At 39.1% G+C, this 144,179-nt stretch overlaps 1 protein-coding gene across 1 annotated transcript; it reads left to right on the forward strand.

Annotated features, from left to right (window-relative positions):
• Positions 1–6,686: 6,686 nt before the first annotated feature.
• Tnfrsf11b (TNF receptor superfamily member 11b) lies at positions 6,687–67,489 on the forward strand. Its single transcript, XM_006982392.3, has 6 exons — positions 6,687–6,867; positions 38,878–40,288; positions 58,543–58,909; positions 62,536–62,727; positions 63,823–64,047; positions 65,738–67,489. Exons 2-6 carry the CDS (start codon positions 40,256–40,258, stop codon positions 66,124–66,126), a joined length of 1,206 nt encoding a protein of 401 aa, XP_006982454.1. The 5' UTR covers positions 6,687–6,867; positions 38,878–40,255; the 3' UTR covers positions 66,127–67,489.
• The last annotated feature ends 76,690 nt before the right edge of the window (positions 67,490–144,179 follow it).

Below are 144,179 nucleotides of genomic sequence, written 5' to 3' on the forward strand. Positions count from 1 at the left end.
AAGGGGCTGCAAGCAGGAGTTTAAGAAACCCGATTCTAAGCAATATTTATGGAAGAATGTTAACATTAGCTGTTTGAGGCTTTGGGAAACGGTTAAACGGACATGTACTTGATCTTAGCACCCAGTCAGAGTGCTCAGCAGATGTTTCCCATGTGTGTTATGTTCATTTCCTCCCATTTACAGCACATGTCCAAGGCACTGAATTGAGTTACTCAAAAAAGCTGAAAGTAGGATATTCCTTTACCCCTGCATTCTCAGGGCCTAGGTCCAAATAGAAACACAGTAAAAATCATGAAAAGTTTATCTAACATGCATTTTAGTGGGATCATAGGCCAGGTATTTGAAAGTCAAATCCCAGTGAGTTGTATTCTTTGTCATTTCCGCATGCCTCCTGCAAGATGTGACTAATCACTGTCTCTCTTCCGGGACTCAATGGCATTGTGCATAGGGGGAGACCCTAATTCATGGGGTTGATGTGATTATTTCAGTGTCTACTGTTGGTGAGTTGGTGAGTGTTACCTAGGAAAATCTGTGAGAGGTGTTTTATGGTACGTCATTCAGTCTTCAGAACTTGATGAAATGAGCATGGTAGTCTGCTTTATGTTTGAGGTGATCAACACAAAGGGAGAAATTATGTGACCAATGTTGTGTAGGCAGCGAGTGGTATAACTGTGATCCATGCATGGCAATACAGCTTCATAGTGATTGCAGTCTCTCTCTCTCTCTCTCTCTCTCTCTCTCTCTCTCTCTCTCTCTCTCTCTCAAAATTAATTTTCTGTAGACTCTCATTACCATAAATTATACAGTTTAGTTTTCTTCATTTGCAGTGGTCATCAGAGTCCAATAGACAAGACACTGGAAAACCACCTTCATAATTGTGGTATTTTTCCTGCCGTGTGTGTGTGTGTGTGTGTGTGTGTGTGTGTGTGTGTGTGTGTGCTGGTGTGTGTGCTGGTGTGTGACTATTGAATGTGTGTATTTAAATTTATTATTTGAACATTCCATACACAAACAAATGTATCTTAAGCATACCCATCCTCCACTCTCTGCATCCAGTTCCTCCTAATCAACATTCTGCCAATTTCATAGCCCCTCCTTTTAAAATAACCCACTGAGTCAATTCAGTGTTACCCAATGCAAGGCTATTCACTTGGACTTGGACAACCTTTCATATGTCACATGTCCAAAGAAAACTAATTTTGCAACCCCATTAATTGCCATTAATTGCCGCTAGCTCCTCAGCTGGGGTGGGGCCTCAGGAGCCCCTCCTCCACACATGCTAGGCTTTTAAATTTTTAATTTAATTTAATTTTTATTGACTCAAGGTTTCTTTGAGTGCTCTGGCTGTCCTGACCAGTCTGTCCTCAAACTCAGAGATCTACCTGCCTCTGCACCCCAAGTGCTCCAGTTAAAGATGTGTGCCATCACCGCCCAGTCATGCTAGGCTTTGTAACTGGCTTGATCTTCTGCAAACCTTAGCCATGTCATATCCAGCATTTGTCAGTACCCCTCTGTCTTCTGCTCTTACATTCTTTCTGCCCCTTCCTCTTCCTCAATGTTCCTGAGCTTTATGGTGCAGGAATGGTGGTGATGTCCCATCTATGGCTGAGAACGCAAAATAATTTATTTTCAGTAGTTTGGATAGTTATAAGTTTCTACATTAACTGCTACCCATGGTAAAAAGAAGCTTTCCCAATCAAGACTGCAAACCTGTTCACATCTCAGATATAAATATAAACATCTAGAAGGCAGTTTGGTTACATGAACATTTAGTAAAACAATGGGACTTTTGACCAGCTAGCCACTTGTTTTTTTTTAACTGGGTTTACAATACCTGGTGTGATTTCTCTCCTGTCACAGTCCTTGAATTCAATCAGACATAAATTTGTAATCTTTAACAGTCATGCCACTATTGCCACAGTGGATACATTTTTTCTGACTGGTCAATACTCTAGCATTCAGGGGCTGGGGCTGGGTAGGACCATTAATGTGTTTCCTCTTCCAGCCACATGTATAGCACACAACATATGAAAACTAGCCATCACCGAAAGGTTTTTCTGGTCAGTTCCGGGCTGATTTCTCTGTCTAGAGTGTGTTTATTTTTAGCAATAGGGTCTTATCATCTAGTGGTGGTGGACAACCAAGAACAATGGTGGTAGCCTTATTGTTTTCTGTGCTTCTGGGGCCTCCTTGACCAATAACTTCTAGAGAGATAAACTGTACTGGGCACTGGGACTTTCATTTAATGACTCATGTCTTCTGGGAGCAGCATTGTTTTCCATGCAGAGTACATCTGTTCAAACATCTTTGGATTTTTTTCTAATTAGTTGACAAACCAGGGGGTTTTCATAAGCATCCACATACATCCTTAACTTTGGTTAACTTGTCTCCACCCCCTCCTTTACCTCAACCCCTTGTCCCCACCCCACTTACAACTTTAATTCCTGGTACCCCCTACCCAATGTTCTTTAATATCCCGTTCATTCTATATCCTTTCATATTTCTTTACTTGGGTTGCAAAAATCACAGACTTCTATACAACTTCTCACACATGCTTCATTCTGACTATTTCTACAGTGTCTTAACTTTCTGCAGAACACTAACTTCTAGATTGTAAAGTATATATATATCTTTAAACATTCAAGTTAATGTAATTATTATCTGATTGATAATGAACAAAAAATAAAAGAAGACAGAATTATTTTTACTGAAATGTGAATACAAAAGGCTTCCCAGCTTGTGAGGATAATGCCTTGAAGTACAATGAACAGCTCTTTATGTTGGTTTTAATTCACTGAAAGAAATTCTCCAAAGAGAAAATGTAATTGATGGCATGTCTGGGCTTTTCAGATTTCTGTTCCTTCATGTCCTTTCAAAAGATGACTTCTACCTTGATGACTTTTCCTGTTAGTTCTGTGACACTGTACTTGCTCCTAACAGGTCCACAGATAAGTCATGTGTGGCTGGTGTGATTGCCTTGAAGTTCCCAGTGGCCTAATCTGCTTTGATGTGGCTCCTTTCATGGTTTCATATGGCACTTGTGGTTCACGAGTGGGTACAAGGCCAGTGGGGTCATACTGCACTCATTGGTTTTCACTTCGAAAAGAAAATTGTATTTAAATGAAAAATTGTGTTCCAGAAACAAATTATTTTACTTGGATGCTTTGTCTTCTAATGTGACATTTGAAAGTTTTTGTGGGGAAGAATAATTTGTATTTTTGTATTAACATTAATGTTAACTTTGTCCTTACATGTACAGTGAAAAATGAGAAATTCAGATCCATCACATTGTTTTGAATATTAAAGCAAAATCTATTTAGGGGAAGCTAGTGGTTTTACAAAAATCATTTTTCAAATTACATCAGCTCTTTGTGAGTATTCATTCAAATAGTATAGGTAGGAAAATGTTTCTCTTCCTTCTTTTCAACTCATTTCCTTTTTGCTAGAGGCACATTTTACAATGCATTTAAATGCACATGTGCATTTATAGAAATATACATATTTTGTTTTCACTGGACACTATGAGAAAAATATGATTTTATTGAACATATATCTAACTTGTTTTTTAATGACCTCAATCATTAGTGTAAACATAGCAATTTATTGACAAGGTTTTCTTCTTTGTCTTTGTTCATGTAGTGATTCAGAAGTTACATAACTTATTTTAAATTTCAATTACCAATGTTACTCTTATTGTTTTATTGTATATAATATGGATGCACACAGGGAGGAAGGGAGGAAAGGAGAAAGGGAAAGAGAGACAAAGAAAGAGATAAAGAGAGACAGATGAGACAGAGATAGGGGAAAATAGTATAGGTTTAATCAATATATATCAATATATACATATATATACATATATATATATATATATATATATATATATATATATATATATATATCCTATTTAAAAAGAAAAAAATCACTGGCCTTCTTCTCTGGACTACACACTTCTACCACATTGATGTAACCTGGGAATTTTGAAGACTATAATTTCATCCATTTAAAATTCTCTTATGCTGTGCCCCAAATGTTTGTATGGTGTGTGTGTGTGTGTGTGTGTGTGTGTGTGTGTGTGTGTGTGTGTGTGGTGTGTCTCTACCCTTCCTAGCTCTATGTTATTTTCCCTCCTAAGATCAGCTACCTACTTACCTACCTATCTGCTCTACTCTGCTTTTCTCCATGAGCATTTTTAACATATTAATTGTAGTTATTTTAAATTTCTTTCTGACAATTAAATATCTGTATTACATTTGTGTCTGGTTCTAATAATTGCTTTTTCTCTTCAAACTTGTTTCTATTCACTCTCTCTACATCCTTTGACATATCTTGTGATATTCTGTAGTGGGCAATAGGAACTGGGGGAAATAGTCCCTTTCATGTGATTGTTAACTTGCTAGAAGTAGATTCTGTTTAATGCTTGTTGTAGCTGTAGGTATGAGATATTTTAGATTCATGGGTCATCCTTGCTAATGTCTCTCCTACTGACATGGTGTTTTCCTTTGTGTCCTTGTTCCTTGCCAGAGAGGCGTACCATGTAGATCTTTGGTTGGTAGTATTCTGTGATGCTTGCTAGCACAGTAATAAATGTGAAAAAGAAGGAACTCTTTGCAATCCTCCACTTAGGTCTTAGTCAATGTATGTCTCAGGACAGTGATCTTTACTGGTGACCTTCAATGCTGCTGCTGTTTTCTCCTATTTCTTGATCCTTTTTCCCTGCTTGCTGTATTGGCTCCTTTGGGTAAGACCAAAAGGATGGAAGATGCCACATCAGGAAAGAATTCCCACTTGGAATTAGGATTCATAATTGTTCTATTTTGTTTGTTTGTTTTTGTTTTTCAAGACAGGTTTCTCTGTGTAGTTTTGGTGCCTGTCCTGGCTCTCGCTCTGTAGACCAGGCTGGCCTTGAACTCACAAAGATCTGCCTGGCTCTGCCTCCTGAGTGCTGGCATTAAAGGCATGTGCCACCGTTGCCTGGCCTCATAATTGTTCTTTAGCAAGGATCTTTCACTAAAAAGCACACCTCTGTTATAGAGAAGGTTTAGACTTAATTTTTAATGGTTATTCCTCTCTCTCGGCTGAGATCTTTGTCAGATCCTCATTGTAAGACCCTGGAGATATTTCTGCAGAAAAGTACAAAAGTATAGAGAAATACCCAAGACCTCAATCTCCAATAAGTTCTCATTGTTGTGCAACTATTTCTTCCAAACTAAACTAAAACATTCCCTCCTGGAAGGAGATTAGTTAAAACACACAAAATTTAAAAAAATCAAATCAAAACAAAACAAACAAACAAACAAACAACCCACCAAATAACAACAGAAATAAACTTTGCAAGGCTCATAAATTCACAAATTACAGGGAATTAATTGTGAAGCAAAATTCACAAATTACAGGGAACTCTGGAAAATGGCAAGAATCACAGGGCTTCTTCCCAAGGGTATATAAGCAGGGAGATAGCTGGGAAAAGCAAGTATTTCATTGGGCAAGCAGCTAGCAAGTTGTGCAGGGAGTTTCAGGGATACAACTTTCTTGAGTTATCACTGATGCTGAGGTGGCCTTTTCAGTAATACAGCTGCCTTTGAACAATCCATCCTGTGAGTTAAGAATCCATCCATCCATCTTTGTTCACTAAGCTAAGAATTATGTCTTGGTATTTCATTAGTGCCCTATCTGCTGTAACTATGGTTTTGTTCATGTCTCCCCAGGGAGCACAACACTTGCCAGTTTAGAGTCAGTGTCTGAGAACTTATTCAGAGTTACTGTCTTAGTCTCTGTTCATGGCTGTGAAGAGACAAGATGACCATGGAAACTCATATTTTTGGTTGTGAGCCTAACCTTTTACAGCTGAGCCATCTCCAGCTCAACTGTGGGAACTCCTATAAGAGAAAGAATTTAATTGGGGTTTCCGTACAGTTTCAGAAATTTAATCCATTATCTTCATGATGGCGAGGGCATGGTGATACACAGGCAGACATGGTGCTGGAGAGATAGCGGAGACTTCTCCACCTAGATCTTCAGGCAGCAGGAAGAACGAGACATTAGATACCTCTTTAAAAGGATTTATTTTTAACTATGTATATCTATGTGTCTGTGTGTATGTGGGTGCGTACTCATGAGTTATGGTACCTAAACAGGGTAGAAGTATCGGGTTCTTCTCCAGCTCAAGTTGCAAGCTGTAAGCTGCATGATATGGGTATTGGGAACCAAACTCAGGTCTTGACCTGACTCATGCTCTTGACCAGGACTACACACCTTCTTGAACTCAGTTATTTACAGAAAGTAGTTGGTCATTTTCCTTTCTTGCTTATGTGTGAGTTTTTCACTTTCATCGGGAAGTCTTTTTATTTGTTTTCTTTATGCAGGAAGTTCTTAAAATTCTAGTTCAAACTATGGTGAGGGTTTTTTTTTCACTTTCCTGAAATATCTACATGTGCAGCTCCATGGGTGTCTCAGGGATAGGATGTAAAATATATATATATATATACATTTTTAGCAAAATAGCTTAATTTTTTTACATGTCCCACTATTTGATTTAAAAACCATAAAAATGGCTTTTTCACAAACTTTACAAATTGTAGAAAATGATTTTTTCCTTCTCTATGGAAACCTCATTCCCATTCAACAGTGTTCTTTTCTGGTTGAAGCTTGGCAGGAAGGAGGGGATAAACAACCCAGAATAGATTGCTGGAGCTCCCTGCTCATACACTAAAGCTCAGGCTGAGTCCCAAGATGACGGTTCCTCTGAGGGAGACTCAGTCCATGAAGATATGTGCCTAACTGGGGCAACCATCTGTCTTGAAGGCCACCAGACACCTGAAGGCCTAGAGCGTTGTATATCAAGGCAGCTTTGTGAGACTGAGGACCCAGGTGAGCTTATGGCTTGGATCTTTCTCTCTATTAACGCAGCCGGGAAAGAGGCTGTGGCGCCAGGTTATCGTTTTCTAAAAATGACCAACTGCTGATTACAGCTTAACCAGAACAAAATGTTAGTTTTCTGTTTTTGTTGCTGTTTGTTTTTAAGTAATGGTTTAACAAATTACCCTCTGTGAGCTGAATAAAAGGAGGGGTGTAATATTCTTATCTTCACCTATTCTTCTAAATTAAGTGGGCAGCTGAGTGTATCGTTTAGTAGTAGAGTACTTGACTAGTGTGTATGAGACACTAGGTCTGGTTCACAACACTGCCAAACAAGCAGACAGTGACTATGATATGATGGAAAACAATTTTAAGACATATATTTCAGTAGTTCTTAGTAGATTTGTTACATCATGTTACTGGACCATCCATATACTTCCAAAACATGTTCGTTATTCTAAAAGAGAATGCTGTGTTATTCTATTTTGTGTTGGTAAAATAGAATACTAGGGACTATGCAGTTAGTAAAGGAACACATTTATTTTCAAGAGTCTAGTGCCAAGATGGCAGAAAGCAAAATAGCAGGACAGTATGAGAGAACGTGAGGCAGGCCAAAGTCACTTGGATAACAAGTCTTCTCTTATAATTAATAATGCACATCCACAGTCATGACACCGATCTTTTCATGGGACAGAGCTTTTACAACCTAAGCACTTAGTAGTGTTCCCCACAACAACACAGCTCAACTGAAGATTAAATTTCAAACACACGAACTTTGAGGGACCCACATTCAAATCACAGAAAGACTTAAAACTTATCAAGCCGTTTGTCCCCATTCCGCTCATACAACAGCATCTGAAAAGGAATAATCAGATGTTTTTGCCCACATGGATTTACCATTTTAAGTGTCTGGTGTAAATGGAATTATATAAAATATGTGGTCTTTTTGTGTGGCTTACTTCACATATTAGGTTTCTAAGGTTTATTCTTCATTGTAGCATTAGTTAATCAGTGCTTAATTCCTTTTTGTGGTATTCCTATGTTTTGGCTTCGTTTGAGTCTTTTTCATTTATCTTTTTGACATTTGGTCATCACATTCAGTTCTATTATGCTTTTTTCCCCCTTAGGCCAAGAAATTATTTCTCGGGTGACTTCTGTTCCAGACATGGCTTCTCTGAGTCACAGCCTTAGCTGTCCTGGAATTCATTTGTAGACCAGACTAGCCTGGAACTCACAGAGATCCCCCTGCCTCTGCCTTCCTAGTGCTGGGATTAAAGGTGTGCGCCACCAAGCCTGGCTTCTCTGGTGCTTTTTATAAATATTTCCTTCCATCCATTCTCTGTGTGTTCTTCTGAAAGTATAATTAGCTCATTTGTAACTCTGAGATTTAAACATTTCTCCTACATCTTCCATCACTTTGTTCTCATTTTCTCAGCATAGAACATGCACAGCTCAATTTCCAGCTAGTCTAAGACTTAGCATTATTTTGCATTCATCTTTTTTGCTCACACCATCAACTGAATTTTTTTTAATTTCTAGAAGCAAATCATGACTTTGGAATCTACCTACCCATTTATTTTTCATGGATACAACTTTCTCCACATCCTACTAGCCATAAACTTCTCTTAAAGTTGGATCAGCATTCAGTGTCTCCTCAAATGATGAGTGAGAAGAAGATTGATCTTTGGAAAATATAAATAAAAACTGTTGCACCAAATTGGGAATATGTTGAGTTTGATATCTGAGATCTTTTCAAATTTGAGTTTGAAATCTGAAACCTTCTCTGACTTGAGTAAATGAAAAAGTTCTGTGACATGTTAGGGGCTTTGACATTATATCAACTTATTCTAATTACTTTATTACAAATTATGTGGATAAAACCAGATATTTTGTGATTTCTCTCCCCACAACTATGTGAATATGAGAAACTGAAGTTAAAATTGTGTTGAAATATGCACTAGAATGTCAGGGCCATGAATCCCATTGTATATTTGGCTCTGTACTGTGTGATGAATTTGAAATGAGACAACTCTGCATGGAAATCTGCTAAATCAAGGCATGGATTATAGTTTTTCGGTCCATCTCTTTCTTAAAACTTTCTGTCAAGTACCTTAACTGGAGGCCAGAACTTTTTTATTCGACCCAGAAAGCATTTCAAGGACCATAAGGGGGCAGCACTCCATTTACAGGACTGTGCACTTTTTCATATCGATCTTCGGTGCCCTGAAGTTGTAGGAGTCTAAGATTGACACAGCATTTGTTAGCATTAGCCACCTGAGTACCACGCCAGGCAAAGCAATTTGTCTGCTTTAAGTATAGGAGTATAAATGTATCCCAACTGGAGTCAAAGGAGAATCACTTTACTGTATGCATAGCCGTCAAGCTTATATTCATTTGAAGCAAGAGACTCTTGTTAATCCCACCCCTACTGTGGCATGTTGGAAACAAACTTGTCAGCCCAACTAAGCACAGGCACCCGGGAGGATGGGCTAAGAGGTAGACTTCGAAAGTGACATTTTAAAATGTATCATATATAAACTGCAGGATACAGGGCTACAACTGAATGCTCAACAGCTCATGGTTTTCAACATCAGAATTGCATTTCAATATCAATAGGCGAGACTGGAAAATAAAACAGGAAAGAGAATTATCATTAGACAATATATTACTTGGATTCTGTATAGTAATCAACACACTTTGATGGTAAAGGAAGAGTTAGAAGTTGTGAATGTATTTAGGACAACTGAAGTAAACTAGTTATATGCATTTTTGAAATACAGAAGATAATGAAATATGGGTTCTTTTGCAAAGACAGAATCCAAAGTTTTTGAATCAGTGTTTCTATTGTTAGCCACCTTATCAGCCCTATAAGCCTGTCATTTGACAATAACAGAAAGTCCTGGAAACTTGGCAAGCTCTAGATTACAATATGAAATTTATAATTTGCTGAATTGACTATCTTCTTCCCCCTTCTGTCTGCAAACACTGGCCTCAGTCCTTCCTCTACCTGGGGCTTAGAAAGTTCTCTTTTCTCTTGTCTTGGTGTTCAATTCTTCCTTCTTCATACAACGTCCAAGTATCTTATTGCTCTCTCAGGAAATTACCTTCACTGTACATACTAAGAGGGGATGTATGTATGATAGTGTGAAAAAGAAAGTCTAAGCCACTGGGAAATTTGGAAAACTTTACTGGGGATAGGCTGTTTTCCATGCTTATAGGGTATTCTGTCACCTTTTAGCCTTAATAAGGGTGTCTAAAAGAATTCTCCTGGGCTGCTTCCAATCACTGGATTTACTAAATTCATTGCTGCATATGGTATCTCATAGCAATGGCTTACATGGCACAGTGGGTCACATACCTCCTCTTCAGAAAGGGCGTTTGCAGTGGAAATAAACACACTTAAGATAACAGTCGAGAGAAGACAAAGCAGGACTCGGGCAGAAGGGATTCATAAGGCTGTGTAATTTTGTACCTTACTCTAAAGCTAGAGCAGAATCCTGACTGAAAGAGAAAAATAAAGTCATTTGATTACAAACACTTTTCTAATTATGCACCGACTCCATTTTAATCTTTAAAATCCATTCTGATGTAGTGTTGAGACGTTAATAAAAAGCAAATTGCTTTCATCTTGACCTTCTGTTTTATTGTTTCTTCTCAGCTTTTATTATAGAACCATTATTGCTGTGGAAATGTTAACTTCCTGTTTGTGTTTCTGGAACCCTGAAGGCTATGGAAGTTGGCCAGTTTAGGCTCTATTAGGGAGCTGCCAGAAGAGAAAAAAAAATGGCAGCACTTTTGTTTTATGTTGATACAGTTTGCCAGAGGAAAGTCTATTCATTAAAAGTAAATTGGGAGGTCAATACCCAGAAACAAACTAACTTCAGGCTCATTTATGTTAATTTTGAGAACCTGCGACAACGACAACTAAATAAATATGAATTTGAACTATCTGAGTGAAAGAAAGGATCAAAGAAGAGGAGTGGGACTGGGGAGGGGCATTGAGGGAAGGGGATGATTGGAAACAAAATTTAACACTGCATATGCATGAAATGCCATAATGGAACCTGATTTTATATGCTGACTTTAAAATTAATCCAAACATCCCCCAAAGCACTAAATCCCCCCAAAGAGGTAAAATATGAATCAAATCATTCCCCAAACACTAATGCCTCTCAACAATAGTAGATGCCATTGATGGATAAATTCAGATATTTGCTAGAGTATTTCCTTGTAAATGCCAGTTCTTGGAGAAAAGGTAACAGGACAGCTAATTTTAGCATCTATAATTTTGATTCTATAATTTTATCTAATTTTAAACAGACTCCAATACAAGCTTCTAAACCTGAATTTTACTTTATTAGCTCCAAGAATGGACATGTCTAATGACAAAACCCTCTATGCCCAGTAGCTTGCCACTCAAAGATGTCCTTTCAAGACATTGTCTGATAGAGGCAGTAAAGGGAGATCAATGTCTTTGGGAGGAAGTTTGATCTAAATTAAGGTCATATCTGCCTCTCTGAATAGTCAGAACATAGTTCTGCTTGCCCAGATGACTACAGGGTAAGGAAGAAACCCACATCCTCAACATCCTTGTGTATGTCTTGCCAGATTTCTTTTTTCTTTTACCAAAAAAGTCACTATGCATTTCATGAATGAAATAGGAAGTCATAACTCCATGAAGCCTTCCTTTTAGGGATAAAAAATGGATAATTAAGTATGGTATATAGTGCTTTACACAGTTAAAAATAAACACAAAGAATACAAATGAGAAAGATTAGGTGGCCTCCAGAGAACAATGTTCATATAGTGTGGTTCAGAGAAGCCTCTCTGAAAGGAGACAGGAGAGTTAGGTCTGAATTCAGTGAATGGTCAGGCAAGATGCATCTGGAGCAAAGGGGATCTGAGCAGAATTAAATGCAAAGAAACCCTGAAGTGTGACTGCACCACTGAGTGAAGTAAGGAGGGAAGACAGTCCCAGCATATAATCTGGAGCAAGTATTGGAAGCAAGGTATCAAATGAGATGGGGTAAGGACAGACATGAGGAACACGGAATCTATTGTGACTTAAGTAGGAAACATCAGGAAAATTTGAAAAGTGAAAAGTGGTATGACATGAATGGTCTCTGGTTTTGAAGAATTTCTGCACCTACTGCATACAAATAAACTGGGGGACATGGTAGACATTGATCCAAATGGCACTCAGTAATTTCTGCCTCTGGCATTGCTCTCATTAATCTGCGGCAAGCAAGGATTAGCAGACTGTGGCTTGCTTTTTAGCCTAGAGGATTCAGTGAAGATGATGGGATATTGCTTTCGTGATTCGGGTGCAAGACTAAATTTTCATTTTGTTCTTGTCTTGACTCTGAAGTCTCAGGAAACCACGTTGGAGACATTCACAGAGAAAAGAACCGAGGGCAGCTAGAAATGAGAGCTAGCAGACAACCAGGAATGAAGCCCTCCATCCAGAAATGCTCTTGAGGAACTGAAATTTTGTTTGCAACAATTATAGGACTTCAGGTGAGGCTGTAGCCCTGGAACTGACTTTGATTGCTGTCTCATAGGAAATCTTGATGAAAAGGACTCAGAGAAGCTTGCCCAGATTTGTGACCCATAGGAGGTAAAATAGAATAAAAGCGCACAGGCTACAATAGAATAAAAGTGCATCCTTTCAACAACAACAAATGTGATGCTTTGTTATTGTCAACACATGATTAATGCAGACAGTAAAGACAGATAATGAGAGGTTAGTCACCTAACACTATAACCAAAGAGATATACATCAGTGACCTGGAGATAGTATACGGAGATAATTATGCTTGAAAGAAGTTGGGTTATAAGTTCAGAGCTCATATTTTACTGATATATTAAATGTAAACTATGCAAGGAAGAGTGGCCAACTTTACGGCTAAATCATCTCAAGTTACTTTTTACTGACCTATGGAGGACAAGGAGAGAAGGAAGGATTTGTTTGTTTGTTTTGATTTTAAGCAATTTGTTGGGAAGTAAGGCAGGTTGGAAACACATGTTCTATCTTGGATGTGCCATGCTTGAGATGCCTACATTGCCAAGAAGATTTTTCTGGCTAGAACTCAGGGAGAAATTGCACATTGGATATACAAGCTTGGCGATTACACACCCTGTTCTCACCTTCTCTGTGTGAAATGGTAAATGTAGGTTTGTTCAGCCCTCCAAGACCAAGGAGAAAGTAAAACAGGAAGTGACTCTTCACTAGAATTCCATATGATCAAGAGGGAGGTTAGATGAGAAATCAGAGAAGCCCTCCAGACCATTGCTGAGGCCACTTGTTCCTTCCCTGGCAGGCAGAAGAGAAAACCGTGAATGAGCTCATCATCAGGAATTTGCTTCTAACACATATTCTTTTATTCAAGGAAAATGTAGCTACTGGTGGATATATAAAAGGTGTCACATCATGCCTGGTTGTGGTGATATTCTAATTGTACTGAAATGTGATTTTGATTGTATGTTAATAAATAAAGTTGCCTGGGGATCAGAGCTATTAGAGGCATAGAAAAAGCGTGGCGGTGGTGGCGCACGCCTTTAATCCCATAGATCTCTGTGTGTTCAGGGATACAGCCAGCATTGGAGATATACGCCTTTAAGACCTAGAGGACTGTACATACAGACAGTGATGATGCAGTCACGTGTTTGGGTTTACAACCAATGAGAAGGCAGAACAAAAGACTATGAAAAGACATACACACAGGAAATAGGTCTCTTTTGGAGAGCTAGGACCACCACAGGAGGAAGGGTGAGATTTTAGCTCTGAGATCTGACCTCTTGGCTTTCTCTTTTACATTGGTTCTGTTTTTCTTATTTAATAAGACGGTTGGTTACATTTACATCTGGCGCCCCACATTATCATTTTATAAGTAGGAGGAAAGTGAGAAGGAGACACATAAGTGGTATTAGCCATAAACATATTGTTTGCTTGATCATGAGCATAGAGTGGGTCTGGGATGCAGTAAAGTACTAAGTCTAAGATGATGGAGGTTGGAAGCCTGGGGCTAAGTGATGTTGTGGACCAGAGTTGTCAGAAGCTCCTGATGTACTATCAGGAAATCAGTTTTTCGTGTAACATGGGAGTGATACTCTGGTGTTTTCTTATTGAAACTATAACCAAGAGCTTCCCTGGAAGTGCTAGGTTTCTCTGGTAAAAGCTCTGAAGAGGAGCTGAGTACACGCACACAAAAAGACATTTCAGAGCAGCTATGCGATCTGTTCCTTGTTTGGTGAAAGGATGGTGCATGATCATTAGCATAATAGTGAAGTGCCCGAAGTTCCCACCTCATGTTAAAGGAATGTTGCGTGGTCCTCTATAAAAACTCAGAGGACCTCATTGTTTTCATTTACTTTCATGTGGGTTGAGAAGTTACCTCAACCATGAACATCCATCCCCAGGAATGCTTTTATGGGCACAAATTAACTCATTTAATTCTTATAATGACTCACTAGAGCTTTGTTTTGCTTTGTTCGTTTTTGCGTCTGCCTGGGTTGAACCAAAGGCTTGGTGCATGCTAGACAAGTAGCCTATCCATTGGGTAGGTATATTTTTAATAGGTGAAGTTGAAAGAAGAGAAAGATAAGCAAATTAGGATCAAACAGTTAGCAAGTGGTTGAGCTGAGATTTCTAACCCAGATGAACTCACTGTGTAATATACTACTACTTCACTTGAATTCCTTATCAAGGGGGCTACACTCATCCAAACACTAACTCAACTTCCCCCTCCCCAGCAAAGTCTGAAAATATCTAGGGATGGTCTTAGACCAAATGTTTCTAATGGCAGCAAAGTTGGGAAGACTAGTAGACATTTTTAGTCTGGCTTGGGATTTGGCCATTACAGAGTTATGTTCCAAAAAACTCTCAAAGTTACTGGACTGTAACTTCACTTATAACAAACATCATCTTTATGTTTACTGAGCAAATTACTTGTTCTTTTGGGGTTTTGGTTTCTTTACCTATAAAGCAGACACAATTATAACACTGGAAAAAAAGTGTGAAAAATGTATGTATGGAAGGATGTACCATTCAGCATTATAACACTTTCTGATGATTTCCCACAAGAACAAGAGCAAAGGAAGAGACTTCCTCATGTCTTCTTTTGAAGGAAAAGGAACAGTTGAGAGTATGCTGTGCTCCAGACTGAGCTATACACTCAGTGAATGTCACTCATTCAGTCTTCTGAATGTCACCCAAAAATGGATATTGAGGTTACCAATTATAGATAGCAAAATATAGATCAAACATTTCACCCAAGATCACATGTTCTGCTAGTTGACAGGCTGATATTCTCACAGAAACACTGCGATTTCCACTAGTGTTTTTCCATATCAACCTTCCTGTTTCAGGTTACGTTCATTTTACACCAAGAATACAAAAAGACTGAGTGCTTGGAGTCAATGTGTTTCTCACATTGGAGAAGAGGCTCATTCCTGACTAGTTAGAATTCTTCACTCTTCTTCCCAATGAAATGCTGCAAAAAAATCTAGAATCCCAGATGTTAGGGCTAGGTAATACCTACATGACCCATCCAAATTCAATATGAAAAGATATCCCACTTTAAGTGTCAAAGCCCAGCATATGCGGAAGCAGACAGGCCCACAAAGAAAGCTGTTTGAGAGCTCAGGCCTTAGCCAGGAGACTTATTTGGATCCTCATGAGAATCCACAAAGTTGTTGTTTTCCAGAAAAGAGAGAAAGTGAATAGCCCTTATACGCATTGCATCTCTACTTCTCTGACTGCATTTTGCTACTATTAGGATTTGGCAAAGCTGGTGATAATGTGGCATAGTGGAGCATTAAGGGTATCTGAGTCTAGAGTTGTCAAAGCTTGTGTTTGGAACTCTTCAGTTCAATCCCTTGTGATCTGTGCTCTTACAGGCAGTGCCTCACTTGTCCACTGTACTCTTCCTGTCTCTTCTGGAAGAACTTGTGACTATTTAAGTAGGGCAGTGGCTACTTAACTAAGTTGGGATCCATCTAGTGGCACCCTGGCATCCATACAATGGCTACTACTCACAGATATCTGACAAGTTTACCTTTCTTATTTGCTGATGATAGAGAATATTCATAGAAATTATTATAAACTTTGCATTCATAACAAAGCTACTTTCTCCATAACAACTTTTAGCAGCTCAGCCACCAGAGGACTACAAATTCATTTGCTGGCTCCCATTCTGTTTTCAACAGAGTTGAGTAAAGTATTTCCCAAATCCTGACATAAAAATGTGCACTTAGCTTGTGGAGGATGAAACTTCAGTTGGTTAGTAACATGTAGCATGTTCTGTGGAGCAAAATATCCTTTCTAAAAATAAAATGTGGATCTGAAAACACTGTCACAAGCTCTTGAATGATTGAAGGGTACCATTAATTCACTAGGAAATTTACTAGAAACCCACTCTTCTGAATGGAAAGCAAATAGTATAGTTCCAGAGATTAGGTGAACCACCACGATCCGTCGACTTCCAACTTCTTTCATTCCAAGACCTCTCTACTTCATACTTTAATTCTCAGAGCCTTGGTTAAAATACGTAGGAAAGTATAGTGTGGATCCTATGTTTATTGTAAGCAGAGCCTGGATGACAATAGCAGTTTGATAAATTTTTGTTAAATAAATGAATGGAAAAAGTTTTGGGGATTTATCACTTAACTGGAATAGACAGCTAGAATTGGATAACCTATGCCTATTTTAATTGCTTACTATCATTGTGATACATTAGTGGTGGGAAAATATGGATATAATATTATCCCATCTTCAATAGGTCACAATTTAGAACAGTGGTTCTCAATGTTCCTAATGCTGTGACCCTTTAATATAGTTCCCCATCTTGTGATGACCCCTGGCCATAAAATTATTTCACTGATACTTCATAACTCTAATTTTGCTACTGTTATGAATCATAATATAAATATCTGATATGTAGGATATCTGATATGCAACCCCCAATAGGACAGCAACCCACAGGTTGAGAACCACTGATTTTGAATGAGTTTATGGGGTTAAATTAAAAGTCATAAGGGCTGGCTTCTTCTGGAAGTTCCAGTAGAGAATCCATGTCTTGTTTCTTAAAGCTTATAGAGGTTTCTGGCATTCCTTGATTTATGGTTCCATCTCTGCTTCTGTTTTTAATTCCTTCTACTGATTGGTATTCTTGCTTTCATCCTTTAAAATTTCTGATTATTAGGTTTGGTCCACTGGCTAATCTAAAATTGTAGCTTTAATTCATGACACTGAAATTGATCAAGCCTGCAAAGTCTCTTTAATCATAAAAAATCAGTATATTCATAGATTCTGACTATTAAAATGCTAATATCTATGAGATATTCCATAATTCAGCTTCCCATAAGATGCTTGGGATTCTGGCACTCTAGAATATTCCTCTTATTGATGTTGAGACTGGGGACCCAGATACACACCTTGGTTTTTTTTTTTGTTTGTTTGTTTGTTTTTGTCTGTGAAACTTATATTCCATTATCAGCAATGTTGAAAACAAACTATTCCATAAAATCAGCTATGGAGAGAGAAAGTATGTGTTGGGTGATTTCTGTCTGTTGCACAAACCAGATGATTCAATGTCTATACCACACATTTTAGGAGAACAAGGGTTTTATTTATAGAGTTTCTATTAATGTCACCTTTCAAATGGCAGCACTGTAAGAGAGTACCATCTAAGATAGATGCTTAGGAAGAACTCAAACTCTGATGAGAATCATTATAGACCCCAAACCCTAAGAGTATTATGTCCCACTCTCATTTGTAAGTAAGAACTACAACATGGATCTACAAGATGGTTCAGCAGGTAAGGTCTTTCTGTCAAGCTTGACAACATGACTTTGTTCCCCAGGACCCACATAGTGGACCCACAAATTGTTCTCTGATTTCCACATGTCACTGTGACACCCTCCCAACCCCCAGCCCTTCTCCCATAAGAATTAAAACAAAACATGCCTAGAGCCCCCAAAATATAAAGGGCTACAATATATATTCAATGTTTTCTTTAAAAACAAACCAACAAAGAAAAAAGAAGTTTATTTAGTGCATGGAAGAAGAGCAATGGGCATTGCTGTAACTGCCTGCCAGGCATCTATTCATAATCCAATTAATAGATGTTCTTCACAAACTCTTACATGGAAGAATATTATTAATTGTCATTTTCTCACCATATCTCCTTATTACAATAATGCTGGAATCCATTCCTCAAAATTTCCAGCCTACAGAAACAAGAAAAAAAAAAAAAAACAAACAAACATCAAAAACAGCCTTTCTTATAACATCAGTAAATTTTTTTGTTTGTTTGTTTGTTTTTGAGACACAGTTTCTCTATGTTGTTTTGGTGCCTGTCCTGGATTTCACGCTGTACACTAGGTTGGCCTTGAACTCACAGAGATCGGCCTGGCTCTGCCTCCCAAGTGCTGGGCCTAAAGACGTGCACTACCAACTGCCTGGCACATCAGTAATTTCTATATGTCACTTATAATACCTTAGTGTTTTACTGGTGTCATCCAAATGGACTCTAATATTCTCAATACTAATATAACTAAATTAAACCATGAATATAGGGCCTGGAGAGATGGTGTAGTAGTTAAAAGTACTTGTTCTTTCAGAGGGCCTAACTTTGGTTCCCAGCACACATAGCAAGTAGCTCACAACTGCCTGTAACTCCTACTCCAGGGTGTCCAATGTCCTTTTCAGGCCCTAGTGAGCAACCCCTCACACACAGTTGGCATTGCATGAACACAAATACACAAACATGCACATAACTAAAATGAAGTCTGAAGAAAAAGAAATACAAACCTAACATTTATAATACTAAGTAACAAAAACAAACCCCATAGAAATCACAAATTTAAACAGTACTGTGATGTTGTGAACAATTAAAGATGAGCCAGGCTCCTCCAATCCTTCATGGTCCTACCTGCTCTGTTAGAACATGCCTATGCATTCATGAGAAAATCAGAGCAGAAAGGTGCCAAGAATAAAACTCTAGAAAAACAAACCATGGAAAATGCATTGTGGTTGAAGTTAAATAGTCCCAGCCATTAAAAAAAAAAAGCCAAACATATTCAAAGAAGAACAGCAGTAAGTAACTAGATGTTCATCTCTAATATTTTCCATTCTCTGGGCAAGCTCTCACAGTTTTGCAAAAGGATTCAACAGGCTCAAAAGAATGGAGAAAAGTCAGTTTAAAGGATTTAAAGTATGCTGTGACAACATTAATATTTTCAAAACTCCCTACATGACTTTATAGAAGCTATACTACATAGTTAAATGGTTTCACCCCTCCTAGCAAGCTGGCCCATTTCTTCTTTTAGCCTATTTGTGACATTCTTTGTACTATTGGTATAGTCAACAAATAACTTTTTTATTTGTTGTAGAAAAGCAAAGCAAGAAATTTTACATCTTCTAAATGTTTGCTTGTGAATGCAGTTGATTTTTAAAAATGGACCAATTTGGTGTCCTCTTCTGCTTCCTTGTTTTGAGTTTCAATCTGTAATCAACAGACAGTGGGTACTTTATTAGGGTTTACTAAACCATTTCCACATCCCAGGAGTCATTTTACAGGCAGTTGTTTTCATTAAAAGGGCACACACGATCTTTTCAGCGAACTTCCACTTCTTAAGATCTGGTCATTTTCCATTTAACTCAACTTTCTCCCTCATTTGATTGCAGATTATATAACTGCTGCCAAATTAGACACAGTATTTTAAAAAAAAATACCACCACTACTCCTCAGGATGTTGAATTAGTATTTCAGTTTAACTCCCACTAGAAATGTCAATAGCCATTCATTCAAGTGATGAAATTAAATTTATTTTTTCTCCTGACCATGGCATGGGAAGAATAGCTGATTTCATCACTCATTGGCCTGACCTCATATTGATTTTCTATTTCCATGATAAAGATTTCCAAATCACAGAATATCCATTGAGTTTCTACAATGCAGAAAGCAGTGCTCTGCCGGGTTCTGAGCATGGGATCAAAGAGATGGTGCTGGATGCCCACCCAGCAATCATCCCACATGTTCCTTCACACACATGCTTCCTCCTAGTGAACAGCCTCTGTCATCTAACAGAGGCAGAAATACCCAGTGAACCCTTTGCCAGACTCACTTGCACTTAGAACATGGGTATGTGTTCCAGCTATTTTAACAGATAAAGGGAAATCTGCTGAGACTGGGGTGAGAAGTGGGGAAACTGAGGAAAGAGGAATGCGGTTCTTCTGTTTGGTAGAGAGAATTTGGAGAAAGCTGTTCTTCTTTGGGGTGTGTGTGTAGAACTGTATAAAAATACTATGCTGACTTAATAATTGGACTTTTCTTAACAGCCAGGTAAAATTCCATTGTGTATCTATGCCACATGCAAGGAAATGGATGGGAGAGTGTGAGGGAGAGAAGGGAACTGGGGAAGATGTATGGAGCAAAACAGCAAAAACAAATTTTGCTTGGAAAATGTCATGACATCATGATGAAACCCAGTTCTTTGTAAACTAATAATAAATAAATAATAATTGAAAACAGCTATGTCAAGAGTCATCTTTCAATCAAAAAGGAAAAGGCTTCAGAAGAAAAGCCAACAATGGAGAGCTAGAAAGAACATGATTCTCAATGACATTTTGAGCCATTGGAATCCCATTTGAGTTTAGAATTTCCCTCCCTTAGTGGAAATATAGTTGCACCTACAGAGTCTGCCTTTGCTTAAGAAGTTTGCACCTCTGCTGTGGAAGGCATCCCATGAGATGGAACTTCCTAGTCATCCCTTTCCTTTGTAGTGCAGTTGGGATGTCAATGCCTCACTGTATCTCTTTGCTAGACCTTTTAATGCATTCCACATCAATCCCATTCCATCAGAACTCAAGAAGAACCAACTATTCTTTTATTTCAAGTTTCCATGGTCCTGTGACTTATAAATGTCCTGTGATCTCCAAAAATCAATACCAACAAAATCCTTGGGTTTTCAGACTTCTATCTCCTATCCCTAAAATTCATTGAAAGATCATCTACTTAATGTGACTGTTTGTGCCACATGTTGGTGGCTAATGGATTTGTGTGTGTCTTTTGTAAGGATAAGTGAGTACAGGGCCTGGTCCTTATGTAAAAAGATGATGATAGTAGTTGAAGCAGGGAAGATTTTACTTCATATTACACTGAAGTCATCATTTTACTCCTTTTTTCAACATCTTAAAATATGTAACTGGATGAATTGTGTTTTTTTTCTTTATTAACTTCTTTATTAACTTAGCATACAACAGCTCTATGTAACTAGAGTTTTCCTGCCTTGCCCACAGTCAGGACAAATCTTTGTCACCCACCAGTCCCACAGCCGCTCAGACCCAACCAAGTGAACACAGAGACTTATATTGCTTACAAACTGTATGGCTGTGGCAGGCTTCTTGCTAACTGTTCTTGTAGCTTAAATTAATCCATTTCCATAAATCTATACCTTGCCACATGGCTCGTGGCTTACTGGCATCTTCACATGCTGCTTGTCATGGTGGTAGCTGGCAGTGACTCCTTCTGCCTTTCTGTTCTTTCTTTTCTCCTCTCTGTTAGTCCCACCTATATTTCCTGCCTAGCCACTGGCCAATCAGAGTTTTATTTATTGACCAATCAGAGTAATTTGACATACAGACCATCCTGCAGCAGCTCTACAATAACTATTCATTAAAGGGATTGATAAGTCTTGTATTTAAGTGTTAAAGCTCAATACCATCATTGATATCTATAATGTTTTCCCAATTAAATGGGTAAGTATGCTGAAGATTAGGGAAATTATGTAACCATCAGATGTGGTATTGTATTCCCCCAAATATTGTGTATGCTAATAAACTTATCTGGGGTCAGAGACAGAGCAGCCACAATCTTAAACATAAAGGATAGGCAGTGGTAGCACACGCCTTTAATCCTAGCATTCCAGAGGCAGAAATCCATGTGTTCAAGGATACAGACAGGCATGGTGACTCATCACGCCTTTAATCCCAGAAAGCAAGCCTTTAATCCCAGGGAGTGGTGGTAGAAAGCAGAAAGGTATATATAAGGTGTGAGAACCAAAAACTAGCATTTGGCTGGTTAAGCATTTGGCTGGTTAAGCATTCAAGCTTTTGAGCAGCAATTCAGCTGAGACCCATTCTGGATGAGGACTCAGAGGCCTCCAGTCTGAGGAGACAAGACCAGCTGAGGATCCGGTGAGGTGAGGTAGCTGTAACTTGTTCTGTCTCTCTGATCTACCAGCATTGACCCTAATAACTGGCCTCGGGTTTGATTTTATTAATAAGACCTTCTAAGATTCCCTCTACAATCAGAATTTATACAATAGGAACAAAGCCAGTTGCATCACTGTGGCCTGCTGTCTCCTAGTCTATTGCTCGTTTTAGTTTCCTGAAAGCAATCTGTGTGTTGTAATCTAGTCAATATAAAGGATCCCTGCAAGTAAAGCTGTCTTAATGACATATTGCTATACTTACAGAGCAGAACATTGCTTAACCCCCATTGGTATAGAGTGAGAAACTATGGAGCAGGCATCTCTAAATGGGATGTCTTTATGAAAAACCTCCCCCAAAGACTCAGGGATCCATGTGGAAGATGATGTAGAAAAATATAAGGGGCCAGAGGTGATGGATGACCCCAAGGAAATAGCTTCTTCCACACACCATAGGACTAATACACATAAGAAATTATAGAGACTATGACAGTATGCACAAGACCTGCACGGATTCAAACTAGACAAAATCTCATCACTGAAAAGGTGAATGTACACAAAGCTCTACCCTAAACCAGGAAACTATTTGCAATTGATACTTGCTGGGAAAGAGAAATCGGTTTTCTCCAATGGAGTGTCATTGGGTATATCAACCACACCACAAGGTGGACCAAGGAGTAATTGACAATGCAAAATGGACTCCATATTTTTCATGTGTATTTTCTGTTTTGTTTTGGTATTTTTTCCACATATTGATTTCCCTTTTTATTATTTTTAGTTTGTTTTTATTTTTCCTATTTTTTTCTTGAAAGAGAGAGACATGAATTTGGGAAGGTAGAGAGGTAGGTAGGGTCTGGAAGGAATTGAGGGAGGTGAAATAATATGATCAAAATATATTGTATGAAAAAATTAAATAAATATTAAAAGATAATTGTATGAGTGTATACAGTTACCAATGTCCTACTTAGATATGAGAGACAATGTTTTGGATTATGATAGTCAGGATTGCTTAGGGTGTGTGCCATGCAGCCTATGGCCACGATACCTAGATTTATGATCTTTATTTATCTGATGTCAGCTTTGTTATCTCCTTAGAGAGCTCCTCCCTGACTTTTAAATCCAAATTTGAAAAGCACTCCATTTATTTTCTCCACATCACTTTCAATATTTTCACTCCTCTCAACTCCCCACAGATAATTACACATTTGTTGGCTGGAAATGTACTCTGGGGTAGAACATTGACCCTTTGATTCCAATACCACAAAACAAAATTATATGTTTGCTTTGTGTGTTTCCCTGTTTGCTTGCATCTCTTCCCAAAGGGCAAAACTATGCCTATTCTGTTCCTCTAAATCCAGCCCTTCACAGCACTTTCAATGCACAGTAGGCATACAATACCTATTCAGCCACCTGTTAGTTAGATAATATTTCAAATGACAGCAGATGGAAAGGTGAAAAAAATCAAGCAAAAATAATGCCCTTTGGGGGCTTCTAATCCACTATGAGAAAACAAGAAATAAATGCGTAAATAAAACTAAACATATTTGAGGAATATCAGAAGCCACCATTTCAAAGATGCACCATAGACTTTACATTAAATAATGAAAACGGTATCTCAGTTCTGCCCTGATGTTGTTATTGACATTTTGATGCATACTAAATCTAGAGACGTGCAAAACACAAGTAAAAGGGCATCTTAAAATTGATGAAATACAACAGAGTACATTTTACATAGTGATGTGGTAATGAGAAATATACAGATAGGTAATATGTAGCAAGAGAGAGTACCATGCGTTGATGAATGAATTATATATAGTAGTAAGTTATCAGAAAAAAATAGACATTTTGACCAGAAATCAACCCTTTATTCATGTGGCACATTGTGACTTTAGTGGCAGATACAGCCTTACCCCAGCTATGGCAATCTTTATTCTGTGGACTGGAACAATTTTTTGAGGCTCTGTTTGCTAATTTGAAAACCAGCAATATTTACCAAAGCCACTGAATTTAAGAGAAATTCTGTATATGGATGTTTTAATTATTTCCATGATTTTATTACATAACTTCAGAAATGAACTTCATTTAAATTCTTTAAAAATTAAAAAAATAATTAAAATATAAATACAGTATTTCTTCCTTTCCTTTCCTTTCCTTTCCTTTCCTTTCCTTTCCTTTCCTTTCCTTTCCTTTCCTTTCCTTTCCTTCTTTCCCTTCCTTCAATCCCTCCCACGTTTCCCCAACTCCGTCTCAAATGGATGACTTCTTTTTCATTGACCACTGTTGTTATAGACACATACACTATATGTTAAGTCTCCTTAATGTTGTTGTGTGTATATGATTTTAGGGCTGACTACTTGATAGTGAATACAAATTAGTGGGCACACACCTATGAAAAACTAATTTTCACTCTCTTACTTGTCATTAGTAGCCTATAGTTCTTTGTCTAGAGGAAGGGTTTCACATCCGCATGTCTTTTCAGATCTTGCTTAGGTAGCCATATTGATGAAGTGCCATGGATGTATATTCCCTGTCATCTCTAAGAGATCTCACAGGTGGATTTGAGGTCCTCTCACTTTTACATTCTTTCAGCCCCTTCTTCTGAGATGTTCCCAGAGACTTGGGTGTGAGAATTGTGTTGGAGATGTATCCATAGGGCTGGGCACACCACAATCAGTTGTCCTCTGCGTTTTGACCAGTTGTTTTCTGTAATGGTTTCTGTCTGCTTCAAAGAGATACTTCTTTGATGAGGGGTGAGAGGTGCAACTATTGGTGTGCATAAGGATAAGTTTTAGAATATAGTCATGAATTATGTTCATCTAGTAAAGTCATTTTAGTGGGTTCTTCTTTAAGATTCATGACCTCAGCACCAGGAGTACTTGGCTAGGTTTCTGGTACCAAGCATGTTTTCCCTTCTACTGAACAGACCTTAAATCCAGTTTAATAGGTTTGCTGGCTACCACCAAAATATGAGTGACACTATGGAACCTTCAGGAACAGCTTGCCATGCTATTCATTGTTGTGGTTCATAAGCATCGCATGGGTAAGAATATCGATTGCTTCTCTCCTTTGGTAGCTTGTGGGGCACCTTATGACACCATGAAAGCTAGACCTCAGGGAGGCAGCTTTCAGGTTAAATCCAGTCTAACTTTCCAAGTACTGTGACTGAAGTATGTGCTGTCTTCCACAATAGTGACACACCTTTAACCTCAGGGAAGTAACCTAGGGCAACAGCAATGGCTTACATTATTTTGGGAATCTCTGAATCTACCTTGACCAACAACTTGAAGTTTCTTGTACCTAGTTTGGTGGTTCAGACTTTAACCCCAGCACTTCAGGAGCAGAGGCAGGTGGATTTCTATTAGCCAGATTACCTTTGCCTACATAGTGAGTTTCAGGCCAGTCAAGGCTATGTAGTGAGACCCTGCCTTAAACAACAACAATAATAGCAGCAACAATAGCAATAGCAACAGCAACAACAACAAAACCCTCTTCATGTCAGGTTGAGATGTCCTCCCTACTACATGGACCCCCATAGCACTCTTCTCTATTTATATTTGTAAAGAATCTTTCCTCCACTAAACAATTTTTCCTTTAGCATATGAACTTTGACTTATTCATAGCCAATGCCTGGCAGCTAGAAGGTCCCTATAATATTTGTTGATTGAGCAAAAAAATCAATTTGAGTAAGCCAGTTACAGAACAACAACTGGTAACTGTTGTAGTCCAACTCATGCAATCAGAGGACACGACAGTGTTTTCCAGAGGCTAAAGGGTAAGAGAGTAAACTTTTTCAATTGTATTCATTGATATGTGTCAAGTAAGTTCTAGTGTATGGCAACAAAGCATAGCACTTATAATTAATTAGCAGCACTATAAATTGGAGTAAGTTCAAGATCTGTTAAGTAGGGAGAATGCATGCTAAGTTTTTTTCTCACTATAAAAACAATCTCAGAGGAGATCTTGAGAGGTATTGGGTATGTCCATTCCCCTGATTGTACAAACTGCTCAAATGGCACACAATAAGGATTTTCAATTTTTGCGTATTAATTATGCCTCAACAAAGATGCTTTATCAATCTGAATTGTTGCATTTGTTCCTAGTAAATGGAACATTTTCATTACTGCCTTTGAAATGCGTGGAGGCATCCATCCATTCACTCAACTGAAGCCTCACTTGAGAACTAAGTGGCAATAGCTTTAAAGGAGAACGTTGTTGTTTTCTGCAATACACAGGAAAATCCTATGGAATACGTAGACAAAGACTCATCTTGGGCTTTCCCTATCTTTACCACAGGAGGTGCCCCTTCCTGGGGGGGGGAGGATTTGCATTTGCTATCTGTCTCAGCAACCCACAATCAGTGGCTAACCTTACAAGGTTCTAAAGAGACTGAGACGATTCTTCACGCTCTTGTGAGAGTGCCAGAATTCACATCCTCCACCCTACTCCAGTGTCTAGTTCTTAGGTAATGCAAAACAACATGGGGATGACTAGTTTTCAAGCCTTATTTAGACTAGCATGGCTTGTAGAGTATGAGCTCAGCCTTAAGCCCACTAATGACATGCCAATTTGCTCAACGCTCCTCTAAAAATGACTTAGCTATTTTTCTATCTTAGGAACTGAGTAGGACATTAAAAAAAAATCCAAACTCAAATTCTTGTTGAAATCTTGATGTCTCTCTACGCAAAAATAACCTTTTTTTCTGGATTCAAAGGTCAAAAACACTATTAGGAAAAAAAAAAAAAAACCAACTTTTCAAGGAGGATTCAAATTCAGCCAACCAGGTGGCAAAATCAACACCACTTTGATGCAGAGGGGGTGCTGCCCAAGAAGCAGAGCTCAGCATAAGACAACCCTTGTCTTCTGTGACAGGTTGGAACCTGTCAACTTCTTATTTTATTGAGAAGGTCAGGTGCTTAGGTAATCATATGATAGTTATCAATCTATAGGAGCTGTGGAAATGTTATCTTTTACCTTGCAATTTAGATGACAAACTGATACCATGCATGTAAAGATAGGATTATAAAGTAATACTTTATGAAAAAGTATGTCACTTTTTTATCTTTGTGTGCTTATGAATATGTGTGTGCATGTGTGTGTGTGTGTGTGTGTGTGTGTGTGTGTGTGTGTATGTGTGTGTGTGTGTGTGTGTGTTTGCAGTTATATATGTGCCTAGAAGTTATGGACCACTCCAGTGGTCCATAATATTCACCTTCCACCTTGTTTGAGAGTCCTTTGTTTGCATCTATGGACACCAGGCTAGGTTGTCTGCAAGTGTCTGCAGATATTCCCATCTTCACTTCCCATCTTGTTTCAGGAGTGCAGGGATTAGGAACACGCCTGATGCCATGCCCAACTTCTACATGATTCTGGGGATCTGACCTCAAGTCTTGATATTTGCATGGCAAATATTTTACTCACTGAGCCATTTCTCTAGCTAGGAGATCATTTCTCCCATTCAAGTGCTAAGTAGGTCTGACCCTCCTTAGCTCCCTAGATCAGAAGAGACCTGGCACCCTACAGACTAGAAACAGAAACCCAGTCTAATTCCAAACAAGTAGTTTTGCAGAATGGGAGAAATCTTGTCCACAGTCATCTATAATGTCTGGTGTCACCCATCTCAGGCATCCTCTTGAAGGGCACAACCTCTTTGTCTTTATGTTCTAAGAGCAATGGGTTTGACATAAGTAGGTAAAATGAGGTACATTTCTGCTTCTTTAAATACCACACAGCCTTGATAACAGGAAAAACTAATATGAAATATGGGGGGGGGAGATTAGTTTGCAAATGATGTCTTAAGCTGATATCTGTGGTCAAAATCTTTGAACCTCTACTGCCCAAAGAACAATAGAAGCTATTGTTAGCATCATGTGTTCTTTCCCTGAGAGCCTTCTTTCTTTCTCCACAGTGTCAAACATTAGTGATTATGACCTCTCTCAGCCTTGTCCATTTTCCCTTCAATGGAACCACATCCCCCAAATAACCTGCCCCTTCTTCACCAACGGTTATTCACCCGCCCCATACCCATCCACTCCTGGACCATGAGTAATCTTTCTTCTGTTTGGGGGTACATTCCCTTCTTGTGTCCCACTCAAAACTCTGCTAGCTCTTCAAAACAAATGTTTCTCATGAAGCCTTAACATATGCCATTCCCATTTAATTTCAAGTATGCCCATCTTATCTTCTAAACTCTTTATATAATAGCTCTGTGTTTATGCTATCTGACCACGACAGCAAGGAATGGTGGCTCCCCCAGAGTCAGTACAGGACTCACCCAGACACCAAATTCCTAGCACAAATGAGATTTAGTACCCTGGAGGGAGAGGGAGGAGGGGAGTGGTGTATAAAGACCAACAGCAAACACCAAGCAGGTGGGGCGGGTTTTTTGTTTGTTCGTTTTTCTGTAGGACTGGGTTTTTCAGGAGGAAAAGGGGGAGTCTGTGCTGGAGTGAGTTGGTAAATCCTGATGGGACATATTAGGCAAATAATGAATTTTGATTGTCCGTCCTTGGTGTTTTGTCTCAGTAATGAGTCAGTGGCCAAATAAGGGAATGGACCTTGGGGTCTAGCTTTAGGAATGTAACAGTTTTTAGCAAGGGAGAGGGAAAGGGGTAAAAAGGCAAAACCCCTCAGCACCGTGTTTACCACACTAGGATCTGTTAGAGAGCCCTTCAGCTACATTTATGAATCTTTCTGGAAAGCACGGAACAGGCTAGAGAAAATTCTGAGGAGGAGATCGGATAAGAGGTGAGGAGCATACACAGACACCCAACAGATGCATGGGGACAAGTAAGAGGACTCTGCGTTGCAGGCACCTGAGGACACTTATGTCCTCCTAAGTGACTTGACTTTCAGGCTCCAGGAATGAATTGTGTTTTATGAATCCAGTTTTCCCTGCTAAGCAAGTGGGAACTGTAGGATGGTTAGTCTTTACAATCATAAAATTTTCCTGGGCAACGACCTTGGCAGCTGTTTTGACACAGCACCAAGTACAACCACTCTCTAATAACTCAGCAATACATTTTATTGAAGACAGGGGACCTAAGGTTTTTTCAGGCAGTGTTTAAAGTGCTTCATGCATTATTATTATTATTATTATTATTATTATTATTATTATTGGCAGAGAAGTTACAAAAGGTGAGCACTGACATTATCTTCTTCATTTTCAAGATGGAGAAGTGGAAGCACAAAGAAATAGGATGGAGCTATTGAACGAGTGAGCCAGGTTGCAAAAGCAAGCAATCTAGCTTCATAGCCTGAACTCATGAGCCCTACATCCTATGCTTCTTGGTCTACCAAGTCCCCAGATAGCTGGATTCCATAGGCAACTGCACTGCCAGGTCTCTGTCCCACGTTGTCCAAGCCTTTTCTTACACCTATTGGTTTAAGAACAAAATGTAAGAGGTCACACATATAAAAAAAAAAAAAAAAATCCCCTCTTCCACACTTCCCCCCCGGGGCTTGCTGTTGGAACTTCTGCTTTTCTGTTCTTTCATCTCCCCTACAGTTAACAGCCACTAGTGCAAGGGCCAAGCTTCCTACAAACACAAACCGCGGTAAGTACCAAGCTGTTAGGACTCCAAGAAGCTCCTGAATCAGTCACTGTTTGCTGCTTCCTCTAACAAATATCTCTTTGAGATTCTCGAGTGACTCAGTCACACATCCCACACCTGCCGGGTAGAATCAACGGCCCCAATCTCTGAGCTGCCAGGAAGCACACAATTCCAAAGGGTAAAAACCAGCTACGGACCAGGCTGGAGTAACGATGTACTCGGGAGTAGAAAACAACCCTCATTTATATAACGTGGAAAATTCGGTAGCCTGGAGAGGAACCCTGGAAAGATAAATATTGAAGTAGGAGAAAGGATGACGCAACAAGGTCGCTATTAACAGGCGTACAAACTTCTCTTTGGAAGTGAATAGCCGGGGCTGGAGAGGTGGCTCAGTGGTTAAGAGCGCTTCCTGAGACCTGGGTTCTGTTCCCAGCAATCCTGTCAGGTCCCTCACAACCTTTGTATGCATAACACCAGTGCCAAGAAATCTGAAACCCTTAGCCTCCTCCAGAACCCCCTCACATGTGGCACACGCTCTTCAGAAACAGTGTCTTCCACGCACAACAGGACGCTGCTGTTCACATACGAACTCCCAGAACTATGGGACCACAAAAGACCTGAACAGGTTCAAACCAGACAAATACCAGCCCTGAAACGCAAAAGCAGACACAAAGACATGCCCCTAATCAAGAAGCTATTTGTCATTGATAGCCATGGGGAAAGGGAAAATCAGTTTTCTTCAGTGGAATGTCACTGGGTATCTCAGCCACACTCTACAGCAGACCTAATACCTAGGAGTAGCTAGCTGCTCAACACAAAACAATCTCCGTGGTTTTTTGAGTATTTTGTTTTGTTATATTTTTTGTCTTATTGATTTTTTTGTTTCTTTTTCTTTTTTCTTTTTCTTTTGAGACAGAGAAAGAGAGAACATAACGTTGGGTGGCTAAGGAGGTGGGGAAAATCTGGGGGAAGTTGAGGAGGGGAAGGAATATGATAAAAATACTTTGTATAATTTTTTTAAAAATCGAAAGTGCATTATATAGGTCTATAAATTTCTTAAGTAATTAAAAATAAAGAAAATTGTAAGCCCCCAAAACCTCTAAACAGCAAAAATTCTCATGTCATTCCCAATCCATTTCCCCTCTGGATCATAGGCTGTGAACTTTTTGAAACTGCATGAGAAGTTGGTATGAACCTACATACATTTTTTTCCCCCTGGGCAGGGGACCTCTCATTTTCAGACTTTATCTTGCTACGAAAATATTTTTGCCACAAACTGACTAAAGTTGAAACAAATACTTCAGCCTTTGTGAACCCAGTCTTTGGTCCCTCTGTGCAAAATGCTCCCAAGTAGCTGAGAAAGTCAAGTATTCCTTTGTCTTTTTTGGAACCCATCCCAGCAAGAGAAGTGACCTGCCTTTTTGGAGAAGAATGCCACGCCCAGATAGCACCTACCAGACACCAGGCGGTGACCTTGACTTTTCTCCGGTTCCCCTCTGCTCACATTCCTAGTCCTCAAGCAGTGCCATGTGGTGCCCAGAGTAATATGAACCATCACGGGAGATTTCACTGGGTCTGAGGAGGAGTGGTAATGACAGAGATTGGTGTGCTTTTCATTTGTGCATTGTTTATAGTCGTCCAAGCCAACCCCTATCTTCCTCTCTTTCCCAGACCCTAGCCTGGGCTATTTTCTGCTCACAAATCACTTCCTGCTCACTTCTCTGTTGCCCTCCATTCCTCCTTCCATTCTCTTCCCCAACCCTCTCCCTGTCGATCCTACATAGCCCAGTTTGATCTGGAAATTGGAATTGTTCTGCCAGAGTCTCCAGAGAGCTGGAATTACGGGCTTGTTCCACCATGCCCTCTTGTTTTTTATGACCATCATACATTTTAAAACTCTTGATTACAAGCGCTCTGACCTTGTGTGCACTCTAGTCAGGTTGAACTACTCTCCACAAGGATGGCGTTTGATTTATTTGTGATGTCTGCTCCTCTGGGAAGAAACTACATGTCTAAGAGCCAGTCAGTCAGTCTTGCAATACCACATGCTTTGTTTCTTACTGATACTAAGTGGGCCCTTGTTGTGGAAATTATGGTTATTAAATTATACATTTTTAGAAGGGGAAATATTGTCTGCAAGAGACAAAAGTTGATATTAAAAGTCAAAGAGGGTTAAAAAACCAGTCAGAAGCAACCTCCTGACTGCAACGATAAAGTATGAACATCTGAACCGGGCAAATCTTATTCCCTAGTGTTTAAGTGTCTCAAGCTCTACCAATCAAGCCAGCCAGGCAGCCTACTCCTTAGTATTTATTGCATTAAGTTAAATGAACGTTTTCTCCTATGTGGGTAATAGTAGCCAGAAATGTGGTAAACACTGGCTTAAAGCACTTTCACATCTCCTAAGCCTGTGTCCAAATGCAGAATGCACTCCCCGCCCTCCCGCCTCTTTATTTTTTAAAATCACTACTTGAGGCTTGATTTTCAACTGTCCAGGATTCTATCCCGATTCTAGAAATACTGGTTTGTTTAGTGGAGGCACTGTACTTGCATTCTTCTACTGGATCTTCTTACATTTGAATCACTTCATCTGTTTTGCATAACTTTCCAGTAGAGGAAAGCTCTAACTTCATCGAAGTTATTAACTCACATGGGGTCACAATTTGGGAACTGATTGCTAATAAGTATATGTGAATATGCACATCTCTCTAATAAGTGAAGCTAATCTTTACTTACTTCTAACTCTTGGATGCTCCAAAGATATCCCAAACACTTTGAGGTTCTGCATAATGAAATTAATCGAATTTCAGCTTCAAAAAAAAAATCTTTCCATCTAGTAATGGTGGCAGAGATAATGAGAAACATAGACTCTGAAATTAGACTGTGCGGCCCCAAATCCAGCTGCTCACAGTCTGTAGGTTAGCTAACTGCTCTAGACATACTCTTATCATCACAGAAAAGCAAACAACAGTATCCATGTCAGTGTGATACATGTAAAATACTGATGCAGCATTTACAGACTGTGAGCATTCAAGATGCTATTATTGTTAGGAAAAACAATAAATACAATGTATATAGAAAATAGATAGATACTTTAAAAAGGTCCCAGATCTTCACCTCTTAGTATATCTTCCTATTAGTTTGCTTTGTTTATTCTTACTTGGTTTGTTTGTTGTGTTGGGAGCAGAACTCAAAGCCACATGAATGCTAAGCAAATGCTTTACTGTTGAGCTGTGTCCCCAACCCGTCTTAGCATTTTTGTTGTTGTTATTGTTGTTGTTGTTTAAATTGACAAGTAAAAATTATATGCATTTGTATTATACCATGCAATGTCTTAATACATATTTGCACTGTATAATAGCCAAATCAAACTAAGCTTGTCTAGCTCTTCAAATATCTATTAGTTCTTGGGGATGAAAACATCCAAAGTACTTTTTGGGAAGGCAGTGTATCAGCTGCTCACTTTTGTATTTAGTTTTGAAAGGCCCTTCTGTCCATTTTGAGTGTTAATTAAAAGTAGGATCAAGGAAGTTAACTGTCATTGACAGCTAGAGAAACTTCAGAGTGCTTTAGGACTCATCAGCTGTTACGAGATTTGGTACTGCTAGACTCCTGATGCAGTATGTACAGACTTATTTAATGACTAGAATATCCATTTTCAAAAACAAAAACTCAGAGGCTGGAGACACTGAGAGACTCATAGTGACTTCACCGAAGACATTTTGGTTATAAATGATGGAGCTGGAACTCATTTTTCCAACTCTCAGGAGCTGAGGGTTTAATGAGGTTAGTCCTGGTGTGGGCTACCCAGTGGTCCTTCTGCTTCATGTTTTACATTTCTATCACAGGAAGTAATCTTTGGGCCTGTGCATCAAACTAGTTCACTCATGATTAGGATATATCAATAGCTTCCCACTGTCTGTGGAAGAAGTGGTCAAAGTTTGAGTTGAGCTACAGGCTTTGAATATCCAGTAGATACCAAGTAAGCATTTTCTGAATAAATTAGCAGTGTTTTTATGCTTAGATTGACTTTATCTTCCATTTTGTTTATAGCGTCTATTCATTGAACATTAGATGCCTTTGTTCCCTTCTTGTACTAGTTTCTCTTTTTGTTCTTGTGACAAAAAACTTGATACAAAGCAATTTAAGAAAGGAAAGATTCATTGTGGCTCATAGTTTGAAGACACAGTTGGTCATGGGCAGGAAGTCTTGACAGCAGGAATGAGCAAGCTGGTCACCATGTGCCCATAATCAGGAAGCAAAGAGAGATCAATGCTCAGCTCAATTTCTCCTTTGTATCCAGCCAGAGATCCCAGTCCATACTATACTGTACTCACCTGCAAGGTAATCTTCCCTCCTCAGGCAAACCTTTCTGGAAATATCTTCATAGAGGCATTCAGAGGTATGCTTCCATGGTAATTCTGAATCTAGACAGAATGACAAGGAAGATTATCCACCATACCTCTTTAATTCAATATTTACATAAAAGAATTTCCTTAGGTTTGAGTTTTTATAGACAAACCCTTGTTTGGAGAAGTAATTCATCCTTGTAGATTAATTTCTCTAAGAACTATCTCATCCAAGCCTCTGCTTCACGAGGTTAGATTTAGTTAAGGAAGGTTCTTTCCCAGATAGAAGCAGCCAATTGTCCATTAACAAAGTAGTTCTAAGGATTCCCATCTACTTATCTCCACTAGGTAGGCACAGACAAATTTCGTGGACAATAAGAATTGTTAAATTAATATGAGCAATGACCAGATCTCCGCAAGGATTTTGGGCAGGAACCCTGGATAAACATGTTTCTTCACTATGCTGTTCTTACAAATATTTGTTTGTTCAGAAGCCTTGGGGTGAATGTTTGTTTGGAAAACACACCACAGTTTAATTAAGGAACCAATTCTCGGGACTGTGTAGCTACTACAATGGATATGTGGATTTCAAAAAAACTCCAGTTGAAGTAATTGCAGTGATTAGCAGTAAAGGTCACACATTTTGTCTGCAAGAAGTCATACCTCTTTAGCTGATTGGAACAGAGCTCTGCATTATGGGCTGATGACATTTTTGGTCCTGATTCCATAATGTGCATCTGCAGAGACACCATAAATTTGGCAATGATTTGTAGTTTGACAGCACTTCCTCTTATGTGTCTATGCTCGGCTGGATGGTCCTCAGAGTTTGGCAGGGTGAGAAACAGAAAAGTATGACCCACAGAAACTATAATGGTCCTGTCTACTCGTCTAGGCTGAATGTCATACCCTCTTTCCAAATTCTTATTTTGAATCTAACCACCCCCAGTGGAATGATTAGAAAAAGGAGTACTGGTCGAGGTGAGGATGGCAAATCATGAGGATGCAATTCACATAGATAGAATTTGGGTCCTGAGAAAAGAGAAACAAAGAGCAAGCTCTCTAACCCTCTTCTGCTGTGTGAGGCTACAAAGGACAAGCCGGTAGTTTGAAGCCCAGGACTCTCACCAGCCTCCAACCTGGATAACATATTCTTCAGATTTGCAGCCTCCAGAATGATGGAAAAACACATTTCCATTGCTTATGAACCACTCACTTTGTGTTATGCTGTTCTGGACACCTGAGTTAAGTAAGATACACTTGCAAGCTTTAAACCCTATGAAGCTCCTTGTGGCTCTTTAGAGAAAGACTAAACTCAATTAAACTTTCTGTCCTGGGCCACTCACCTCTTTAGTCTTCCATTCCTTTTAATGTCTTGCTCTCCATGCATCAGCCACACTTGCATTTCAGTTCCTTGAAGTCACATTTCACATCCTCCTACCTAGAGGCTACTGCCCTGTCATCCCCACAATGCAGTGTTCTTTCTCCAAGACCTTCACTGCCTTCACACCACCTGATAGCAGGCTCAGATTTCAGAGCTCAACTTTAAAGTCACTCAGGGTCAAAGGTCCCCTTTGCAATGTATTTCTTTCCACTTGGCACATAGCCTTGATTATATCTTTCTGGGATTAACTGGATTAAATTTAATATCCATAAAAGGCATTGTTTTTATGTACAAGTCACAAAAACTTTGAACCACCCCAAGGTAGTAGCTACTTATCTGTAGTCCAACACCTAAGAGCAGACCCTAGATCAACTAGAGACCAACTCCATCAAAAAGAACCTCAGTTGAAGTTTCCTTTTCATATAATACTTTGTATATAAATGAATAACAAAACTAAAAAACCCACAGGGTTCCCATCCAATTCTTAATCTACTATACAATACCTTTAAAGTCAGGAAATTGAAGTTTAAAATATTGTTAGTGAAGACACTAGCAAACATGAATGAAATGATCAGATCAGTAACCTGTCAGCACTATGATTTTCTTTCTGTCCCTGTTTCAGAATGAAGGGTTTACTTCATAACAGGGAAATAACAAGGAATGTATTCTTACTCTTCAAGTGAATGCCCTTTTATACACATACATTCAAAATGATTATTCTTGATTTTCAGTATAGGAGGCTTAAGCACACAATGACAACTGATCAGTCCCTCAGAGTTCTTGTCACCTCAGAGCGTGACTTCTCTCTCAGATCACTGAAATCAATCATTGCCTGGGTTTCAGCTATTTTGATTATGGTGATGGTTATAAATGACCTTTTGTATCAGGTGCTGAGCTGCTGTGTTGAAAAGATGAATTCCTTCCCTATGGGAAGCACCCAGTATTCAGGACCATTTTTCTAAGTGTTAGAAGTGATTGATATGGAGGGACAATGTTACTGGGGATAATCAGCAACATGGGCAGTGAAAATGTTTTCATATAAGACTCGATTTAAAGATCTCAGGAGAGAGAATTTATGATATGTACAAAGAGGTCTTGCCTAGAATGCTAGCATCATGCATACCTGGTGCCCAGAAATAGAGGCTAAATTTACAGGACTCTGATTACTATACCAATGGCCTCTGCCTGTGAGGGACCTCTCTGTCACAGGAAGATGAATGTAGTCTTCCAGGTTACTGTTCAAATGTGTCCCCTTGGGATTAGTGCATACCTCCAGGTCCATTCCAATTAATTCTTCAGATGAACTGTAGTTTCGAGTGTTCAGGACCTGCTATCCACAGTGGAAGATCACTTGGGAATATCCCAGGGGATCAGTCAGATTGGTCTAGGAACATAACAAATGAAATGACCAATAACTCACAGTCTCTGTCCATTTCCTGCTGGCAAGTGATTAATGAACAGCCCACAGTCAAAGTCTGAGATACATAGTCAATACCTGGTCTATTTTGTGATTCAAGATAAATGATGCTCCAATTTGTATCAAGTGACAAATGATAACCAAATTAGCATTACCATTTCAGCTAATTACCTTATTCCCATAGCCACCACTATCATGCCTTTTTTACTGAATAGTTACAGGGAGCCAGAGGCTGAGCTGTAAACTTCAGGGAATACTACAGGAAAATATGGGATTCTTGCCCTCAGGAGTATAAATTCACCTTGCACTCCTATAAGTTTCCCTAGGACCTCAAATAATAGTAATTAATAACACTTAAAAGTTAATGCAAACCAGAAGTAATGACACAAACCTGTAAGGATGTAGAGACAATAGGATCCAGAGTTAAAGGCTAACTATGCCTATGTAGGAAGTGCAAGACAATTTGGACTACAGGAGACTGTCTAAAATTAAATAAGTAAAAAACACACACATGTGTGTGAATAGACATATAAAACTTAATTAAAACTGTGTGATTCTCTTCTGAGTGTTTTTTGTGCTTTATCCATTCCCCATAAATCCCTAAGTAGTTCCAGTTTGCAGACTGATTGTTGCTCTATACAGATAAAGAAATACAAATGTCTTAGGTCATTTGTCTGAGGTTGCTGAAGCAGGAAGGTGTGGAACTAAGGCTTAAAGCTAGGGATCTGGACTACAGGATTCATATCTGTTTTTCCATAGACTGGTCACAACTGGAGTTGAAGCCAGGCATGGTGGTGAAGACCACAGGCCTAGCACTCGGTAGGTTGAGGTGTGGGGTAAGGGATGGTTATGACTTCCAGGCCAGCTGGGCCACACTACCTAGATGATGATGATGATGATGATGATCCAGAACTCATAGGCTGGGGAGATTGCTCAGTCAGTAAAGTGCTGGCAATACAAGCCCGAGGACATGAGTTTCATTTCACAGAACCTAAGTTAAAATACAGATGTGGTGGTATATGCCCAGGATTCTAGCACTGCAGTGATAGAGTCTCTCATGATACCCAAAACTCACATTTGGCTAAATTTGATGTTGGTTAGCCTGAGGGGGTTCTTTTGTCTCCACCACCCAAGTGCTGGGAAAATAGCCTTTGATCCCAGGGCTCGGCAGATAGAGGCAGAGGCAGCTCTCTGTGAATTCAAGGCCAGCCTGGTATACAGAGTGAGTTCCAGGACAGGAAGGGCTTTATAGAGAGAACACGTCTCAGAAAAAAAAATCTCTGGTTTTCATACACACACACACACACACACACACACACACACACACACACCACAAACCCCGACTTTTGCAAATATTTCCTATGGGCACTGATTTACTTTGCACCCATTATTTTATTTAACAATCACAACTAAGTGAAAAGTGGGCTATATTTAATGTGATTTAAAATGTTTCTGTTTGCTGTCTTCTTCTACAATACCAGGGGTTTTGTTGTTGTTGATGTTGATGATGATGTGAAAGTAGAAACAGGCTTAGGAAGACATGAATCTTTCTATAATTGACATTTCAGAATGTAATTCTTTTTGGATAATAAGGGGGAGGGAATAGGGAGTTTACTTCAATTTATAATTCCAGGTTATAATACATCATTGTGGAAAAGTCAGAGCAGGAACTTCAAACTGGTCACATCATTAGTCAAGAACTGAGAGAAAAGAATGCATATATACACACTTGCTTGCTTGTAACTCATCTTTATTTCTTCACTTTTATACAGTTCAGGACACCCTAACTAGGGAATGGTTCTGCCCACAGTGGACTGACTCTTCCCACATCCATTTATCAAGACAGTACTCTACAGTCAGGCCGACAAGCCAATTCAATGTAGCTGATCAATCCCTCATTGAGACTCTTTTTGTAAGTGATTGTAGGTTCTGTCACTCCTACATATTGACATCATGTTACATTTTGAGAAACATGCTTTCAGCTCATATCCCAGACTACTATCTCCTAATCAGAAATAATAGTCCTGGCATTAACTCGGGGTTTGACACTTAACATGTGGATTTACTTGGATCTTACCATTAAGTTTTAAGTGTTGGTATCTCCCATTTCAGAAGCAGAAACTAAAGCACAAGCGGCTGATGTGGAATCATGCAACTTTTGCCTTCCTGCATGGTGTGTTCATGCAGTGAACTCCTTCACGTAAGAAACCAGCAACGTGTATGTTTCTGCCAAGAATTATTTGTTTGGTCTGTGGATCTGCTTGTAACTCATGGTAGCATAAGATCCATCCGGCTGTGAAGAGGTGGACGCCCTGATTGCTGTTGACAGAAGAATTTGCCCTACTCAGGAGACATCTTACTAACCCTGCCCCTGATAAGGAAGCCAGTTCTTCAGGGACTTTGCCCATTGTGCTGTAACCAGCGTGGTGTACCCACCTACAGCTGACTTGCAAGCTGCCTAGGTCACCTTGGAATGAGAATTCAACTTGGAAACAATCATATCCAACTTCCAAACAGGCAGTGGGAGGACTGGTGGGCGGGACAAGAACCTAGTATGCAAATCTTTAAAAGTGCCAACAGCAGAGGGCAGTGAAGAGGCGACTTAATCTTTGAGAAGGCACTTAGGGAAGTCCAGTGGTTAGGACTCTCAGGCGCCAATGACACTTTGGGGAGGAGGGTGCTGGGAAGGGAAGAGTTGCTATAGTAACTTTTCTACTTCACGGACTAAGAATTTATTCTTCTGGTTCTCCCTAGCTCTTGATAACTTCGGGAAAATTTGAGTTTAAAAAATAAAAATGCCTTCTTCCGCGGGTCCAGGACAGTTTGCATGAACTCTCCCAACAGTGCTGAAGACAATGCCATGCTTTTAAAAGAGGGATTGTTGGGGGGGAGGGGGGGTCCAGAATCTCTGGGAAAGGGTTCAAACAATAGGTCAAACGATAACTCCAGACTTCTCCCAGAAAGGGAATATTATCTGCGACATGCGGCAGCCGACTGTTGTAGTTGAAACCTTGGGTGGAGGAGCCAGCGCCCGGAGGCTGCCCAGAGGCTCCCAGAGGCTCCCCTGCGTGTGCCCAGCCTCTCACAGCAGGTCCCAGCTGCCCTGAGGCTGCCGCTGGCGGGAAGCCTAGGACGCAGCGGGACAGCTGCAGCCTGATTCACAGCTCGGTGGAGGCTTTTTCTTCCTTCTTTCCCCCCTACAGAAATCAGTCACCCCCCTCCCGTTGCCCCACGCCTCCACGCAGGATCCTCCCACTCCGGCGCCTAAAGCGTTAACCCTGGAGCGTCCGGCACCCCTGCCACTCGCGCCCCAGGGTTCCTAAAAAGGAAAGGTACAAGGTTGGTCCACAGGAGAGACTTGACAGATCAAAGGCAGGGCATACTTCCTGTTGCCCAGACCTTATATAAAACGTCATGCTCGCCTCGGGCTGCAGAGGCGCACCTAAGCACTGACCCAGCGGCTGCAGCCTGAGGTTTCCCGAGGACCACAATGAACAAGTGGCTGTGCTGCTCACTCCTGGTGGTAAGTCGTGGGCAGAAAGCTGCTGGCCACCTGGGTTCGGGAACTCCTCCGGCTGTTGGGGACCACGCCGGGGTCTCTCCAGACCCCTTTTTCTAGCTATACAAGGCTGCTCTGGAGGATGAGTGGCTTTGCCGTGAAAAGTTCCTGCTGAGTTTATGTGGAGGAGAGAGAGAGGAGAGAGAGAGAGAGAGAGAGAGAGAGAGAGAGAGAGAGAGAGAGAGAGAGAGAGAGAGAGAGAGAGAGAGAGAGAGAGAGAGAAGACTAAGACTTTTTGTTTGGTTTTACCCATTTTTTTTTAAACTTATTTATTTACTGACTTATATTTTGTATGGTGCATCACGCCTTTTCTTGACCTGACTTTTTTAGGACTGCAGGTGAAGCAGACTGTATGTTGGAAAGAAAGGGCAGACTTTTTGAAACTTGTATAGAACAGTTTGGATGGGGGCTGGTGGGTATAGTCTGGTGCACCACTAGGCTGACTTACATAGGCATTTGGGGCATTAGAGAAAATGTTCTCTCATTTAATTGTGCAATTTAATATTTTAATAAAGTTTTATTATTCTAGTCCTCAATGTCAATATAGTATGAAAAATATTAATAGGCCGATGATAATTGTGTTCTAGAACATATTTAAATAACCAGGTCAAGTTCAACCCTAAATACGACTCAAACCTCTTTTGAAATGCTGTTTGGAAAATAAAGGAATCTCTTTAATATAGTATATGTCCTTCCTTCCTCCTTTTCTTCTTTTTTTTAAAAAAAAAAACCTTTCAACTTAGGCTTTTGGAAAATTGTTGTTAAAGTTTATGTAGAAGTTTTTCTGTGCCAAAAATCTTTTCCCTTTACATCAGTAGAGTGTGAAACGCAGGCAGACAGAGAAATGTGTCTTTAAGGACTGTTTGTGTCTGGGATGCACTAGAGTCAATGTTTGAATTTCAACCCCTAACTCACACAGTGTGAGTGGAAAGCTATATTATCTTCCTCTTAGCTCCAGGGACACAGAGACATGCATATGTAATAGCAAAGTCACTCAGGAAAAGGTGGGCAGGGGACTACACACAAGTATGTTAACTACATGTGTACATATGCAGATATGTTTGTGTATGTAATGCATATAGCCACTAGTTTGGATACATGGAGAATTTTGAAAATTTTATTTATTTTTAGGTATATATATAGTTTGCTTGTCTGTGCACCATTTGTGTGCCTGGGTTGATTGAGACCAGAAGAGGGCATCAAATCCTCTAGAACTGGAGTTCCAGACATTTGTGAGCTGCCACATGGGTGCTGGGAATAGAACCCAGGTCTTCTGGAGGAGCAGCCAGTCCTCTTATCTGCTGAGCCATCTCTCCAGTTACACTTTGGAGAACTTTTTAAGAAGTGAAACGTTTTGGGAACAGTGAGATGGGTCAGTGGGTAAAGGCACTGACAACCTAAAAACATAAGTTCAGTCCTTAGATCCCTGTGTGGGAGGAGAGAACTGGCTCCTGAAAGATGTCCTCTGATCTCCTCTCACACTCCCTGGTACATGTGCACCTGCACTAACACACACAATAAGTAAACGGAAGTATCAAAAGAGGAAAGAACACCCGAGAACTTGTACAACTGGTAGTGCCTACATACATTTGCCAAACTGAGCACTAGTGAGTTGGCAGAAAGATCCACAAGTACATTATCAGCACCCCCCAAAGGTCCTGGTGTCCCTCCCTTTTACTGCTATTAACTAGACTAACCAACACCAGAAATTGGTTTTGCTTGTACTTAAACTTTATATATGGATTTTATGTATTTTTCATGTTGGCTCCCTTCAAAGTTCTGCTCAGAGATTCATCACTGTTCCAATAATTCTTCCCAAATAGTAAAAAGGTAATTATCTTATAGGTGGTCTATATAAGGAGGTATGTGCATAGATGATACTAATTTTAGATAATACAACATTATCAGAAGAGAAAACCTTGAATGAATAAATACATAAATGAATAGGAAGGGTCTTGCTCTTTCTTTAATTTCTGAGATTGATTTTATTTTATGAATGGTGGGAAACGGACATATTGTACTTGCATGCAAAGAGGCTAAATTCCCCTTAGTAAAAAAAAGAGGTCTGACTGTAGGAACCAGAAGCGCTACAGATATTTAGTTCTCTGTGTGAAGCATCCCACTAGATAGATACTGGGAACAAAGTGAGTAGCCAGGTAGACATCATTCCTGCCTTCTGGACCTAACAACCTATTGGAAGAGGCAGATGTGGGTCGTGTATTGCATATGTAATAACAGTTACAAAATAGGAAGCCCCAGATGATTGGGGAATAAAAGCAAAAAACAAAACAACAACAAGAACAACAAAATACCCTCCCATGAGCTCATAAGGGAAGCTGCAGCACTGTGGTTCTCCACTAGACCCAGTTCAAATGCCCACACACCACTTGCCTGAGGAACAACAGTGGCTGTGTTTCTTCCCTCTGGAGTTCCTCTCTTCTACAGCCTGGGATAAGCATCCATTAAGACAATCACTCTGAAGTCTCCGCTTGTCATTAGCACTACCTGTGTGATAACAGATAGCTAAAGGGTGCTCTAGAACCATCTATGTACAAGACGTATACTCTGACGTTATACAGAGGAGGAAGGGACGGCCTCTTAATCTCACCTTGAGGGATTAATGGGGTATACTATTGCTGGAGATGAAAGCAAGACATCCGAGCAAAGGATGGAAAACCATGTAACAAAGTATGTTCCACATTCTTCTGTGAGAGCAGAAGATAGGCTGGTAGTCAGGATAGGTCCATGGTCGAGGGCATTCCTAGAATGCTCACGAGCACAGGCAAGCAGTGGGCTGTTCTGCAAGGAGAGATTATTCGTCATACCAAGTCACTTCCTTCTTGGTTGCCATGAGTTACTAGGAGAGCAGAGAACATCAACAAGCCTGGCTTAGGTCTAGGCTTTAGTTGTGGTTAGAACTTCCCATCGTCCATCATGCAGTGTCAGAACCCGCCTTGAACTTCTCAAAGCCAAGCTCTGAATTCATTCTTTCATGACAGAAGGGAGTGGAAGGGGAGAGGAGAGGCAGCTGCTCCTTGCTCAGGAAAACTGCCCGATGTTTCTATTCTTCCTTTGGGGTAACGCTCTTGGAGTTTCTGACTTTTGGTTTGTATTTTGTCTTTCCTCCCCTTTCCCCAGTGGCTAAGTCCATAAGCTTGCCTAGCTTTTTTTTTTTTTTTTTCTTTTGAGAATGTGGATGGTCCGAAGGTTTCTACAAGCATCTGATAAACCCAACTCCACGCAGGCAGCCCTGCCCAGTATCCTGTCCTGTGTCCATGGCAACCTTCCTGGCCTCCGTCACCTAGCAATCTTCAGCACAGTTCCTAATTTCAATCTAGGTTTAACTTTTACTTAGGTTAAAAACCACAGTTGCTGAATACCACTGGTGGAAGAAGAAGGCAGTCTGTGCCAAACGTTTTGTTCAGAAAGTTCTAGAAGCTATGGTCATGTTTTCCAAAGGGACACTAAGCTCACAGTCTGCTTTCTTGCTTTCCTGTTCACTAACTTGCCTTCCGGGTTTTGCTCTCTACAGCTCCCAGCCCACATGCTCCCTCTGCATAAAGGCTTTCAGTGAAAAACACTATTTCCCTTAGCATGGCATTGGCCAAGAGAATTTCCTTCAGCCTTAATTTGTACTTTGCAGCCAGGGGGTGGAGGAGGTGGGGGAAGTGGAGTGGGGCATGGGGGAGGGGTGTGTTTAAGGTACATAAAAACAAAACAAAACAAAAAAAATTATGTCTTTCAAAGCCTGGACTAACAGTGTTTGGTTGCCCCTTATGTTGCTCTGATGGAGCAAAGTTGCCAAAACTATCAGTGTTTTACTGAAAATTATTGGTGTTTTACCCCATAGGGCAGAGCTCTCAATTATATTCGATTTTCTCTTCCCTGCACTTTTACAGTAAATCCTCTGAAACAACCTCCAAGTCTCTTGAAATGAAATCTGGTGTACATATATTTTGCCTACACATATAACTTTTATAGAATCAACATCCTGGCATAACTATACTGTAAAATGGTAATAAAAGGAAAGTGATTTATAATAAAACAAGCTTTAGTAGAAGGCATAATGAAGTCATGATATGTTGGCATTTTTACGTGGGATTGTTACCGCAGACACGCAGCTAGGAATGAAGCGGGGACAGGGCAGGTATGTCTCAGTGGTGACCCAAAAGCCTGATCAGGCCTGGCTTTGGCGCCCTGGATTTCTAAAATGGTGAGCCAATCTTGCTGGACATTTTAATTTCATTTCATTTCTTATCAAAGTGTGTGTTACCGAATTCCTGGAAAATCCCCTATGGACAACAACGGTGAAAAAAGTACTTCCTGTGTAAACGATACGGAATCCCAACATAGTTCCGGATGACGGCTATCATTTCATTTCTGTGGCTGGGAGAAAATGCCTTATCAAAAAGCAACACAGGGAAAAGGGCTCCTTTGGCTGACAGAACCGGGTTGCAGTCTATCATAGCAGGGAATGCAGCTGATCACATCCACAGTCAGGAGTAGAAAGAAGTGGATGCATGCACACTGGCTTGCTTGCTCATGCTCAGCTCTGTTTCCAGACTTACATATAGTTCAGGAACCCCTGCCCAGGGGGTGGTGACATCCACATTCAGAATGAGTCTTCCTGCTTCAGTTAGACCAAACAAAGGATATTCCTCACAGTCATGCCCACAACCCACAGTCCAGTCAGACCCGGGCGGTCCTCCAGTGAGACACCTTTCCCAGGTGATTCTACATGGTGTCAAGTGGACAATTAAAGGTAAATGTCACAGTGATGTGATATATATATATATATATATATATATATATATATATATATATATATGTATATATATATGATTTTCACTTAGTTTGTTATTCATTAACTGCCAACATCTGAAGACTTGTAGGGCATATAATTGTTCTTGATTCTTCTGGATACCTAATGTCAACTGTCATGACATCCTTAGAAACACTCCGATCAATTTCCAGCCCTCCTCCACGGAAAGAATGGTAAACAAAACATGGGCTCACTGCAAGCACAGATTTTCATCTTCCTCATTTGTACCCACAAGGTTTCCACCATCATGATGCACGTGTTCGCTGAGTCAAATGGGCTATGGTGAAATTTTCTAGAGCACTGGGTAATCTATCAGAAATCTCCATGGATGTTCCAAGAGAGTTTATCTACATAATGTGTGATTGTGGTTTAACCTCCTATGGTTGGCTTGACTATCTTTCAAAATGTTAATCTAACCCTCTACTTATCTGGCCAATATTTTAAATATCACTGTGTACATTTCTACTATGGAAACTCAGAACCTTCATGAAAGCTCTTTCTTAGGAAAGCTACAAAATTAACTGGATTTCTATATTAACCATTGGAGTTGCAGTGGGAGCAGAGCTGGAGAGCTTTCTGAGCTCCCCATACTGCTGGAGGGCTGCTGTCTACTGACCGGAGAACACAGGCTCGTGGTATTAAATTGAACCATTAGATACTCGTTTTTTCCCTGATACATTTAAAAATGTTTTTAAAGAAGATTCAAAACCAGTTCCTGAGGATTAGACTCAAGAAATTTCAGCTCTTGGAAGGAGCCTAGACTTGAGATAAAAATAATATTAACAACCCAGGTCGTTACCCCAGAGAACCATAGAGAAAGCTGATTTCACATGGCCAAGAGAGGAAAGGGTAAGGCACCATTCAGACTCATTTCTAATAAGGAGAGTCTTGCAAACAAAATGCAAACAAGAGCAGCAGTAGCAACCATGTTTAGAAAAGAAAACAAAAATCAAAATAAAATTTAGCAACCCACAATAGCCGGAACTAGTGAATCGGAAATCCTAGCAACAGCTGTAAACTATCTGTGCAAGAAGAAAGAGTGAGGTTCGGCCAACTTGAAATAGATACAAGGACAGTATTTTTATGTGACATATAATTAGTTTTTGGAACTCATTACCACAGAATATTTTGGAATAACCAGCACAGAAAGTCTAAAAAAGGAATACATTTAGACAGTTGTAAGGGATAAGAATAGTTTACAACACATTAGGTAAGAAGTTGTGTGGTACGCCCCCCCCCCCCAACACTCATGTGACCTCTGTAAGTGATGTGCGCTCTACAGGCACAGTAGAATAGTTTACCCTACTATAAGGTGACACAATAGGCCAAGGGCTTGGGTAGATACATTTTTCATGCCATTTCTCACACGTATCTGAGCCTGCAGACAGTACATTGATGGGGAATGTACAAGCAGGGCAAGATCTCAGTGAGAAAAGTCCTTACCATGAAAGCACAAGGACCAGAGTTCGAATCCCCAGAAACTAGTGACAAGTGGGTGTTGGTTCCTATGTGTAATTTCTGTGCTCACAAGGTGAGATGGGACCCTCAGAACAAGTTGGCTAGCCAGATTAAACCAAGACACCAAGCTGTGAATTAAGCTGAGAGGCTCTGCATCAATGGATAACAAGGAGAGCTACCAAAGAAACATCCAGCTTCAACCTCAGGCCTCTGCATACGTGTATACATACATGCACGTGCACACACACATATGTCTATATACATACAAGTACATATACATACATGTGCATACTATGCATACATACACATGAAAAAGAAGAAAGAAAACATACATATAAAAGAGAGAATGCAGCCAGTTTCTAAACTAAAGCCAGTTAAATGTCCATCTGCTCTCCTAAGCACATCTGTGTTGGAGAACACATAAGATCTACTGTCTGAACAAATTTCAAAAGCACAGTGCAGCAATTGTTATTTGTTGCATTGTAGAGGTCTCTAGATTGTTCTCATCTGACAGAAACTTGAGGTTCCCTGGATTAGAACCCCACTGTGTTCTGCCCCTGGTAATTAACATTCTCCTCACAGTGGGAGTGCACCTTCTTTGAAAATAAAAAAAAAGACTAGCCACCAGGCCTTAGCTTTAACTCTGTGCCTTGGCAACACTCTCTGCAATGGTTTCTTAACTAACCATAAAATAGAGCAGAGGAACTGGTGAGAGGACTAAGTCAGACATAAACCAAGGCAGCTCCTCTGAGCATACTCACTGCCTTTGGTCATTAACTTTCCTATTGGAGATTTTTATTAAAAATAAAAAATCTAAGCCGGGCGGTGGTGGCGCACGCCTTTAATCCCAGCACTTGGGAGGCAGAGCCAGGCGGATCTCTGTGAGTTCGAGGCCAGCCTGGGCTACCAAGTGAGCTCCAGGAGAGGCGCAAAGCTACACAGAGAAACCCTGTCTCGAAAAACCAAAAAAAAAAATAAAAAAAAAAAAATAAAAAAAAAATAAATAAATAAAAAATCTTAGTTGCCTTGCCATACTTCTTGTTAGGTAGCTGCTCTGTTGTCCCGTGTCCTTGTTCATTCTCTGCTTCCTGTTTTCCTCTTACGTTTGTTCTTGCTTGTGGCTTTGTTTTGTCCGTATTCTTTTCTGGGTTTCTGTCTTCTTCTTCATAGTCCCCACTTCATCGTGCTCTCAATCCTGCCTTTGCCCTTGTCCTCTCCTGATTTCAATCTTGCTCTTCCCACCATCTTGGGCTTCTACTCAGTTTTGTTATTTTCTGGTTCAAATGTGTCTTTTTTTTTTCTTTTCTTGTTCAAAACTTAGGTATTTTATCTTTAGAAAATGTTAGTATCAAGAGCCTGTTCCTTATATATTTCCTCCCCATCAATTTGCATCAACACTGCCCCAAACAGCAGTGTAACCTGGGAGCTCAGACGCAGAGTGGTGTGACAGTACTTGCAATAGTAAGTCGGGCAGGACGCAAAGGCCCTGATTTCTTACTTCTGCCCTTACCTTTAAGGTTTAGCCAGGGACCCCATTTATGCCTCTTCGAAATAGAGGCTCTGAGCCCAGTGATACATGGAATGTTTGCTATAATTCCCAAGTTTTGTCATCTGAGATTTGGTTTTAAAGAACTGATTATATATTGTTGTCTATCCCAAATATCAAAAACCAAGTATATTTGTCTATATATGAAACATTACAGGAATATTTTGCAATAATCTCTTTTGTTGTGATGGTTAAAAGTTTCTTTTTGCGCCATGGGTCATACATAAGAAATCAAGAAATTCTGCTGAAGTCAAGGAAATCATCCGAGAAGGAGCTTTTGAAATGCTATCTAACTTTAGAAAGCATAACATATACTGGAGGGTCATAAATTATTCTTGAAACCAAAACCATTCACATTTTCTCATTCTTGTCATCAGCTGGTATACATAGAAAATGGCAATGTGGGTTTTTTTTTTTTCATTCTCCATTTAGTTAAAAGCCAAGTTCAAGACATTCCCCCAGGACTTACTGAAGAGGTGTAATTATGGTCACAAGCAATCTCCTTAGAGTCATTGAGTAAAATTTTCTTTGAATCTATATTCACAAAGAAGTACTTGACAACTGCACACTGCTCTTTGGAATAAATGTCAAACCTTCAGGCATTCTAAGCATGGTAATAGGCAGCCCGGCAAGACCATTAAATCTGCACTTGAATAATACACCAGCTGACAGACAGCAGATCTCTATCCCCACACTCGGCTTCTTGTATCTTCTTTTAATGTCCAGTAAAAAGGAAGAAATAAAAAATAACTGGTCTGTAAAGATGTGAGTGATGTTTACTGTGTGATGGTATAGTCATTAGTGTTCTTTTTTTTTTTCCTAAGGATTCTCAGTTTTTCTCCCTTCCAAAATTTGATAGGAAGTTCCAGTCTAATGAGGATGGAATGGGAGGGGAATATGGCACTTTAGGTGGAGGACTGATGAATTAAAATGATCTCTTCACTTCCAAGCCAAGCATCTTATTGCTAATGGTGCACACTAAATTTTCTGTAGTTTTTAATTATTTGATTTTTTTCCCTCATACTTCCACTCATAGAAACAATCCAAATATCACTTACTAGACAAGAATCTTTGCTTTACTGTTGACAGACCAACTGGGCATGACAGCACAAAGGATAACTGTCCCTTTGGTATTGATTACAGTCCTTGAGATTTTCAAGTTGCTTATTTGCACAGAATAAAACCCAACTGGTCCTGACTGACTCAGCAGCTAGCATCCCACTATGTTTGATGCCTAGGACACAGTCACAGTGAAGGGCATCACCAACCACAGCTATAGTTAGGATTCACACATAAGGAGGTCTTTATTTGGCTGAAAATTAAACAAATTCTAGGCAACAAACATTATAGAAAGCCTTAGCTTGGCTGTAAAGTAAATCAGTCATCTGATGTTTAGCAGTTGACTGAATTAAATACCCGACTCTGAGGACATCACCAAGAAGACAAACCATGTTTTCCTTCATTATTTCCACCTGACATTTCCTCTGTAGTTCATTCATCTGCAATGTCAACCCACTTGAATGTCTGCAAAGAGAGCAAATATAAATTAGAAAGACATTGTACTGTTTACAACTATCACATCTACATGTCACATGTAACACTTCACATACACACACACACACACACACACACACACACACACACACACACACACACACTATAAAAACCGGGGATTCAGAGATTCAGACTGGAAACTGGGAATGCAGAGAAGTTGGGTAGTTTTCACTAATTTCAATTTTCCCTAAGGTTACCCAGATGATTTTTTTTACGGTTTCTGTTACAGAATATCCTACTATCTAGCCACTGAGTCCAGGGGAAAATACTTTCAAATCAGAAAAAGGCCTTTGGCCTTTGTATACCTTCATCCTAGAACATTCAGCTGGTATGAAGGATGAACAGACTAGGACCTGCTAAATCCTTAGAAAAAGTGATTCCATATACTTTTTTTTTTTTTTTTTTTTTACTTCCTGGACCCATTTAGCCTTTTAGCTCAAGGGGGACACTATTTTATTTTGAAATGATCTTTTTACTGGATGTGAATCTATGCCAAAATTTCCTAAGTAACAGAGTATAAGACAAGAAGCTTACGGCTTATCAGACAGTGAAAGCATGGAGAAGAAAGATCAAGCATGTAATGGGAAGGATGGGAAAGAAAGGAGGGTCAATGGAAGGAGATGCACTACCGAGCATCTACTGCTTGGCATAACATGTAGTTAATTTTCCAGTCTTACAGGTCTTTCTACCAAAGTGTCATGTCAGCTACTTCAGGAGAATTTCTACATCAACTTGAGTGAATGCCTCAATGGATGCTTGAGAGAGAATTAGTTTAATAGATGAGTACATAGACAAGCCACGGATTATATTTTCCATAGTGTTACAGTTAGTTTCATGTCTATCTCTTTCATATGACTGGGAATCTTATTCCTAAGACTTTATCAAGAAATTCAGTTGTTAAAGGGTTAGTTTCAAGCAGGTTTGGGTTTGAACTCTGGAAGGTATGAAATTTTTCTCATTTCTGACTAATCACCCAACTCTCTAAGACTCAGTTTCTTCATCTTCAAAATAGGGATAATCATATGCCCTTGTAGGTAGTTGTGGGGGATGAAGGGTAGTAGCATGTGAAGAAAGGGCTTAGGCTACAGCCTGCTATATAGTAATATTATAAAATGAAATGTTGTTATTCTCCATACCATACAGGATGCATAGTGTGATTCTTTAGACGTGATTGGTAGACAGCAAATAGCTGTGTAGTTAACACAGATGTTATTTGATTCCCCCTTTCCTTCTAACTTCTATTTGACGTTGTTGCTAACATAACTTTTCTAACGTTTCTAATAACAGTGGCCCATGGACTTATGTTAATTAAACAATAGGTTTTATTAGTCAGCAAAAGGACCTTCAGAATGTTGTGAGCAATATGTTACCTTCCCAGGAAAGGACCATAAAAATAAAAATATAATGTAATCTTAAATTTGTGTTCAGAAGTATCAGCATACCAAAATACACTACCAATTTGCAGTCTCTAATGCGAGGGACTGTAGCCAGAGAGCCATTAAGGTCTAATGCTGCTTGCTGATGATCAAGATAGGCTGAGTATTGAGAACCCAGGAAAAGTGCAGCCAGTACTATGGGTAGAGTTATTTTCCAGGACTGATATTGTGTCTCCAATAAGGTGTTTATCATATAAGAATAAGAGAAGAAATATTAGGATCTAGGAATCCAAATATGTGACATTTCTCCGTATCTTTTGTGTTAACCTGCAACTCCTGCTCTTTTTTTTCTTGAATGTTAACTTTTTAGTTTGGTTTTTTTTCTTTTATAAGTTGTTTAAGCAGTCAAATGTTAACCACTTTTCCATCATAGCAAAAGTCCAATAAGCAAATCTGTTTTGTCCATTCTGACTGGGTCTAAGCACAAACAAAATCCTGCTAATTAATGTAAATACCTTCAGGAAACTAACAGAAACTTCTGAAATGAAGGAAAAAAATCACATTGAAAGTTAAATTTTACCTGGATACTGTTCTTCAGCCTCAAGGGACGCAAGCTCACGTCAAATTTGGCCCAGTGATTCACCTAATAAATCACAGTTGCTTATGTTTCCTTTCCCCCATTTGCCCGGGAAAGCAGTTGGCAGCAGAGCACAGATGTAGAGATGAACAGATTCAATTCATTTGCTTTTACTTCCTTACCTGGAGACATAACCCTGAGCCAAATCACTGGGTAGTGTGGAAACTACTAAGCAGGCTACTCCTCAGGAGGGGACCTGGCAGAGCAGATAAGCCTCTCCAATGAATCGCCTTTGTTCACAGAGGCTAAGTACAAATGAAACAGTGCTTGCAAAACTCCATGCAAATGAAAGATGCATTAAAAAACATCCCCTAAGCAAACCTTTCATCCCTGTCATTTTACAGACAAGAAAATTCAGGTTGTGTTCATGTCCTTGCCAATGTATCCTTTACACGTTACCTATGCTGTGTAATCTCCAGTTATCTGAGTTTTACACAGAAGGCATTCAACCTATCTACTGCATTGAGGAAATATCTAGATACATTGAAGACTTGCTGTACAAACTCATACCAAGCATTCAAAGAATATGGAGACAAACTCTTTACTATCTGAGTCTTCCAGGAAAAAGACACTGACCAGCCTTGAGTCCCTTAGCAGAACCAAGAAAGTAACCATTGGGAAGATACTGAAACCAATTATTTTATTATATGATATATGTATGTATATGTATATATACATGTATATATACATGTATGTATGTATGTATATGATTATGTACACATCTGTTTAGAAACAGTCCATGAACTCCAAACTGGTCTTGAACTTCTGATATTCCTGCCTCGCCTACCAACTTCTTGGATTACAAGACATACCGCAACACCTAGGTTTATGCTTTCCTATGAATAGAACACAGGGATTTGTTCATGCATGCCAGACACTCTACCAAGTGAGTTACAATCTCAATATGAAACTAATTTTACTAACAAGTCACAGGGACATTTTGGAAATCTTTAAGAAAAGGATAGGCCATTAATTTGGAGGCACATGTTAGGTGTGCAGCTCCCTATTGACCAAGAAATGCAAAATATCTCCAGAAATGATAGAATCTGATTCGCAATGTTTCATTTCCTCTGCCTGTACAATCAACAAACATGGCTATGCTACATGGTTATTTGAGTCTTATGTTCTTTATATTGTATGAGAAAAGAATGTATTTTAATAAAAGGAAAAGGAAATAAACATAAAAAATACATTTTGAGAGGAGACTCCCCCAAAATTGTTCTAAGGTTCATTTACCTAATTATGTAAGACAGAAAGTTAATAACAAGTCATGGTGTGAAGACACAAAGTGGTTTTGATGAATTGGCCCATAATTCCTGCCACATAACTTGAGAGTTTGTGCAAGAATGGAGATGGAGTTGAGGGTCCTAGCCTATGGGCAGAAGTGAATAAAAACTGGTATTGATCATTAGAAGAAAAGAAGTTTCTCTATTCCTATTGATTTGAAAATAATTATTTGGGGAACATAAAAATCAGACTCACTCTTATTTTAGGAATTGGGGGCCCAGGGTCACCATATTCTTATTGATTTGAAAATAATTATTTGGGGAACATAAAAACCAGAATCATTCTTATTTTAAGAATTGGGGGCCCAGGGTCACCATATTCCTATTGATTTGAAAATAATTATTTGGGGAACATAAAATCCAGAATCATTCTCCTTTTAGGAACTGGTGCCCTAGGGTCACCGAGGCAGTGGTAGAATTAAGTTTGCAACCTGGTCAACATAATCGAAATGCAGCTTCTCCAGATCTCCAGCAGAAAGTGCACGTCAGTCCACATTGAGTCGCCAGGCTGTATGCTTTTCACAGCTTCATTCATGACACATTTTGTATGCTTCTCAAAACTGTCCACGATATCCATTCATTTTTATTTTCTTTTTCATCTCATCTCACAAGTATTTGCAAATACTAAAAGTTATTGTGTATTTTTTCCATCTTCTGCTTGTATACAATACCCTTGGATAATGCATTTCCTCGGCTCCTAGAGACATTTGTGTGCTCAGAACCTTCAAAGTTGGCTCCTTCATTGCATTTCTGCCCTGAATTCTCAGTATGTATTTCCAGTTATTTTATTAGCATCACACACACACACACACACACACACACACACACACAAACACACACAAACACACACACACACACATTCCTACCTAGAGTACTTCTTTTTATTAGTGCACATTCACACTTCTCTTTTCAGCTATTAATGGAGATCTCACCTTGGGAGATTCAAAATTCAGCTGCTCCTTTGGTTACCAGCTCTTCCCACCCAAATCAGCCAACATTCATCTATTCTTCCCTCCCTTATCACCAACTGTTTCTTAAAATCTCTGATCTGATTGTCTGTTCAGTCCTTTCCTTCATCTCCAGTTCTTTTTTATACTTCCATTTTTTTTAAAAAAATCATTGAGTAGCTTATTCATATCTTACATCAGACTGGGTTTATATTGAATCCATCATCTAGCTGAATTTACAGAGAACAGTGATTGTTTTAATCAATGTTTGGTGAATGAGCTAATTAATTAAGAAATGGAGGGGAAATGGGGGACTCCAAAAGACTAAAATGACCAAAAAAAATTAATAAATGGAACTTAATGTGAAAAGCGTATTTTTTAAATACGTTTTGTAATTTGTACAACAGGCAATCTTCATGAAACTCTCAACTGTATGTAACCTGAATGTTTCCTTTAACCACTGAGATGAACTTGAGAATGGCATGGTTTACAAACTGACCAGATGTTTAGCTAACTCTGGACAGTCCTCAAATAGTTCTCTGTGGCAAAGATCATGACGGGGGATTACAAAAGGAACTCCCAAACCAACTGACTATTTTCAGGCTCTGCGTGGGATGCTCTTAATGAATCTTCCATAAATGGAAACCCACTGAGTCGGTCATTCATGGTTCTGCAGACCAGAGAGCAAGCCCAGTAGTATGGGGCTGTCTGTATTGCATAATGCAAAAATAACCCTGCCAGAGGAAGTGTATTCTTCTGTCCTTTAGGAAGTCATGAAGTCAAATAAACCGAGAGAAGACTGGAGTCAAATCACTTGTCATTTAAGAGGGGGTGTGGAAGGCATAGGTGAACCTGAACCTGAAAAGTGGGGATTGGTATGCAAAGGCTCCATGCCAAGAAGTTGCTAAATAGAGGAGATCAAAGGGGGTGAGACATGGAGACTTGCTTCTTAGTTCATTACTCACCAAACTGCCAAACCCAAGAACACAGCAATGGTAAAGCTAGAAAAGACCCCAGAGAGCCAGTTAAATCTCCTCACCATCTTCGTTCACTCAGTTTCATCCTCTCTAAACATTTGGTAGATAAGAAAGGATGGAAGGCTTGGAACAGAAGATTCTTTAATGGTGTAACATTAGACACTGAAGTGGGTAACAGGCCTTTAGAGATAGAACTTTAACTATGCCTTCAAGAAAAATAGTATGGAAGCTTCCAAAGGAAATCCCAGACTGGTGAGAAATGCTAGACGGTAGGACTTACGGATGACTTTCGAGTATAGGCGATTGGACCAGATAATAGATGCAGAATGGAAAGAGGCCAAAAGAGGAAATACGAAGAAAAAAGAAAGTTGCATTTCATTTCATTTATAAATTAAACATAAAACAAAGAAAAGATGTTCCCACCTATAAAAAACACTTTAAGGCTCAGCAGGCATGTGTATATGTTGTCTCAGCCTCTGCAGATGTTCAGGGAGATGGCATTACACAGAAATCTATTTGTAATCCCTTATTAGGTTTTAAATCTTATCAGTAGGCAAAGGAGCAACAACTAATGTTAGGACCATGTATCTTTCATTGCTCCAGGAAATGCAAAAGGAAGTAAGAAAAGACTATTCATCTTGCCCATCCTCTGTGCAGCCACTGAGTCCAGAAATTCTGTGTGGGAATTGGGGCTAACCAAAGATTGAGACCTAACTATCTGATTTTGACCACACAGAGTTCTGTCCTTTTACTAAAGTGGATTTTTTTCCAAGTAAAGCACAGAGGTCCAATTCAACTTGCTGAAAACAAGTCCATCATTCTTCAAAGCCTTCTGGGTTTTAATTCCACACAGTAGTCTTGAGGAAATTTTCCCTACTAATTACTCCCTAATTCTTAAATCCACACCTTGTCTATTCATTTTTCTCAATTACTCCCACCATAATTTCCCTATATCTTAAAGAAATGATTATTTTTCACATTATCAGTGCAGGGAAACAACACCGTGTCTACTTCCTAGAAAAATACCAATTGTGCTAGTGTTCTTGGTGATAAGAGTCCGAACTACTTCAGATTTTGACTATTAAAAATGATTTAAGAATATATGCATATGCTTTGACAGCTGAAACCTCTTATCCCAAAATTCTAAACCCCAAATTCTACAAAATCTGAAAGTTCTTGAGCACTTACATGAGAGTTGAGAAGGTTTGGATTTTGGAGCATTTCCGATTTTGTATTTCCAGGTTAGAAGTACTAAGTTGTCGTTGGTGGTGTTTGTGTGGCTCTGTAGGGTAAAGCATATGAGCGGTTACTGTTTTCCTTCCCCATCCCATCTCCATCACATTGGAGTAATGGAGTACTCATCATCACAATGTTGATGAATGAATGAGCATCTTGACCTCTGTGGAAATGGGCACAGGACAAGGATGAGAAGCATGGCTGGATGTAGCACTGGAGATAAACAGCCTCTCTGGACCTCTGAGCCAGACCTCCTAAAGGCAGACAGAACCCTCAAATGTGGCTTTCCAGGAAACTTAAAATGAACAGCAATAGAAAAAAAAATGTGTGTCTCATTGCTTTCATATGGGTTTGCATGTTGTGTTAGGGAAACCTCATGCCATAGCACTGGCGATTGGAGAAATAGTTGAACCAGATCCTTAAAACATGTCTCATAGCGTATTCAATTGAACAATCATCAGTCATTTCATCTTTGCTTCTTTCAAGCCAATGGATTGCCTCAGGGAAATAAAAGAATGTGCTTTCTTCTGAACCCCTCAAGTTATGGGGTGCCCTGGTGAACCAGCAGGCCGGAATTGCACTCCTCCACTCTCAGCTTCTTGATTGGAGTGTCTCACATCAAAGCACTCTGAAAAATTCTCTCTGCTAAAAAAAAAATCCATCATCTTGGAGGAGGTATTTGGGTTTTTTTCCTTTCATTTTATCAGCTCATATGGTCTAAGATACTGGCTGTGTTCCACTGGGAAGTGAATGGAGTCACTTAGATTAAAATGCTGTATGCTTATGAAAGGGGCTAGTCTTCACCTTGGCCACTACTGATTTAATAGGGAATGCTGTTTCTCTATCTGGGCGTGCTTTTCCCAGGTGTGTGTGGTGGTGAGTGGGGGACATTTCCTGAGCTCTACAAGCAACCGAGTTTGAGGGAAAAAATGATGTTTGTTTTGACACTTCCCTCCAAACTGTAAACAGTCACTGTTGATCCCTGTACCAAAAACAAACTTTAAAAACCAAGCAAGCCACTCTCCACACACAGATGACACTGCTTCTTCTGAGAACATGTTTCCAGTAATTAGCATGGAGTTGTTCTTCAGTGTTCTCTGAAGACCTTTGGGGACGCAGAACAAGTCAGAGGTCATGTGCAGGTGGTCCTCAAAAAAGCATCCTTGCCATGATGGATGGTAACTTCTAAAACCACGCCTGCTTCCTGATGTTTCTCCAAGTTAACCCTGGCAGAGGCAGTCCTTTCCTCTTCTACATGTGTTTTACCTATGCAAGACAAGATTGTCAGCCTGCAGGCTTGCTGGAGAAAGTTTCAATCTTAAAATTCTAAGATTCTTCCTAGTGGATTGCAAGCTTAAGGAGACTGTACTCATGTGTAACTCTACAGGATATTCCTACTTCTGACACCTAGTAGACTTTTCTCATGGATCTGTTGCATTAATCAATGAATGAATGAATGAATGAATGAATGATTCATGTTATGAATGGCCACTGATAATCGTGTACTTTCCCACATCATCAACTCTTTATTCTATTGCTTTTCATCATTAAGTCGTAATTAAGGAAACTAAAAGAACCATTATCTAGTTGTGAGTCCAGCCACCGTGACCACATTAGCAATCACACTCTCCCCATCTTCCACTCCATGTTTCCCATCTCCTTAACCTCTTTCCCATGTATATTTAAAATGATGCTTAGTTTCTAATATTCCATTTAATTTTACTGTATGTATTTTCTTCTCTAACTGGACTGTAAACTTCATGACACAGAATTCCTGAACTATTTAACTTAGACCTATATCTGGAATACTTTGAACAAGAATCTGGCCCACAGTAAAGGTTCAGTAACTAGTTGTCGAGTCAGTAAGAAAACAGTTCTTAATTGGTTCTTTCCATACATCAGAATCAACACATGACTTTGGTTCATTAATATTGTTAACTCCCAAGACCAACTCCCCACCAATAGAACCATACTGCTTCCAGGCCTGAGTATTGGAGGTCTTCATTTTTAACAAGGAGTCTAGGTGACTATGGTGTAGCCAAAGTGAGAGTGATCAGTGCATCCATTCACTAACCCAGAGATGATCTTCAGACCTGGCATGATGAAGTTTCAAATGGTTAAAGTATCATTAGTTCTATTCTGTTTTTTTTTTTTTTAATTATAGTTGTCTATGAGTGTGCATCACTTTGTTTCTGTCTATCCTCTTGACTATTGGCAGAAACCACAGGAAGCAAAGCTGAGGCTTTGGAACCGTCTTTCTGTTGGGTCTCCTTGGAATGGCATTAAGGTTAGGTAGTGAGTGATTTTTGACTCAGATGTTGCCTTTGCACAGAACTGCCACCACATTTCCACTCTATTTAACCATTGTGTCTCTTCTAGCTCCTGGACATCATTGAATGGACCACCCAGGAATCCTTTCCTCCAAAGTACCATCATTATGACGCAGAAACCCGTCGTCAGATCCTGTGTGACAAATGTTCTCCTGGCACCTACCTAAAACAGCACTGTACAGCGAGAAGGAAGACACTGTGTGTCCCTTGCCCTGACCACTCTTACACAGACAGCTGGCACACCAGTGATGAGTGTGTGTACTGCAGCCCAGTGTGCAAGGAGCTGCAGTCCGTGAAGCAGGAGTGCAACCGCACCCACAACCGCGTTTGTGAATGTGAGGAAGGGCGCTACCTGGAGCTAGAATTCTGCTTGAAGCACAGGAGCTGTCCGCCAGGCTTCGGAGTGGTGCAGGCTGGTAGGTATCTGTTACAATATGCAGCAAAACCAATTAGGTCCGTGCAAAACCAGACAGTAGCTAGTTAAGGGTATGCTTGTCCTGATAAAAGATAACAGTACCTGCTAACTGTGTGCTGTATATCTGGATTGTTTCCAAAGGACTTTTCTCAAAGGAATACTTTGCCACTACAGTGTGATTTAGTGAGGAATCTCGAATGTAGCAAATTGCTCCCTAATGAGATGCATGATAGATTGCTCCATTTTAAAGGCCTGCCGTCTGAGTTGCACCATGAGTAGCTGATATACACCACCACGTCTCACTTCGGCATGGACAGCTTCAGATTGCAGGGCGTTTTGACAAACATCAGAAATGTTAATCGATACCAAGAGAGTAATTATGCTGATATTAATGAGACTCTGGAGTACTAACAATGAGCAGTTATAATTAATTATGTAAAAAACAGGAATGGCTAGGGGAAATACATTTCATTATTAAAAATGAAGCTGGTTCTCCTTTGGGCATGGGAGTTGAGTGTTTGGGAGGATAAAGACAGTAGCAAACCTTCTAACCAGCTTATTCTTTATCTCAGACAAAACAGATTGTCAAGCCAACGGGAAGACCTTGTGTAGAAACAAGTACTTTCTCTTCTTGCATTCCCAGCAGCATGGACTGGGGCTAGTGAGAAACTTTGAAAGCTGAAACCCATTTTCCTTTTCTAGCACGTGTGCGAAGTTACCCTGTAGACTACAACTGCTTGTGGCTTAGGAAAACGAAGAGCATCCACTTAGCTCGAAGAAGAGTAATCCCTGTATATTCTGATTACTCACTTTAAAGCAGGATCCCTCAACCCAGCACTCTTGACTTAAGCTGGATCATTTTCCCTGTGGGAGCCGTTCCTGTGCCTCTCTCTCTAAGCCCTGTGAGGGCTTATCAGCAGCCCTGGTGTCTAGCAACTAGCTACCAGCTGCAGGCCTCCCTCCATTGTGAGAGCCAATTTGCTCCTGGTTGAGAGGTCATACATAGTACATGTTTGCCTAGTACATGGTCATTACTTGTAACAAGTTTAAGTTTAGATGACAAATATTTTCAGTTTGAAGGCATGCACGGAAAGTCAGGTGTAGCAGCCAAGGCCTGGGGAGTCTCATCTCTAAAGATGCACCAGGGATGACGACAAGGTTGAGGCGGATGAAGACAAGGTTGAGGCCGACAAGGGTGTTGCCTAGGCTATGGCATGAGACCTTGTTCAAGCAAGGCAACAAACAAACAAAACCCCAAACAAAAGCTTGAGTCTATTTAGTGTCTTTTGTAGCAAATCTTTAAAAGAATGAGCACTGCAGGAGAGCCCATAGAAACCTTGCTAGGTGGAACATTTGAAGGAGAAAGAACTGCTATTTCCCACTTATTGGGTGATACTTTGGGACTCAATACTCTACCAACCAATAGGGAGAAAAACTCAAGCAAGTCTACTTACTCCAGTTCTATGAGCTATGATGAACAGATGCAGAAATTAAACATGGACACAGTACAGCTCCAAAAGTTGAAAATTGTGTAAATACCAGAAATAATAAGGTTGTTGTCCTCACAAGCATGGAAATATTTCTATGGGGTGAACTAAGAGGTAGCCAGAAGACTTAGAACAAAAGTTTATTCAACTTTTTCTCTCCAAAAACCTGGAAGGTGGTTCTGCATAGAAAATAAGAGGTTTCCAGGCCAAAAGGAAGGAAGGATTGTGTGATGTTATTCTACAAAATATTTGCTAACTCTTTTTGTTGTTGTTTTGAAGCCAAGATTGTTTCATCTTCTCTTCATATCCACCAGTTGGCCAGCCCTCTACTTCCTGACAAGTTACTTAGGGCTATCATAGTGAATTGCAATTCATCATATCATTGTAGTGTTTCACATCTTGTCTGCCAGAATTGATGTTCATTGTTTCTACTGATACCAACGAGGCAAAATCATTGCTCAGATTGCTATATCTTTTTTAGGCACAAAAGTGTTTCAAAAGAAGTCTTACTCAGAGAGGTTATTAGATGAAGCCTCCTCACAAATATAAGCTTTATATCTGTCATTCTCAAATCTTCTTGTTAAAGAATTGGAAAGGCAAGTTTATCTAAGAAACTATTTTATACAGATCACCTTCTTGTTAGGTGACATCAGAAAACTCAAGCCACAAACATGTAGCTGAAAAATGACAAATTCCCTTTCTGTGTCAATAATTTGGCAGATGGCAAATGGATTCTTATGTCCACACACTCAAGTCATTTATTCTCAATAAGCTGGCAGAAACTGGGTGCCTAAATATTTCTACTTACAACACTGTAGAACTTAGTATGGAGTGGGATTCCACTTAACAGGAGGAATGTAGTAAGAGGGTACACTGAAAACCAAACCCAAACCAATTCCTCTTTGTTTGGTGAGGGTGGTTCTTAAGACAATGTCATGACAGTGTTGAAAATAGCATTTATGGGAGACATGGGGCCTGTGGTTTCTCTCCTCCTTGTCTCTGCTAGCCCTTTGTCATTTTTACAGGCCAATGAATCATCAATCTTTTTATTAAGGAGGAGAGAGGAGATGAGACTAGAACCAATCCATTTTACTGCTTTCTTTCCAGGAAGGGTAGAAGACACAATGAAATGGGAGGTGGAACTTCTTAATAAATGAAATCTAATAACTTTCTATAGCTTTCATTCGTCTCCTTTGTGTTTGTTATCTTGCATGAGCCAGAGTTGGACTGTGCAATCTACATTTGAATATTGAAGTCTAAATCTGTTCAGCCAACTTACACTAGATGGAGGTATTTTCATATGCAAATACACTGTAATGTGTGTTGTGTCCATGCATAATAGAGTCCAGGGTTTGAATATGTTTATTTTCGGTGGCAACCCTATTGAAAGTCTCTTGGTTTGAGTTTTCATAACCAGTGATGTCTTCAAAGGTATTAAATGCCTGAAAAGCATGAAGTAGAATACCCTTGTAGTTACCCATCCTAAAGATTTAGCCATGCTCTTTACTCAACACTGTAAAGAAATGCTGTATCATCGTCTGTTTATTATATAGTTCAGCGTTGGGCTTACACTTGCGAGTCAGCAGTCAACTTGACCACTACCTTCAAGAGTTTGCTATAACGTGCTGTTCTCAAGGTTAGCAAGTTTCACAATTAAGAGCTCAGAGAGAAAGAACTTCTGTAAGAAATGATTGGAATTTAACGATGCAACATTCAATGGGTGCTGATTTCAAAGAGTGAAAGTAAAGCAGACACAGAGCAGTTATCTTGATGATTTTTCCAGGAATAATTGTGTGAAGAATACGGTTGACAAATCTTACTGGCACTTCATCAGAGACAGGACTGATGAGTACCCCACTCCCCCTCTCTTTTCATCTCCCATTTCGGGAGCATTTTGTAGGTAACAGCACTAAAAACCTTGCGTGGGTATTACAAGAAGGGGAAAGAGCCGGAGGGGCTGGCTGTTGATGTTTTGTTATTTCTGTCTAATGAAGTGAAAAATGGAAATTCTGAAACTTTCCTGCAGTATGTGGTAGCAGTAAAAACTCGGTGAAAATTCAGTTCAGAACTGTGCCTTAGACATTATCTACAGCAAAAGTGTTGGGGATGAAGTAGCTAAATTGCGGGGTATTTTCCACAGGAACCCCGGAGCGAAACACAGTTTGCAAAAGATGTCCAGATGGGTTCTTCTCAAATGAGACGTCGTCAAAAGCCCCCTGTAGGAAACACACAAACTGCAGTGCACTTGGCCTCTTGCTAATTCAGAGAGGAAATGGATCCCATGACAATGTATGTTCTGGAAACAGAGAAGCAACACAAAAATGTGGAATAGGTAATTATACCCCAAACCACACTGCCTTCTTACCATCTTGGCATATCTTCCTCCTCCAAGAGGAACACAAACTCACATTTTGCCTTTCTTGACTCTTTGTTTTGTTTTGTTTTGTTTTTGTTTTTCAAGACAGGGTTTCTCTGTGTAGCTTTGCGCCTTTTCCTGGAACTCACTTGGTAGCCCAGGCTGGCATCGAACTCACAGAGATCCGCCTGGCTCTGCTGCCCGAGTGCTGGAATTAAAGGTGTGCACCACTAAATATGAAGTACAGGAATGGACACAGACATTGTTTATAGTTCCCAATACTTCCACTGTCTTTCACTGTGTTACCAGATAGATATCTTAGTTAATTTACCCTTTATCTTTTCTTATCTAACAAATACAATGAGTGAAAAGGGTAATGAAAAGAGTTAATTCTAGCCTTAGCATTGTTTTTATTTCAGCTTACATTTTATGTTTGCAACAGAGTATTTAGTATATGCCAAGTCCTTTACTCTCTAAAGTTTGATATTTATGAAAAACACTGTGAAATTTGCTTAGGATAAATGTAGATGGTTAATGGCTTAACACTCAGCTCTATGTCCCCGGCCTCATTTCTACTGCTAAGCAACATGTTTGCTAAATATACACAAAACAATACCCTATCATGATTGCACATAAAACACTATTTTGATTATTGTTTAAGTTCCTTCTAGGCAGTCATTTTGTGTGTTGGTTTTTCTTTGACATTGACCTTGTGGTACCCAGTAGTCACTAAGCAAACTTTTAGTAAAGTATTAATATTTATATTGAGTTGTAGAATTGTATGTATCCATATTAATATTCTCATTATACATATACTAACTTACCCCTTCCCAAAAAATGACAAATGAAGACAAAACATTAGACATCACATTAAGTTCAGTTAGTCTTTACTACTAACAGCAACCAAAAGAAAGTTGTTTATTCAAACTTCCTATTTTAGCATGTTGTCTCACAGAAAACTCAATCCCCATACTCATTTTGTGGTTGGATTTGCTTTTTTTTTCTTTTGCTGGAACGACTGCAGGAAATTGATGTGTTTGGTGAATCTCTTTATTTTCCACTTTTCTACAGATGTCACCCTGTGCGAAGAGGCATTCTTCAGGTTTGCTGTTCCTACCAAGTTTACACCGAATTGGCTCAGTGTTCTCGTAGACAATTTGCCTGGGGCAAAAGTGAACGCAGAGAGTGTAGAGAGGATAAAGCGGAGACATAGCTCGCAAGAACAAACTTTCCAGCTGCTGAAGATCTGGAAGCATCAAAACAAAGACCAAGAGATGGTGAAGAAGATCATCCAAGGTACCATCTCCTGAAATAATGAGTCAACCAACAATCAGAGACACCTATTTGTCATAAAATACGAATGGGACTAGTTGTCTAAGAAGTGGGGTGGGTGCTCCCCTGCTGGAATCATCATGGAACTGACAATTTCTTACCAAGTGATGGTGTAGACAGGATTCCTGTCACAGCTAAGGAAGGCTCAGTTCTCACCTCTGCACTGATTGAAAGAAGAGGTGTGAACTCTTACATTCAGGACTAAGCTGGGGGTGGTGGGACTCTGCCCCCAGATTCCTCAGCTGTTTCCTCAGCCTCCAGCCATGTCTGCCTAGAAGAAAGTCCTTGGTCTCTTGGCTCTTGCTTCACATTTTTCACACTCTTGCTGTCGTTGGTAATTCTCTGCCAAGGGGCACTAAATGTCTTGCAGATGACCTCTCATTAATCCTAACTATATATGCATCCAAATTACCATTTTAGGAACACCTGTGGTGAGGATTAGTAAAGTCCAATCAGCATTTGAGCTTCTCAGAAGAAAGGGCTAGCTAAAAGCAATGTGCTAGAGATTCCTAAAGGATTTCTTTTAGAAATAGTGTGGAAGGTAGAAAGTAAGGCATGCAGGGAAGGAGAGAAGAGACCCAAAGAGGAGAAAACAAGCTGGAGTCCTCCTGAACTGTACACTTGATGACATACAGTGGAAAAGTTCGACTTCAGTTACCATTAGGGAAGACATGCCGCAGAGATGAAGAAAGGTTTTCCTAATGCAGACAGCATGGAGCAGAAATTACCCTGCTCCACCCTAGTATCTGACAGAGTCTCCTTACATTCCCTGTAAAGCTTCAGACATGGGAAGTCAGGGCAATAGATTTTAGGAGAATTACTTCCCCTTTGACAGGCCAGTGCTTTCACTTATGCAGAGTTATCTTTTCTTGTGTTTCTGGCAAAACAAAATTATTCTTTGAACCCATAATTAGCCCTGAAGCAAAAATAAAAGGAAATGGAAAGTCAGGAACTGTCAGTATGTGAAGGGACCCAATTCCCTGCTTTATAAATGAGAACATTGCAGCCCGGAAAGATGAACGGAGTTGCCTTAAGGCTCACAGATAGTAAATGACTCATGTCGTTAATAGAGACATTAGTTACTCCTTCTTATGTTTATGCCCAAGCTCATTGCCGAAATGCCCTCCAGGCTATGTGTTTGCTGTTCTTGGACTCCTGTTCCTGGCTTTCCATGTCTGCCACACTCTGGTGCTTCTCCAGCATGATGTATATTTATTAAAGGCTAGTTAAAATGTCTCTTGCCAAATAGGGCCAAGGTTAGACACTGACCCATGAAATTTCCATTATAATATAAAGAACCTGAATACTTCATTTCTGGTTTCTTTTTCTCTTTCCCTGAAATGCTGCGATCTTAAAGTTGCAGTTCTTGCTTTGAAAACTGAAGGTAATGAGTCTGTAATTTTCCATTGTTCCCTGTTAAAACCACAAGCTTCTCACAAGACTGTTGTTGGGTGCTTCAAAGAGATTGTAGGTTATCCTATTATAACATAAAACAAAATCACCTTAACAATCAGAAAGAACTAGAGTCACTTCAGTCACCTAAGGAAGAGCAGGAAAGGATTACCCTTAAAATGAAGTTTCGGATTGTGTGAGGGCCTCTGCCTGAGGCATTAGATGACTAAGAATGACATGAGCATCTCTTTGGTTCGTGCAGACATTGACCTCTGTGAAAGCAATGTTCAGCGGCACATCGGCCACGCAAACCTCACAGCAGAACAGCTTTATGTCTTGATGGAGAGCTTGCCCGGGAAGAAGGTTGGCCCAGAGGACATCGAGAGAACGAGGAAGACATGCAAACCGAGTGAGCAGCTCCTAAAGCTGCTCAGCTTGTGGAGGATCAAAAATGGAGACCAAGACACCTTGAAGGGCCTGATGTATGCACTCAAGCACTTGAAACCATACCACTTCCCCAAAACCGTCACCCACAGCCTGAAGAAGACCATCAGGTTCTTGCACAGCTTCACTATGTACAGGTTGTATCAGAAGCTGTTTTTGGAAATGATAGGGAACCGGGTGCAGTCAGTGAAGATAAGCTGTTTATAACTAGAAATGGTCACTGCACTGTCTCTTTGGGATGGGCCATCTCTAATGGAGGAGAAGACTGTTTCTCAGGCACTTGAAAAGGCACAGTGATCCCTTTCCCATCAACAGTGGGAATGAAGATCCCCGCCCCTACACTCCATATTAAGAACACTGAGGACTCTGAGTAGTGAAAGTGAGGCAGACTATTTTATAGCTTTGCAAAGCCAAGTGTCAGCACAGAATGGCAGGCATGCTGATTGACAGCAGAGGGTATTTTTTTTACAACCTTAAACATAGGTCCCTTCCTCCATTTCCTCATGGCTGAGTAATCAGGAGGCTTCTGCTGTCACCAATGTCTTTTTCTTCATTATGAAGCTGTTTGTCTATTACATTCTCTTTACTGTAATGCTTATCATGTGCATGAGCCTTATCACATAGGCAGGGTCTTAGGCAAGCTTGACTGTTAGTTATTTTTCCCTCTGAAGATTGACTTTGGGTTAGGGGCTTGGCTAGACAAGCAGGGGTGGGTTTCAGTAGTTTATTTAGCAGACTGCCACCAAGAGCCCACCAATGTTTCTTGTTCATCTGTAGTTGGACCTAAGCTGACTCAAAATACTTTTATTTTGAAAATGATCACCCAGTTTTATTCCTTATACCAACAATAACTGGCTTTGTTGCAGGACACTAAAAGAAACTATGCTATGGAGAAAGAATTGATATCTCCCCCCACATTCAACAAATCCCCAAGAGTTTATCCAGCTGTCGTATCTGGCCCAGTATCTACTGACTATGTGTTCTCTTATTGCTGTTTGCAGTAATTCAACTGGAAATAATAATAATAGTAATAAAATCTAGACTCCATTGAATCTCTCTGAATATGGGAATCTCTAACTTAAATAGGTTTGAGATTTCAGTTGTGTTGGAGGCTTTTATTAGAAAGCCGATGTTCTTCTGTAAAAGTTACTAATATAGCTGTAAGACTATTACAGTATTGCTATTTATATTCACTCAGATATAAGATTTGTACATAATATCATCCTAGAGAGAAATGGTATAAGACAATTTTAGAAAGAAAAAATATTCTGCTTATTGTTATGACAAAAGAGATAAAATATATTTTTAATAGAAACTTTGTAGGGTTTTCTAATAGATACTGCCAGTTTTCCAGTGTGGAATGTTTTTATAATATAATTTTATCTGTGTAAGATGTAATATCATTTTATAGAAAAATGAATTATATAGTCAGTTGTTTAATGTCAGAAAGTGTATGAACTATAAATTATCTGAATATTAGATGCTCTGAGAAATTGAATGTACCTTATTTAAAAGATTTTATGATCATACTATATAAATAACATCATTAAAGTTTTCAAATTATTTTTCATTTCTTTTCCTCTTGTTTTTATTTGAATGAGACGTTAACGGGCTTACACAGTCACAACTTTCCTGTGCATCTTTGATCATCACAAGCATCTAGGAGTTGTTTAAAATGCAGATTCCTGGACCACACTGCTAAAAACTTTAGGGATGAACAAGTGTGGTCCAGGACAAGCTCCAAAGTGATGATTCCCATACAAAAAACTGGAGAATTTCTGAAGTCAGGATTGGTGTATACGTGGAACATGTCACAAGTAACACCACTATCATCAGAAGGTCAAACTAAGTATTTCTGCCTGCAAACAAATTAAAAATGGCACTCCCTAGCTCTTTAAAAGAAAGAAGACCTTAATTGGAAGGGTGGCATATTAATTGTGTTGCAGGTGGTCCTCAAATACATTCCTTTATATGGTAATCCTGAGAACATATGAATGCTACCTTATTCAGAAAAAAAATTACTGATATAATCAGATTAAGGATTTTGAGATGAGAAGATCACCTGAATTATCGCACTGACCCATTTCCATTGATGAGGATCTTTATAAGAAATACACAAAGGGAGGAAAAAGAGAAGGTGGTATGAAAAAAGAAACAGAAGAGGTGTGGCCCGAAGTCAAAGAAGCCTGGAGTGGTGCCACACAGACAGCTTCTCCGAGAGCCCTGGGTGGGCTGGTGGGCTAACCTCTGTCCTTTCTATCTGTGAGGAAATGCTTCTTCTGCTATTTTCAACCATCCCATAGCTGACAATTTATTAGAGCAGCTGGAATAAAGAGGTAGCATCTGAGCTTCAGAAAGGATGGAAGTAAACTAATCCGTTTCCATTTGAGTGGAAGTTCCTACTTTCTCCACTCTTACAGGTCTATCTTTTAATTTAGTGTCATATTCCCAAAAGAGATCCCAATTGTCTCATTGGGGGATTGATTGAAAGACAAACCCAAATGATGCTCTGCACTTGTTCATCAATTTCCTTTCCCAAGAAGTGACTTTGTGAGTAGGGTCCACCTACCCTTCCTCCTTTCTCACATTTTCTAATACTTAGAATGGAACAGTGACACAAATCCCATGTGTTAATGGCTGCCTTCATAGAAAAGAAGAACAGAGCTGGGTAAGCATACACAGACAACACATAGAACTGAAGAAATTAAAAAACAAACAAGGTAAAGTCAGGTGACTTTGAGGTGGGGGACCCCCTCACTGTTTCCACACTAAGGCAGAGTTGTGAAAGTCATATATTGAAGGATCAGGCCAAAGCCCAGCGATTAACTTGGAGTCCACACCTCCTCCTTGGGAGCTCTAGTTCATCTACTGAAGATCATACTGCCAGAGAATGAAATGGTCTACACCAGTCAGCTAAGCTTTAGTTTGAAAGATAAAGGCATCAAGGCAAATTTACTCAGGTTCTTATTGTTTCTGTCTTCGCATCACTTTCTCTTGTTCCTCTCTTTGTGCATTTCTTATAAATATCCTCATCATTGAAGATGGGTCAGTGGGATAATCCAGGAGATCTTATAATCTCAAAATCCTTAATCTGTTTACATCAATAAATTCTTTTTTTCTAAATAAGGTAGCATTCACAGGTTCTTATTTCACTATTTTGGGGTTGGTTTATCCCAAGTTTTGTATTTTCCAAGAGAAAAATTCTCATCATTAATTTTCTCTCTCTTTTATACTTATAATTCGGAAATAAAATTTCCCTTTCTTCAGACCTATAATTAGGTCATTTTTCTTTCATTAAAAATGATATTTGGAGGCTGGGCAGTGGTGGTACACACCTTTAATCCCAGCACTCGGGAGGCAGAGCCAGGAGGATCTCTGTGAGTTGTGGCCAACCTGGTCTACAGAGTGAGATCCAGGACAGGCACCAAAAGTACACAGAGAAACCTTGTCTCAAACAAACAAACAAACAAACAAACAAACAAAATGACATTTAGAAAAGAAATTTTCTGTAGGGGTCAGTGAGATTTCTCAGTGGGTAGAAGTGCTTGTCACAAAAGCCTGGTGACTGGTTTAATCCCTGGAACCCAAGTAAGTATAGGTGGGAAAAGAAGACCCAGTTCACAAAGTTGTCTTGTTAACTCTACAGGTGTGCAGTGGTATATGCATCCTGTCCATCATGCACACACACAATAATAATGAATAACAATTTTAAAACAGTATTTAAAAACCAAGATCTGGGTGTTAGGTGCATCACTATTTCTAGGCCTTTCTCAATGGAGACAGTACTGGGGTTTTTTGGAAGAGCAGCAAGTGCCCTTGACCACTAAGCCATCTCCCTACCCTCTTTGCATGTATTTACTGCCATTCATAAATCTTTAGCAATGTTTTTGTCCAGATATTTCTCCCATTTTAAATTATATTGTATCTTTTCCAATTGTTGCCTAAGAGTTCTTTATATATTCTTGGTACAAGCCTTTTGGCCTGTATGTGGTTTACAAGTATCATTTCTTAGTCTGCATTTTAGATCTTAGCTTTATTATTCTTTTTTTTTTTTTTTATTTTTGTCGAGACAGGGTTTCACTGTGTAGCTTTGCGCCTTTCCTGGAACTCGCTCGGTAGACCAGGCTAGCCTTGAACTCACAAAGATCCGCCTGCCTCTGCCTCCCGAGTGCTGGGATTAAAGGCGTGCGCCGCCGCCGCCGCCGCCGCCACCACCGCCCGGCCCACTTTATTATTCTTGTGAGTTTACAAAAGCAAAAATTTGAGCTGTTATTAAGAAACCATGGGGTTGGGGATTTAGCTCAGTGGTAGAGCGCTTGCCTAACAAGTTCAAGGCCCTGGGTTTGATCCTCAGCTCCAAGAGAAAAAGAAAAAGAAAAGAAAAAAACCCCACAAAATATTTTCTTTTTCTATGGGATGAGGTTTCACTATATATCCTTGGAACTCACTACACAGGCCATGCTGGCTTTGAAATTGTAGCAATCCTCCTGCCTCTACTTCAGGAGTGTTGGATTACAGGTTTGGGTCACACCCAGGTCTTGCTGTCTCTGTCTGTCTGTTCTCTCTCTCTCTCTCTCTCTCTCTCTCTCTCTCTCTCTCTCTCTCTCTCTCTCTCTCTCTCTCTCTCTCTGTGTGTGTGTTTATGCCCATGCAATATAAAGTGTGCCTATGCTCACTTTATATCCAAATACCCACACTTCCACAGTTTTATACTTCAAATTTATCGACTACTTTAAGTTTTGTAGAATGTGTGTTGAATTTTTTTGTTCTAGCAGAATGCTTTGTGAAAGCATTTGTCCATTGAGTTACATTAGCCTGTTTCTAAAAAAATGTAACTGATAATATGTCTATGCTCCTGGCTCTGGGTCTCTGTTCTAGTCCATTCATTTGTGTTTCTTTTGTTTTGATTTGCTTGTTGATTGATTGGTTGTCTCTGTGTCCCATCTTATATTACGAGTGTTGAGACAGTAAATGTGTGCCAGCAAATCTGGCTTAACATGAGTTTGGCTCATAAATCAGCTTTGTGCTCCAAACATTTTCACCAGCTGAGTCATATACTGCTGGCCCATTTTCTTCCTTAGATAAGATTTTATATAGCCCAGGATGCCCTTGAATTTGTTAAGTTTCCAAGGCTGGTCTTAAACCTCAGATCCCCCTTTCTGTGCCTCCAGATTACTGGGATTGTAGGCATCCACCACCACGTCTAGCTCCATTAATTTATTAACTCTGCCCTTTCACTGATACCATAGTCTATTAATGGTTGTCACCTTTTAGTAAGTCTTGAAATTATTTTTGATGATTATTCTGGGAATGTGTTAGGACTTGTTTGTGTTTGTTTCCCCTTCTCTTCATATACTTCTAGGTTTTGTTAAAACCTATGTTGGCTAGGACAGTAAGTAAGCAGGAACATGAACGGTTTGTAGACCTGGCCTTTCTATTTCCTTTCTTCCTTCTTGCTGGAACTTGAATGGAGGACTTCATATTAATCTATTTAATAACAGAACTTATTTGGTGATTTTTTTCTTATTGCTACAGTTACACTCAGTGCAGCATAGATTTTGTTACCTTGTGCATGGTGTTGCTTGGGTGGTGGCTGGCTGTACTCAAGAGCAATGTTTGTTACACTGAGATTTTGGTCTTTCCCTGGAGCTCTGCGTCAAAGAGGCTTCCCAGCACACTCATGTGCTCAGTTCTGTCTTGCTTTTGCTACTAGTTATGCAAAGCTTCTTGGCATCATTGGGGGAGTGGGAGGTACATACAGTCTCTGATGTTCTCATTAGGGTTCTGTATTAGGTATGTGTGTGGCCTTTTTAGTTCTTAAAGCTGTGGGCTCAGCACTGAATCCTGTCTCTCTTCCCAGGAAGACTTTTTCCTCTGCCTTGCTCTCTGCTCTCAGCTTTGATGAGTGATTACTGAAATCATAAAGCCTGCAGTTTTTGCCCGTTTCCCTGATGGCTTAACAGTTTTGTTTTTCTAAGTAGGTATTTTATTCTCCACTTAGGGCTACTGTTCTTCTTCTTTCTTCTAAGATGGTATGGCTATCTGCACTCTCTGAAGACCTTCTGCAAGTACCTAGAGGAGTTCACAGAAGTAGAACCTGTGGAGGAAGCCTCCATTTCTTGTACCCTTTAGAGATTTCTACTAAGACCCATTAACCTATCCTTGCTGTCTTTAATTTTTCATCCAGCTGAATTGTTCTTCCTAGCATCCAGTCACCTGTGCTCCAGGGAAGCTGGCATTTAGATGTCTTCTATCCCTAAGATCATTGTCTCCTCTTTGATTTGGGGCCACTTATTTATTTTATAATCTCAGGTCTCCAATGGATTTTTTTTAAACTCATGAATCTGAACTTGCATACTCTCTACATCTACCAGTTCTGTGTCTACCACAGTGGAAACTAAATGTATCAAGTCAGGTTTTTTTTTTCATTTAAATATTGATGTAGAAGAAAGGATTGGAGTTAAAAAGTATCCCCATGAGTCTAGATCTGTTATCTTCTCTTGCCCAATATAGGAACATAGATATACTACAACATGTTCTTAATAGAATCATATTATGGACTATCATGTTAATATAAAGGAATAACTTTTGAAGTCTTTATTCCATGTGTCAGTAAAACGTTCTATGAAGTTTTTATTAACATAACCTATTCTCTACCTATGTTAGGCCATATTTACTATATTATCTTAATTTTTTTGCTATCTGAGTGACCAAGTAGGTTACTTAAGAGGATGCACTTTCTACTCAGCTCTAAGAAAAGACACAGTTACAAACCATCACTGACTTAAACCTACCTAGTTTTCCATTGTTTTACTCTATATACCCATGCCTCTGCCTCTATCCCTAAAACAACATCCCACTATAACAATCTTGTTGCACTCAAACTTTCACGAACCCTTCTGCCTCTGCCTCCAAGTGCTGTGGTTATACTTTTGTGCCATCACACCTGGAAATATAGTCCACTGATTTAATCTGACATCGGGTAATGGTCACTGTCAAATACAACTTATTCATCTGTAAGGGTAGAGATGAGTGTGAAGGAAAAGGAAAACCCATAGAACTCAGAAATGTAACTCTTTGCAATGAATACAGAGGTCTCTAGTCCCAGAAGCATCTCCGTTCTAATATATTTAATTTATTTGAATCTGTTTCTTGAGTTGAATTTAATCTAAGAGATGAACTTCTATTATTTTCTTCCTGTAACCCAGGGTCTGCTCTGTGTCTAATCAGTATAGTTATGATTGCTGATGTTGACTACCACTAGGCTCTAACTCTTTATGGCTTTCTTGCTTGGCTTTCCACACCCCTGCCCCCAAACTAGAAAATTGAAAAACAGATATTTAACCATCATAATAATCAGCAGCAATAATGCCTGAAACTGAGATAAATGCACCTATCCTGAAAATAGTTTAGTGTCTGAGGAAATGGGATAGACCAGACAGCATGTACAAGTGCCTCTGAGTTTCACAAACCCAGCAAAGGCATCAAGTGTCATGTCTGAACCTCAGTGCAGCCCAAAAGAGGTCATGTCGGTTAGATCTGCTAGGACACCATAGGCAGAGAGATATACGTGGCATGTGTGAGACATGAGAAATCACACAGGACAAGTTCTAAAGCCTAAAGTAAAGGGCACATTATTTGAACCCACATGGCCTCTATACAGATTTAATGAGTGGTATGAAATAAGTTTGTTTGAGCTGATTACTAAGACACTGCGTTATAATAGCTAAATCAATTCGTTTTGTTAATTCAGAGGTTTTTTTGTTTTTTTTTTTGTTTTGTTTTGTTTTTTTTTCCAGTGAACTCCTTTTCCCAGTCTTACTCCCAACTAAATCCTGTGGTACCAACTGGGCCTGCTAACCCTGAAACCTTCCATATACCTCACTCAAGAGATTTAAAACTTTCCTTAGGATCCAAACATTGGAAATTGCTTACAGTGGACATTTTGTGTTCCATGAAATTACAAAGGTGTTAATGAAAAACAAGGCTACACAGGAAACAGATGTAGCAGAGGATCTAGGGAGAAAAGACAGGCATAGATCGACAATGAATCCTGATGAGAATGAAGGTCTGGCTTCCTCTATGTTTAGTTTTGTGAATCATTAGATTTTCCTCCTCAATCAAGCCAGTTTCTGTCCTTTCTAAACAAGAACCAAGACTACTATGCAGAGTAAATAGGTGTTTTTGAAAACAAGACAAAGATATTTGGGCTTGAGATGCTTCCTGTGTTGATGTCTGAGGTCATATCCCGCATGGAATGTCAATGCTGTCGTAGGGGCCACAGTGATCCTTTGCTGTGACCATCGTGGGAGCCACTGTCATCTTAAGAATCACATCGATTATTTGCGAAATAGCATTTTGGAAAGAATATTCTGGCATGGGAAAATAGGATGGATTGGAAGAGACGACCTAGAAACTCAGACAAAATGTGAGAATCCAGAATGGAATGGAGAGATGTGTCAGATGAAAAGGACAGTTCATCTTTCTGGGAGAGTCATAACAGGAGGAGCACCATCCCATGACATTTGGTTATGACTAATAGATTGAGACCTCTGTCTTTTTCCAAGTATTTAATGCAAAATAAATCTTCCATTTCCTGGGCTTTTATGAGTCCTTTTCCCCAGGGAAATCCAGCTCATCTTTTGAGACACAGAAGCTTAAGCCATATTTCCACAAAATTGTTATAACTAAACAAAAAATGGCTTTCAATTTGACATTTCTACTGCAACTTTGATTTTTCATGTTTCACATGCTCCTGATAAGTGAAAGTTTAAAAATGGGGTGGTGGGGGAAAAATGTATAAAATCTGCATCATTATCATAGAATCACAGATCTTTAAGAGATAATATGAGGTCATCTGTCCATCCCTCCTCCTTTGGTCCATCCATTCTAATACTGTCCTGCAGAATTATGAGTTTTATCGGAGAGCATAACTGGAATGCCTCCCTCCTTTACAAACACATGCACACTCTCACCCAGAATCAGGAGAGCCACCTGGAAGTCCTAAGAGCTCTCATTTTGAAACAAACTAGGCAAAAATGATTCCTTTACTTGTAAAAGCACCCACCCGTTAGGAATTTTAGAGGAGATATTAGGGGTAGTGAGGTTGTCCAGATTGCTCTGGCCACAAGCATACACCTTATAATAATCTCAGTAGCTCCTAAGAATCACTTGGGATGCTTGTTAAAAATTCACAGTCCTGGCATTCCTTCAAGCTGATTTTTATTATATGGATCAGAGGGTGAGATACTGGATTCATATCAGTCAACCTAAGAAAACAGTTTCCTTCTTTATCTTAAGTCATATTAATATTCTTTTTTTAACCCTGGGAATCTGAAATAAAGATAGAAATAAAGATTCATCCCTGTCTGGGTGCATGCATCAATCTACACTTGAATATCTGACTAGTCATGGTCATTTACTGACTACTCCTGTTTCTTAACTCTGGACCTATTCACATTTCTGGAAAGCAACATTACATAAAGTTAAAAAAACCTGGATATCACTTGCTCACCTTCTACTTATTTGCTTTGCTTCTATACTGACCTTGGTACTTATAGTAAATGTCATTTATTGAGCCCTAACAAGGAGCACAGCCCTACACTTAAGACCATTACAGACATCATCTCATTAAATCCCAATGTTCCAATTATCTTACTCTCCTGACCTCCACTACTCATTTATTTTATCATCATCATTTTATTAAATCTTTACAGCTTTAGCAGTGCACTGCTGTGACATTCACCACCATTTGTTCGACTCTCTACTACTATCCATAGCTTGGACAGGGCATATAATGCATCTGATCTCACACCTCCAAATAGCCCAAGCATTGTATAACATATCAATGATCACTTTTAATTTTGCCTTTAGATTTAAGCCAGGGAAATCAGACACCACTCCTGAAGTAGGGCAGCATCAGTAATCAGGAAAGAAAAAGTTACAAATCTGAGAATCAGAAACCCACTATCCATGAGCCCAAGAGTAACAGCTTTAAGCAGAAAACTCTTTGTGGGGTGTTGGGGGAGTTCTTAATCAAATTTTCCCCTCCAAGTAGGAGAATATGTCACCTTGAATGGCATAGAGAAGCATTTCGTCATATGCTCTTACACCATGGGAAAGAGACAGGATTTGTTTACTACTAAAGGGCGATAGTAAAAGAAACAAACCTTGCCAATGCTTCCAGAATAAATAAATTTCTGTAAAACTCAAACCATTGAAGATGGTACTAGGAAAAAAACAAAATTTAAGACCAGTAGACAGCCACTTTGGGTGTGGCTGGCGCTGTATTATTTTCAAAGAAATTGTAAATAAACTCTATTGACTAAGCCACATTTTAAAAATAGAGAATGCCATAATAAAGTGTCTCAAAAATAAAGTCTAGCAAGGCCCGAGAATACCAAGAAAATAAGTGAAAGGAAATGACTTGGAATGAGACACAGCCGCTTTTCTCCAGAATAATTGTATCTTTGAATCACTTGCTTTGGGGATTAGTTTGCCTATCTGCATGGCAGAGAGACAAAACCACAGAAGCTCAGTTGGACAGTCTCTGTGAGTTTATATATATAACTGTATTTTGTATAGTAAAAAGTGTTTATAAATTTTCTTCCTTTTCAAGAGACCAAAGCATGCAAGGAAGGTGGCTGACCACCTCATGGGATAAATTTGAGGTCATGGTTAAAGGACATTCTGCTAGCTGACTTGGTTCCAAGTTGCAGCCACGTCTCCATAAAGGGAAGCAAGGCAAGACTGGAGAGGAGGTTGAGGATGCAGGGAAGTATCCACAGGTGTGGGTTGCTTCCTGGGCTCCAGACTTGCTTAGTCTCCCTAGAAAAGTCACATAAGCTTATGTAGTCAAATTAGCTGCCCAGAGCTCCTAAGTGCACCTTAGACACTTACAGCTTGGAGAGTCTGTAGTAATTATGGCACCAAGCAGTATCAGGCACAACAAAGGAGTTGCCTCTTTTCATGCACAGCAAAGGTGGTTAATATTTCTGGTACAGAAAGTCTCCTCATGTCAAAACTGTCTTAACTATTGATGTTCGAGGGAACATGTTAATGCATCCTGAAGAGATTTCACTGAGTACTCAGTGACTCAGCATCACCCACATTGACTTTTGATAAATCTCAAAAAAAAAAAAATCTTAGCCAGAATCATTCCAACAGGAAGCAATTTCAGTGCAGTGGAAAGTACCATTCACAGAGCATCTTTCAGGCATCACACTTTCTGTTCTATGTTCATCTCCACAGCTTTACAAAATGGATATTGATACCATTGGTGCTCCCATTTTAGGAGAATGAGTGAAAGACCAAAGAATGTAATATCCCTACTAGTTCATAGCAAGTAAGAATTCTGTCTTTCAACACCTAATGATAGCCAGACCTAGTGCTATCCTGGAATTCTAACCACTCTGGAGCCTGAGGTAGGAAGACTAGAACTTTAAGGCCAGCCTGGACTACAAAGTGGGAAAACTAATGAATCCACATCTCAAAATGAAAAATAAAAAAGAAGCCCAGGATATAGTTTAGTGGTAGAGAATAGCATACTCTATACTCTAGGCTCTAATTCCAGTTCCAAAATCCAAATAAGACAAACCCCTGATAGTTTATTCCATCATGATGGCCCCCAAATCACAAGTCATTCCCCAATCAAGAAATAGGCATTTAAAATAGTATTTAATGTCTTTTTTGCTCCAGTGTTGAAAGGAAACCTGAGGTTTGTCCGTAGATAAATTCTCTATTGTATCAAACTACCCAACCTAAGTACACCTCTCAAAATTGTTCCCCTTCCTGATATCCCTAAAATCCCTAATATCTGGTTAGGGGAACCACTAAGCAACTTTTCTTTCATCATGTCATACCCTAAAGCCCAGGATTAGCTTTGATTTTCTTCTTAAGGCTTCCTGTATTCTATCCTCTTCACTCCCATGGTCACTGCCAAGCAGACTCAAAGTCAGGCTCTAATCTCAGGAGTCTGAGTCAGTCCAATTTCCTGACTGTCTCCCATCTCCAGACTTACCACCTTCAATTTTTCATGTATACAACTATGTGACTGATCATTTAAAAACATTCCAGTAATTATCATGGATTTGTTCATCCAACCAGCTAGTGTATGAATCCTTTTTCTTTATATGTTAAGATCTCCATGACATTACACTTTCTTGCCTTACATTCAAGGAAGCTAGAAAACCCGCTACAATTTCAAATGGTCTTAAGACAAGACTATGATATATTTTACAAAAGGCGGATAGGTAAGACAGTACATAGATAACCCAAAATATATCTTGGTTTATTCTTATTAATAAACCAAGCAAATAATAACATATTTGCTTCAAGAATTACAGCCACTTCTCTTGTCCTGATAGGCAAGGACCACATGCCCCTCTCCAAATTATTATGTACATCAACAGAAAATCTATCTTTGGTTAACTGTTCATTTTCTTCCTTACCACACCTTTCTTAAATTATTTCTGGGAAGATACTGTATTAATTTACTGCTGAAACAAGTGATCATGGTTGGTGGCTCTAAAAATGGAAATCAGTTTTCTTACAGTACTAAAGATCAGAATCTTCAGGTAGCCTCAGCGGGTTATGATAAAGATATTGGCAAGGCTGTGTTCATCAAAGATTCTTTGGGGGAGCAGGTAGTTCCTAACTTTCTTCCTGACCACCAGAGTCACTTTTCTACCTTCAAAGCCTAAAACATTAGCCCAAGTCCTTCTCATGCTTGCATATCTCCAATTCTATTTATGCCTCCTTTTTCCAGGGGTAAGGATCCATGTCACTATCCTTGGCATGACTTAAAGAAGCTCTGATAATCTAACAGCCTCACTCCATCTGTAATGTTATTTTGTGTTTGCCACAATAAGGCAACATATCTGGAGTCCCAGAACCTAGGATGCTGTCATGTTGGATTTGAACTGGGTACTGTTCTATTACTGCAGGTGAAATTCTTCTAAGTTACCACACATTACTTAATAATTAACCAGCATTTTACTGATGATACTTTTCTCAATAACTTTCACCTGAATTGTCTTGAGTCTTCTTATTTAGTCATTTCACATCTATCTTAATTATATAGTACAATCATCTGAAGTAGTTTGTAAATGTCTGAATCCTATTCTTAAGATGTAAATTATTGAACAAAGGATATTTTTCAAAGACCTCTCTCAATGATTCTCTTATGCAGCCAAGATTGTGAGAATCATATATCTCAATATCTATTGCTCTAATGTATTTTTATAATATAATCTGTCACTTTAGGAGTAGGTGCACCACAGTGATTAAAAGAGAGAGTCTGCTTTCTCAACTATCCCAGTTTCACATCTGAGGACTAGCTAGATCTTACACTGGGATAAGCAATCACTTGATACTTCAGTTGCTTATTGGTTAAGTTACATTAGAGTGTTTAGCAACACATATGGCTTAGAGTATGTTTCAACAAGCATGAGCTCTAAAAGTATTTTGTGGCCATTCATCCTGTCTTCAAAGGCACCTAGACATAACCAACTCTTTTATTTCTGTGGTTCTCAGAACACACTTGTTATTTGATGAATAGAACACAAGCAAAGTGTAGCCAAGCCACAAAATTGCAGCCCTTTGAGGCAAATATCACATTTATTTTATTTTTAGGGTAGTTTTCTTTTCTTCCCAAATATATTCAGCATGAATGCATAATAGAATCACTTGATGCTCTAGAAAAATCAGGTGTAGGATCCACCTGCCACAAAGATAATGACTCAGTTGGCACACAAATATATATCTTTGGGCTCTTCAGGTAATTACAATTCACAGGAAGGCAAAAGTTCAGATCAGGACCAAACAGGGACAATTGTTCATATTTTGAACACTTCTAATGAAGCTAATGACTTCTGTTTGAGGAAGCTGGTGCATATGATGCTATAGGTGGAGAGAAAGAGAAGTGAAAGGAATGTGAGGAAAGGAAAGGATGCCAGAGGAGAAACAAGAGACAGAGAAAAGGGCAGAAAGATGGGGAGGCATGGCTACATGCTACATCTTGACTGCACTTGGCATTCACATCATGTGTGAACTATGCATCTCCATCCTAAACAGTTCTTTCAGGAGGATGGTGATTATTGAGTAGAATCACATTAGAGAAATGTAATTATGTACTTTTCTCAGAGTATATACTCAAAATACATTCCAGACAATCGGAAACCAATAGCTACAAATATTGGTTCTGTGACAACTCAGGAAGGTGACTCCAGACAAAGACTCAGGGTTATTCCTTAAACATTGTTGTTGCTCATTCTGGGTAGCCATGGGTACCAACGGGTACCACAAGAAACATGGGTCAGAATAGCCAATTACTAGGGGACGTTGCACACTATCCTTCCATCGAGTGTTGGAAAGAGGCACTTAGTAGCCTGAAGGTTACTTTTAGACTATTAAAACCAGCATTAACAGAATGTGGTTGACGGTCCCAGCATAAAGAATTTCTTTCTCTGCTGCACAGGGATCACAAAAGTCACCATAACTTGCATTTGTGCTTCTTTCTAACTCACAAAGTTTTTTCCATTGACATTCTAGCCTGATTTTTTTTTGATACTCCAGCAGTACTTCAAACTGAATCCAGGCTCTCACACATGCCAGGCAAGTAATCCATGACTTCTGCATTTCAAGCCCTGACTTTTTTTTTCTGAGGAAAAAAAATGAAACGTGTTGCTGTGGGATGGTCTGTATGTCAAATGTGTTGCTGATTGGTCCATAAATAAAACACTGATTGGCCAGTAGCCAGACAGGAAGTATAGATGGGACTAACAGAGAGGAGAACTGGGAGAACAGGAAGGCGGAGGGAGTCACTGCCAGCTGCCGCCATGACGAGCAGCATGTGAAGATGCCGGTAAGCCACAAGCCATATGGCAAGGTATAGATTAATAGAAATGGCTTGATTTAAGCTATAAGAACAGTTAGCAAGAAGCCTGCCATGGCCATAGAGTTTGTAAGCAATATAAATCTCTGTGTTTACTTGGTTGGGTCTGAGCGGCTGTGGGACTGGTGGGTGACAGAGATTTGTCCTGACTGTGGGCCAGGCAGGAAAACTCTAGCTATAATGTGTAAAATTAATAGGTCACATATTTTCCCAAATATGTGGCATGAAAAAATTAAGTTCAAACATGAAGCTGAACACTAAGTGGGGATTGGAGCATAACACAGAAAAAGAAATATAAGGGAGATAACTAACACTAAAGGCCTTTTGAAAAAGCCATATTGAAATATATATATTTCATATCACAAATAAACTATAAAAACACATAAAATACATACATTTATTAAAAAAAGAGGTTTAATGGAGTTACTCTGTAATGGGGGAACAATGGTCCAAATAAACACCCAATGCCAGCAAATAAAAATCCCAGTACTAGGAATATGCTATTTCTTTTTGATTTGTTGGCCAATGGGAATATATAGAACCCCAAGCATTATAGGATATTGCCAATACACCTGGCTACTTTCCATAATTTAAAGACAGGACCATGCCCCTCCTCCGAGGCTTAGAGATCTTTGAGGAAGAAGGGAAGGAAAGACAGCAAAAGCCAGACAGATGCGGTGAATAACTGCAAGGAAACAGTGTTTTCCAGGGACAAAAGAGAAGATATACAAAATCACAGCAGTTGTAAAAGCGTGCATAAGATCTATGCAAGCTCCATCCAGACAAAATCCCAGCATAGAGAGGGATAGGGTGAATATATAATCAAACCACTGGTTTAGGAACTATTCAAATTCAATAGTTGCTGGAAAAATGAGTCAGGTTGTTTGTTTTGTTTTATTTTTTGTTTCAATGATGTGACTCCTGGTAGACTGATCAAACACAGGGACAGAATCCAATCCCAAGACTAGCTAGGCGACACAAACTGCACTCAACAAGGAAAAGTAATCTCCAAGTCAAATTCCACTTCTCAAATGTCACCATGTTCAAAGTCAGGTACTTTATAATTACTAGTGGTAATTAAAACATCTAGCTATCAAAACAATTCAAGATTCTTGACATACATTAATCATCTAACCCTAATAACTCACCTACACACAGCTCAGTTTACCATAAGGAAACTGAGACCAGCGTCACTACCTAGACCTGGTGGACGGCAGAGCCATGCATGATTCAGACCTAGCATTCTCTGACTCCAAAGCCCATGCTTTTCCCGCTGCTCTCCTCCATCCCCTCCAAGCCCATAATTAAGAAAAATAATATGCTTTTCACAAATGAAAGTTCCCCTGCACTAAAGCTATGAGATGACTTGCAGCAAATGGCTTCCAAATAGGAGGCAAGATCCTTTTTCGGGAAACCACATTTGGCATAAAGGCATCACAGTTCAAACAGCTTTGGTGACGCAACTCAAGGTCCCCCGGATGTTGTCCCTGATTCTAAAATAGCTCTGAGCCCTCCTGCCCCGACAGTTCTCCTGTCCTGCTTTAGCTAAGCTCAGTGTATCCACAGGACTTGCAATTGGGTGAGGTGACATTGCTCATGGGGTTAGAAACATGGTACGTTGTCATCTTCTCCATTCCGGTGACTGTTTCGACTTCCCTCACTCCCTTCAGAGCTTTTCTCAGCTCTGTAGGACTTTGTGTTTGTTTTGCTTTCAGCGCTGAAGAGAAATCTTAACACTCTGACACTTTCTATAAAATTATTTGCTGGCACAATATCACAGCATCTCAGAGGGCTGCTAAAAAGGATGGCCTTCTGAGAGGTGATGCTTGGCACTAGGTTTTGAGTATAATCTGGGTTTTCCTAACAACCAATTTTGTGGTAGTTCTCCCTGAATGCCTCCATTCCCACACCCATGTTTTATTCTTCTCCTTTGTCAGTTAACAATACACCCAGGGCATAGCACACCCAAACCACCTTGCTTGTACAACTAAGGAGCTCCATGGCGGTGATTTCCCTAACTCCTTCTTGTCTCCATGTTTTGTTTTTCATGAGATTTCACCCTTTAGTTTATGTCGAAAGGAAGAAAGACAAAGTGTCAAAAAAGAACATTGACATGAAGATTCAAAGAACTATGTCAAAACTTATTTCCCCCTTTCTTTATCTGACAGTGTCTGCAGATCAATCATGTAACTCTCCTAACTGCCCCATTTTACATACAAAATGGGAATCCCACTAAAACTTGCCTTATTTATTTGGTTTACCTATGTTAGGATCAGAGTAACTGAATGCACATTTCATAAGATGTCAAATAATAATACATATTCATTCATTTCCTGGACACTTCTATGATTAGATACTGTTTTAGACATTGAACATTATGATGAATAAGATAAACTATCCTTTCTTATATAGCTCTCACATCTTAATGTGGTGGTGGTGGTGGTGTGTGTGTGTGTGGGTGGGGAAGATCACAATATTACAAGGCTAACAGAGTAATGGCCAAAGCGCCATGTAAAGCCGTAAGAAGGGATAGTGGCTTAGGATCTGGGGATACAGAGTATCACTCAGGTTACAGGGAAATATCACAGAGCGTATTCAGATCAGAGGGAGATACAAAGGTTCATGGGCATTGTCAAATGAAATAACAAAGGGAAGTCTGTCTCAAAACAGAGGAATAACACATATATGGAAGCTTTTTAAACTAATTGGAATTTGTCTAATAAATGCCAGAGAGCAACAGTTAGTATGAAATAGGAAGTAAAATAGGAAATATGTCTGCAGTGGTTTGAATGAGAATGGCTCTCATAGGCTCACATATTTGAATACTTAATCACCAATTAGCTAAACTTTTGGGAAGGATTTGGGAGTGAGGCCTTGTTGGAGGTAGTGCGGCCTTGTTGAAGGAAGTGTGTCACTGGGGATGGTCTTTGAGATTTCAAAAGCCACCAGACCACTATGCCTATCTCCATGATGATAAAGGAGTAAACCTCTGCAACTATAAGGAAGCCCTCAATTCAATGTGTTCTTTCATAAGAGTTGCCTTAGTCATGTGCTTCTTCGCAGCAATAGAAGAGTAACTAAGACAGTACTCATGCAGTTTGACTTGAGAGGCCATGGGATAACCAACAGAATGAATACATTAGTTAAAATTACTGTAATAATTGATTTGGTGGGCAACTGAAGACTGGACTGATAGGGACAGTTCTGCTGCAATGTCCTCTGCACAAAGGAAGCCACAACTTCTTGGAAGATGTGAAGCCAGTGGCTGGCCCTTTGACCCAATATGATCAACAGGAATTTTGTTCACGGCAGCAGAGAACCTGGTGTCAGCATCCCTGAGAAGAGCTGGTACCACAGAAGGAAACAAGCCCCAAATGGCAGTCTCATCTTTGAGTCTAGACTCAGAGAAGTCTATATAAGTTTAAGGGCACTTGACTTGTGAGGAAGAAGTCTCCTGACAGAGTCCTACAGTGAGGTTAAAAGCCCTTTAAAAGGGACCCCAGAGACACATTTGAGGCAATTATGTCTTAAAGTATCCATGCTAATCAGCAGTTGTGCTTCTGAATTCAATTCCTTCTTATTACCCCTGAGCTGCCTGCCATGTCATGTTTCACTCAGCTGTGCTGCAGTGAAATTCAAGGGGAGTTTGCTCATGGTTACACAGAAAGGCAGTATAGAGTCGTTAGCATTCACGGAACATTTTCTGTGTGCCACAAACTTAAATGAATTGCTTTATTTTCTCACCAGCTTTGCAATTATACAACACTACTGATTCTCAATTTACAGGTAAGATGTAAAGGGTGGATGGCCATGCCACGTGGGAAGTGGATACGTAGAGAATGGCATAGTTGTTGGGGAGCTTAATGAGGATGGAGCAGCCATGGGGTTCCACGGGGGAGTGATGGAGAAGTCTGAGCTGCAACCCACAGCAGCACCATGGATGAAGACAAACCTCCCTGAGATCTGCTGCAGAGATCACCAGGAAGCCTCGCAATGAAGACCAAACACTACTCAAAGTAATGAATAGTATTAATCCACAAAGGCGAGCACAAACAATGTGGCTATCTGTTTCCCCAAGCTGGTGTTACCAAAGGAATATTTAAACCATCGTTATATGACAAGGGTATGAAAGGGAACAAAGAAAAGAAGAAAAATATGAAGATTTTAAAAAACTGTCTCATAATCAAATTTCAAACTTGAATATTCCTGAAAAAAGGACTATTCAAAATAGGCCAAAACAAATCATACACTGACAGCATGCTGCGCTTGGAACCTTTGACTTGATCTGGTATTCTATTAGCTACTGTGCTGTTACTAATGGATTTTCTGGTGGCGCTCAACACACGGGAGTTCAAGGAAAAATGGGAAATAGTTTCAGAAATCCCCTTAAAGGCAAATAATATGTATATCCAAGGGCCATTGAAAATGTGCTTTTGCGTTCTAAACCATTCTCAAAGGAGCTGTACATACTCAGCCAAGGAGACATGTCTCCCAGTGAAGCTTGTCCATTTCTGAAATCTCTCAAGACAGCTTCACAGTTCATAAACAACCCCAGGATTGGAACTTTTCTGATGTAGGCAGAAAAGTTTAAGGATTCCTGCCCCCTGGAAAAGGAAATCTAAGTTGGCAGCAGGAGCCCCAGCAGCCAGAACCTCCTTAAATTTCAGAATCTCAGGTTCTGCCTAAGATCTGACAGACTAGAAGGTCCACTGTCATGTGCATGTTAAAATTAAGAAGCATAGTTTAGGATTGTTTAGCCACAACATAGGCTACAGCATCCATATGACATGGCATAAATATGGTCAATCATCTAAGAAAATTTATGTTGGAATCATGAGATATTAAGGGACAAGACCAGATGGGAATGTGAAGAAGTGATCAAGGCTTTACTTTTATGAAAGGATTAACTATTTGATCCATTAATAGGTTAATCTGTTCTCTGGAAAGAAGATCCCTAATAAAAGTCCATTCAGTAAGGCATCTCATGCTCCCTGTCTCTTGCTGTGTGATCTCTGTACCACCTTAGGGATATAGCCAGCAAGACCTTCAACACATGCAGCCTTTCACCCTTGGACAGTAACTGTGAGTCAAAGTAACTCTCTTTTAATTGTACTTCACTCATTCTGTGGTTTTATTAGTAACAGAGAACAGACTAAGGGTATTACATTAATTCAGGTATGGGTTTGCCTTTCTCAATCAATTAATGAATCTATTATCTATTGACTTCTTAGTATGGTTCCCTGCTCTGCCAAGCTTGTTGGTGAAAATTAACAGACGAAATAAGCAAAAGAATCAAAATATGTTCCCCTGCAGAGAATCATATTTCTTTTTAAAATTATCTATTGTTATCATCATCATCATTTATTGTATGTATGGGTGTTTTGCCTGCATGTATATCTATGCATCATGTGTAATCCCAGTACCCATGGAGTTCAGAAAAGGGTGTCATACCTCCTGGAACTGGAGCAGAGTTATAGGGAGTTGTAAGCTGCTATATGAGTGCTGGGAATTGAACCCAAGACCTTTGGAAGAGCAACTAGTGCTCTTGACTATTGAGTCATCTCACCAGCCCTACATGCTTATAATTATATTGAAGAAAGTAAACAAATACAGACTCAGAATGACAAAGAAAACCAGGAACTATCCATACGGTATATAAAACCATTAGGGTTTATTCATGACTACTTCTCTCCCTAAATTCAGTGCTGAAATTACCTGACCACCCTCCCACCCCATATATTCAGAATTCCTCTTTATTTCCATGCCTTGCACTTGCAGAGCAACTCAACCTTTAGCTGTCTTCCTTTTTCCCCTATAATTTTCTCCCAGGAACCTATTTCATTCTTTACATTGACCTCAGCATCTTGCTTTTTAGGAAGCTTTTTTGGGGCTTAAATTTCAAGAAAATTGTTGTCTGGTTCCTTAGATGTTCCTCATGAAATTTCTGTTTGGGAATACCACTTTGATATCCAGCAAATATTTGATTAAATATGATAAAACTGGTAGATGAAAGAGATGTACGTTCATGACATCACTTTCCTTTGACACTCTTGTGAGCCCCATCCAATCTGTGAGAGCCTTATTCTTCCTCACTTAAACCTGTTTGCTGAGATCCATGGCAGTATATATACTGTTCTGTTCCAGTTCTCTACAATCTCTGGCTCTTACAATCTTTCCACCCATTTTCCCATGATAATCCCCAAATCTTGAAAAGTGTGTGATATAGATGTCCCATTTGTGGCTGAGCACTCAACAGATATCTTTTCTATGCATTTTATCCAGTTGTAAGTCTTTGCATGGACAAAAATGCACTTCAAAAAGAAACTTCTTTTATGAGGTCTGAGAACTGCACTATTCCAAGGGTAGAGATACACAAATTTAGAGGAAAGATTGATATTATGTCTATTTAGTAGAATAATAATAGTACATTCACATCTGGAGCCTGGGAGTTCTCCAATCATGAGTTCTTGGCCAGATATGAAGTGCCAGGTATTTGTTCCCTCTGGAAGGTGGGCCTTTAAACCTAGCAGAAAGCAGTTGCTTACCTGGTAACATCTGTGCCACTACAGCACCTGTGAGCATCGGTCACATGCCTGCTTTAGACAATAAACATTCTAGCATTTTGTGGGAAGGGGTTCATGGTCTCCAACCCATGATTGAGAGTCTGTTGATGCTTGTCTTCTGCAGGAGGGAGACTCTGTTTTCTTTGGAGTGTGGATTCTACTAAACCACATTTCAATGGATGGCTTGAAACCCAGAAACATATGGAGAGCAGAAATTCAAGTTAATGGATTACTAAATTTAAAAATAGAACATGAAGTTGAGGGAGTAGAGAGGTAGGGATGGATCATGGAGGAGTTAAGGGGAAGAGTTGTGATATGATGAAATATATTGAATGAAATTCTAGAAAACATTAATAAAATGCTTTTATACAAAGAAACACTTCATGGAAGCTTGTCCTGAAGGAGCTATGTCCTTGAACTTGCCTGACCTATTCCTCTCCTAAATAAAATCTGGCAGCTCTTTGACATATTTACCTTTTTTGAACCACCCATGTTTTGACTAGATGGATACAATTTATTTTTTGCAGCATCCTAGCACTGAACCCAATGATAAGTAGACATCTCTATTTATCACAGACAGAAAGAGAATGGCAGATGTCACAGCTGAGGTAAAGGGAGAGGCATCTTATGCAGTAGTTTGCCCTCATCCCAACTCCATATTTCCTATGCACTATATCTCCATGTTATCCTTTACCTTTCCTGGAGAAACATAAGGAGACTATAGTTAGATTCAGGTAGAGTCCTCAAAATCAGGGCTATTCTCTCAGTTCTATGACTTCAGACTCTTGCTGATACCTAGCTCACCCAATTTAGACCCATTGTCTATATGAATAAATGAGTGACTGAGAAGATTCTGGTAGATGGAAATAAGGAAAACCACATTCTACAATAGTGGAGTTACTAAGAAGGTGTCCGTAGATCTTAAGAAAAAGAGGTTGGTTTGTGAACAGGTAGAGATAAGCAGAGCATTTGGAGAATGGTGGGTGCCTTTGATATCAGTGTGGTGGGATTTCTAACAGTGGGCCTGTGTACTGTACAGAAGTAAGTTCTTGTGGTGGCTAGTCAAGGTAATAATTCTTACTTTTTTTTTCTAATTTATTCTTCTCTCATATATTCCATCCTGACCACAGTTTCCCCTGCCTCCACTCCTCCCAGTCCTTCCTCCCCTCTTCCCTAGATCCCTTCTTCCTCTGATTCCCCTCAGAAAAGAGCAGTCCTCCTAGGGACATCAACCAAACATGGCTTAAGAAGTTACAATAAGACTAGGCACAGACCCTTATATCAGGGATGGACGAGGCAACCCAGTAGGAAGAAGAGGGCACCAAAAGCAGACAAAAGAGTCAGAGAGACAACCCCACTCCCATTGTTAGGAGTTCCACAAGAATACCAGTCTGCACACCATAACGTATAACACCGAGGATGTAGCTTAGACCCATACAGGTCCCCTGATTGTCACTTCAGTCTCTGTGAGTGCCTACGAGCCTGCTTAGTTGATTCTGTGGGTTGTGTTCTTGTGGTGGCCTCAACCCCATTGGCTCCTACAATGCTTCCTCCCCCTCTTTAGCAGGATTCCCAGAGCTCAGCCTCATATTCGGCTGTGGGTCTCCGCATCAGCTCCTATAAAATGCTCGATGAAGCCTCTCTGATGATGGTCATGCTAGGTTCTAGTCTACAAGTAGAGCAGACATTCTTACCTCTAACTTTACCACACAATTACTAATTTGTTGTTGACAAAGGAAAGAGAGACTAAGAAAAACCAATTTATTGAGTAGCAATTATGTGTCTGGAGCTCTCCATATGTAATTTCCTGGTATCCCACCTACAGCTTCTCCTATTAATACTGCCACTTTGGTGGAGATGGGTTTTCAAGTACGGAGATTTAAATGACTCTCATAACCCGTGCTTCTCCCTTCACCTACTGCTAACTTCTTCACTTAAGTGTAACAGCTTCAGCTGTTGCTTGAAAATGGATGCATTGTTTTAGATTATTTCTTAGAAACTCTTACTACTAAAATCAATGGGTTTATCTTTGCAGTAGAACTTCTCAATCTAAAGGAAGTTCTTTTGAAGACTGGCTATTTCTTTGCGCATTGCTACACACCGCTCAATAATTGCTTGCTGAATGTAAGAATTGAATTTAACCACTAAGGCAGTCCTGGGAGATAAAAAAAACAGTACAATATTTTGCTGTAGTTAAAAAAATATTTGCTCAGAGTCCCTGAATAAACTTTGTAGGTCTTGTTTCTTCATTTTTAAATCCCGTGATTGTCTCTGCAGTTATCAAAATTCTCTTCTCCAATGCTCAGCTCAGTTTTCATCCTCTAAGCAACCCTCTTTGGCTGCCAATAAACTAATAGCTATGAAAAGCAGTATTGGATTAATCCAGTTGGCTAAAGAGTGAATTCAGCCCACCTACCTTTGATGGATGTCTAAGGAGGAAAGAGGATGGATATGGGAGGCAACATCAATGTTCAATATATGTCTGGATGTGAGGATTAAAGAAAGAACAGTTGCAGAATTACTCTTCTCTTCTCTAAAAGCATTGACCTTCAAAAGACCCCATCAGTGTCTTAAAAATACCACTACATCTACCTTTAAACTCCACATTGCCTCTAGCTTTTCAGATTCTTCATAGATTTTTCATAACCAGCCTCTGCTTTGCTGTTACATATCATTAAACTCAAATGTCCTCAGCCTCATCTTTGTAGAATCTCTTCTTCTGCCTGAGATAATAGTGGAAGATTACCGAACTGAACTGAAGTATTCATTATACTTTGCCCCAAAGAAATCTTGTAAAAAAGAGTGCCACTGTCCATCACAGTCTCAGCAAACAGACCTATCTACTTGATGTTTAACACATCTTATTTTTAATGTATGCCTGTTATTTTCTTAGAAAAACCAGGTGGAATCATCATTATAAAACTACCACAGCAGAATCAAACTGCTTATACCTATGTACACATACATATTATGACACCCACTATTCAATGGAGGTGGGTGAGAAACACATGAAACCTTCTAGATTACCAAAGGCTGATATGGTTGTGGTAAACTACAAACTAGACAATGACTTTTTGTCCTCTGAAAGCTATAATTCATTCCTAACATTTGACCCAAGGACAAGATGAGTCATTCAGTAAATATTTTGTTGACTGAGTCCAACAACCAATGGTTTGCTCTCAATTTCTGTTTTTCTTCCCTAATATGACTGAAAATGTGTCATCAATATAATAAGGACATTCATTTTAACATGAGAAAGTCTGAGTCATAAGCTGGACTAGATCTCTGTCCCCCATGCTTTGCTAATGTTTCTGGAGGAATTCTGGCAATTTATTTTTAGCGACTGTCTCCCACTAGCCATGTGTGTTCAAAGGAGGTGACTGAGTCTTACGTCTGTGTGTCACCAATATGGTGACTAATGAACAGCACTAATGCATAATGGATTGCGTATTGAATGAGTGAGTACACATTCTTAAAGTGACTGCAGAGCCTTCACTGACTTCTTATTCCTTCTCAATTACCTTAAGGTCTTAGTCACTTCAGGCTGCTGTAACAGTGTCCCACTGACCAGATGGCTCATAAACTGACTTCTCCAAGTTCTACAGGATGGAAGGGCAAGACCAGGGTGTCAGCAAAGCTAAGATGGTGAGAGGCTTTTCCAGATTGTACAGTATCAACTTTCCATTGTATTTCAGTGGCAGAGAGAAAGGGGCCTTAGTTGAGTCTGCTTTATGAGGCCTTAACTGCAAAAGGAAGGCTTCTTCCTCAAGAGCTGATTTCCCTAGCCAAGTGTCTATTACATCCTGTGCCATTACATCACCTGGCTAGGACTGTAACACATGGATTTTAAGGGTACATAAATAGTCGGTCCATAACATCTATTTTTAAAAGTCTTACGTAGTTCTATGCTGTATTTCAACAGATAATTTTGGGAAAAATCAAGGCAAATCCCTCTTATAACAACTCAGAATATACTAATGTAATCTTTAAAAAAGGTTTTAGTACAAAATTGCAATGCATGAAAGAACTAGTCTCAGCACTCAAATATAAATAAAACATTGAAAAATCCTACTTGTAAGTAGTGTAAAAATTTATGTACAATGTGTGTCAAACCAATGGAAAAAGTAAAACCATAAGAAAGCAATGTGAATGATCATTACACAGGATAAATTAAAATGGAATGAGTCAGCATATATGAAGATTTTCATTGAAACATGAGAAGAGACTGAGGAAGTAGGAAGGCGTTCCTTCTCTGTTGACAGAGTGCACACTGATTATGTCATTTGGGGCAGGTTAACTGCATACATATTTATTCACGTTCCCGGTGAACATGTCACTTTCACAGTTTCACACTACTACTCAGTTAGACAGCCATATTGCCAGCTCATATTATCTTGTCTACAACATAATGCTCCCCAAAAGCAATAATGGTTTCAGTTGAATTGAATTATTGGCATTAGCCAGTCCTAGCTGGACAAACAAATTGTCTTAGGAAGACAAACAACAATAATATACCTAACCATTACGACCCCAGAGCAATGGCGGTAAAACCTTAGGGACTTTCATTGATTAATTTTTATGCTTTTCATTTTATTAGTTTGGGTTTTATTTTTCTAAGCTGATTTTGATTCATAGTGACAATTGAAAACCAATACAATTATTGATCCAGTAAATTATATTCAAGCACAGAAATTCTGTTCAGGTATAAGTGGATTTTTCCTCTATCTTCTCTAAGAAAAACTATCTTTTCTTAGTTCTAATTAAATATAAATAAGTAGCTTTTAAAGTAAAAAATTTACATTTGTCTAAGACTGTTGGTTTTCCTATTGGAATTTGGTCCATGTTATCTCATATGACATCACCAGAAGTGAAATTCTAAAAGTAACTGCTTGCCTATAAGTAAAACAATTACAGTATATTTATTGTATATTAATAGCTAAGCATCAATGGCGTTAAATAATAATAGTACTTTTCAGTCATAGGAAGAATATCCATCAGGTGTTGGTATGGAATAAACTAAATATATTGTTTGATTAAAACACAAGGTACAGGATAGGAGGCATCGTGTGTTATCATTTAGGCATTAAAATAAAATCTCTATAAGGATTTAAAATAATTTACACTTAGGATTGTTTGGAGTTGAAAAGTGTATAATAGAGCATAAAACTGAAAGAAAATTATCTTTAGCCTATTTTTCATTTGAATTTTGGAATAGGTTATATATTACCTGCTCAAAACAATGGGTAATACTACACTACACATATGAGTATGTTCATCACTGCAGTATTCATAATACTAAACACAAGGCAACCAAATGCTCACCTATAAGGAAAGGTTAATTGTAACAGGACAAGTGACAGCAGATTCTATAATGATGTTAAAGCAAACGCACAAGCCATATAGAAACACAGATGCACTGTGTCCTATCACTTCATCACAAATCATCCTAAATGGTACAGCTGAATTCATTATTTATTTTCTTCAGTTCCACAGTTCACAATTATTTGATGGATTTTCTGCCCAGGGTCTGACTAGCCCTGAAATAAGCTGGAACCAGTGCTCATCCTAGAACATTGCCTACTTCAGTGAAAAATGAATGCGATTAAAGAAAGAAAATAATAATGGCCATTAAACACATACAAATGACTCAATCCTTCTGGTAGGAGAAACTACATGGATGACCAATTTTCATTTGTCAGACAGATAAAATGAATTTTGGTAACAATGAATCATCAATAGGATAGACAGCCTTTTCTTGATATTAGTCAACCTCATATCAACATGCCACATATTTCAATGTGTACGGACTATGATAAGAACTAGATAAAAACGTGTGTGCTAAGATTATAATGGAATGTGCAAAATTTATTACAGGATTTTGAGAGAATTTGTTGTTAAAATTTTCCTTAATTTTAAGATTTTTGAGTTACTATTTTTTTATATCATAATGTATTTAAATAAGATGAAGCATTACATTCTACATTTCTTTTAACGATTAAGCAAAGATATGACCATTTATTTTAAGGTCTTCATATCAATATTATTTGCTAGTATTGTTGAGATTAGGACAAAATTTCCCCAAATCCTGGTCCTTTGTGTATCATGTTATCTAGTATCTTGTTGCAAAACTTCAAGTGCACAAGAATTATATGTTCATGAAATACTTCTTACTAAATGTGAACTGCTTTTTCAACTAATTTAAAATGAAGTTAACCTCATAACAATTCATATTCTCACAAGGCTTTAGTCCTAACTCTGTTCAAGACAATCTTTCACATCTGTTAAGGATTCAAGTCCTCTCTCTCTCTCTCTCTCTCTCTCTCTCTCTCTCTCTCTCTCTCTCTCTCTCTCTCTCTCTTCCTTTACAAAATGTGACAACAGTAGTGTCTACACAATTCAACAGATGCTGTTGATAGCTGTCTGCAGCTGTTTAATGCTTTGACACATCTGTAGGTGCTTTGTCCAGGTCAAAATACTAGTACCTTTGACCAATTGACTGAAGCCTTTCTCCAATCATGAAACTCCCTTTCATGATAAACCGGAAGTCATATGGACTTCAGTTCCATATGGAACAGCATACCCCTTCCTCTTAACATCTCACTCAGTGACTAACTGGGGAGTGGATTGGTAACTGTCAATTATACCTAGTCCTTGTGGTCAAAACAACAAAGGTTCATGTTCTATATAGACACTTCTTTTCTCAGCATGAGTAAATTCCATGTACTATCAAGAGTAATTCACTTGATAATATATTATTAGAAATACATCAAAGGGACTAACATAGATCTGATTTCTAACAGTTAAGATTTTAAGAATGCAACACGCTATTGTTGAATAGAGCTTCAGTGTTATGTAAGAGAACTCTAGCAGCAACCTGTCTTGCCCAGCTGAAACTATATACCCTGTATAGCATCTCTTCTCCTACCTCTCCTCCTAGCCCCCATCTTCCGGGAACCACTAACCTATGCTCTGCTCCCAGGGTGGCTATTTAAATACTTTGCACAAGTTTAATACTACGAAATTTGTTCTTCCATGCTCTTTATATTTCACACTCAGGGGCTATCCAAACTGTTGTATGTGGAAAGATTTCTGTCTTCTATAAAGCTGAACACTACCTCAGTACTTCTCTCTAGTAATTTCTTTATGGTATTTAGGATATATATATATATATATATATATATATATATATATATATATATCAGCTATTATGGATAGTAATTCAATGAAAATACAGTGCTAACATCAGGTCAAGATCCTGTTTCAATTCTGTGTAAATGCCCAAAGGTAGACTTGTTGGATTACATGGTAGTTCTACTTTTAAGTTTTTTGAGGACCATTTACACTCTATCTCTCTCAGTATTTAATTAAATTAATTAATTTGTGTGTGTGTGTGTGTGTGTGTGTGTGTGTGTGTGTGTGTGTGTGTGTGTGTGTTTGTGTGTGTTGGAAAATTTTCATCTGGCCTTAATCTCATAATGTAGCTGAGAATGACCTTGAACTTCTGATCCTCCTGCCTTCACCTTCCAGATTCTGGGATTATAATTTATATGTTATCCTCATCTGGAGGATGAGGTGATGATAATCCAAGCCAGGGCTTTGTACATGCCAGGCAAGCTCTCTATCAACTGAACTACATCCCCAGTCTGCAGGGCTTTTTATGTAATTAACTTTTCTAATAAGTGCAAAGTGATATGTCATTGTGATTTTTAATTTGCATTAACTGATTATTTGTGGTTTGAGTCTCAAATGCTCCCTGAAGGTCATGTGTTGAAGGCTTGGCTAGCTACCAGGCTGTGGTACTGCTTCCTTCCAGAAGCACCAGGAGCTAAGACCCAGGGGGACATACATCACTGGAGGTGTGCCTTTGAACCAATCCTCCTTCCATCCTCCCCTGCTTCCCTCCCTCCTTCCCCTTGTCCTTTCCTTCCCTTCACCTCTTTCTCTCCCCATCTTATTGCCTGTCATGAGGTGAACAGAACTCTTCAGTCCTCAGCTATAGACTAGCCACCATGATATACTCAGATAGCCCAAGGACATGGTCACAAGGATAAGCCACTATGGCTGGGAAACCTCTGAAATGGAGGCAAAATAAGTCTTCCCTCCTTCCAAAGCATTTCAGGTATTCTCAAATAGGAATAAAAATCTATCAGTACAACTACTTTTTTCACAGGTGTTTTGTCCATTTGTATTTCTTTTTTGGAGAAATACCTATTCAAGTTTTTAGACAAATTTTAATTAGATTTAAGTCATTTTTACTTTGCTTCACAGATGTAAAAGTTTCTTATATATTATGCAAAATACCCCTGTATCTTGTTCATGGTTGGAAAATGTTTTGGCTATTCTTTTCCTGCCTTAATGTGGCTAGTTTTATGCTGACCTGGGACATGAAAACATCTCCATTAGCTTCTAAATTTCACTGAAAGAAAACTGTTTCACTGATGAGTGTTCTGCTGATATTGATTGGACAATATACTCTGGTTTTTAAAAGAAATAATATTCTTTATTATCACTCAGATAATATATTTTTTATTACATTAAATTTTGAAATTAAAATATAATTACATCATTTTCCCTCTTTCTTTTTCTCCTTCTAAGCTATTCTATGTACCTACCTTGCTCTATCTCAAATTCATGGCCTTTTTTCTTTAATTGTATATATATATGTGTGTGTGTGTGTGTGTGTGTGTGTGTGTGTGTGTGTGTGTAGTATTATATATTATTATGATGGTTAATATTAGTAGTAAAGAGAAAATATTCAACATAGTACAATACCCATAGAGGCTAGCTACTTTTACTATTCTCACATTACATATTTTAAAACATATAAATGTCAAAGGGGTTAAGTATAAAATAAGCAAAAAAATCTTCCTCCTAATCTGTTGTTTGACCACCATGTTGTCCAGTGTTTGGCCTGGGCCAATGACATTAGCAATCCAGGTCCAGTCTTTATGATTCCTTATTCTAGCCATAATTTTAGTATGTCTTGGTGCTCTGAGTAAGAGTAAACTCAAGCGATAGTAAGGTATCAGTGTTCTATAATTAGAGTCGGGCCAGGTGAGACTTCAAACAACGATTTGAGGATTATCTAATACTATTGGTGGTCTATTGATGCACTGCAAATGACCAAACACTAAGTAGGTTAACGACCTGCATTTGGTCTCTTGTGGCTTCCATGGGCCAGGAATACAAACACAGCTTATCTACGCTTCCTGCATCCAAGTCTATCACAGGCTACATTTATAGACTTGACCAGCCCTTAATCTCCTCTAAAGCCTTGATTGGGGGAAAGATCTGCTTCCAACCACATGGTCTTGTGGTCAAATTCCATTTGTCAAAGGCTATTTCCTAGCTGTCTATTGATAAGGACTGTGCCTCAATTCTTTGCCACATGGAACTTTCTGGCATAGCAGTTTGGTTCACCAGTGTCTAAAGAGAGAAAGCCATAGGAAGAATCAGACACAATGGAAGTTGTGTCCTTGTATACCCTAATCTTCAAAGAGGCACCCCATTATCTTTCTTAATTTTAGTGGTTGGAAGTAAGTCACCAGACAATCCTACACACAGTGGCAAAAGAAATTATAAGAGAGGGTGAATACCACAGGTCAAGAGTCACACAAAGATGAATGGGAATCTAGCCACCTTGGAGTCAATTTTTAATCGGCCTTGTAGGGAAAAGAGCCTGGCTAAACTGCAAGTATCATTCTTTAGTCTTTTTGATTTTGTTTTGAAAACTCAACAGATTTCCAACATGAAATTAGCTTTGATTTAAGCGGATATATTTTTAAAAATGTAAAGCTTTAAAACTTCATGGCTAACAACAGGACAAGAAGGAAATCGACATTATCCATGACTAGCTGAATTGCGTAGCTGCATAAAATTGAGATTACACTAAATGTAAATAGACCAATCTAAATAGCAGATCTTGACACACTTAATTCAACATATATGCATCAGTATAGTGTTTTTTCATATAGCAGGGACTTCATACCTCTTTGAAAATGAACCAAATAGAATTAGATTTAAATGTGTAGATTTCAATTATCCTTGCTAGCTCTGTTCATGCTCTAACTTTTACCAAAGGCCATTCAGCTGCTGCTTACAAATGTAATGAAGAATTTATTCCTCAAAGTAGAAATGAAATTGACTATAAAAAGTCAGAACCCATGCTGTTATTACTCACCATGAACAGCATTGTGCTTATAAGTGGCCAAAACTGCCTTCTTTCTAATCTGAGAGGATGTTCTGGACCAACAAATGGAAAATAAAGCCATATTCAGCTGCAGCCAAGAAGTAAGGGCACTTGGAATAAAATTGTGCCTCACCAGTTGCCTGACATGCATGGCAAAGGTCATTGGAAGTAATGCCTGGAAATCCATTGCTAAAATAGTCACAGGGTGAGTTAGAAAGCTTGTGCCTTTTGACCATGACCACAACCCTCATCTCTTACAGTGAATTGCAACTGGATATTATTCAAGAGGTAAGTATATTTGTGAGTATAGAATGAAAAAAAAAGAAAGAAATAATTGAACACTGCATTATTCATTATTCCAGGATAAATGAAAATAGAATGGACTTAGAGTAGAAAATGACTTTTCAGCAAAACTTGGGTTTCTATATGACCAGGATGTCAACTACAAAGCATGGGCCTAACACAACAAAAATCCATGTTGTAAATGAGTAAATATTTGATTTCCAAATCATTTTTTCCACAGCAGAAATAAAACAACTTGTTTTTCCTTGTTATGTTTGTCATTCTATGCATTATTTTTAAAGTATTGGGAATAATATTTAACCAAGACATTGGGGGTATACAATTATGCTGTCATATCTTTAAGTTTTGATAGGTTTCATAATATAGCATATGGCATTGTGTTGTACTTCCAGGTTTGTTTTATTTATGTTTGAGAATTACATACATACATTCAATTAAAAATGAAAATGCCTTTCCCTACTACCCTCTCCATATCCCTCCTAACACATCCCCTTCCAAATTCATATTTTGATAACTTAGTAAGTTCAGTTACTGCTGCTCATTTGTCCATAGGTATGAGGACATCCACTAGAATATGTTAACACCCATCTGTGGAAACATTCTAAATCAATAATTCCACCCTCCAGCAGCTGCTGTCTTACTTAGGCTTTCTATTGCTGTGAAGAGACACCATGGCAATGGCAACACTTATAAAAGAAAGTGTTTTATTAGGACTGGCTTAGAGTTTGGAGGTTTAGTCTGTTATCATTATGGTGGGAAGCATGGTGACATGCAGGCAGAGTTCTACATCTGATTGACAGGCATCAGTGAATAAGAAAGAGTGACACTGGGCCTGGTTTGAGCATCTGAGACCTTGAAGTCCACCCTAGTGACACACTTCCACCAATAAGGCCACACTTCCTAATAGTGGCCACTCCCTATGGGCCTATAGGGGTCATTTTCATTTAAACTGTGATACCTGGCTATAATAGCTCCTCAGTAAGGGGTAGGGCCTGGAGAGTACCGCTCTTGTTTGTGCTAGAATTTTGGCTGGCTTGATCTTACAGGTCATATACAGGTCAGCACAGCTTGGTGAATTAATGAGTGTAATAGGCGTATCATGTCTGGAAGACAGCATTTTATGGTACTACTCCCCTTTCTCCTGCTTATATGTTCTACCTGCTTCCTCTTCCTCCATGTTTATTGATCTTGGAGAAAAGAGGTTAACATAGATTTTTTGATGTGGGCCTGAGAGCTCAATTTCTTATTCTCAATACTTTGACCTCTCCATCGACTGTTTACCACTGGAAAAATAAGCTTTTTTCTGATCAAAGTCGAGCAGTCCAGATCTCTGAGTGTGTACTTAAACATTTAGAGGGAAATTTAATAACATGAGCATTTAGCACAGCTATCTTAACAATAGCAGGCTCTACTGTAGGGCTTATATTTTCTCCATGTTGACCAAGACTATAGTACCAGTCAGGAAATTCCCTCCCATTGAAAAGGCCTCAAATCCAATCAGAAAGTGATTGCTTCTGTGCTACTATTGCACCAGTGAGCACATCCTACCTGGCATAGCACTATGGAAACTTGCCAGCAAGAAGGAAGTCTTCTGGTTGCTTTAAGGTTGGTTTCTCTATATCCTGCAGCCAAAGTGTGTGGCATCTTCAGCAAAATACCATATACCTATGATTATGTCTTTCCTGGCAAAGTGGGGAGTCATGATTGATTCTGAGACAAAAGTATAATAATTCACATATGTAGTATGTTTTCTAATAATAATATAACAATATACACACGTATCAGTGAATCTATCAACCTTTATCAGAGAAACTTCTTTTTACAGTATATGGTTATTAATATAAAGGCCAACAACTGGTCAACAAACAGAGAGTAAAAAAAAGTGGAGTGCTAAGTTCCAAATGGGACATCAATCTTATATTCTTTCCCCTCGCAGCTCAGGTATCATCATAGAAGAGGAGATAGAAAGAATGGAAGAGTCAGATGTAGAGGATACCTGTAACGAAACAGTATTTTCCAGACATGACAGGCATATTGTACATGTGAAAACACAATGGCTGTGACTGCATCTATAAGACCTGCACAAGATCAAGCCAATCCAAATCACAATGTGGATGGGGAAGGGAGCATGAAGTCCCAAGGTGCTATTGACAATTGATGGCTACTGGGTGAGGGAGATTCAGTTTTCTTCAGGGATGTGGAAGCTATCCAGGCTGTAGAAAACAATGATACACCCATTTGCATACAGTTCACTCAGTGAGCTAAGAAATAGAGCATAGCATGTGAAATAGGGACCGAAGAGTGGTGAGCAGGGAGCTAGGAGAAGAATTGAAGAGGAAGGTGGGTTTCAATCATAGAAAATTGTATGTATCTACATAAGAACATTTTAAACAATAAAAATGGGAAAATATTTTTTCCACTAGTGAAGCTACAAAGTCATTTGTAGTCTTCAGAATCAAAGTGAAAAGCAAAAGACTTTGGCACTTATTAAGGATCTATATGTGCCAACCAGATGTTCACATATTTTTCCTCAATGAACAATCTTTCTTGAAAAAGAAGTACAAACTCAATTTAACAAATGGGAAAATTGTAGTTAAGAAATAGGACAAGATTACCTTACATATGTTGAGCAGTTGAATAATTGGGTGCACTTCATATGTACAAAGTCATTTGAATTTCACAATACTCATTCCAATATGATAGTTAAAGAAACTTCACTTCAGAGAGTTAAAGAATTTGCAAGGCATCACACATCAAGTGAGAAGTTGAGTTGGAATCCATGTGCCTGTGATTCTTACATTTCCCCCAATGATAGACTAAAATCCTTTAAATGCGGCTTCTCTTAAAAGCATTGCAGAATTCTCATGCTTCCTGTCAGGGGAAGAGAGAAGGTTGTTATTTTTAAAGCTGTTGTATTCCCCAGGAAGTCATCTAAAAACTCTTAAGAATTAAATATCTCTGTAATTTAATATCAGAGATACTTCCCTTGGTTCAGCTGTGTTATATTACAGGTCAATCACCAAATCTACTATATTATGAATCCTTTTTTAAAAATTAAAATAGCTCACTATTTGTTGCTTTATCATAATAAAATAGAAAGAAGAATGAATGATTGCATGAACATATCAAACAAGAGGGTACCAAGCAAGGCTTCTGTCTTAGTTAAGGTTTCTATTGCTGTGAAGAGACACCATGACCACAGCAACTCTTATAAAGAAAACTTTTAATTGTGGTGGCTCTCTTACTGTTTCAGAGGTTCAGTCCATTATCATCATGACAGGGAGCATGGCAGTGTATAAGCAGACATGGTGCTGGAGAAGGAGCTGAGAATTCTAATCTTGCAGGCAACAGAAAGTCAACTGAGACACTGGGCAGTATTCTGAGCATAGGAAACCTCAAAGTCTGCCCCCACAGTAACACACTTCCTCCAACAAGGCCATACCCACTCCAACAAAGCTATACCTCCTAATAGTGCCCCTCCCTATGAAATTATGAAGGCCATTGTAAAGGGTGATGTATCTCTGACTTCCTTCTCAGCCTGTTTGTCAATTGTATATTGGAGGGCTACTGATTTTTTTGAGTTGATCTTGTCTCCTGCTATGTTGCTGAAGGTATTTATAAGCTGTATGAGTTCCTTGGTCTAATTTTTGGGGTCACTCATATATACTATCATGTCATCTGCAAATAGCGAAAGCTTGACTTCTTCCTTTCCAATTTGTATCCCCTTAATCTCCTTATGTTGTCTTACTGCTCTGGCTAGAACTTCAAGTACTATGTTGAATAAGTATGGGGAGAGCAGACAGTCTTGCCTTGTTCCTGATTTTAGTGGAATTGCTTTGAGTTTCTCTCCATTTAATTTGATGTTGGCTGTTGGTTTGTTGTAAATTGCCTTTATTATGTTTAGGTATGTTCCCTGTATTCTTGATCTCTCCAGGACTTTTATCATGAAGGAGTGTTGGATTTTGTCAAATGACTTTTCAGCCTCTAGTATTATGATCATGTGTTGTTTTTTTTTTTCCTTTCGGTTTGTTTATATGGTGTATTACATTGATGGACTTTCATATGTTGAACCACCTTTGCATCTCTGGGATGAAGCCTACTTGATCATGGTGGATAATTGTTTTGATGTTTCTTGGAGTCTGTTTGCCAGTATTTTATTGAGTATTTTTGCATCAGTGTTCATTAGGGAAATCGGTCTGTAGTTCTCTTTCTTTGTTGCATCTTTGTTTGTCTTGGCAATCAGGGTAATTGTAGCCTCATAGAAGGAGTTTGTTAATGTTCCTTCTGTTTCTATTGTGTGGTACAATTTAAAGAGCATTGTATATCTACTCTGGTGATCGGATGGCCAAACACCCTAACTGTCATGCTAGAACTCTCATCCAATGACTGATGGAAGCAGATGAAGAGATCCACTGCCACGCCCCAGGTGGAGGGAGCTCTGGGAGTCCAATCGGTGAGAAAGAGGAGGGATTGTATGAGTGAGAATTGTTGAGACCATGATTGGAAAAAGCATAGGGACAAATAGCCAAACTAGTGAAAATGCATGAACTGTGAACCAATAGCTGAGGAGCCTCCAACTGGATCAGGCCCTCTGGATAAGTGAGACAGTTGATTAACTTGAATGGTTTGGGAGGCCCCCAGGCAATGGGACTGGGACCTGTCCTTAGTGCATGAGCTGGCTGTTTGGAACCTGGGGCTTATGCAGGGACACTTTGCTCAGCCTGGGCGAAGGGAGGAGAGGACGGGACCTGCCTCTATTGAATCTACCAGGCTGAGCTGAATCCCCAGGGGAGTCCTTGCCCTGGAGGAGAGGGGAATGGGGGTGGGCTGGAAGGAGGGCAGTGGGTGGGTGGGCTCAAGGAGGGAAGACGGGAATCTGTGGCTGATATGTAAAATTAAATTACATTATAAAATAATTTTTAAAAAAAATTATGGAGGCTAATTATATTCAAACTACCACAGCTTATTACCTTGTTCTACCCAGCATCAAGTCCTACTCTGAAGGTCATGTGATATCCCCAGAGTGTCTCAAGTTGTAGATTTGGGTTCATAGGCATTTAGCCAGGATTCAGTTTAGCAGAGCAAAAACCTACTCTGTCCCATCACTGCTCAAGATGTTTATGTTACTCTCTAGTCATTGAAAGACTAAAACCTTCTGACTCATGATGTCCTCTGTATCTTTCTCATACTTTCCCTTCATTCTTCTATTACAACACACCAGTTGAATGTGGAATGTGGAATTTCCCTTGGCTCACTTGGATAGCTACAGATTCTGTGCAGTGGTTACAAAGTTCCAGATGAGGCAATTAGTTCAAGGCAAACTACCTTCCACCAGAAACAACCTGTGGTTTTCACAGGGCTACATGATATTTCAGAGCCTCAGCTACTCATGGGTAAAACAGAGTTGGTAGAAGTACCTACCTCTGAATCACTGTAGGAATATTAACTAGATGATTTTGAAAGCACAGCAGGTATAGCTCCTGACATGTCTTTTACATAATCAAGTGGAAGGAACAAAATGCCTTTCCATTTGGCTGTTTAGATTATAACTACTAACAAATTAAAATTCAGAAAATCCTTGTTCTCATAGTAAGATGGCATTGTATAGTCTGGATATGAGGGCACGGATATCTATGAACTGGCCCATCTTCAGTTTTTGTATGCATCCTGGTAGGATCTGATGTTCTGGGTGTTGACCTATGCCATGTACCACCCCAAAGTGGTTGGCATGAGTGAGGGGATGGGGGAGGGTCATAATTAGCTTTATCTAACCCATATAGAGAGTGGAAAAAGAGAATATGATGAAGGAAGATTTGTGTGCTATTGTGAATCTCTAAATGATGAGACTAACACTAGATAATGACTGTAGGACATTATTAATGAGAGAAAAATGGTTAAAAATCATTCAAATGCTTGTTTTCTTCTATTTCAAATCAAAATATAGAGATAGAAATGGCAAGGGCAACTGAAGGCTTATACTGATTTTATTTAATAGGAGCAACAAAGGATTAATTAGTGCTGGAGGAGCTGCAGAGGTGGGTCTAAGCAATGCTAGTGAAGTGGACAAAAGCAGATATCTAATTAGGTTAATCAGGGTTTCCTGTAATGCATAATTAGGCCAACCAAGAATTGCTTTGTAAGATTCTTTCTACCGTCTTTCATAATTTACTAAAATGCTTCCTTTAAACTTTCTGCTTTTTCTACAGATAAACAACTTTGAAAAACATTACTCATTCCTGTTGGAAACATGCAAATGGAAGGACAGAAGTTATTCAAATAAAGGAATATTTTCCTAAGCTTGTTTGTCTCTTTTATATTTGAGTAAGACCTCATGAATCCTCTTGTTTCAGGAACAAATGTGTAAGAGTAACAAAATTCAGGAAGACATTAATTGCCAGTGCCTCCAGTTTTGTTGCAAAACCTTTTTTTATGTTTCAAGACAGAATTTCTCTGTGTAACAGCTCTGGTTGTCCTGGAACTCATTCTGTAGACATTGATGGCCTTGAACTCACAGAGATCCACCCGCCTCTACCTTGCAAGTGTTGGCAATAAAGGCACCACCACCTGGTCAAAAGCTTTTTTATTTAAAGGTAAATTTTCTTATTTAAAATTCTTTCAAACAACATATTTTCATCATGTTTTCTCCCTCCTCCTATTCCCCACCTATGTACCTTCCCAACTTTGTTCTTGTTCTCTTTCTCTAAACACACACACACACACACACACACACACACACACACACACACATACACACACACACACACTCACTCACTTACTCAGAAATGAAAATAAAAACAAACAGAAAACCAGTAAAACAAACAAAAAAATGTCAAAACAAAAATGCCCCAAAACGTTTAAAAACCATTAAGCTTGTTCTGTGTTGACCCATTACTCCTAGACATGGGCCTATCCTGGAGTGTGATTGATATATCCAGTGACACTCCATTAAGAAAACTGATATTCCCTTTGTCATCAGGTATGAACTACAAATAACTTCCTGGATAGAGGTGAGAGCCTATGTCCACTTCTTTGGCTCAGTGCTGGGACCCAATCTGTGTCAAACCTGTCTAGGTTTTATGTGTGTTGCTACATTTCTATGAGTTTATATATGCATCGATCCTATTGTGACTGGAAGACACAGTTTCCATTGAGTCATCCATCCCCTCTGGTTCTCACAATCTTTCTACATTCTCTTCTACCTAGATCTCCAAGCCCCGTTTACAAGAGTAGAAGACTTCTGGATAAGTGAGACAGTTGACTAGCTTGAACTGTCTGGGAGGCCCCCAGGCAGTGGAGCCAGACCTGTCCTTGGTGCATGAGCTGGCTTTTTGGAGCCTGAGGCCTATTCTGGGACACTTTGCTCAGCCTTGGCATAGGGAGGAGGGGACTGGACCTGCCTTGGCTGAGTCTACCAGGCTGGGTTGACTCCCCAGGGGAGACCTTGCCTTGGAGGAGGTTGGAATGGAAGGTGGATTGGGGGGAGGGCTGGGGGGTGGAAGGAGGGAGGACTGGCGGGTGGGAGGAGAGAGGACAGGGGATTCCATGGCTGATGTGTGAAATTAAGTTAATTATAAAATAAAATATTTTTTAAAAAGAGTAGAAGTAAGTCATTTTGGAATCAAGTTCCAGTTATAATTTTAATCAGGCAGTGTTATCATAGTCACATGTAAGTAGACCTTTTCGTTGGGACAGCTAGTTTGCCAAGAATGACATGAGACTTATTATTAATTATAAAAGCTTAGCCAATAGCTTAGGCTTGTTATCACTAGCTCTTACAACTTAAATCAAAACATTTTTATTATTGTTCTTTGGTCTCTTTGTTTTATTACCTTTACTCTGTACTGCCCATGCTGCTTCCTCTCTCTCTGGGTGGTGACTCCTGTCTTCTTCTTCCCAGTATCCTGTGTGCTTGAAAATCCTGCCTAGCTATTGGTCAGAATACTATATCTTCACAGTGTACAAAAAGATTATTCCACAACAGTCATGAAGTGTTCAGGAGAGAGGGAAGAAGGAGGGAGGGAAGGAGGGAAACTCAGAAAACTTTTGTCTCTTCCTCTATATTTCTCTTCATAAGGAATTTCTTCTCTATGGTTATGTATAGGCCAAACCATCAAAAATGAGGGATAAACATGAACCTTAGACAGTATAACTATGCCTGTTAAATTGAATGTCATATATACAAGCAAGTTTAGAAATGTTTGTTTATATGAAAAGAATGAACAAGGAAATACAGGAGGTAATCATGGAGGTCACGGAAAGTTTCCTTTTCTTCTTTTGTTTTCAAATGAAACACATTTTAAGCTACTGATTAAAAGTCCATTATGAGAAGACATTGGTAAGACCATTAGAAAATAACATGAAATATGACCGTCTCAAGTAATAAATTAGGAACATAATTAAGTAACTGACTACTCACTTCTTCAACCTTTAAGCCAAGTGCTATAATCTGGGGTTTAAAATTAATAAGGAAACCATAGTAACAGATATTGAGGAATACTTCCAAAGAAACCTTGCTTCATTTCATTGTAATCTTAAAATGTAGATATTTGAGTGGGCAGTGAATCAGATAAGTACTCTGAAACACGACTTTAATTTATTACCAACCAGAATTAAATAAGCTCCGAAGGAGTACATTACAAGAAATTGAAAGCTGGAACCAATTAGAGATGTTCCTAGCCCAAGGTTACCCAATTCCCCTAGAGGACCTATAAACCATCAGCTGACATTCTGTTCCACGATGTGTCAAATCAAAATGAAAATATAACTGGATATTATGGAACACCTTTGGAAAAATGCTTTATGAAAACACACCTCACTGACATGCCAAATCCATTATTAACCAAAACTCTATTTGTATCTTTCAACAACAGCTTGTCTCATATTTACGGATTTTGTCCTGAGTCCAAACAAAAAGCTATCATTATGAGTGTAGCTCAAGAAAGGCCCTTCTCCTAGGATAACAAGTACTCTGCTTCCTTAATTTCTGATCTTACTCTATTTTAAGAACCTCATTTATATATAATTGTTGTTGACAGATACAGATAGTATGAAGATATATGTAAAGATTTTATATACACATGTATATATAAATATGTTTGTACACAAATGTTTGCATGATAGCAAGAGAGAAAATATATGTGGTGTGTGTGTGTGTGTGTGTGTGAAAAAGAAAGAGATGGAGAGAGAGAGAGAGAGAGAGAGAGCACATTTTTGTTTATTTTTTCCACCCTAATCTGCTTCCTTTACATGTTTCCCTTAGTAGTTCTTTATCAGCAAATCTGTTGACCCAAACCCTCCAAATCAGGCTGTTCATTTCTGAAATTTGATTTCAGACATGTTTAAAATTAAATTTAGTTCCATATAGATAACAATCAAAAAGTATTTGTAAATGTCAGTTACTGTGTGACTACATTACCTTGCTCCTTTTCCTCCCTCATCTTGTACTGTATTCATCAGTAGATGAATGCTTAAAAAAGGAAGGTCTGGATTTAGAGATTATTGTTATCCTTATCATCTAACAACATCCTTTCTCCAAGACCAATAAGCTATGGGTTATTGGTTGAAGCCATAAAATCTGAGGGGGCAATGAAGATGCACCTCCTCCACTTCTGTCCTACAATAATGCAGATAATCAAAGAGCAGCTCATCTTTGGAGGGATGTCATTCTAATTGATAGTCATGAGAGGTTGATGGCTATCCCATAAAACCTACTTTCCCCCCTTCCTCTCTCTAATATTTAGCTGTCCCTGAGAATATTTTTCATTCCTTGCTTTCCTCCTACACCCATACTAGATCAGTATTAGGCGGGTGAATAGCAAGCTAAGTCTAGGAAATAAAGATGGGACATTCTCCCAGTTAAGGCAGTTTATCACCAGAGATTAAAACAAATGTGAGTCTGAGATCTCTATTGTATCCCTTGCAAATGATCCTATTTCTCTTCTTTAAGGAAGATATATACATATCGGATTCTACCAAATGAATTAACAAATTCATCTAAAAGGACAAGGACACTTACATTATTCAAAAGCATGTGATATATCTAAATTAATCTAATGGCACATTTTGTTTTAAATTTTTGCATTTGCCCACGTCTTCTTAATGAAGTTTCAGGACGTCCATAATTTAAAGAATGAAACAATCTCTCACTGCTCTGATTATTATACTTCGCATTAATAAGTGATTATTCCCAAGTTGGGCCAAGAAAGTGTAAAGACAATCTGCTCTTCACAAACACTTTTTGTTTAGGACAGAGATATTCTTTTAATGAGAAAAGACTCATTAGATTTCCATTACTCAAACTTCTGTCAAATGAGCAAGATCTTAACAAAATAACAAAACTCAGTCACTGTTTCTAAGGAGATTAAATGTTCAGGGAATGTTCATATTTGATCATCTCTTCTGGAATCTTGCAGGCATCAACTGAATCTCAGTTATAAGGCTATAAACACAGTTGATATGACACAGGATTAACTATCAGCAATGGGGATAGGAAGTACAATAAATTGATATTGAATGCTGTAGAATGTTGAATAATCTTAATATGTGTCCTGCCTGTTCAGCTTGCTACAACAAAATACTTTAGGCTGGGCATCTCTGATGTTTAATGTTAAATGTCAACTTGGCACAGCCTAGAATCACCTGGGAACACAATCTCAATAAAAAGTTGTCTAGATTGGATTGGCCTATGTGCATATCTATGATAAATTATATTGACTACCTTAATGATGTGGGAAGATGCTTCCCATTGTGGTTCACCATGCTCTGGGCAGAGGATTCTGGATTGTTTAAGAGTGGAGAACGCAGGGTGAACACTAACCTGCAAGGATTCATACATTGCTCTCTACTGCTGTCTGTGGATGTAATATAACTACTTATTTCAAGGTTTTGCCACATTGAATTCCCTGCAATGATGGGCTGTAACCTGCAACTGTGAACCAAATAAACCCTTCCTCCCTTAACTTTCATTTGTCAGGATATTTTGTCACAGCAACAGCAATCAAAACTATCAGCATCTTTAACAAGAAACATAAATGTGTGCTTATGACACTGGAGAGTGGAAACTCCAAGAATGATGCTCTACCACCTGGAAAGAGGTCTCTTCCTCCTTTATCCTCACATAATGTTAAGGAATTTAGAAAGCAGTTATTTATCTTGTGCTTCTGCTTGTAAAAATGTTAATCCCATATTGTGAGACTTCCACCTTCGATACCAAATTTCCAATCAGTGTAACATACTGCAATTAGGGTTTCAACACAACTTGGGGGAATCACTAGCATTTAGTCTATTACACTACTCTCAAGGAGTATTTTTTGGCATTTTTTCCCACAGGTAGTAAATTTTCTTTTTGATATCAAGTAAATGCTAGCTACATGGCTATTACAATGGTAGAGTAGAATTCACTGCAAGGACGGTCAGACACAAAGGCCACTGACTTTTTACTCTGTAACTGCATCCAATTAGATGCTACATCCTGAGGTTCTGGTTTTGCTGATACAGGATACAAAGAGATGGGCTTTGTTTGTTTGTTTGATTGACTTTTTTAAAATTATTTTTCTTTTACATTCCTCGCTGTGGTTTGACTATATTCCTCAAATTCCCTGCATTGGTGAGTCACATTCCCAGCTGGGATCTTAATTCCCAATACAAAAAGAGCTGAAAGGTACAATTTTTAAGAAATAGTTGGGTGGTGGATTGATGCTTCTTTCACAGGAGTGGGGGTTCTTAACTGGATGAGTTTAGCTTCCATTCTCCCAAACTCTTTTGCTCTCACCTTCACCTTTATGCTTCTAGCTCTGGAAGTGGGATGGACAGCAAGAACACAATCAACAGATGTCAGGTCATGCTCTTAGACCAGCTGCTAGTCTACAGTACTGGGACCCAAATAAATTCCTGCTCTTTATAAACTATCTACACCTCAGGTATTCTGCTCCAGCAGCAGAAAGGGGTCTAAGTACATTTTACATTAAATTTTGCAATTCTACCACTTTTCTAATATATTACCTACTAGCTAATACTAATAAAAGCTTAGCCTAAAAGGCAATCTGTACCCGAAGGATAAGTGCCATGTTAAAGTTATGTTAAATATCTTAAAATTAATATTAAATTTAGTAAAATACAGTAGAAATATCTAAGGTGTGCTGAAGCTTTGGAATATATCAGCAAACGAAGACACTTTAATCTAAGCAAAATGCCAGGCAATCTCAATGCTGCAGCAAAATGTCCAGAACCAACTCAGTTTGATGGAGGAAGCTCAAGAGTTTCTATGTGGTCCTCTGAGTTCAGACAAAAAAGAAAATCTGAGTTCTGCTGTCTAGAGAAGTGAGGATTGAACTCTTGTTCTGTTTTCTGTATCTCAGTACCAAGAGAGAAGGGCGTGAAACAAAGATGGGGAATATAAAGTGAGTTTTCAAAACTAACATGGATTTGGATCAAGTTTCATGTGAAAAATATTTAACAGATGATGGGATTATTAGAATTCCTGCTTTATAAGGTTGAATCACTCAAGCCACTGTGGTGTTTCATGCTAGCAATTCTAGCAATTGGGAGGCAGAGGCAGGAAGATCACCAAAATTTCGAGGCTATTGTGTGATATAGAGTGAGACTCTATTGAAAAGAAGAAAGGAAGATATGAAGGAAGGAGGGGAGAAAAGAAATGTTTCCTCTCCCTCTCCTTAGTATCTGGCACCTAGTAGGTACTCAACAAACGTTGATGAAATGAACAACCTCAGAAGAAATTCTAGTGTCCACTTAATAGTGGGAGTGTCCACAATAAAATTCTGGGAATAAATTAAATCCTATCAATAGAATTGGAAGGAATGTACTAACATCTCATGACTTCTTCCAGAGCTTCCAATATTCTATTCTTTCTTCTCCTGGAGGGGTTTCTGTCAAGGCTAAAAGAAAGTCATCCCTTTTTTCACACTAATAGCTGTCCATCAGCCTTGTACTATTTTACTGCAAAATAGTACAAGCAAGCTCTAGTATTCTGAGTATTCTGGGCAGCAGCAAGATGGGAGGTTACAGGTACTCACTGCCCTCATACATTGTGGCATCATGCTAATCTTAGGGCTTGGGAATTTACCTTCTCCTTGGGCCCTCCTCCTACCAACTATTCATGAGGATGGTTGCTGTGTGTTTGGCGCCTTCTTTTATCATGTGTAATCAGAAAGAATGGGGACTAACAATGTGTGTTGGTCAGGCTAAAACTTTCAACTTTAATTTGAAGATCTTCATATGGGAGCAGTGTTTAATGCAAAGATTTACTAAATCTGTATAAAATATAAAAACTGAGTAAGTGATTACTAATGACATGATTTTTACATAGTTTTTCAAAGATGAATTAGAGCAAATAGCTTCCATTTTAAACAGTAAATGCATTTTCCAGTATGCAGTATACCTCAATAATCCATTTGAAAATTTTAGAATAATACAAATCTGTCTACATTTGCCAAATAAAAGACATAGTTACAATATAAGTGAAGAAAAAGCAAGCACTGCATTTCAGAATAACATGGAAAAACCATTAAATCAGAATTCATTTTAAACAAGTCACTACTGGACAGTGGGCTGAGTGTGATTACTAGTTCAGGGAATCCATTATAAAACAGATAAATTAATCATTACTCTAGAAAATTGATACATTCAGGTGGATTCATTTATCTACTGAAGAGCAAATAGAGTCAAGTTTGGTAAAGAGCTGGTATATCTGGGGGAAAGATTTTCTTCAAGGAACACTACTGAGAGCTCATTAGGTTAAAAATTAAAACATGGAGTATGCTTTAAACAATTACTCAGAATGTCGTGGGTGAAGTGTGTGTCTATTTAGCTCAAATGTTTTCCAGTTCATGCCCTTACTAGCTCTTGGTCAACATGAAACAACCACATTCCTTTTACACTCAGAACTTCAAAGCAGACAGCAAGGCTCCCTGCAGGTTTACACACATGGCTGGTTATTGCTGGCTTCCCAGGTTGGGTAGTACCTCCCCTACAGTTCTGACAACCAGATACTCATCCATCATTGCTGGCTCCTGTGCTAGGTAGATTTCGCTTGATGATGAATGGTGCTAGGTTCCTCTGGAGGATATCACCACAATCAATGCAGAAAGGCAGTGGGGGACTGCGATGGATTTGAGCTTGTCTCCATAAACTCCAGCTAGCCTTGAAGGTCCTATTTGTTCTGGCTTCAGTCATTTGACATCCATCCTTCTCAGCATCCTGTGAACTTCTGTCTCCACCACCAGAGCCAGAGGGAACAAACTTGCATAATAGTTTAGCCTCATCCCATAACTGTGAAAGTCTAAGAATCTCAAGAAATGCTTCAGTATACCAATGAATATTTCAAAAGTTGATGTACTGAATCGTCTTGTGTGTGTGCATTCTTGACACAAACTGGAATCATCAGAGAGGAAGGAGCCTCAGCTGAGGCACTGCCTCCATGAGATCCAGGGGTAAGGCATTTTCTCAACTAGTGATCAATTGGGGAGGGTCCAGCCCATGGTGGGTGGCGTCATCCTTGGGCTGCTGGTCCTGGGTTCGATAAGAAAGAAGGCTGAGCAAGCCAGGGGAAGCAAGCCAGTAAGCAGCACCCCTCCATGACCTCCTCCAGGCATTAGCTCCTGCCTCTGGGATCCTGCCCTTCTTGAGTTCCTGTTCTGAATTCCTTTAATGATGAACACAGATGATGAAGTGTAAGCTAAATAATCCCTTTCTTCCCTAACTTGCTTTTTGGTCATGGTGTTTTGTTGCAGCAATAGAAACCCTAACTAAGACAGGTGGGTTTCCCTGATCAACGCTGTATTGAAACACAGAGTATGAGAGTGGTCAAAAAAATGTAAATGCATTCAGAACACACACACACACACAGAGAGAGAGAGAGAGAGAGAGAGAGAGAGAGAGAGAGAGAGAGAGAGAGAGAGAGAGAGAGAATAATGTGTTTAAAGTAGCTCCCACTGAGGCAGGTGAATCTCTGAGAGTTAGAAGCCAGCCTGGTTTACAGAGCAAATTCCAGGACAGCCAAGGCTACACAGAGAAACCCTGTCTCAAACAAACAAACAATAAAAGTGGCTCCCTCCCATCACTGCAGTTTTCCTAGACCAGTCAATGAAAGGCCTCATCTGTCCTATTTAAGAACTATAGGATTGTGCCAAGGATAAATCAATTTTCTGATGAATTCTGAGAGGTTTGTTATCTTTTTATAACTTTATACTTTGGAAGTTATTGCTCACATCTGAAATAAAATGTTAATAGTTGAGAATCCACTGTATGATTTTACCTGATATTTCAAATATACACAGTGCTATCAGATGTTATCTAGGTGACACCATCATTCTTTTTTTTCTTTCATTTTTCTTTACTAAGAAATTTTCTACTCACTCCACATACTATCCACAGATCCCCTCTCCTCCCTCCCACCCTCCAGCCCTCTTTCCCAAGCCACCCCACATCCCCACATCCTCCAAATCGAGGTCTCCCATGGGGAGTCAGCAGAGCCCAGCACACTGAGCCTAGGCAGGTCCAATCCCCTTCCCACTGCACCAAGGCTGTCCAAGGTGTCACACCACAGGCACCAGGTTCCAGAAGCCTGCCCATAGACCAGGGACAGATCCCAGTCCCCCAAACAGTTTGAGCCAAATAACCATCTTCCATATCCAGAGGGCCTAGTCCAGTCCCATGGGGGCTCCACAGCCTCCAGTCCACATTTCATGGGCTTCCACTAGTGTGGCCGGTCATCTCTGCACGTACTCCCATCATGATCTCGATGTCCCTCACCTGCAATATCTCTCCGCTCTCTCATCAATTGGATTCTTGGAGCTCAGCCTGTTGTGGATCTCTGTATCTGCCTCAGTGAGTCATTGGTCAAAGGCTCTATGATGACAGGTAGGTTATTTGCTAGGCTGGTCACTAGACTAGATTGGTCCAGGCACCCTCTGGACCACTGCCAGCAGACCAAAGTGGGGCCAACCTTGTGAATTTCTGAGAGCCTCCCCAGCACCCTGCCTCTTCCTATTCCCATGATGTCCTCATTTATCATGGTATCTTACTCCCTGCCCTCCCACTCTGTCCCTGTTCCAGCTTGACCTTCCCATTTCCCTATGTTCTCATCCTCCACTCCTCACCCTCTGCCACCCCCCCCACACCCAGTCCATTCATGTAGATCTCATCCACTTCTCCTTCACAGGGTCATCCATAGGTCCCTCCTAGGGTCTTTCCCTGTTAGCTAGCCTCTCTGGAGTTGTGGATTGTAGTTTGGCCATCCCTTCCCTCACATTTAGTATCCACTTATGAGTGAGTTCATACTATGTTTGTCCTCTATGAACATATGATTTTTGACAAAGAAGCCAAAACTGTATCATGGAAAAAAGAAAGCATCTTCAACAAATGGTGTTGGCATAACTGGATGTCAACATGCAGAAGATTGCAAATAGATCCATATCTGTCGCCATGCACAAAACTCAAGTCCATGTGGATCAAAGGCCTTAACATAAATCCAGTTACACTGAACTTGATAGAAGAGACAGTAGGAAGCAGTCTGGAATGAATTGGCACAAGAGGCCACTTCCTAAATATAACTCCAGTAGCACAGACACTGAGAGCAACTATTAATAAACGGGACCTCCTGAAACTGAGAAGCTTTTGTAGAGCAAAGGACATGGTCAATAAGACCAAACAACAGCCTAAAGAATGGGAAAAGATCTTCACCAACCCCACATCTGACAGAGGGCTGATCTCCAAAATATATAAAGAACTCAAGAAGCTTGACATCAAAATACTGAACAATCCAATTTTAAAAAAATGGGCTACAGAGCTTAACAGAGAATTCTCAACAGAAGAATCTCAAATGGCTGAAAGGCATTTAAGGAATTGCTCAACATCCTTAGTCATCAGGGAAATGCAAATCAAAACAACTGTGAGATACCATCTTACACCTGTCAGAATGGCTAAGATAAAAAACCCTGAAGACAGCTTATGTTGGAGAGGATGTGGAGCAAGGGGAATACTCCTCCACTGTTGGTGGGAATGCAAACTTGTACAACCACTCTGGAAATCAGTATGGCAGTTTCTCAGAAAATTGGGAATAAGTCTTCCTCAAGACCCAGTTATACCACTCTTGGGCATATACCCAAGGAATGCTCAATCTTACTACAAGGACACATGCTCAACTATGTTCATATCAGCATTATTCGTAAGAGTGAGAACCTGGAAACAACCTAGATGGCCCTCAACTGAAGAATGGATAAAGAAAATGTGGCACATATACACAATGGAGTACTACTCAGCAGTGAAAAACAATGATATCATGAAATTTGCAGGCAAATGGATGGAACTAGAAAATATCATCTTGAGTGAGGTAACCCATACTCAGAAGCACACCATCATTCTTAGTACTGATATTCAACATTTAAAGTTTTGCTTTGTGTACAAGGCTTGATGCATATTTTTACTTGTGCACTGAGTTTTTCATCTCAAAAACAAATTCTAGGGTCAGAAAAGAATAAGTGGCTAGGGTCTGGTTTATTAGTGACTCTACTCATCGTTGTGACAAAATTCCCTACAAAAACAGCTTAAGGAAGTAAGGGCTTCTTTTGGCTCACCATGTGGGAAGGGACACAGCACATCGAGGATGTGAAGGCTCAGTAGCTAGCATAAGCACAAGCTGACTCTTTGTATTGCACCTGGAATCCAGAAGCAGGAGACAGGACTGCTGGAGCTCCACTTACTCTCTCGTCTTTACTCAGGCTGGGAAGCCTAGCCCATAGAACAATCCTGTCCATACTCAGGGTGGATTCTCCCAGTTTAGTTAAACCTTTCTGGAAATGCCTTCACAAACATGATTGGTGGTGTGTTTCTGTTGTCATTCTAAATCTAATCTAGTGACATTGACAGTGAACATAAACCACCACAGTTGGCAGACATGGAAGACACAGGGACATTTCTGGGACCCACCTTATCACATTCATGCTTTGTAATTGTAGGGGATTCTATCCAACTCCCTATGATTGGTATTATTATTATTATCATAAAATTGGGGAAATGGAGATTTGATGAGATTAAATCCAATACCTTATCCTGAACGAAGCCAGCAGCTGTCTATTGCTTCTCTAGGGTAGGGGAAGTGAGCAGTTTTGAAGGCTGAGTAGCCATAGTTCTAGCTTTTTATCTTTCTCTATCATGGCTTAGCTTTATTCTACTTCTGTATTGAAAAGGAAGCCTCCTTCTACCTTGAAGAAAGTCCTAGAGGACTTTCTTAACCAAAAGTTTAGCCAGGCATTGTTGCTGATGTTGGCCATATTGTTACTTTCTATTCTATTTTTGGTAACCAGATCTTACTGTGTTTATTTTATATCACACCTTGACCCTACTCTCAAGATTAATTGAAAACCTGTCTCAGTATTCGTTCGATAAAGCATTGAGAGCCCAAATGGGCCAGACGTAATATTAAACATTAAGGTTAATGAATAATACATGGAATCTGTCCACAATGAGGCAATATTTCTAGTACAAGAAATAGTCATGTGAAATAAAATTGCAGTAAGATACAATACTACTATAATTTGAGAATGTACAAGGACAGTGGGGACCAACTCTCCTGGGAGAAAAAATAAGAAAGGCTTCATAAAAGCAACACACCATTGCAGTTAAGACTTGAAGGACAAGGAAGAATTTCAAAGGTGAATGTCTTGTAATAGAAGTAAGGACATGTGCAAAAAAAATCATGGAGTAAAGCAGATGCGTGTGCTAGAAGTATAGCAGTGTGGTGTATTGGAATATAGAGAACGGGAATGAAAATGCCACAAACATTCTTGGATCATTTTAGAGAGTTTAGACTTTTATCAGGAGGGCAATGGAAGTTATTATAATATTTAAATAGGGAAAAAGCATGCTTCAAATATGTCAGTCTGACACCCATGTGTGAAGAGCTAATTTGGAATGAGTCAAAAGTGACCCAGAGTGGCTCATGACGGCCCCACACTAATCTTCCCAGTGCAAGTACCCTGAGCTAGCCCAGAACACCAGGATTCCATTTCCCTACCTGCATGCTTCCTAGAGCCTTCCATCTAACATACCTGTATGACATCAATGTGTTGATCTACTGAATTCCTTATTTTACATTCTCTGTCCAATCCTTGGTTGCAGTTTTTCTTCTTTTGTAAAATGCTATATATTTTATGTGTAGGATCTCTGTTACTGCCTTTTTCTTTTCTTTTTGGATATCTTTTTAATTTCTTAATACCCACCAATGTTTATTTGGCCCAATAGAGACTCTCTAAGCTCAAGTTATGTTAGTTAGAATCAGACAAATGTTTTTCTCCACTGATTTTGGATTCTTAGTGGCAAATTAAGAGTAACTTTGGCTAATTACACTTATATTTGTATATAGAGAATATATATATTTATATATTTCACATATATGCAATTTCATACACACATATATATCTATACACACATATATATCTATACACATATGTTTATATATGTATGTATGAAATTGTACATATCTAACATTATAAACATAAAATTGTATGTATATACATATGTGGAATTTTATGTGCATATGCGCCCACACACACACATACACACACATGCATATAATACTAAAGCAGTTGAAGACTTTCTTTAGAATTTGAGTTGGCCTAGAGCGAGGATTCCTGAATCAATGTTGCATATCATAATGCTTCAAATGAGAGAGAGGAATCCTTTCTAGGCCGAGGAGAGCCATACATATATAGTGGGTAGCTGTAGTTCTGAATATAGTATTGGCCTTCTTATTTTGATAATTGATGTGGTCATTGAGAACAAAAAAAAATCATATCCAACTGAAGTTTATTTTTGAATCCCATATATTAGTTTTTTTGCTAATTCCTTGTAGCTAAAGAAAAGCTTTAGTGAGTTGCCACCCTCTTTCTTCAAGTTCTTCCTTAAAAATGCATAAAGCCAGCCATAACTAGATAAAGAGTAGGACCAATAAAAACTTTAGAAACAGAAAATGTTAAAAGGTATTACATGCTAAGAAAAGAGATTAAAAGCAACTCCAGCCATATGATATGACTACTTACAGCTGGGCAGCTGTAACCCAAAACAAAGGTGAAATTTTTATCTCTTAATAACATATGCTTTTTGAGTGATAACCCTTTTATAGTATAATTCATGTACCTGAAAAGTTGAACCTTTTTAACATGTCAGAATAAATAAAATAGAAAAAAAACTTCAAAAGAATGAATCAAAGGCCACAAAACTTCCAAGTACCATCCAAGCACTACAGAGGAAGTATGATATTTAATGTAGAAAGTCCCCAATGTACAATACCTAAAATTTTCATTTCAACAATTGTCTTTTCAATATGAAGACCCTTTGTCTGTTCCAGGGGTTATGACAGGTAGAATTCTACCTAAAATCCCCTCAAGTTTCCAGTTCTCCTGGGCACTTCCTCTTTGAAGTACTAACTGTTGCTAATCAATGGTACCTCATTATAGCTTCAGTGTAAGCCTGAACAAAGGATCCATTTCCCAATGGGTCGTAAAAATTAATAGAACATGAAGGAAAGTTATACTTTATATAATGGTAAAGCCTCAGAATTTTAGTGACTTTCAAGATTGATTCCCTATTTTTTGCAAACAAGTTAGCCAAGAATGAGGGATGTTAGATTGCACTAATAAGGATGAAAACCATGCCTGTTTTATGGGGGCATTAAGCTTACACAATTTTGAAAATCATCTTTAAACATATAGCAAAATGGAATACAGGGTTGTGGCTTATGAAAGTGAAGAGTTAGTAGTCTAAATGAGATAGCTGAATGAGATAAAATCCAACTTGAGCACATGCAAGCCAAGTGAGTATTAAATGGGTCAGTAGAAAAAGGGGAGGGGCATCGGGCACCTATGTAGCCACAGTCACAGGGCTCAGCAGAATCACTTCTGACTTTGGCTTTCTGTAGAAGCATTCTTTAGAAGTAGTGAACCACTAATGGCCTATAAACTGGGTGTCATAATGCCCAGCTGGTGCAAAGAGACTCTCCCTGGGGCAAGCTGAATTCTGGGTAAGTGCTTTTGATGGCACAGCACAGGTCCATGTTAATGTGACATGACTAGAGGGGCAAAGACTCAAGAGACATGTAGGAGCAAACACTTGCACATAGCACAGGAAAGGGAATTTGCCCAGAAGAATCTAGAAAGAAAATTTATGACATAAGGGATTTACTCCATGCAGAACAAGATAGTGGGTGACTCAGGAGCATAAACTTAAAGGCTCCTTTCCAGTAGAAAGTGTTTTTCTTTAAGCATGATAGCAGATGCTAAACACTTTAACTCTCCTGGATCAGCATTTCTGTCTTTTTGAAAACAGAAAACTAACAAAAAACAAAAATGAAAACAAGAGCAAACAACATGATCATAAAATTTTCCAATTCAAAAGCCATTTAAAGATTTTCTAAAAGATCATTATATGCACAGATTCTCATTAACAATTTATTAACTGAAAGTCTAGGACATTTGGATTAACCAAGTGTTATATACTAATTAGTACTGAAAATTATCTTTTTTGAGGAACATTATTGTTTGCCCATTTATTCTCGACCTATCTCTGTATCATACAGATGCTAGTAGACTGAACCTTAAGCAAAATTTATTATTTAATACTTTGATATGTAAATAGCATTACTATAAGCTATCACTTATTAAAGCCACATTTACTAAGAACAAACAGCATATTGCTCATAGTTTAGACCAGAAAGTTCCTGCAGTAGGAAGTTACTATTGATTTGCATTTCCTACTTAAGTAATTCACTATTGATTTATAATTCTTCTCCCCAAACAAAGTGCTTCAATCATTAGGAAAATTAAAATAAGATGAATGGAGGAGGAAATTGTGACTGACTACATTATAACAGGAAGAGAGGCCTAGAAGTCCTTTTTCCTCTTTCCACTCTATTAGGCAGTGTCTTTTATTTTACTTTATTATTTAAACTAAAAATTTCCAATTATTCCAGATTGGTTTTGGAAAGTCTCTCTTTCCCAGTTGGAAGAGACTCCTGGAAATAATTTACATGGTGCCTAGACTACACACTATGCTGCCTAACAAGTGAAAAGAATAAGCTTTGCAAATTACTAATGGATTTTGGTTTCAGATGTTTCCTGTTCTCATCTGGATTGGGCCCAGTCTCCAAACCTGTTAGAGCATGACCATGGCTACATGCATTCATGTGCTAAGAAGTAAGAACAGATATCTCAAACAGAAGTGATGCTGGAACTCTGCAAAAATCTAAAAGCCTTCCACAGAAGGCTACCAGCTACCACCAGGAGGGGAAGGCACAGGATCTCCTAAAGGAGTAGACTATTAACATTCATTTTCAGTTTGCTTCTCATGAAGCAAATCCTCCTGAGCATATCCATAGCAAGGGCTCCTTATAGAGAAGATGAGACGATGCTCACAGGGGAATAAACAGATGATCACAGAAGTCCCTTCTCTACAGAGAAGTAAACATGGTGTCCAAAGAAACGCTGACCCACAGGACCCTGAGATCATTCAGAACCCAGAGCTGAACTCAGATCAGTTTGGTAATTTCCTTGGCATCAAGATACAGAATAAGAGTCAAAGTAGAATGCAATTGGCAAGGTTTACAGACTTTAAAATTAAAGTTAGTCACCCTCTAGTGATTCATAATCACATTTGAATATCTGACAGTCTACCTACTCACACAAGAGCGCTACCTTGGGGATATCCTCTTTTAATGAAAGCTGTTTTTCTTCCCTCATCAGAGCATGCTGTTTGTCGTCTTACATGTTCTTGATTCTCCCAGTTTTCACACTGATATTTCTACATGAATATAATTTAAAATAATGTTTCAGCCCTACTCACTAGAACAGAAAGCCATCACCTACCCTTGGCTCCATTTATTCTCTGTGCATCTAGTCTCAATCTGTACCCAAGAATGACTTCCAGTAATGGGGTCACCTCAGAATCTTTCCTCTGGCTTCTACATGGGTCTAGGTAGCTGGCAAGGAGCATCAATTGGAACCAGATAACTGCATGAAATAGAGGCCACAGTACTGCTAGTTTTCTCTTCCAACTAGGTACACTATATATAGCATGAGTGATCAAAGACCTTGTCATATGGCAGCAGCTCTTCCAGGTTTTAGAAGTAGCCTACATGTTTTGCCCATGTTGGCCAGGTGACATCTTCCTGATGCTACTGGTTTTGGAAGGCTTTGTTAACTCTTTGAAACCTTGAACCCCAAACATGCCTTAATAAAGAGTCTCTTTATATCAGCCTAAATAATTCACATGCATTTCTCTCTTTTCCTTGTAAGACTCTGATTAATAGGGGCTGGAGAGATGGCTCAGAGGTTAAGAGTACTGACTGGTCTTTCAGAGGTCCTGAGTTCAATTCCCAGCAAACACATGGCAGCTCACCACCATCTATAATGAGATCTGGTGCCCTCTTCTGGCCTGCAGGCATATATGCAGGTAGAACGCTGTATACATAATAAATAAATAAAAAATCTTAAAAAAACAATTTATTAAAAAAAGGACTCTGATTAATAAAATTGAAAAAGAAATAGCATTTATTGTAATACTACATTTGAAGAGCCGTGTGTGTGTGTGTGTGTGTGTGTGTGTGTGTGTGTGTGTGTGTGTCTAACACTTGTGTGAAGGTGCCTAAGAAAAGAACATTAGATCCCCTGGAGCTGGAGCTACATGCGTGTATGAGCTGCCCAACGTTGGTTCTGGGAATGGAAATGTGCTCCTCTGCAAAAATAAGTACACTTAAACATGAGTCATCTCTTCAGTCTTTCAAAAATCTCTTCTAACACCTTCCTCACAAATGTTGTTCAGATAACATGAGACCATTTTTTAAAACCCAAAGCATACTATGCCCATTAAAGGAAGAGAGGGTAGAAACAGTGTGAGAGCCAGAGAGAGGACAGGGAGTTTGCTGTGAGAGCATGTCTCCTAGTAATATCAGCAGCTACATCATAAAGTCTCATCAGCATGACTGCTGAAGTGTGAGCTGTACAAGGACAACAACAGTAAACATGCTAAAGTGGACAGCAGAAAGCCCACAGGGCCTTGCTCGACTCTACACAAAGAACTAAAGGCAACCAAGAAATGCTGAGAGCAGGAGAAATAGTCTTCCCCAGGGAAAAGCACAGAAATTCGTCATCCGATATCAAATAATCAGTCCTAAAAACATATATACAAGTAATATGATACAGACAGGCAGGTGGTATTTGTGTATTTAGCGATGTGTATGTCTGTATTGTACATGTATATACATATATATGTATATAACACAAATTTGAAAAAGAGCAAGGAGGGGTATATGGGAGAGTTTGTAGGAAGGAAAGAAGAAGAAATGATATAACTGTACAATAATTTCAAAAAGTTAAAAAACTAAAAAATTAAAAAATAAACCCTGATAACACCTGTAATTCTAGCAAAGATATTGAAATGAGGCTTCAAGGGGTGAAACCTCCAATGAGAATCATCTAAACATTTACAGATCTCTTTTAGTGACTTAGGCACTAAGAAATTCCACAGCTATGTTACCCAGTTTATAAATGAACACAACATTTTTGTAACTACCTAAGAATCATGAATAACATCCTGAATTACTTTCTTCTCTCAACTGATCTCAGAGCTGGTGAGTTTCCCAGCTTCAAAACATTCCTCTCTTCAAGAGACAGTATGGAAGTTAAAACGATTAGGAACAATGTGATGATGGTGGTGGTATTTTACTGAGATTAACTATGTGCCAGCACTAATCTTGCATATGATAAATATTTAAATATTCAAGACAATCATGTAAGGTACTATGTTAGTAATGTACCATTTTACAGATAGGGAAATTGATGCAATAGTTAAGAAACTTACCTATCAGCATATCTAGTCAATAGCAGAAGTGAAAATCCAGCTCTAGCATTCAGGTTCTAATAGCCATGTGCCAAGGTATCATACCCTGCCATTTATACCCTATTCTTATGTGACATGGACATCCGTGTTTCATCCTTACAAATTCAAATATTTCATTTAGAATAATAATAACAGTAAAAAATGTCAAGGAAGTACTTTGCAGAGTGAATATCATTAGGCTATTTTAATTTATTATTGAATTTTCTATCCATCACAGTTAAATCCTGTTTTTTATATTTCCTTTATTGAAATTACATTCATAGAATAGCTTTTCTGTAAACTTTGGACTGAACATTGGATTTATTTGTCAGTCATTCTGTCTATAACAAATGTGATGAAATATAACTCAAACCATAGGACTTTACTTTTATGAATATTGTAGTTGGGTTTCATAGACTGACATTTTATTTACATGGATTCAATCAGGTTGGCTAAATTTAAAATAAACTTAAGGCTTTCAGTGGTCCAAATATTTCCAAATATTAAAATGCTCTATACCCCATGAAGCAGAGCTGGGTAGTGACTCCTCCAAGAAGAAACTAAGGAACAAATGGGGAAGGGGTATTGTTGAGAAGCAGATTACTAACCTAATGATAAAATATCTCTATACAAATTGTAATTATAAAAATTCCAATATTTTACACTGTGTCAAAATCCAGCAAAATGTTAACCAAATGATGGCTCATATCACTCAGGCTGACCTACAGGTAAAGAAGGCTCAGAAGGACACAATGTCACTCATTTAACAACCCAAATAAGACATTCTTAGTCCGAGTTGTAAAGAATCATCAAGTGAGGGGCAATCTCTAGCTCTCAGTCTTCAAAACCATCATAGTAATGGAAGCCAACAAAGCACTAAGGGACTGTCCTAAATTAATGTAAAAACACACAAGATAGGAAACATGATAACAAAATGCAACCCATCATCCTGGACCAGATTCTGTACTGGAAGATACAGGTGAGCCAGGAATATGGACAATACATTTTGAAAACCAAAAGAACGATATGAAATTTCCGTGTTGTGTAACTAGACTGTGGCTACATAAGAAAATACTCAGGAAATATATACTAAAGTTATTAAGTAAAACTGTATGCAATCTGTACTTCAGTTGTTCAGAAAAAAAAAAACTGTGTGTGCCCATTATAAAAGAAAATGGATAGATACTATTGCTTTTAACATGGCCATGAGATTTCTTTCAGTTGGGACTCATTTCAGAATCACAGTTTTTATAAGAGTATGGCTGGAAAGCCTTATAGAAACTGATCAAAATTGGGAACGTTGCTAAAATCTAATGGAGAAATAATGATAATGTAACAGCCAGCAATTTGAAATTTCCACAAAATTGCAGAAGTGTTGCAAAAACCTCCAATTATTTACTTGCTGATTACAGTGTTTGCATGGAATTGCATGCTGTGTGTATTACCAAGTTATACATGCACATTACTGTACAGAGGCATCCAGTAAGTACCTTATACACTGTATTTATGGGCAATTTAGGGATTTTCCAGGGCAATTCTTACTATGAACAATTTTCAACTTATTTAAGATCTTAAATCCACTTTTTAAATATTACTGCAGTGTATTTCTAGAAAATCCAGGTTGGGTTTTTTTTTTCTCACCCTTAGGTTAAACTTCAAATATCTAAATTTTAAGGACAGGGGTTGCGCCACTTTGAAGTGTGTTGGTCTGTTTTTATGATCAGAGCCTAATGGCTGTTGATAGCTCTAGGTCGAAATAGGCAAAGGGAGAACACAGTAGAGACACAATGGAAGAGATGAGTTTATTTCAGAGCCCACCTCAGTACCTGACAAGAGAATATTGGGCTCCTTTGTGACAGTGACATCTCTTGGGTGGCCCTTGTATGCTTGTCCTAGTTTCTAGTAACTGCATTTTCAAATGTGGGCTGTGGAAATATTATTAGAACAATTTATTCATAAGGCAAAGCTGGACTTAGTGTTCACAGCAGAAATATATTCATTAACTGTGGTGACTGATCTTCATTATCATTGGGTTGGATTAACAATGCCTAAGGTATCACGGTGATGCACCTTTGGGGGTGTACCTATGAAGGTGTTTCCAGAGATGGTGATCTGAGAAAGAAGGCCTAGCCTGAGTGTAGGCAGCATTATCTAACAGGAGTCCTGTGGTAAATAAAAGAGGGAAAAGGAGAAAGCTAGGTGAGCCCAGACATTGGCATTTCCCTTTATCCTTTACCCAAACCATCCACATATGAGACAGCCACCTCATGGGACTACCACCACAGCCATGAGTAGCTCCTACAACCTTGCCTTGTCCACCATAATGAACTGTTTAGACCTTTAAATTGTGAACCTAATTAAACCTTCCTTCTTTAAAGTGGCTTCTTCACAGGTATTTTGCAATAACAACAGTAAAAGGAGCTTAGAAAAAGAAAAATAACTAATATGCTATATTGCTAAGTCATCTGAGCATCTCATAGAATCATGACTGCCCCCCCGCCCCAACCCTCAATGAGATGGTGGTATGACAAATGTACCATAAGTAGTTTAAGGAAAGAAAAGCTTGTCTTCCTTCCTGGCTTCAGAGATACTATTCTTACACTGGGACCCTGCTGATTCTGGGCCTGTAGGGAAGCAGAACCTCACAAAGGCAGAAAAATGTACCAGAGACCACTTACGTCATGACAGACATGATAGAAAGAATGGAGAGGCAGCTGGGACCAGCTGTGCCCCTAGAACCTACTTCTTCAATCTAGGCCTCTCACCCTAAAGTTTCTTCTACCTTCTCAAATACTGCTACCAGCTAGGAGCAAGGCTTCATAAGCTTGTGGGAGACAGCCAGCTTCAATAGATAACATAGGGCTTGCTTATAATTGAAAATAGGGTTACAGTAAAATAATTTAGGATTGGTGGATCCTAGACATGGATCCACCAATCAACTAAGAACCAAACAATTGTTTGGTTACCATGGTTGCATCACATGTCACCCTGAGAAGATGACACTTACTCTAGTAATGATAATTTAGGTGGCATGGCTTTGAGATGACTGGACTGGTAAAATTTTAAAGCAAGCAGTGAAGTATTTGAAACCTCACTTCCCTAGGCAAGAGCTGTCTGAAATAGCAGTCATGTATGTATTTGTGTAGGTGGTTTCTGCTCTCAGCTTCCATGTTTAGGTCTAGTGACGGTAATAGCTCCTCTTTTTAGCCTCAGAGTACTTCACCATCTGTAGTTGGTTTTCTATAACTCTGTCTCACACACTTGTAGGTAAACTTTTCATTAAACTCCTTTCAATTATTCCATGCAAATATGCCATCTGTTTCTTGTTGGGAACAAAAGTGAAAAAGGTATTGATGAGCTCAACAAACATTTGTTCACTTGAGTGTATTTATTGTACATATTTATTGTTAAAATCACCAGCTTTGTTAGTGTGATTCGTAATCACTGTGCACACAGAAGCCACTGAATCTAGAACAGGAGGCGAACCACACAGTGACTTGATACCTGCATCTGCTTGACCTTCCCACTGTAGTGTCCTCAGCTTCAATTCCTTGTGGGGATCCTGGCAGAGGACAGAGGTGTGTCAGTTGCTCTGGAAATGCAGTACCCATGTGGCCTAGCTCTTCTCTTTGGCTCTTGGGCTCTGGTTCTGAAAGCTGCAATTCTTTAGTTTTTCTCTGAGTCTTCCTTGCCATAATAAGAATCTGCCTAGGGACTCAAAATGGTTTTATTTTGACCCATCCTAGCTGCCAAGAACTAGAGACTTGATCATAAATCGTTGCCAAGTGCAAGGACAGCTGGGAGCTGATTGTCTGTTGCTGTTGGCCTGTCTAGATTTCTAGCATAACTCTGAATCTTGTGCCCTCTAGCCACCTCCTGCTTGAACATGTGCAAGTCTTTGTGTCTAGATGTGTGTGTATGTGTGTGTTTTGGGCATGTGTGTGTGTGTGTTTTAAACACCAGCATCAGTGCTTGCTCACATTAATTCCTGTCTACTAAACCCATTTGTGTTATATCTTTCTCCCAAGAACTTGATAGAGAAAAATGAAAATCATGTCACCTGCCACATCAACTATAATGTGCGCACAAAGGAAAGCTTAAAAATAACTAAAGCTTGGAAAAAAAGAAAGAAACCATTGACTTGATGGCTAGGGCCATAGCACAGTAGTAAGGGTGCTATCCTTACATGCATAACCCTATAGGTTATGCCTAAGAAAGAAAGGGAGGAGGGAAGAGGAGGAGAGGAAGGAAGGAAGGAAGGAAGGAAGGAAGGAAGGAAGGAAGGAAGGAAGGAAGGAAGGAAGGAAGGAAGGAAGGAAGGAGAGACATAGCTAAATGTTTTTAAGAAATAAGTGCTCTTCTAAACATATTTTTGAATATTTCTCCAGACTTTCTTCTCCTTACAAAGACACTGTCATCTTTACTATACCTACCTTGCAAACACTCATCAAGTACTGTATTGAATTATATTGTGTCTTCCATCAGGGCTGCTTTCTCTGTGTTAAACACATTTGGAATTAAAGATAGGAGAAGACATAGGCAGACATGAAAGTACAATTATAATTCAATCGTACTGGGTTCCATCTATCAAGGAACTGTTTCAGTTTAGTTATAAGACATACATTTATCTCAACTCAATATAAAAATTCACATAACACATACCCCGATACTTTCAGAGATAAAAGTGAATGCAAAGCCTCGGTTACACACAATTGTACTAGAACTTTAAAATAAATAAGAGATGGCTGTTTTTCTGAAGGACCTGTTGTGAATATCCAACACAGAGGCAGGGAGTATGAAATCCTGGGGTGTCTTATCAGGCTCCACCCTGAGACGGCTGAGTAACTGAGAAAGAAATTAGTTCAGTGATTCCCCAGGTTTGTGACAGGATGCATGGCAGATGTTCAGACTTCCTCCTGAGAACACACACTTACTTCTTATTTCATAGATTACACACTCTGTCTTATCAGAAATTGTGACTAAAAGTGTTGGAATCCAACTTAGACAAACATGGATGTGAATGCCAGTGCCTAGCCTGACTAGGTCTATGGCTTTTGCAAATTAACTTATTTCTTTAAAACTTGGTCATCTCAGTGAAAAGGGGAAAAATGCAAACATCTATGCAAAATTATTAAATGAAATAATGCATGGAAAACACCAACGAGGCTATCTTGTTTATGCAGATCTCCTGGCACTGGTTTGCAATTTGAAGTTGCTGTTGTCACAGGGGCAGGGGAATACCAGTTTTTCCATTTGATTCTATTGTCTTCCTTCAGAGATCAAAGTACCTGTCCCTCCAAACTCCTTGCCCTGCCACTTGCTCATTGTCAACAGTCTACAAGGGATTTTCTTGTGACAATTCCACCAGCCCATCATCTTCTTGATCTGTGTGCCAGGGTCATCACTATGTACCTCAAAGGTGTTCTCCTCACTCACTGCCATGGAGTTAGAAAACCTCCCACCCTCACAGATGCAGGAGGAGCCATGACTCTAATTTTTTTTTTAAAGATAAAGGAATTGATAAAATGAACCAATGGATAGCACATTGCACTTTTACCACTTGTCTATATAAAATCTTTCTATACAAACATCTATTATAAAAATAGGTGACTGATCTCCACTCTTGTTCATCCTATAGTTTATGACTACAAACTCTAATGTATGAAGTAAGAGTTAGTGTATAGTTTTTCAAGAGGTAGATTCAGTTTTAGAACACACACATGAACTTTTTGAGTTTTGACTATTTAGATTTACTACCCTTCTTAAATCTCTTGGCAGTAACTGAATTATGAAAAAAACCAAAATGCTTTACATTTGCTTAGTACCTTAAGATTTCCTGAGTTTAACCATGCATGATGGGATGAGCTCTTCCAAAAGAAAGGGGAGGGTATATAAAATTAGGACTCTTGCTTCCTATATCATAATACAAAGAAAGAATTTGATTTTTTTCCTCATTAAACAAATTTTACATGGTTATATATCAGATAATTTGAGATTTTGAGGCTAAAAGGACAAACAACTTCCTTATAAGTTGTCTTTTTGCCAAAGTAGGTAGTTCAATTTTTAATAAGCAATAGGGATTTTTTATACTTCTGGGGTACAACTTAATTATTTGATCTACAAATACATTGTAGAAAGATCCAATTAAGCTAACTACCACATCGCATCACTCACTTATTTACAGTTTTGTGGTGAGAACATTAAAAACCTGTTCCTCTTCATCATGGAGCCTATCCACTGAGCTTTAATGTTCTAGTGCATTCATTTAGAACTGGGAGTTGGAGTCTGAGGAAAGGCTGCATTAAATTCTACCATTGGGGAGGATATGGTTGATAAAGTGGCATTGCAGAACCTCAAGAGAAATGAGGAACCAGCCATTCAGGTCTGTAGGAAGAACACTGGGGTGGCGGGGAGCTGCAGTTGCAGAAACCCTGAACTAAAACCTGTGTGTTGTTCAATGTGGCTGAAGTACTGGGGCGGAAGCAGATGGGAACACCACACTGCAGGGCCTTGAGGGCCCCTGGTGAAGCTCTGCACTGTTCACTACTGTGTTGACATTAAGCTGTCCAGTTATAAGTTGCAGACCTGTGACGCAACTTAAGACCTCAAATTCAAACTCTGAAATGGCGATACATAAAGACAATGTTGGAGGCAGGCAGTTAAGGACCCAAATGACATTTTGTTTGTTTGTTTTTGTTTGTTTAAAGACAGGGTTTCTCTGTGTAGCTTTGGAACCTGTCCTGGAACTCACACTGTAGACCAGGCTGGCCTCCAACTTACAGAGATCCACTTGCCTCTGCCTCCTGAGTGTGCCGCACTGGCGTGCAGAGTGATTAAAGGCGTGCTCCACCACTACCTGGTGCCAAATGATATCTTTAAGCATCATGACGAAACCAAGTCATTTTTCTCCTTGGCTGCACCAACATCCAGATAGCCAGTATCTGTCTGGCTCAAACTCTCCTGCAAAACTAACCCCAATATCAGGTATTCTTTTTCTCTCTCCTTTTGTGTAAAACCTGCTTGCTCATGGGGCTGGACATGTAGTTCAGTTGGCAGGTTTCCTGCCCAGCGTTCGCTTAGCTCTAGGTTCAGATTCTCACACATTAACCAGGCCACGTCGTTCTCACCTGTTATCCCAGCCTTGAAGAGGCAGGAGATGGAAGATCAGAAATTGGAGTCATCTTTGGCTACATAGTGAGCTCAAGGTCATCCTGTGATACTAGAAAGGGTCTTGGAGACACACCTCAGGTCTTTGTATGTATACTGAAGCTATGATCCAGATCGTTTGTATGTATACTGAAACTCTACTCAGCAGATTGGTGACAGAATACAGGATAAAACGCTAAATTCTCAGCCTTCCACCTGACTTGCTGAATTAGAAAACAAAAAAGGTAGGCGGCAGTGTGTGTGTGTGTGTGTGTGTGTGTGTGTGTGTGAGTGTGAGTGTTTGCTCTCAAGATTCTTAGGATTTTTCCAGATTCTAGTTTTAGGACATGTTTAGCCCTTGAATTAAAATTCTTTTAGTTGTCTATTTTGAATGTTTGCTTAAAAAGGACTTTTATTTTTTTTTCCAACAAGGATCATATTGGAATTTAAATGCAAAAACAACTTCAAACTCTGGCAGAGCATGTGTTAAAATTCAAAACTGGAAACGTCCTGGTGGATCAGAGGTTGGTACATTATGGAGACACATTTCCTCTTTGCTTCCCACACTCTCATCTTAAAAATAATACCAGACAGAAGGAGACATCAAAGGCAGCCTGGGGAGACAGGAGGAAGTGACTGTACAAACAGGGAGGGACTCGGCAAGGTAAGTCCCTAACAGATGAGCCCTGGGACAAAGAGGGCAACGGCATCAGGTGAACAGATCAGTGTCTCAGAACTAAACAAAACAAAGTGTGGGGCTAGTCCCAGGCATCATGAAAGTTTCCTGGAAAATGTTGGTGACTAGCTCAGCTTTGTTAAAGAAAATTGCCAAAAACTGTCTGAGGTAAACAGCTAAAAATGTTAAATCTTTTTCTTCCTTTCTTCCTTTCTTCCTTTCTTCTTTCCTTCCTTCTTTCCTTCCTTCCCTCCCTCCCTCCCTCCCTCCCTCCCTCCCTCCCACCCTTCCTTCCTTTCTTTTAGCTCATGAGAACACAATGGAAAAAGAATGGCACTTGAGTCATGTAGATTTTTTTATTCTCAGCTTCAGGATAAAAAAATGAGTATATAAAAAGAGGACCATGGTACAAATTTTGTTTATTCTATATATTTAATCATTATCTATCTTTTAGAGCGTGAAAGTGAAGCCCTGTGGTTAGTGTAAAAAGCTAAGAAGATGTAGATTCAAAACAGATCTACACTGTTTTGGCCCTATGACTGTGGGCCAGCTATTAACCTTGCCTATTTTGATATAACAGCAATAAGAAATGACTTATAGGTCTGTCACAAGGATTAATTTTGAAAATTAAACACATATATAACACCTAATAGTAATAGGTATAATAATAATGCCCAGCACACAGTAAGCATTCGACTAAAATATATTTCTGTTCTTTTAAGTGCCTTCCCAGAAAAATCCATTTCTTATATAAAATATTTAGGAAGGCCCTACTCCCTTAGGCTTCTAAATATCACTTCAACAACTTCAAATTTGAACGATTCAACTTTAACAGTGATTAGAGATTTAGCTCAGTGATAGAATGCTCATCTATACTGCCTAAGGTCTTGGGTTTTATCCCCAATACCTCTCCCAAAAAGAAAAAATCAAAGACATAATACTCAGAAATTGACAAGGCCACTGAAACAACTTTTAAATTATTTTGTTTATTATATTTACTTGTGGTGTGTGTGTTCCTGTGTGATCCTGTGCACAGGTCAGAGGACAACTGGCGGGAATTGGTTTGCTCCTTCTACAATGTGAGTCCCAGACACTGGTCTCAGGTCTCAGGCAATAAGGATTGGCAGCAAAGCAACTTTACCTTCAGAGCCATATAATATGACACTTGTAACATTAGACCACATAAAAAATTAGTCATTCACCTTGAAAGAGATGGAGTGTAGATTCTTACCACAAGGACAGATGCTAACAGCTAAATCAAACAACTGACTGGAGGAGAGCATTTCCAACACAGTGGTTGACAGTGCTGTTTAATTTAGATTTGACTTGGATCATCACAAAAATACGGAAGTCAATAGAAAATTGGTAAAAAAAAAAAAAATTCTGAGCAAGTTACTTATAAAATCGATATGAAAAAATCACTAATCATATAAAATGATCTTCAACTCTATTAGTAGCAAAAGAAAAACATAGGAAACAAAGGGAATATTTTGCCCATCAGGTTGACAGAAATAAATGAATACATTGAGAATCCTGAGATTATTAAGCTTAAAAAACAAAGGAAGTATATTTCTTTAGAGAAAGTATGGTCTTTTCTTCAAGAGTTTAAATGCTTGAGTTCTGTGACATATAAATACAATTATAGAAAGAATTAGAAAAATATCCCATGTTTATATATATATATATATGTGTGTGTGTGTGTGTGTGTGTGTGTGTGTGTGTATGTGTGTGTGTGTGTTTGTTTTTGTATGTGTGTGTTTTATATATGATAATGATATTTTATAATGATAACATATCATTATATACATACAGGTATAATATATAACAATACTGGTTATAATACAATTTGAAATATTAAAATCATTGATAATTAATTGAATACAAATATTATTAAATATCACTTAAATCTAAAAACTGGGATTCTTTAATCTGTAACAGAAAAATTCAAAATGGCCAAAAATTAGAAAATGTTATTATCACACCCATTAAAAATTCCACTTGAAAAATATCTTGAGAGTTAGTTTATTTATTGGACTAATGTTTCATAAAGAATAATGATGCTGTTGTATTGGCATATAACCTTCCTCTGCTTGACACATAACCTTCATTTTCTCAGTAATTTCATTCATCAATATATGGTATCACCAATACAAGCTTTTCAAGATGTTGAGCCAAAAAAAATTTAAGGCATATTTTTTAACAAACAGAAATATCCCTTGAACATACTTTAATCAAAATCATATGGCATAGACATTTAAGGCAAATTCCAAGCAAGGGAAATAGGGTTCTTTGGTTTGGTTTATCAAAGAATATGGCCTTATAGCAATAAATAGGTTGTCTTAACATACTGGAAAGCTACCTGAAAGGAATAGCAGGAGTAGACATGACCTTGAAATATTTGATGCTTTCTCTGAACACTAAATTCGATATTCAATTACCTCTGATGAGTGAAATTAAAAGATAAAGAATCCAGAAGGAGAAGTTATGTGATGAGGACAAATAGTGCTTCAATTTCAGAAGCTTCATGCAATTATATTAGGATTTTGTTAATCTCCTTTAGCCAGAACAATTATACAGTGCTTCTGGATACTGTGTGGGAATTTAGGGGGGTACAATTCACAAGTCCAGGAAGAAGAGTAAGACCCACTCTGGTTGTATACAACTTTATCACAGGGATTTCTCTTTAGTGACTGTTACATCCTATTCTACACAAGTGAACTTATTATTCAAAACAGTAAGGTTTTTTAAATTAAAATATTCATGAATAGGTGATGAAGAGAAAGCTCAGTAGTTAAGGGCAACTGCTGCTCTTCCAGAGGACCAGGTTTTAGTTCCCAGATACCACATGGCATGTCATTACCATCTATAATTCCAGTTCCAGGGCATCTGATGCCCCCTTCAGGTCTCTGCTGTTATCAGGCATATGTACATGATGCATATGCACATGTGCGGGCAAAACTCTCATACACATAAAATAAAACAAAGGTTAAAATAAATATCAATAAATTACAAAGAGGAAAATCAGTCTCTGGTTTTGCTTGGTAAGATGCTTGATCATATTCCAACCACACTTTCCTCATAAAAACCCTCTTCTTCAGCCCTTGATGGAGACAGAAACAGAAGAAAATCTCCATGGCAAAGTCTGCAGTTTACAGGGCCACTGTAGAGTTCTATTCTACCAAGAATTTAGAATTCAGGTAGTGAAGAATCAAAACACTCAAATGACACAGAGACATGTGGGAACTGTCTCATTATTTTGTTTACTGCTATTGTTGTCTGTAAATATTTTACTTTTAAAAACTATAGTTTTAAAAAACTCAAATGAGTTTTGTAGTTAAGGAGAGTCTTGTAGCCACTTCCTGATGGATAATCCAGTGGCTTGAAGGACATTTTCAATGTTTTATCACCATGATCACTACATAGTTCACAGAATTTTTCCTCATCCCATATGGAAATCCCATACTCATTAAGTAATCATTCTATGTTTCTTCCCTCAGCCAATGGCAGCCAAGAAACTGTTTTCTGCCTCTACCAGGTATAGCTGGAGAGTTCTCTCTGAGTCTGCCAAGGCCCAGCAGTCCGACAGCCCACTTATAAAACAAACACACAGACGTTTATATTATTTACAAACTGTATGGCCATAGCAGGCTTCTTGCTAACTGTTCTTATATCTTAAATTAACCCATTTCTATAAATCTACACCTTGCCATGTGGCTCATGGCTTACGGGCATCTTCACATGCTGCTTGTCATGGCAGCAGCTGGCAGTGTCTCATCCCACCTTCCTGTTCTCTCAATTCTCCTGTTAGTCCCGCCTATACTTCCTGCCTGGTCACTGGCCAATCAGTGTTTTATTTATTGACCAATCAGAGCATTTGACATACAAACCATCCCACAGCAACCAGTTGTCCTGTCCTGGGTATGTCCTATCAAGGAAATAATATAACATGCATTCTCTTGTGTCTGGTTTCACAGATCATTTAACTGGAGTCCATTAAGCATCTATATGCTATGTTATCTGAAACTAGTTTTGTTCAGAAAAAAGATTTTTCAAAACAATTTTTTTCTCTTTGCAAAGAATAATAAGCTGCATAACATTTAGAATGGATAAACATGTAAATAGACAATGCTAACAGCACACAGCAAATGAAACGATAGAGATTTGCTTGGGGATTATGGAAGAAATGTAATTATCCTAACTCAGCGGCCTGAGAGGGATTCAAGTGAGGTGATACAGGTTTCTATAATTGTGGTGGTTAATTCTGATCATCCACTTGACAGAATCTAGAATCACCATGGAAACAAATCCCTGGGCCTGTGTGTGAGGGATTTTCTAAGTTAGATTAACTGAGGTACAAATGGCCGTCCTAACTGTGGATGACATCATCCCATGGACTGAGGTCCTAGACTGAATAAGGAAGGGGAAATGAAGTATAAGGGTCAGCAGTCAGTCATCTCTCTCTGGTTCAGGCTTTTCTTGGCTGCATCACGGGCTTGCAGCCATGACTTCCCTACCATGATGCCTATTCTCTCAAACTCTGAGACAAAATAAATGCTTCTTTCCCCATATTGATTTGTGAGATATTTGTGACTATATCTGATAACGAGAAAGGAAACTAATATGATACTAATGGATTATCGCATGTTAATGAATGGTCTCAGAGAAGAGAAAGGAAGGACTTAGGAGACAGAAAACATACATGGAAAAAAGATGCCCTGAGAGGCTTTATCCAAATCGGTACTTCAACAGTCCAATAAATGAACCTCAACTCACACAGGACCTCAGAATAAGAGGCAATAGACACAAGAGTGGTGCAATAGAAGGAGTCAATCGGCTGCTCAAGCTGGGAGAGTGTTGTCAAATCTCAACTCTCTCAAAAACTTTCGTCTCAACTAACTCACAGGTGTTTTAAGACTCAGGCAAGGATATATTGACCCCAAATCCTTTTTATCCACATTTCTTTAAAGGAAAACTCTTTGTGGTTATTGTTTTATCTTTATTTGTATGGATGCTTTGCCTAAGTATGTGTCTGGGTCCACACACATGCACCATGTGTACCTGCTGTCTGCAGAGGGACTGCTGGAAATTGAACTCAGGTCCTCTGGAAGAGCAGCCAGTCTTTTTATTCACATTTTTATGCCCCATTTAAAGCACAGACACATAGAAGACATTGCATGAAATCATAAGAGAATGTTGCCATCCCTCACAGACAAAATAAAACAAGCACGTGAAGAAGATTGTGAAGTAGAATTCTGTTACATAAATAACAAGATAAGTCATAGCCACAAATGAAGAAGTGTAGCTAGAGTTTTCCTGCCTTGCCCACAGTCAGGACAAATCTTTGTCACTCACCAGTCCCACAGCCGCTCAGACCCAACCAAGAGACTTATATTGCATACAAACTGTATGGCTGTGGCAGGCTTCTTGCTAACTGTTCTTATACCTTAAATTAATCCATTTCCATAAATCTATACCTTGCCACATGGCTCGTGGCTTACTGGAATCTTCACATGCTGCTTGTCATGGTGGCGGCTGGCAGTGACTCCTTCTGCCTTCCTGTTCTTTCTTTTCTCCTCTCTGTTAGTCCTGCCTATACTTCCTGCCTGGCCACTGGCCAATCAGTGTTTTATTTATTGACAAATCAGAGTAATTTGACATACAGAACATCCCACAGCAAAGAAGGAGACAAAAAAATGAAATAAGCCACCATGGTCCATGCTTCTGGACTGAGTGGTGTCTTATCTCCAGGATTTCTCCTTTCTTTGATGACTTCAACCTCTTGCTTGCTCCATGAACTGAGGGCTCCCCTCTCCTCAAGCAAAGAGACAAATGCACCTAAGACAGGCTGTCTGCAGTAAAGAATGTGTCCTTCAATGACCACCTTGGAGACAGCTTAGCATCTTCATGGGCTCTCTGAGCAAGTGAGATTAGCTGACTAATTTGGGAACACATACAACTCCCATTGTTTAGTAAGGTCCTAGTTTACACTCTGAACCTATGGAGAACATCTAAGATTGCATTCAATATTACAAAAAGGCATATAGCAGCCTCTGACCCCTTGTATCCTCACCTCATGACCTTAATCCTGACCAATACTTTCCCATTGTTTGGGAAAATCCATATCTAGTTAAAAATACAAAAATAAGATATCACTCCTATATACTGAATCAGGGTCATTTTCAGCATTGTACATACAACAATTATAATAAACTTCCAGAAGAGTCTTCTTTTAAAAGGAATTAATAGTTATATCCCACATATATTATACCCAGCTGTGGCTTAATAGCTTTTAAGATGAGTTGAAAAGAGGAAGAAAGACAGACATTTTTCTGAAGAACAAAGAAATTATTGAAGTAGAAAAACAGATTGGAGGAATGTGGACTCTTACCACATTCTGAGTCTTATAATAGATTTAGGTAGTTCCAGAATAATATTTTCTTTAAAAATATTCATTATACTTGTCTAGAGACTTGAAAACGACTTCTCTTTGGCCAAAGAAAGCAGAGTAAGAATGCTGGATTTCACGGGAATCTATTTCCCTATGCATATAGTGCTGGGTAACAAAAATAAACATTAAAAGTACCTATCACATTTTACATCCTTAGAGAAGATCATGTACAAACAAACAACCTCTCCTGACTCTGCAGAGGATGTAAGATGAGACATCTGGATTTTATTCTGCTCTCAGAAGGAGGAAAGAAGAGTCCTGTGCCAGGGGTTCCCATGTCACTCCCAGTTCCCACCACATGTTGGGTACTTTGGCAGGTAGGAGCTGTATTTCACACAAAGCAACTAAGGCTGGAGTTCAGGGAAAGCAAATGTACAACCACTGTTCTTGCCTGATTCTAGACAAGTTTCTTGGTGTTCCTCAGTCTCACTTTCTCATGTCAAATGAGGACTATAGAGCCTTTCTTATTGGATACAGATTTTTCCACTAATGTTTTCAATTATTTTTTTATGAGATCAAGTAGTTCATTAGCATGTTACTGGTTAAATAAGACATATGTATGCAGTTCCTTGCATATAGACATCAAATATGTGGTTTTACTTATGACTATGATGTCTCAGTCCCATCTATCAGGGTAAAGATCTGAATAAGTTCATGGAATATTATTTTTTCTAACTAGTAATCAAAAGACAACTTTGTCTTTATCCCTTCACCATCGTAAATATTATGACTCTAACATTTTGTCACAAGACATGAAATAATCTTGTATTATAATATCAGAAATGATGTAAGCCTCAAATTTCTCTAAGCAGCCCCTGACACCATCTCTGAGACACAAGACATCAAAGAGTGAAGAGTAGAAGAGAAAGCAAGCTTGGGTGAAATTTACAAAGAAACAGTTTGTTGAGTAGAAGGAAAACCTTAGAGCATTTAAAGCATAGGAGAGGCTGGACAAATTCACAGGCTCTTAGGGCCAAGGTGGACTTCAGAGGTTATTTCTCAGCTGTCCTCTGAAGAATGAAATTATTTTTGTACCTGCATTATTTCTCCCTACATAACCATTACTCTGGTCCCTGTTTAAGTCTTTTTGTTTGGTTGGTTTGTTTGTTTGTAGCATAATTTCTTTATTGATTTATTGGGTATTTCACATCAAGTGCCCTAATACCACTCACCTCTCAGTCCCCCCATATCCTCCCCTCACCCCTGCAGGACCTCCCAAAAGAAAATTAAAAACAAAAATCAAAACAAAACAAAACAAAGCAAGCAAGCAAAACAAGCAAAAACCAGAACAAACCAAAAAAAAAAAAAAAACCCTCTCTTTGTTTCCCCTTTCCTGCCTCTCCCACACTTCTTCATTCATCCTGGTGGCATTGGAAATAGAGGTGCCTCATAGTATACCCTTTTGTCCATTCAGCTTTCCTAGCAAATGTTCATTGCAGTCAGTCACTGGTCTGGTTCAAGGCCTCTGGTTTCTGGCACACCATCATCTCTGGATCCTCACTGGAATTCCTCTGGGATATTCTGCAGCCACCCTGAGTCATGGAGATTCTTTGGGTATCATTCCACAGGGCCAGTCCCTTCACGAGCTCCAGCATGTCCTACGTGGGGTAGATGTAAGGATGGGCCAACACAAGGCCTTTTCTAATGACGGGAAATCCACTCACTCCCCAAGGACATTGTCTCATTTGGACAAAGTGTCCCAGGGTCATAAACTATTTTTGATTAGAGGATAGAGCCCAGATCGTCAGTCTCCACTGCTGTTTCAGCTCCTGTTCAAAAATACAAATCCATGCCCCTCTCACAGTGCATTCAAACATTGGTAACCAGTTACCTCACTTCATATATTTTCCAGCTCCACCCTTTAACTTTTATAGATGTACATTTTTATGAGACTAAGTGTGTATAGACTCCATGAAACTAGAAAGGATCCCATGGGAAGAGGAGAAAGAGTTTTTAAGCCTGGAGGGCACAGGGATTAGAAGGCATGTGATATCAAAGTGGAAGTGTGAGTACATGGAGTGGATAATTCTAAGACAGAAGAAAGCAGGGGGACAGGATAAGCAAAGGGTCAACCAAAACTAATGATATATGAAAAAACCCTGAGGCAGCTTAATATTGTATAAGCTAATTGAAAAACAAAATAGGCATCAAGCAAATTTGTGGCTGTCATAGTTAATCCATATCAAAATGTTCCTATCCACTAGCCATAGCACTTCTACAGTGTGTTTGTTAGTCTATGAACTCTGAAAGAGAGTTCAATTTAATTTACAGACAGGGAAACTGAGACTCAAAGATGGCAAGTCATTTTCCTCAATATTTCCTTGTTAGGAGGAGAGGAGAGGTAACGTCGGGACCCAGAATGCAAAGCTAAATGTGTTGTTGTGCTTCACTTTTGTTCATAGTAGACAGGATCTCTGCCAGCCAGATCCCCAATGTTTTTACTTTTTATTTTGAGACAGGGTCTGTAAGTTACCCAGGATGTTTCTGAACTCATTCTGTAGCCCAGGTTCAACTGGCTCAGCCTCAACTGACTGAGCAGCAGAGATTGTAGGTCTGCATCACAGGGACAATTACAGAGCTTAAAGGGGCTCTTTCCACTCTATATGCTGTCTCTATTCCCAGGGAAGCATAAAGACATATACAGCATCCTCTCATTCTTGAAGTTCATGAAGGAATTGCACAAATATTCCCTTTGTCACATTAAGCATCAAGTTCCCATGGCTCTGATAATATGGCTTTCAATTTCACTACAATGCTCATTTTAACTGAAGTAAGACTTTTAAATTATCTTTCCCCTTAAAAGCTACATCTAATATTTATCTTTCACCTTCTTCCTGATCAGTATAATTTCGCTCCATAATTAAGGTATATCATATGGATATATGGGTATCTAATATGGATTTTTTGGGGGGTGAAGGATTTTAACAATTACTCAGTTTGATTTGACTGCCTTTCTAGTACACAAAACAGAGACTCAAAGTTGTTTTTTTTTTTTTTTACTTTGTCTTAATTGTTATAAATTTTGCCTGTGTAACTTGTCTATACCTTAAAATAATGTAAGTTCTATGGGATATATAATAAGAAAGGTAACAAGAAAAACTACCCTATAATCACCAATGGCCACTTAAAATTGGATAATAGATCCTCACAATACTACCATTGTCAAAGAGAAAGACATACGAGAATGCCATGTGGAAAGATTGCAGACAGCATTCAAGATGGCCCCACATCTTGTTTTGCTGGTGACTCACTCAACCACTGTGGGATCTTCCCTAGAGTCAAGAGTGTGGGCTAGATGAAATAGAACACAAACTCTGAGAGAATGTATTATCATTTTTAAGACTGATTATAAAAAGACTCTGATTTCCCTCCTCTCTCTGTCTCTGTCTCTGTCTGTCTCTCTGTCTCTGTCTCTCTGACTCTGTCTCTCTGCCTCTCTGTCTCTCTCTGTCTCTCTCTGTGTCTCTCTGTGTCTCTCTGTGTCTCTCTCTGTCTCTCTCTGTCTCTCTCTCTGTCTCTCTCTCTGTCTCTCTCTCTCTCTCTCTCCCTCTCTCTCTCCTTTCTACTTACTGTGCCCTAACTTACATATTATAATGATGGGGCCAATGTTCCTAAAGTTGCTTTTCCCTGTGGAAGATTCATGAAGCAATGAAGAAGGTAGGCTACGGAGGCCAGCTCAGCAAAGAAAGGAGACCCTCTCTCCAACATCCTGAGGGAAATGAACCCTGGCAACAGCCATGTGAAGGAACTTAGAAAGGAGCCTTCCATCCACCTAGTCCTGACCTAACAGCTGCCTTTGTCACCTTAAGTTCAGCCTTGTTAGACTTTGGACTAAAGTCTAATCTCTATCTAGATTCCTGGCTCTCAGATTCAATGTGACAAGAAATGATTATGAAGTTCATTAGGCAGCTGTGTTTCTGAGTCATTTCTTACACAGCAATGAGTAACTAATATCACAAGCATTTGTTCTTAGCAAAAGCAATGAGCCTTCTTAGTGAAAAAAATGTTTTCCTTTTGGGGTGATTAAACTGTTTCAGAATGGAATAAAAGCAATAGTCCCACAGCATCAAGAATGTACTAACTGCCATTGAGTCATAAATGTTAAAGTGGTTAATTTTTATGTTTTGTGAATTTTATATCAATATCTTTTAAATCTAGCAGTATAATACCCAAACACAAAAGGGGGTATCAGTAAAAACACCTGTCATGAAAACATTCAAATTGATCACCAAGTTACTCAGTTTAGTGTGTCTTTTACCTCACACACATGAGGCAAATTAGGGGTCCCCATCCCACCCAGCACTGAGAGTGAGAACAAGGGAGCTGAATGGCTGGCACAAAAGTAGCATCACTCAGTGCATCAAATCCTAGGGAAATGAAACAGTCTTGAGAGACAAGAAGGTGCTCCCAATTTCTTAAATAATTCTAGAAGATTTTAATTTTGGCAACCTTTAACTTGTGTGAACACAATTTAATTCAGTAGTAACTACTAAATACTCAAAAAAAAAGGCAATGAACATATTTTTAGCTATTAGCTTAGTGTTTTTATGGGATTTCTGACTGCAGAACCAGTGTGTCCCTGACTCCTTTGCTTGCTCTTGGGACTCTTTTTCTCCTTTTTGGTTGCCATGTCCAACTATGATGTGAAAGTTTTTGTTTCATCTTACTGTATTTCATTTTGTCATCCTTGATTCTTGTCCTTGAGAACCTGTTCTTTTCTAATGAAAGACAGAGAGGGAATGGATCTGGAGGAAAGGGGAGGAGGAATAGGGAAGAATAGTGGAAGGGGAAATTATAATCAGGATATATTATATGAGAAAAAAACTATTTTCAATTAAAAATAAATAAAAATATAAAACCCCAAGAAACCATGTGAATAAGAGCAGCTAGTTCTGGATGTTGTTTGTTTTCTTCTATGACAAAGCCATTGAGAAAGATAATAAATCTTAAGTGATCTGCCTTAAACACATGTGCATATGTGGACCATATTCATTAGTTCTCTCTCTCTCTCTCTCTCTCTCTCTCTCTCTCTCTCTCTCTCTCCCTCCCTCCCTCCCTCCCTCCCTCCCTCCCTCCCTCTTCTTATACCCAATTCCTCTGAAATGCAGGCTCCCCTAAATAATATAATTTGATTGTCTATGGAATGGAACTCTTGGTTGGGTGTTATCCTTGGGACATATCCAATATTCTTACAATGTTTACACTAACATGTCATCAAAACTTTCCTCTTCCCTCATCCTATGAAATTGAATGCCCTTTGAAGGGGGTAGTTCTGCTAAGACTTTAGATTGTAAGTCCATCTACCTGCCCCCATCCCAAACATAGACAGTAGTCTATAGCACTCAGTAGAGCCTGAAAGAAACGTTCCTGCTTTTTACATTTCTGGATAGTCAAACATGCACTACCATTCTCTCTTGAGAATTTTCTATAGGTTCTTTCTATTGAATCCCAAGTAACTGTGCACCGGGTCTCAGGATGGAATTTAAAAAATCATGTTAGATGGCATATTGCAACAAGTTAAGAGTGAATGTGTATTTTAGAGTTTTGATTTTTTTCTTTCATTTTTCTAATAAACATAGCCATAGTAATGTGAAGGCCATTGTGAAGGCCACTGAAGAACTAAATTAATTAAGTAAATCCAACTCAATTTACCTCATATTAAATTCATTTCAAAAGTGCAATGTTTAAAAGTGCCTTCAAGTAAGTCTCTCTCTTTCTCTCTCTCTCTCTCTCTCTCTCTCTCTCTCTCTCTCTCTCTCTCTCTCTCTCCCTCTCTCTCTCTCTCCCTTCCTCCCTCCCCCCTCTCCCTCTCCTCTCCCTCTCTCTCATATTCACCCCCTTTCCATATTACATATTGAAGTTCTTCCCCCAAAGTATGTCTCATTACAGTCTAAGAACTATTTGTTAATGGACGATGGACTGGCACATCCACCTGGTGAGTGCCACGCTGGCAAGTCAGAAGCTTGCCTCTTAGGCTAGGTGTCTATTCAGTTTCATTCAGAGGAAACTCCACTGACTATGGTGACTGAGTGTTTATTTGGAGGCAATTCTGGGCATGAGAATCATTTAAAAACATGCCTTATGATGGCCTTTCTTTCAGTTCATGCATGGACTGACCTTGGAGACAGACCCACTCTTAACTCACTCTCTGAGGATGTGCAAAGCCATTTCTTCTCTCCTTTGGAATCGGCTAGCCTATCACTGCTGTAACAACACACCCTGGAAAAGCAGCTGAAGAGAAGAAGAGTCATTTTGGCTTACAGCTTTTCAGTTCCCAGTTCATGATCAGCTGTCTCCGTTGCTAAGTCTGAGGTACGGTTGAGTATCATGAAACAAAGCATATGGTGGCAAAAAGCAGCTAATCTCATGGAAGACAAGAGGCAGAGAGGGAGGGTCACAGCCATAAAGGGGAGGGTGAGGCTAAATCTATTATTCAAAAGCATGGGTGCCAGTAACCTACTTCCTTTAATTAGGCCACCAACTTCCAAGAATATCTATGTATTATGAATGCATCAAGGGACTAATGCATTGATTATATCAGCATGTCCAGAATCTAATAGCTTCTCCAAGGCCTCCCAACTGGTAACCAAACACTTAACACAGGAGTTTTTTTGGGAAAACTTTGTATTCAAATCATAGCACCCCAGTTCCTCTCTATTCTCTCCAGATTGTTGTTTACATTCCCATCTCTGTTCCTACACAAGATCCTGACATAATAACTCTTAGTAATGGATTGAGAAGCATGCTCTTATTTCAGTAAGAGCCCAAACTATTTCCAGAAGGGGGCATTTTAGATTTAATTGTGCCCCCCCTAAAGTTCATATGTTCAAGCCCTTTCATCCCAGATTGTAATCACTTGTGGATATAGGGTGTTCATAATGGCAGTCACGTTGAGATGGAAGCATTTGGGTAGACCTTAGTCTTTAAAAAGCTGACATTGGAATAGCTAGATAGGCACAAAGAGCAGACAGCTTCGAGCAATTTAAAGGAAGGCTATGTGCAAGTTTCAGGAAGAGGCTGGGAACACATCCATCCCATGGTTCCTCCAAGGAGGAACTGACCCTTGGGTTTTGGACATTTATCCTAGACCCTTATGAAGTTAAATCTGTGTTAACCCAACTAACTAACTTATGGGAATCTTAGCATTTTCTTGGAAA

Source organism: Peromyscus maniculatus, chromosome 20 (assembly GCF_049852395.1).
Source record: "Peromyscus maniculatus bairdii isolate BWxNUB_F1_BW_parent chromosome 20, HU_Pman_BW_mat_3.1, whole genome shotgun sequence".
Lineage (NCBI taxonomy): Eukaryota > Metazoa > Chordata > Mammalia > Rodentia > Cricetidae > Peromyscus > Peromyscus maniculatus.

Bases quoted from the DNA above. Each gene is read 5' to 3' on its own strand.
- Tnfrsf11b (XM_006982392.3), top strand. From the start codon at position 40,256: ATGAACAAGTGGCTGTGCTGCTCACTCCTGGTG. The intron at 40,289-58,542 runs GTAAGTCGTGGG...TGTCTCTTCTAG, and splicing joins TGTGCTGCTCACTCCTGGTG to CTCCTGGACATCATTGAATG. The intron at 58,910-62,535 runs GTAGGTATCTGT...TATTTTCCACAG, and splicing joins CTTCGGAGTGGTGCAGGCTG to GAACCCCGGAGCGAAACACA.